The sequence below is a fragment of the Callospermophilus lateralis genome, unplaced genomic scaffold (assembly GCF_048772815.1).
Source record: "Callospermophilus lateralis isolate mCalLat2 unplaced genomic scaffold, mCalLat2.hap1 Scaffold_578, whole genome shotgun sequence".
NCBI classification, from domain to species: domain Eukaryota; kingdom Metazoa; phylum Chordata; class Mammalia; order Rodentia; family Sciuridae; genus Callospermophilus; species Callospermophilus lateralis.
Window position 1 is genome coordinate 264,054 of NW_027514514.1, and position 144,179 is coordinate 408,232.

The window sequence follows — 144,179 nt, forward strand, 5'->3', positions numbered from 1 at the left end:
TGGACTCCCCAGCCTCTGGAATTGTGCACCAAATAATTTTCTGTTCCTTATAAATTACCCAGTCTCAGGTATTCTGTTATAACCTCAGAAAATACACTAAGACAGCTGTTCCAGAAGTGCCTCAAACTCACCATGCCAAAACTAAACTCATTCTCATCCTTCAAATTAAACCTGCTGCTCCTTCTCTCTTTCCCTGCTCAGCTGAAGGTGCCATCCCTGAGTTGTCTGGTTCAGGAATCGTCCCAGGGCTTCCTTATCTTTTATTTATTTAAACTCATAACTGGTTAACAAGTTTGGTGTGTTATTCTATTCTTCCTAATTATCTCTCAAATGCAGACTCCATCTCCCAGAGGTCCAGACCCTCATCATTTCTCACCTAGATTCCACGATTATCTCCTTACTGCTTCCCCTGCTGTCTGCACTGCTTCCCTCTAACCTGGAATCACGTCTCTGCCAGAATAAACTTTCTAAAATGCACATCTGGTCATATTGCACCCCTGCTTAATATCCTCCAGTGGATAAAATCCACATTCCTCAGCCCGACATTCCACATTCCTGCCCTTCCTGATCTTGCCTCAACCCCACTGGTCCCTCTCTCACACCCCATGTTTCCTGGAGGCCCCAGTGATGCAACTTGCCCTTCTGCTTTTTGTTCTCTCTGCCTATAGTACCCTCTGTTCCTCAAAGGACCTCAACTCTTCCTTCAGGACATTCCCTTTTTTTGTGGTGCTGGGGACTGAATCCAGGCCTTGTGCACATGAGGCAAGCACCCTACCAACTGAGCTATATTCCCAGTCCCCTTCAGGGCATTCTTAAGCATCACCTCCTCTTCAAGTCCACCAGTTCTTCCTTGTCTGACTAGTGTCTCCAGCCCCCAGAACTTCCTCCTGTCCTGAATTAACAGTCTGTGTGGCAGTTTTCCCAGGACACACGGCCCAAAGCAAGAGCCATGGCGATTGGCCTCTGTATCTCCCAATCCAGTAAAGAGTCTGCATGAAGTTGGGGCTCTATACATGTTGTCTAAATATAGAGCTTCCCTAAATTCAAACCTGAAAATTCAGAGGATTCAAATCCATATAGGCCATGATGTCATTGTGAATAAAATACGGAACCAGAAAACACCAGTCCCTGCCTCTAGAAGTTGGAGCAAAGAGGACCTGACTATGGCCTCTTTGGGAATGAGGCTTCCTTTCATATATAGGATCAGTTGGGAATGACATTTATTGCTGTTTTGGCTGGTAGGCAAGGGAATGAGGTAAGAATGGGAAGGTGCCCAAGAAGAGAAAGGAAGAATTACCCCAACCCTACCTAACTACTCAATCGCATCATTTCCACACTTCCAACCTTCTTCCCAGCCCCTCCTTGCTTTTCTTCATTTAAGAACATTCCCAGTGTTGAAGCCTCAGCCCATGTCAAATGCAAATGGTGTCCAACCAGGCAAGTCCTGAAACAGACAAAGCACATGCAGACAGAGGGCATGGGCTCCCAAGCTCCCGCACAATGCCCATGGCCATCACTGCTTGTGGTAGACCCTGGGCAAATAGGGCTGGGCCAGACTAGACTAGGATGGCAGGTCATCTTGGGGGCAAGGCAAGGTCCCTTAGCAAACACTGAGCCATTGGACCTGGAACACAGGTCACCCTCACTCCAGATGCCCAAGGCCCAGTGGTATGATTGCCTCTGCCGGGTAGGGGTGGGGGCTCTTCCCAAGTCCCTGGCTCAAATGCAGTCTAGCTAGTGTCTCATGAAGTGCCAGGTCATCTGATGACCAGATCCCCTGGCCACGTCGCCTCCTCCACCCCCAGCCCCAGCCAACATCAGGAGCCCACCTTCCTTCCCTTCCTGCCCCAACCCTCCCACCCTCCTTGAGCCCACTCAGTCACCCCCTGACCAGAAGGCTTCCTTGGCGATCCTCCCTCAGGCTGAATGGCTGCAGAGAGGGAGCAGGAAGAGCTGAGGGGCCAGAGACCAGGGAAAGGAAAGCAAGAACCAGCAGCTGCAGAGAACTCCTCCGCCCCACCGCCCTGCCCCACAGGTGTCTCATCTTATTTAACTGGAGAATCCCCAGGGCAGGGTCCTTAACTCCTCCAGCATGGCTGCAGACAGCGAGCACTCAGGAAACCTTAAATGGAATCTCTAAGAGGCTCCCCACGGAAGGCCCTTGATTCACAGGGATAAGAAAAAGCTCCAGATCAGAGCTCAGAATCTTCAGCCAGGAGGCCCCGGATCAGAGAGGAGCAGGACGGGACACCCTCCAGAGAGAGGGCAGGTGCGTAGAGCCCTCCTGCAGGCAGTGATGCTATCCTCTGGGAAAAGGGACGCAGGGCCTCAGAGGGCCCCTGTGATGTGGCACTGAGCCTTTCCTCCTCCCTTCAGGGACAGCAGCACCACTAAGCAAGCTGAGCAGTCAGAGGGGGAATGATTCACATCTCCCTGCATCGCATCACCAGAGAGGGGGGAAGCAGGGTGCCTGGAACAGAGGTGAGCCATGCTGCTTCCTGAGAGCCACTTGAGCCTCCACAGGGATGAGATGTGAGTCCCTGATCAGACTACCTCCTAATGAGGGCCACAGTAACCCAGAGACCTCCCACCCCTCAGCCTCCCTGACCCCTCCCAGGAGCCCACGCTTGCTCCAGCATCATCTCTGTGCTCCCTGCCTTCTGTTGCTGGGGAGACTGACAACCCTGATGGAAAGTAGCCCTCGCTGCTGCATCCTGATCCCCCACCCAGCTCAGAATCGTACACACAGGAGGCACCCAGGGAGGCTGACTGAGCCATCAGACCTGGTGGACAGGCAGGGCATGCTGAGACTGTCCCATGACATGACTTCTGGCCGCCCCATCCCTCTAGACTCCCAACACACAGCGGGAAACAGAGAAGGCACTGATTTCATGGGGAGCTTGGACATTAGTGCACCAAAGGTCATATCACAAGATCAGTCAACAATAGAAGAGGTGTCACAAAGCAAAATATAATTAATTGCTCCAAGAGGCAAGCAGACAAGGGCTGAGGCCGGGTAAGAGGAACCATGGTGAGCTGTGGGAAGGAGGAAAGGGTTCCAGGAAGTGGAGGGATTTAACTGGACCTTCAGTAAGACAAAGGATTCCTAGATAGCATTCTAGGTGAAGAGACACGTGAGCAAAGGAGCACAAGTGGCCAAGTACCAAGTGGTGTGGGCTGGATACAGTCTCACCTGACCAAGGGGCAGACTTCCCAGGGTGAGGAGGATGGAGAGATGAGAATGGAGATCCAACCTGCAGCTGGGCATGGCCCAGGCTCTACACTACACTCAAAGCAAATGTGACACCACAGGGAGATGATGGTGGGATCCTGGGAATGTCACATTAATCAGCTAGATCCTAGGTTCTGAAAGCATCCCAGCTTTTCTACTTTAGGAAGAAAAGCCCAAGTGAAGTCTTAGCACCTAGGCTTTCAATACAGGTGGGCTTCCTGCCCACAAATACATATGCAAAAAACAATTCAGTCAAAAAATGAGCAGAAGACTAAAATAGTGTCTTCCAAGAAGAATATCCAAATGGCCCACAAGCAAATGGAAGAGGCTGGACTTTTTCAGTCATAGGTGAAATGCATGTTGAAATCAAAAAGAGTGATAGCCTCTCCACCCACCACCAGTATGGCTAAAATACAAGACAGAAAATACCAAGTGTTGACAAGAATACAGGTGCAGCAGAGATTCCCCATCACTGTCGATGGAGCATAAGTTGGCACAAGCATTTTGGAAAACACAAACCCTGCAGTGACATACATACACACTCTGACCTGACAAGAGAAAGGCAGTTACCAAAAGGTATGTAGAAGAAGCAAGCTTATACTGGCATTAGTAACAGTAATGGACCCTAACTTGAAACTCCACAAATGTTAATGTTAATGAACATTGAGGTACATTGATACAGTGTAACATGACACATTGATGAGAATAAATACATAACAACTACATGAAACAGCAGAGTAAATGGCACAGATATAATCCTGGGGAACAAGCCAATTACCGAAGAGCCCATGCCTTATTATTCCAGTTCAAACACAGGTCAAGCTAGTGGACAGCACAGGACACCCTGGCTGGGGAAGCTGAGGCTTCTCTCATCCACCTGGGATGGTTTCTTCCCTCTGGGGTGCTGGAGAGGTTCTCTTTCTTCAGCTGGCTGCAGGTCACACAGGTGTGTTCCGTTTGTGAATATTCATTCGTCCAACTCTACACTTAAATCATCTGTGCACTTTTCTGTATGTATATTTCAAACTTTTAAAATATTTATTGTACGCATTAAAGGTGCCCTGCATGATTCTCTCATGCACATCCACATAGTGAAATGATTGCTACAGGTAGGCAAATTAACATCGCCATCACTTTCCACAGTCACCTGTACCTACCTCCACTCTCCTAGCAAATTTTCAGTAGATAATGTTAACGGTGGCCCGTGCTGGACATTGAATCTCTAGCTTTATTTATCTGCCATAATCCTACATAAACATCTGGGCAGGGGCATGAAATGCTCAAAAGGTGTTTTTGGAGAGGTGGGTCCCTGGGGGGAGTCTGAGCTCTCCAAGAGGGAGACGGAGCCTTTGACAGATTCAGGCTCAGGGGTTCAGCCCTCTCCTGGCAAACTTACCTTCTGGAAAAGTGACTGCCAGGAAACAGCGTTGTCACTTCCTAACAAGTAAAGTAAGCTGAAACGGAGCCCTTTCCATGCTCCTGGCTGGCCTTAGTCATCTCGGGGCAGAAAATATAAACAGGTTATCAGAACAGAAGGGCTGCACTTCCACCAACCAGAGATGGGCGCATCTCTCCAGCCCCATCCTATTGCCACCATGGCACACACCGACAAGGTTCCATTAGCAATGAGGAGAATCGATGGCCTTTAATTATTCAGATCCAGGCATCGGGCACTTTAAATACACCCATTCTTACCTCCAGACTTCTAGAGTCCCATTCTTCTAGAAATGAGAATTTCCAGGTCTCCTGGTGTCTCCGGCCAGCGGCCACACTGGCATGGTGCTTACTGAACACCCGTAGTTTCTTGCAAGGTACCACGCATCTCCCCATTGTAGCACATTGAGGGGTACTTGAGAGGGAAAGAAAAGAAAGTCTGGGGGAAATGCTTCCCTGGGAAGCTGGTGTTGGGGTGAGGTGCCCACACTCTTCCTCCTTAATGCTCTGTTGCAAAATATGCTGCATCTTTATTTCAATCCACACTGAAGCAAATTTCAGGGCAAATTTCGTATTGCCTGTCACAGCTCAGGGGAGAAATGAATGCACATTTCCCCAGCTCCATTAACTAGGGAAACAGGCACACACTGCTGGAAGGCATGTTCCCTGCAGAGATGAGGGAATGAGATCATCGGAAATGGTCTCATAGGTCCTGGGCACAGAGCCTGCAGGTACAGGCAGGCCTCAGCTCTGCCTCCGGGGGGCGAAGGCCGGGAGCCTGGGCAGGTCCGGCCACATGTGTCAGAGAGTGCCTCAGCCCTGCCACCCTCAGTACTGGGGCACAGGTCCTCTCTGGCTCTTCCTGCCCCGCCTCCTTCTCCCCACCACTCTCTCCACCCTAACCTCAAGCTCTCCAGGAAACCGTGAGCCCTCAGCTGCTCCCTTTCCTTGAGCTGAAGTCCTGCTGCTTGATGTCTCCATGGGACAAGGACGAGTCGTCCTGAAACACACTCCCTGTACTTTGCTGAGCATTATCAGACAGAACCGCCTCACTCCTACCAATTTCTGCCACCTGTCACCTCCTATGGCCATTGTTCCTGACGCCTAGCTCTCTGCCTCTTACTATACCCTCCATGTTGTTCTCTCAACCTGCTCAGGTGCACATCCTCCCTCTCCCTCTACCCTGCCCCATGGAACCCAGCATCATGGCATCTCTGGGCCTGGCCCTGCTCTCCGCCGTGTTGGCTCGCCCCTGCAGGCCCCCACAGCCCACTGAGGCTCTGCACCCTCTGAACCTTCATTCTTGTGATCGCCTCTGCTACACACTTCCTTTCCTCTTGTCCATCTGTAAAATGCCAGAAAACGCTGCTCAAGGTCCTCCTGCTCTGGGAAGTCTCCTCCAGCGCCCTTGGCAGAACCTGCTGCTTCCCTGCTAGCATCTGCCCTGCAGGTTTGGGGAGCGCAGCACTCACACATCTTCACATCCCAGCACTTAGCAGAGGCCTGTCCCCGGGGTGCGCACCATACATTGCTGGCTGCATAGATGAGGAGGATCCCCAAGGCCCCAGGAAGAGGTGGGCCCAGTCTAAGTGTCCTCCTCTTTGAAGTGTCCTTCAACCCAGCCCTTAGTTTCCTCACCCTCCTTGAAATCCAAAATCCCATCTTGCTAAGATTCCTCAGGTGGCACTAAATGCCCTTCCCTGTGACGGGTCTGTGTGGCCGTCCCCTGTCCCTTCCCTGTCTCCACTTGAGGTACTCTGAATGCCACAGGCAGGGAGGGGCCACTCTTTTCTCAAGCCCAGTGCCAGGTTGGCTGTGGGGTGAAAATCAGTCCAGGTTGGTGACTGAGTGGCTGACACCAGAAGGGGGCCCTCTCTGTGGGGAGGGGGCTCCCCGGGACCAGATGTGGAGACAGGGAGCCCTGCTGGCAGACAGTGATGCCAAAAGCACACGGGGCTCAGATGAGCAAGGGCTCAAAGGGCTCAGTGCAAAGCAGCCCTGGGTTCGTGTATTTATTGTAAGATGGATCCTCTGGCCAGGCTTAGCGGCGGCGCACACCTGTAATCCCTGCAACTCAAGAGGCTGAGAGGCAAGAGGAGTGAAAGTTCGAGGCCAGCCTCAGCAACTTAGGGAGGTCCTGTCTCAAAACAAAATAGAAAGGCCTGGGGATGTGGCTCAGGGGTAGCATGCCCCCTGGGGATCGGCCCCCCCAGTGCTCACTTTAAAAAAATAAATAAGGATCTTCATCCATGGCATTAATTTTTCCATTTGGGAACCTGAGACATAAAAAGATAAAAGCTCACCCTTCCTCCCCTCCATTCCTTCCCAAGTTCTTTGTTCCTGACACTGAAATGAGCAACAAAAAAAATGTCTTTTTAGTCATCACAACGCAGAGGACACATTAATGAGATGGGGACAGAGATTCTGGGTGGCAACACCGGCCTGCTGCACGCTGCCTCCGCCTCAGCCAGAGCCTCCTGCAGCAGAGGCCCCGGGCAGGGGACCCCCTCCATGGCCAAGAGCTGGACTTCCTGTCACCATCACACTTCACTTCCTGAGGCTGGATTTCAGGGCAGACCCCCCACACCAAAAAAAATGTTCTCACATTCCAACCTGCAGTGTGAACCCTGGCACAGCACTTTACTCTGAATCTCAGTTTCCTTATCTGTGAAATGGACAGTGTGATGTGCCATTGAAAGGCCCCAAACAAGGGTGCACCCCACCCTTGGCTCTGCCAAGGGCTCTCTCAGCCATTCTCCTCCATCCCCACCACCATAAGAGTGGAACCAGCTTGTGGTAAAAGCTCACTGAGGTCTTATTCACTCCTTAGCAGGGATGACCATGGATTACCATGCTGGGGTCTACCCCAGTGTGAGGGCCCAGGTCTGAAATAGGTTGAGTTGTAAGTAGCAGGGGACAGCCAGCAGGTCCTCATTGTTTCCTCCTGCAAGGATGTTCTGATTCAGCCCCCTGGACAGGGCCCAGGTATAGAGCAGAGAGATGTGTCAAGTTGGAATGAGAGATAACTATGGAGGGAGTTGTCTCTAACCCCAAAATCCTGAATTGCATTTTCCTCTCTGTTAAGCAAGCATTACTCATCCATCTCCCACGCTGGCGATGTTACCTGAGACCTTGAAGGGAGAGATCTGCAGCCCAAGAAACAGAAGGATGTATCTGGTGGCAGCAGGAAGGCCTCAGACTAGAGAGCAGGAACAACTTCCTACTGATGGGAGCTTGATTTTGATACTCAGAAATGGATGGTGGGGTGCACCCTTGTTTGGGGCCTTTCAGAACTGGTGAGAGTGGACTGAGTTAAGTTGCTCATCCCTCAGGGAGCAATGCCTTCCTATGACCTCCCCATCCAGCCTCCAACAGTGATAGGAGACGTAAGAACAGTGTGGCAGAGGGAAGATCCAAAGCAGAAGACAGGACATGCTGGTTCTCCTTGTGGCCCGGAACCCCAGGGAGGTTAAACCCTCATGGGAGCAGCCCCAGAGGGACCACATCAAGCATAAGAAGGGCCTCCTGCAAGGCACTACGCAGTCAACCCCACCTCTGAGTCTGGCCTGTCTCCTCCCTGAATCCCGAGGTCTGATCTGTGCTGATCAGAAGGGGCAGAGGCAGGTGTGACCGGAACCCTCTTAGCCCTAGACTCCTGAAGTAGGGGAAGAAGACTAGCACACCCTCCGAAGTACACATACTAGCATGCCCCTTCATACATGCAAGGATGAGGCTGTGGGCGTGCATGCGCACGCTCGCGCGCATGCACACACACACACACACATACACACCCATCACCCCATCCCCCAGCGCAGACCAAACAGCCCTCTCAAACACATGGCAGCTGGTGGCTGTAATTCCATCCTGGGATCCCATGACATCATTCCTACAGGGTCAGTGACAAAGGAGAGGAGAGGATGAGGTGGTAGTGGGGTGGAAAGAAGAGACCAAGGCACTGTCATGGTGGACAGCACTATGGAGGGATGCTGTGGGTGGAGCCAGCTCTGTGGAGCAAAAGCTGTAAGGCCTTAGAGTCATTCAAAACCCCAGGCACCCTTCCTCATTTGCATAATCAGGCTGGTCTACAGGGATGCTTTAAATGTCCAGAGTCAACATCCTACTATCCATCCCAATCATTTTGGTGTGTATGCAATCCCTATGTTTGCTGCTGGCAACCCCTCCAGGTAGTTCCCCAATATTCTAAATGTTGGTCAGTGTAGACATTCCACAAAGAAGACAAATCCAGTCCCCAGAATTATGGACTGTGGGGCTCCCTCCCCAGTAAAGTGCCCCCTGAGAAGGATGCCACTCAGCTCTCTGCACAGAATCCACTTATCTGTAGGGAAGGGTCCCCTTCCACCCCATGGTTCTGAGAGTCAGGGAAACCCAGGAGTCCCACACCTACCAGGAGGGCAGCGTGAAACATCTGATTATACAAACCTGCCATGGTCCCTGCTGAATATTTCATACAGGAGCAACGATCCATTAGTCACCATCAATTATTCATCCCCGTCAGGGCCAGAGCCAGGGAGGCAGCAGGGAGCAACTGAAGCTGGGACCCACCCCCACCCCACCTCCAGGCCCCCTGAGACAGTCAACAGTTTCTCCCATGTTCCACCCACCTGGGGTTTCCTGAGCATCCACTTCTGAAAAGTGTATTCAGGAGTCAGATGGATATCGCTCAACTGAACAGATGGCCCAGACACAGGCCAAGCTGAGACTGCAACCTAGAAGCTCGCAATAAGGATTTCCAAGAAAGGAGAGGCAGACATGCTCTCCTTACCCAGTTTGACGACAGGTTGATGTAGCAGAGGTAGCAGGGCAAAAGGTGCTGCATAGCGTGTCCCTGAGTGAGACACCTATTGCTTGCTCAGCTCTGGCCTCACTCTGAGGTCTCCATTCTTCAAAAGAGGTCACAGAATCATGGAATCTCAAAGCCAAAGAGAAAAGGTCCTCAAGCCATCAATGGTTCCTAAGTCCCTCCAACACCTGGCCTCTGCTCAACTGTGCCCAAGCACAAGTGTCCATATCTGAGGCAGGCCACTGAGTCTCTGGACAGTGCTAATTCTACAACATCACAATTATTTACTGAATTTCAATGCACCTGGTTCTGAATGAGGCACCCGCCTGGTTTACAACTGAAACAGGCCAAGTTCTTTCTCTGTTAGAATCGCCTTCCTGACAGAGGGACAAAATCAGTCCCCAGGTTGCTGATGCTTCCCATGCCTGCTCGGAGATGGGGGAGATGTGAATCAGTTCTGCTTATACCTAAAGCCATGAGGTCCCTGCTCTAAGACTGTGGGACTCAGCCTGCTCCCCCAGGCTGGGCTTGTGCCGTGGAACTGCCCTCCTGATCTGGGCAACGGTTTCCAGAGCAGGACCTGAGCATTGGGGAGCCCTGGTTTTAGAGGTTTGAGCCCCCGTCCACCCCCTAGAACACTGTGCCCGCTCCTGTGCACCCCTGATGTCTCTGCCAGCCAAGAGTCTACCTCCACCTCGCCCAGACCCCTTGACACCTAAGAACTAACTTTGGGTGAGGTAGGTAGTGAGCCACCTGGTGGCACGAGTGGTACAGGGAAATCCTGCCTAGAATATGTTCCCCAGCAGCCTTGGCAGTGCCCGGATTCCCGGCCTGCTTACCCAGCCTTTTCTGGGTCACTTCACTGCATAGTCAACATGCAGGTGTCCCTTGGTGTGGGAAGAGAATGGGGGGGGGGGCGGGGGGGACCATGAACCTGGGCCTAGGGCTATAAAATAAAACACACCAGACTGTTCTTCTGGCTGGAGGAGGAAGATGAGGTGAGCCTGCAAGTGACAGCAGGTGTACCTGTCATCTCTGAGGGGAGCTTAACGGCAAGAGCACCAAAAGGGTTGGTGCAGGTAACTACACACTGCCTGGAGTCTCCCCTTTGCTGTTCAGTAGGTCTGGAGGGCTCCGGGTTACCCCTCTCAGCAGACAGGCCTGTGCTGCCTTCTTGTGACTTCTGGGGATGACAATTGTGCCTTCTACCCCAGGCTAAGTGCCCTGGACAGGGGAACCAACAGGGCTTGGATTCCTAGCATGGTGAGAGATGTGGAGGTCAAGGAAAAGACACAGAAGTGGGGAAGATGGGAAGAAGAGCGAGAGGACAGAGGGGAGGGACGTCCCATCCCTGTTGGGTGACCTGAGGGCTGGGAACTGAGGGATGACCCTGTTCAGACTCATCAAGAGGCCAAAGCCTGGTGCAGCCCTGCTCCAGGCACATGAGGACACAGCCACAGTCTGGCACTCAATCCTTCCTCCTACTGTCACTCCTACAGCCCCGAGCTCTGGAGAGCTGCGCCTCCTCCTTCCTCTGCAGTCCAGCCGTGTACTGAGGCAGAGCCACTGCGACAGAGTGAGGGAGGGAGGACCCTGCTCAGATACCTTGCCCCCATCGCCAAGGCAGCAAGGTCTGGATTCTCCCTCCCAATGCCTAGGTAGCCCCCTCCCCCCCAGGTGTGTCTACTCTGCTCAGCCCCAGCCTGGATGGAGGCTCTACCCCACATTAAGCTTCACCTGACCCACTGCCACCACAAAGTTTGCCTCTCCCAACAACCCAGGACAGGTTTTGCCCATCAGCAGAGTGGGCGGTGGGGGATCTGGAATCATGAATATGGCAGAGAAGACGGCCCTGCCCTACATGTTGGAGAAATATGCATGACACTGATTTGGGGGCCATGGCCAGGATGCAAGACCTGGGATCACATATCCTTCCCCTTACAGGCCAGAGTAGCTCTATCCACGCCTCACAGGTTGAGATCACTCATAAAGACCCTCTGGGAAAGACATTCACAGTCACTCAAGCTCACAGTAAAGCAGAGCCCTGGAGTTCAGCCACCTCGTTTTACACATGAAAAAGTGAAGCCCAGAGACAGGAAGTGTCTCTGACAAGGCCTCACCTTGTAAAAAGCAGAACCAATATCCTACAACACCGGTTTTCCCTTGTCCCTGTCTCTACCTCCAATATTGGAGTCAGGATTCAGCTTTGTGGCCTTCCTGTCTAGAGGAGGGAGGTGCTCACTCTGTCCATGGTCCTGAAACTTTTCCAAGCCCGGCTGCGCAGAGGTGCTGAGGACTGAACAACTGAGAAACACCCCCAGCCCTTCTTGTTTTTATTTTGAGACAGGGTCTGTCTCACTAAGTTGCTCAGGCTGGGATGGCCATTTGAGTACCTGGGATTAGGTGTACTACCATAGCGGGTACGGACTGCATTTCTAAGCACAGTTGGGGCTTCCAGCTTTGCAAAGGCACTATGCAAGAGACCTGAAGGCTGAGAATAATTCTAAGGGGATTAATAGGCAGACACCAAGATCACAAAGAAAAGTAGTCTAGAGTCCCAACCTCTCACTATCATCTTGAATTTGGCAGGACAACCTGGCCCTAAGACACTGAGAATCAGACCCTTTCCCAGAAGCCAAATGTGATTAAACAACATGATGGATACTAGTTAGCCAAAAGGAACACTTTCTAAAAAGGGGCTGTAGCTTAGTGGTAGAGCGCCTGCCGTGCACATGTGAGGCACTGGATTCGATCCTCAGCACCACATAAAAAATATATATATATATATATATATATAAACTACTAGAAGGAAGGAAAGGCCAAGAGAAATTTGGAGAACATGTACCTAACAGGATATGGGGTGATTTAGGAAGGTCCTACCCCGAGGCGGGAGATTTGGTACCAGGACATTTCAAGGTCACACTTCCAAAATCCAGAATCATGATTGTGATCCTTCCTGGATTGTGGTCCCAGGAGTCAAGTTGGGAAGATCACTAAAAATATTAATGCACTGGTCATTCAGCCTCTGTGTTGGTAGTAAAGTAACCTGAGATGAGGTTTATGCATTTTCTGGCTGAGACACCCTTAGAAACATCTGGAATGACATCAGAGTTGTATTAGAAAAAGAGCTAAAGCCAGGAGGTGCACACCTGTAATCTCAGCAACTTGGAAGGCTGAGACAGGAGGATCACAGTTCAAGACCAGCCTCAGCAACTTAGGGAGATTTGTACCAAAAATAAATGAACTGGGGATATAGGTCAGTGGTGGCGCAGCCCAGGGCTCAATTCTCAATGCTGCAGAAAGAAAGAGAGACAGAGAGGGGAGGCGGGGAAGCGGAGTCTATCCTGACACCAGGCTGGAGTCCTCCTGAGTGAATCTGGAAACTGTATTCTTCACCAATCCAGGCTCTTCATGCTCCCTTCAATATTGAGGCTCAAGGATCGTGGCTTGCTGGCTGGGTAGATGCTCAGCGTGTGTAAATAGACTACACACAAAGGATGGGACATGCGGCGCCCTGAATTTAAACGGGCAGCACTGCCAACTCAGCTGGGGCTGGAGAGTCACCTGCAGGTCCTTGTGGCAGGTTTGACTCTCCTAACTCAAGTTTCCTGACTCACACACTCACCCACACAATGTCCCTGAGCCCAGAGATAACACCATGACACTGCTAAAAAAGGGCTTCCACTCTGCTGAGCCCTGTTAGGTCCAGCATTACTCTCCTCCTGCCTCCTCCCTTCCCCCAGCTCCTCTCTCCCCTGACACTAATGCATTCACTGAACACACGTTCATGGACTGACAACTGATCTGTTCTTCCTATCTTGTCTAGACCCACACTCACACAAACCCTGGTATGGGAGAAATCTTGTCAATTTTTCCTTCCCCGATGTCTTTCCCATCTGAGGCTTCTCTTCCTGTTGAAGGATGTCTGTCTCACCACCCGCTTGGTCTTCTGTGACAATGTCTATGTTTAATGTCTGGAAATTCCTCTTTCCATCTACCTGATATTCTTCATGGTAGAGCTAATCCCATTGCCTTTCTAACAATATGAATCATGTTTTTCAGATGCACAGTATGTTCCTCAGTAGAAGCGAAGGACTTTTCAGAATCTGGGTGCAGACATGTGCATAAAGGTAACACAGCCAGGCTCGGTGGTGGTGCATGCAGTAATCCCAGCAGCTAGGGAGGCTGAGGCAGGAGGATCACTAGTTCAAGGTCAATCTCAGCAAATTAGTGAAATCAAACTCAGCAAGACCCTGACTCTAAATAAAACAAAAATGGGCTGGGGATGTGGCTCAGTGGTGAAGTGCCCCAGGTTCAATCCCTGGTACCAAAAAAAAAAAAAAAAAAAAAAGTAATAATGACACACAGAGGACCTGTGTCCCTGGACAACAATTTTTTTTAAAGTCCAAGGACACAAAGGACCTTGAGAAGACATGGGATCCATCCCCCTTTATCTAGAGACATAACTGCCCTGGTGCCCCCTGAGCAGAAGGCTTTATTGGCTACCCAATGCCACACCCTCGAGGAGTGCATTCTCAGACCTCGTTTCTGGGTCAGAAACATGAAATGCCTCCCAGCCCCCAGGTTGCCAGAAACTAATACACTTTTCAGAAGCCATGTTTCTATTACAGGAGGACACAAGGGCAAAGGTGTAATTGGCCTCCATTTGATTGAGGGTGACAACTGCACAGTTAGCCACATGTGTCATCAAGAGATGTGAATCGGGATAGTTTATGCTCAAAAACTCATTTCCAAGAGGACCTGACATCTTCCTCTCCCAGACACCCGGACAGCACTGACATCAGTGGCAGCGCCAGGAAAGATTCATGGACTTGTCTGAGGAGAGACCTTGTAAGGTCACCCATTGCCCCTGCCTCCACACAACCATCTCCCTCTGAAAAGCTCTTTCTCTGCTTTTTATGAAATAGCTATGACACTCACTCTCCTTCAACATCTTTGGTCGCCTGCCAGATGTCTTAGTATTATAGGCAAGAAAGTACTGCCTAATATCTAACCTAAACCCTGCTTGCTGTAGTTTTCAACCACTGCCCTGGGATCCCGCCATTAGTACAAATCTCCCTGATTCCAGCCACTGTAGGATGCACCTGTCATACCCACACCCCTCCATTTGTGCTGTCAAAGGACCATGATCTCCTGACTCTGGCTTGTTCTCCTCCCTATCTGTTGTTCTCTGGAGTGAGTGGCTGAAGATCCCATTCCTGAGTTCCTTTCTAGGAAAGAACTATGGTTTGTCCCTTGGAAACTGATGCTTTTCTGGGATTCTGGGAAAGGACATCAGGAAATTTTGAGTAAGATTTCATTTCACAGAAGAAAGAACAGAGGTACAAAGAGAAGCGACAAGCTCAAGGTCACCTGGGGAACTAACTAAAGGCAGAGCCAGAAATTCCAGTTCTCTTTACAAGTCGGAGTGATGCTCCTGCCCATGCCTTCCAGGTGTACACACTCGGGCACTGCCAGAGAGCGGCCTGACACCCCTCAAGAAGGCCCAGGAATGCCCATGAGCTGAGGTGGCCACAAACCCATTCCCCACTATAAACCCTGGAAGCATTAAGCATTTCTCTCTGCATGCCAATGACCACAGCTGCAATTACATGAACAATTTTGTGATTCTCTTGCTTAATGTCTTGCTTCCCTTGGACAATAAGGGCCAGGAGGACAGGGACCTTCTGTCCCATCTTCCTCACCATTGTAGTGGCACACAGAGGGGTTCCCTGACTGTTGGTAGCCTGGAGGAGTGATCCCAGGGAAGGGTGGCCCTGAGGCATGTGATGACCTGGAGGCGTCCATAAGTGAAGGGCTGTGGGGCAGAGGTCCCCGTTCCTCTTCCTGGTTTCAACACTGACAAGAGTTTCCCTTTTCTACAGAATTTCAGGCACAATTAAAAAAAAAAAGAAAAAAAAAATCTTCTCACTATAGGGTGAAGCATGGATCAAGCTAGCATCTGGAGTTGGTGAAAGGACCCAAGGGATCTACACACTTTCCTACCTACCTTTCTTCCCTCCCCCTTGCCTTCTCCTCTGCCACCTCTGTCACTCAAGCAGTGACTGGAGTCCCGGGCTTTGGTCCCAGATACACTGTCTCATTCACCTTCCTCCTGACCCAAGTCCCTCTCCAGAAAATGCTTCTCCAAACCTCGGTCTAGAGTCTGCAAGCAGGCCACACAACTGCCCAGCACCAAGCAGGACCCAGAGCACTGCTGAGCCAAGCTGGGGCAGTGGCATGTGGACTGGGGAAGGAGGCCCTGTGTCACCTGAGGAGTCTCCTCCAGAGACAACACAGAGATGAGGCCTCAGGTTGAATTTCATTCTCGATTTCCAAGGAATGAGAGAGGGAGGGCCCCTGCCCATGGGCACCCTGCCAAAACTGGGCCTAGGCGGTCTGGTGAGCTGGTGGGACGTTGTTCATCCTTCCCCCTCGGAACCAAATTTCCCAAGGTGCCATCAACCCCAGATAAGGAGATGCTTTCAGAAAGTGGGGTACAGATGGGACCCTTCCAGGAGCTGCTTTGGGAACCTGTCTCTGTTGTTTTGGAGGGGGAGGTGGCCAGAACCCTGTGCCCCAGAACGGACATGACAGGTGGGTCCTGGGAGCACCCACTTGCCCCCCAAGTCCTCATCCACACTGTGAGAAACAGAAAGTCTCGTGGTCCATTTTCAGAATACAGTATAACGCCTGAACTGGATCCGATTGGAGCCCTTCCCTTTTGCCCGCCCCAACTCTAAAATAAGCCAATCGCGTAGAAGGTAACCCTGAACTCGTCCAATCAGAGTGAAGGGCAGAGCTGCGTTAGGATAAAGATAAAAGCAGGCGGGCTGCTCACCCGGGTCACTTGGTAGCCAGGTTCTAGGAGCAAGTCCTCTGCCAGGTCCAAAGATGTGCCTAGCTCACCCACTTGCCACCACGTGTTTGATTTCTTGTGGCACCTCGTTCTATCTAACACGCACACACACAAGGTATTTATGTGTGGTGATGGATGTGTTGATTAATTTTACTATGGTGAATATTACACAGTATGTACATATACCAAACCATCATATTGTATACCTTGAATAGATAGACTTTTTATTTGTCAATTATACCTCAATAGAGCTTGGGAAGAAATGATTTAAAACAATTGTAATCCTGCCTAATGAGCTGCCCCAGCCCACCTCTGAGCATTTGCAAATTCAGTGTTGATTTTCCCCTACCTGACGGCTGCCAGCTCAGGGTCCTTCTACAGTGCTGTTCGATGTTGTGGAGAGGAAAGGAAAACACAGCTGGGGGTGCTAGGAGGGTGAAGGCTCAGAGACCCCACTCCTGCCATGGTTGGATGACCTCTGTGGGCAATGTCTCCCCCTCCAAAGCAATGTCCAAGGAAAGTTCAAGTGACCCTTCTCTCCCACCCGGCCCCCCATCTTTTACTATGTCTTGGTCTTTCCCATTCCTGGTCTAAAATGGGCAGTGGAAGCAGCCCTGCAGAGGCACTCAAAAGCTGGGCAGCCAGGGATGCTCATGCAGAGGAAGGAGCGGTGTGTCAGGACAATCAATTATGTCAGCCTGTTCTGCTCAGGAGCTGAGGGAGGTGAGCTCCCTGTTAGGCCAGATGTGCATGAGCAGATGTGCATGACCCCGCATGAAGGTGGCTCTTCTGCTGTCCTCCAGAGCCTCCCCGCCCTCCACTTGTCCTTCCAGGATAAACTGACCACATTTTCTCAATGCCAGAGCCACAAAAGCCACAGAAGAGACACAAAAACTGCCTGGTCTTCTTGTGGGAAAAGCAATTACCTCCAAGCCTCAGAGATCAGGGTCTTGAATCTTCATTATAACAGGTAGGTGTCCAGGTAGACACAGTCCATAATCTGCATCTGGCTCTGAGTTGTTCTCTAAACTATGTACATTGACCGCCCCCAGACTCACTGGGTAGGAGAACTGGAAGAGTGGATGGAAAGTGGAAATGGTTAGTCAATGCAGCAGGAGGAATGTGGCTAGATGCCTTACCATTAGAGGTTACTAGTGTTAAGAACCAATTTTATTTACTTCCTGAAATTTTTATTTCCCAGACCCTAGAGGACCTGCACAGCAAGGAGCTTTAGGTCTCCTGTAAATTAGGCAATGGAAGCTCCCCGTTCATGCAATTTTACCCTGGAGAAGAGCAGAGATCCAGATCTCCTCAGCATCCACAGAGCTGTGTGGCCAGAATCATGCTCAAACTGGACTGACATGACCAGCTCTTGTGACACCAGCCTTCAGGGGTGACATTTGCCCACAGCCCCCAAACAATGGACCAGCTGACCCTCTTCTTTGCAGTGTGCCCTGGGGAATGTGGCACGGGAAGACAAATAAACTTGAATCTGGGTGTTAATTCTGCCACCCATTCCCAGAGTGACCTTGGAATTTATTCTACCTGAGACGGTTTCTCTCTATAAATGGGGTAAAACATGCTCTAAAACTGGATTCTAGTAATGATTTTCCATGCTGTAAATTTACTAGACACTATTGAAATGTGCACCTTAAACAGATGATAATGTGATCTTCAAATTCACCTCAGCAGAGCTCAGCCTTGTTATAAAGATAAAACTGGATGACACGCAGGGGGCATCAGGATGCATGCCTGACCATTTGCAGGGCCCCACCACAGAGTACCTAGGCGCTGTGGGCGGAGGCGCTCCAGTTACAAGGGACTGTCTCAGGTGTTGGTTGTGACTTGATCACTGGTGAGTTGACGGCTCACTGTGTTTTTTTGAGAAGTCACTTTCCCTTTATTGGTCTTGTCTTTAAAACAAAGGACTGGGGCAGTTGAGGGGGCCAGTCCCTGGGTATCCTCTCTCCCAACTCCAAGAAAAGCAGTCCAGGAAGAGCCCCTGCCCCAGAGGCCCTCATGAAGCCAGTAGGCTAGGTATCCCCCGGGGCTTCCTTGACCCTGGATGTGCATCTCTAGGGGCCAGCTGGTCTCATGCAGGATGCCCATCAAGGCTACTAGGTAACCCTGGACATTTAAGACACAGAATGTCCCAGGTTCTGTCCCACAGTACCAAATCCTGGGAAGTCAGGAGCTCTGAGGAGCAAGCAGTCTTTGTCTGGCATTTACTGGGTGCCCAGCTACCAGCTTGCCTTCACCTAGGATGGTGTTCTCAAATATGGTCCCAAGACCCATTGATGGAGAACCCTCCAAGAGCCTGTGGTTATGTGGGTTATAGCTACCAATAATTACCATATTATAAATTTCTAACTTTATTTTTTAATTGTAGATGAACAATACCTTTATTTTATTTATTTATTCATTATTAATTTTTATGTGGTGCTAAGGATTAAATCCAGTGCCTCAAGTGTGCTAGGCAAGTGCTTTACCACTGAGCCACAACATCAGCCCCTAATGTTAGAAATTAAAACTGAGAAATTTCTAAATTATTATATTAAAAAAGAAATAAACTCTTTATATAGTATCATAATATAGTTCAATAAAAAGTAACTGTAGGGCTGGGCTGGGGCTCAGCAGTAGAGCACTTGCTTGGCATGTGTGAGACACTGGGTTCAATTCTCAGCACCACAAATAAGTAAATAAAATAAAGATCCATCAACAACAAATTAAAATTTTTTTTTAAGTAACGATAAGCTAGGTACAGTGGTGCATGTCTGTACTCCCAGCAACTTGGGAGGCTGAGACAGGAGGATAGTAAGATTGGCACCAACCTCAGCAACTTAGTGTGATCCTGTCTCAAGATAAAAAAAATAATAATAAAGGCTGGAGATATAGGACAGTGGTAAAGCATTCCTGGGTTCCATTTCAAGTACCACAAAAATAAATTAATTAAAATTTTAAAAATAATTTAAAAATAAACACAAATAAAAAGGACTGGGGATATAAATGGGTGGTAGAACACTTGCTTATCATGCAGAAGGCCCTAGATTCCATCCCCAGTGTCTCTCTCTCTCTCTCTCTCTCTCTCTCTCTCTCTCTCTCACACACACACACACACACACACACACACACACAGTGGAAGTTCTATCTAGTAAGAAGGCCTCATTTTACATCTCCACAAATGTCTCCAATGGCTGGTTTACTAGAAGGCAGCTAAATTCTCATGCCAGCTTCTGTGTTCAATCTGTTGCAATAAGTTACTTTGATTGAAGGAGAAAAGAAAATCCAAACTTATACAGAAGTGTAGCTGTGAAAGGGGAGGAGGATTTGCTAAAGCCTTTGCAGATCACTGTGGATATTCTTTGATGGGACACCAAAACTCAATACATGGTAGTTTCTTAAAGGTTTAGCGGCAGTGTGGAATCTGAAACCTTAAGTTTGGAATGGATCTTTTAACTCTGAGCATGATTTTATAACACCATAATTTATCATTTTGAAGATACTGGTTTGCTCAGTTGTGCAGATCTTTCAGATATTGAAAAACTTCAAAATATTGACAAATCACATCCATTAATATTCTAGCTAATCTAATCAGAAGTCTTTTTTTTTTATGGCAATAGATGTGAGTTTCCCAAAATTCTAATTCTTTTGCTTGAAAGCTTGAATTTTATCATTGGAAACAAATACTATCAGTTGATTTTCTTGAAGTCACAGTCTGTATTCATTCATTTTTGTAAAAATGCCCGCTCAACACCCAATTCTAAATAATTGTAATTTGCCCGTCATTCTTTCAAGTAAAAATGATGTCCCCCACTAAATGTGATTAGTTTAGCTTGTAACTCAAACAAATGCATAGATATTGGTGGTGAGTTTTTGTTTTGTTTTGTTGTTTAAGATACTAAGGATTGAACCCAGGATCTCGTGCTTGCTAGGCAACTGTCTACCACTGAGCTATATCCCTAATCCTTAATCTTTAGTTTATGAGAGAATTATTTCAGTATGCAGAAGCGTACTTCTCATTTCACCACAATGACTATTTATAAGATGTGTGCTCCAAGCTGGGTGTGGTGGTGCACACCTATAATCCCAGAGGCTCAGGATCCTGAGGCAGGAGGGTTGAGAGTTCAAAGCCAGTCTCAGCAACTTAGTGAGGCCCTAGGCCACTTAGTGAGACCCTGTCTGTAAATAAAACACAAAAAAGGGCTGGGGATGTGACGTGGGTTCAATCCCCAGTTCCAAAAACAAAACAAGATGTGTGCTCCAGGAGCTGGAGATATAGTTCAGCCTAGTATACGAGATCCTAGATTGGATCCCCAGCACTGCAACACACACACACACACACACACACACACACACACACACACACAGAGAGAGAGAGAGAGAGAGAGAGAGAGAGAGAGAGAGAGAGAGTACTACAGAGTCAGGATTTAATAAAACCCTACCATCTGCTGCTTGATCAAAGACATTCTCAGGTGAAACTGCCATTTTCTCATTTACTGACTTATTTGCGGTGTGTGGTGGGGAAGAAGACAATGACCAGTACAGTTGACGCCACAACCTTGACTTCTGCAGAGGTGCCAGCAGTTTTGCCCACAGTTGCCTCAGTACCCATCACCATCATGTGTGAAAATGTCAATAACTTAGGGTTATTACGAAAACTTCTTTGACCTTGGGGCTCCCTCTGAAAAACTCTTGGGGGCTTCCAGGTATCTATGGATCCCATCTGGAGAACTACTGTTGTAGGACATCACATGTAGTCTTCCAGAGCCACGTGTCCTATGTGTTACTAGCTCCATTCTCAGAAGACCTTGAGGTATAGAAAGTTTAAGTGACTTGCCTGGGGACACATGGCTAGGAGGTTGGAGTATTGGTTTAAACCTAGGCCACCTGACTCTCTGACCTACACCTTCTTTGGAGGTGTCTTTTATAACATGCAACTGGGGGCATGGAGCCAGGGGTGTCAAACGCCTCCTCTCCCCCTTCTCATTCCTCTCCTCCTGGGGTCTTTGGGGCTCACTGGACACCTCCCAGCCTTGCAGCAGTGAGAACCTGGGCTCCCCGTACTGCCTGCATCCTGGGTTCCCCGTTGCCCCTCCACCAGCAGAGCCTGGATGGTAGTGGGGGCCAGGCCTTCCCGCAGCCTCAGACCCCTGGAACTGGGCTGCCAATGGCTGGCTTAGACCTGGCTTCTTCCCTGCCTCCCACAGCAGCGGAGCACAGTTCCCAGCATCAAAGAGCTAATCTGATTTCTCGGCTGTGTCTCCCCCTTTGCCTCCTGCAATGCCAGGATTGATTTGGAACCAGGGCAGCCTTATTAAAGTGATGCTTTTTCCTCCTCCTAGGAGACTCACACTGGGAAAGAGAGGCCTCCCGCCTCACCAATTAACTCCGTGCTTCCTGCTAACGCGGATCCTAGCCACAGGCCGCCCTTGACTTTCCTGGGGTTTAACCTCTAACTTTTCTTGGCTCCTAATGGGGAGGCTGGATTTCAGTCCCAGGTCTGCTTCCCCGCAGGACCCCTAGCACTGAACCAACAGATTCTCGTTTTCTCCCTCCACTCCTGAGCTGTGGAGTGGGTTATCCCATTCCTCCTGGCATCTGGTCCCAGACCCTACCCTGGGACGTGTGATTTGGGTTCATCTGAGTTGGCACAATGAGTGATCCACGGTTGACAATCAAAACAGGGAACCAGACAGCCCCAGGAAGGACAGAGATAAGGGACTATGTGTTTGTTAAATATTCTCTTTCTAGATACACACAAGATGCAGAGGCACACAGAGACCTCCACCACAGTCAAGGACCCTCCATGACCCCCCTGCAGGCTGTCTCTCAGGCTCTCCTCCTCTCTAAGAAGCTAAGGAGCAGCAAGAGAAGGTGAGGTCACACATCCTTTCCATTAAGACATAAAAGCTCTTTCCCCAGACACTTTCCAAAACAGGAAGCAGCAGCCCAACGCATCTGGACCATTAGTTCAGAGCAGAATCAGCGGTGAGGAAAAGATACTTCTCTCAAATCCTCCACCTCTTAGGGAGCAGGGGTTGTCCAGAGGGTCCTTGGAGCCCAGAGCACTGGCTGACCTTGGGGAAGCCACATCTGCTCTGAAAAGGGACAAACACGCACCGTCCACTAACTCCAAATGTCCCCTCTTGAATTGATCCTGCACCAACACATCTGGTCTCATTTGGCTTCAGAAGAAATTGAAGCCAGGAGTAGGAGTGAGGAGGGAGAGAAAAGAACAAGAGGAAAAGGGAAGGTCAGGTGTGAGGAAGGCACCGTCCCCTCTCTCACAGTTGGTTAGGACTCACTGTCTGCTTCTCCTCTGCCCCATGGCTTCCACCACCACTCCCTCCGCAGCACCTGCAAGCAACCTGAGCTGAAGAAGCACATAGAATTTGAAGTTTCCCAACACATGCACACACACACACACACACACACACACACACACCCCGCACGCACACACAAAATGATAAATGTCTGAGATGCCGATTTCCCTGAGCTGATCATTACATATTGTGTGTGTGTGTGTGTGTGTGTATATATATATATATATATATATATATATATATATATATATATATATATATATATATAAATGTCACACTATATCCCATAAATATGTGTGATTACTGTGTGTGAACTAAAATTAAAAGTAATTTTTTAAAAAGGCCCAGGGTGAGCCTGGGTGATTTTGTCTCAGTCACATCTTACAAATGCGACCGGCTGCTTGCATCTCCAGATCATTCCTCAGCTTGGGCATGTAAAGGGTTAAGCTCTTCCCAGCCCCACCCCATGCTCAGCCTGCAAGCCCCTCACAGCATCCCTTCATTCATTTCTATCTTCCCAGCTTTCTAGTGCCACGCTAATAGTCACAACCACTTACACTAGATATTAAGATGCATGAAATAGTAATGGGTAAGTTCTGCCTCTAATTGCAATATTCCCTAATTGCTAAATTCCAGAGCTACCACATCAGCCCCATTATGAAAGCCCTGCCAGTGTTCACAGCCTGACAACTTCCTGTCACACTCAGAGGCACCTGGTCCCCACAAATGCCTCCAGGGAGCCTTCCTGATTCCTCCCAGGATCCCAGATTGTGCAGTCAGGAAGCCTGGGCTGGGGGAGCAGTGGGAACCCTGCCGCCCCACACGGGCCATCACGAGTGCTCCCTCTGGGTCCTCGGGGATCCAGGACAGGGGAAAGAGTTCCATGCCCTGCCCTTGAGGAGCTCCGGGTTGGCAGAGGAGCCGTGGTTAATTTGAGCTCCCTTTGCAGCCGTGGGTACTTAGTTGAGTTGAATGGAAAGTGGAGGGAAGAGGAAGATGGTGGGAAAATGAGAAAGCACAGGGCACTGTGGCTCAGACTGTGCATGGACTCCAGCTACCCATGCATCTGAGGGTTGGTGTTGAGGCTGCGCATCCCATGGGGATCTGACTTCTCGAGCCTGGGCTCTGAAAGAGAAGCAGGCTCCAAGGAGTTCCCATTTCCCCTGCCTTTGCAGCTAATCCTAAGACCCAGCACACACACACACTCACACACATACACACACACTCACACACACACACACACACACACACACACGTGCACACACACTGTGCCAGGCTCCACAGGCTGCCACATGTCTGGCATCTCAGACATTTATCATTTAATCACCAAACTGGGAACTTGCAGAGGCTCAGGTGCCCAGGGGATCAGTGTCCCATTACACCCAAGGTGGCTGGCAGATTCAGATTCAGCTGCAGCAGGCATCCCATCAGTCACCCCAGCAGCCTACCATGGCTCTTCCCTACCCCCTTCAGAGCAGGTGCTCCAGAAGAAGATGCCCGAGCCTTTATGGAGAATCCCAAGGAAACCCTGTGGCAGGGAAGGAGAGCCAATTCAATTTCTCCAAGTCTCACTGCCTAATTTTTTTCAAAAAATCTGCTGCCTGATTTCAAACATCTAGTCTCCAGTTTACACTCAAAGTAACAGTAACTTCATCCCCAAGGGCCCCCAAGAATTCCCCAACCCCATTCTCTGGCTCCATGCTGTAGGCAGAACTGGTGAGGATGGGGAGGGACTTGACCACAGCAGGCCAACTCCACTCTGACCAGTCATCTCCGTCCTGCAAGGACCCGTGGCCTGGAGATTTGGGATATGTCACACCATGTCTCTGGGACCTTGCCTCTCTGTTGTAAAATGGGGACAGTGATGGCTGCTCTGAGATCTGATGGTGGTACTGGAAACCCTTTCTGAACTGCTGTCTCGTGGGCAGGCAGCATGCTGCGGGTGACAAGGGGCATGTGTTCAGCCAAAGCTGAAATCCTGGGGCCCCAGATAAAGTGGCCAAAGAAGGACCTCTTGACTTGACGGCAGCAGGCAACTCCTCTCCCTCTCTTTCTCTCTCTGTCTCTCTGTCTCTCTCTCTCTTTTCCCGAACCCTCAGATGTGGGGGCAGGCTAGAGCATCCGACGCTCTGAGGTGGAATGCTTATTTCAGCGGCCCCCATTCCTCCTGCCTTCCTACAGTGCAGGATCTGGAAGGGACCTCCAGAACCTGCACTCCTCGTCCCTTCACTGGGGGACTCCGTCCTCATCTGGAAGTTCATCTGAGGCGGTTCCACGGCAGCTCTTGCTTGCCACACATTTCAGAGTCCTCCGTGGAGTTGGATCTCAGAGCCAGTCTGTAGGGGGTGGTGCCACCAGTTGGGTGCCCCCTGCAGGCTGGACTCCACTCACTCATCAGGTCCCTCTGGGTTTGCATCCAAATTTACTCTGGCTCCCTCTTGGAACTGTCTGTTCCAGGGATGAAGATGAAGGATTGCCAGGACAGAGCCTTCCCAGAAATCAAGCTTTGGCAAGAAACGGCTTGTTAGCCATAAAGAAGCCCCTGGAAATCGCAAGGATGAAATATTGCAGTGACCACCAAGGCAGTTAGAGCAGCATCTTCTTTGAGTTTTTAAGATGAACAGAGGTGAAATATGGTCCCTTCAGCTGAAGATCCCAGGACAGAGTCCTGTCTGTGGGCAAGGAAAGGGCTGTGAGGAGCACCATGACAGAAAAGCTTATATGACTCTCACCCTGAGCAATGCACTTTACAAGATTCAATTCATTTACTCCTCACCCACAGAAACCTAAGTCAGAGGCAGGAATGTTAGTTCCATTCTACAGATGGGAATACTGAGATTTAGAAGTTGATTAACTTGCCCAAAGTCAGAGCAAGTGGCAGAACCAGGAGGAACCCAGGCAATCTGGTGATAGTCACTCTACTGCCTCTTAGAAAAGAAAAAAAAAAGCCAGGCACGATGGCACCCTCCTGTAATCCCAGCAACTTGGAAGGCTGAGACAGGAGGATTGAAAGTTTAAGGCCAACCTCAGAAACATGGTGAAGCCATGAGCCATTTAGGGAGACCCTGTCTCAAAAGAAAAAAATAAAAAGGGCTGAGACTGTAGCTCTGAGACAAAGTACCCTGAGTTCAATCCCCAGTATCAAAAAAAAAAAAAAAAAGAATAAAGAATGACTGACATTTCTCCGATGAAACTGAAGCTGTCATTTATCACAGGCTTTCTGACCGAGGACTGAATCCCAGCTTCCTGGCCTGGCTTCTGACCCAGTGGAGGATGAATAATCAACTTGTTGCCTGTGTAGAGATGATTCATGCACAGAATTTAGAAATGCATCTGTCCAGTGATCCAGGGACTATTTTAAAGATGAAATTATAGTTATTTATACAATATTACCCTGTAAGGTAAATAGTATTACTTATTCTCATAGAGAAAACTCTCTAAACCTGGTCAGGCCACCCCATGAAATGCTCTCGGAGTATCCTGTATTATTGCCATGATACTTATCAGGGCTGTGACGATGGATTCTTGGTGTAATTATTCATCTAATTGTTTGGAATTCACTAGATCATCAGCGCCACGGGCAGGAACCAGGTCTGTTTTGTTGCCATCTGAATCTGTTGCCTAGCATAGCTCTGGACACAGCAGACTGTCAAACAGCAAGAACTGAGTGAGTGTGGAAAGTGACATCAGGGTGGCAAAGGATACAAAATCCCAGATTGACAGGAATTTTTTGTCTATTGTGCTCACGGCTGCATCCAGTGACTAGAACATCGGCACAGAGTAGGTAGAGTAGGTACTCACTAGTAAAAATACTTGTGTGAATGAATGAATAAGGCCACACCATTGTAATTCAGGACCCAGGGATCTGAACCCAAGCCCAGCTGGCTCCGGGCCTCTCTACTTTGCTGCTTCCTGTTTTAACCACCATCTATGTAAAAGCCCTCTCTGTTGCTCCCTCTGGCTGGTCCTTCCAGTTCCTAAAGAATAATCTCAGCAAACTGGACCATCTAAGATGTTTAGCTCAAGATAAGCAAATCCAGCTTTAGTAGAACCTGCCCACATCAGGAAAGTCCACACAGCAAATCCCAAAGCTGAGCAAAGCAGCATTTGTACTCAGCCGCGGCCTTCCATCATCCACCAGGTGCCTCAGTGCAAGAAAGGGATTGACATGTAATTCCTCCGGCGCACTAGGCCCAACCACCACCACCACGCCTGCCCATACCCCTTCCACCACTCAGCAGAGAAAGAGGAGATCCAGGGGTGACAGGACAAAGAACAAGCAGAGGCCATTCAAGGTCAGGCACACCTAGGCTGGGGAGGACTGGGGTGGCTGGCAGGGAAGAGACTTCTCCAGCCACCTCCGAAGCCCACCCCGCCCCTCTCCACAGTATCAGGGGTGGCCTGGCTGCATCTGCCTGGAAGATGCCTGTGGAGGAAAGAGCTGGAATTAGCTCCATCTGCAGTGTAGGTCGAGCAAACAAGACCCAGCTCTGGAAAGGCCTCTCTGGCTACGCAGAGACTATGGAAAGGTCCAGGGATGTGACCAACCCCAGTCACAGGTGAAGCCAGTCGGCCTCCTCTATGGGGAAATGGGCAAAGTGTGCACCCCCCCACACCCTTGGTTTGAATGAAGACATTAAGCCCCAGAACTAAAAGAAAAAGAAATGTGCTTGCACAATCCACCCCCCTCAAAACAATAACAACAACAACAACAACAAAAAAAGATCCCAGGTTGAGTGGAAAGATCTCACGAGTAAAGCTGACTCACAACACAATGGTCTGGTCTCTGCCTCTCCAGGGACGCAAGGCCAGTCTATGGGAGGCTGTAATTGGAACACCTACCTCTGCCTCCCCCTTCGCCACTTTCCCAAATCTCTTTGCTCCTCTGTGGGCCAGGTACAGAGGAGAGATGGTGAGGAGGAAACCCAGGAAGTCCCCAGTAAAAGCCAGACCCTGAGGGAAGTCCTAGATGTGTCCTAAGATGTGTCCTAGATGAGGAAGTCCTAAGAATGTGTCTGGGAGCCGAGCAGGTCAGAGGCTGGCCATACTGAGGGAGGAAGCCCAGGAGTGGGGGTGCAGCCCTCATGGGTTATTCCCCAGGAGCAGGAGGAAAAGAAGGTCTGGGGCTGGACTCCCAGGGCCAGGCCTCAGTGTGCCTGGCATGGACCCCTGACGCTGACTCACCCCCTGAGGCCCTGACACAAGCTGCAGCTTGCAGTGCCTGCCAGGCCACTGCCACTGCTCGCTGGCCAGGACGCCAGGCACGTCCCACTGCATCAGAGCCTCCCTGCCCCCTCCACCTGCCCCTTCCACTCAGCCCTAGGGGCACAGAGCATGGCTATTTTTTTCAACACCTCTGATGATCACAGGGATGTTTCCAGCAGCCCAAAAGCTGAACTTGGACTAAGTAGGGGGAGATGGCTGGAAGGACTAAGGGCCATCCTGTTCCTCCTTGTCACCCCTTGTAATGAAATGCCCAGGTTGCCAAGAGCTGGAGCGACTGGATTGAGGACGATTTATTACACAGGGAGAGGACCCCTCTGGGCAGAGGAAGGAGGAGAGGAGGTTAGCTCATCTACCCCCAGGCTTTCTGGGTCAGGCCCCAGACCACCTTCTTGCCCCGACCCCGGATGCTAAGGATTTCCTCATCTCCTGCCCACCCCATTCCCACCTAGGCCTCCTGCACCCAGCCAGCCTCTGCCCTCTCCACACTGCAGTGGTCCCTCTGGGCTAGTGCCTTCTCTGTCCTTGCACTGGTTTCTTCCGCTGCGGGGAGTGTAGAGGGGAGGGCTCTCATTCCTCTACTCCAACAAGAAACCCCATGCCCACTTGGGCCGCATGGGCCAGGGGCGGCAAGAGGCACCTGTGGAGTGTGGAAATGAAGGGAGGATGCCTGGGACTAGTGGAGGGGAAAGGATACAGCTCCTCTTTGATTCACATAACCCCATGCCAAGGGAAAGGTAGATGGAAGGGTCCAGAAAGAAGAGTGAGGCTGTCTGCACCTGGGGACAAGGGCTGGAGCAGGAATGGGACGTCCTAGGTGATGCTGAGTCATGAGATTTGAAGGGAGGCAAGGGGCTCCTCCATCCCTGCTCCTCCCTGTCCCTGCTCCTCTGGACCCTCACTTCCAGACAGTCCCTGTATCTGGCTCTGCAACCGCTCCCTGATCCAGGGGCTCCGGTTCGCAGGGCTCGCGGACCCTCCCTTCTCCTCCCACGACGACGGAACCCGGGGTCCCCACTTGGTCAGAGACCGTTCAGGCGGGCGGTGGAGCGCAAGATGCGCATAGGGGGGCTCCGGGAAGCAGCCAAGAGGAGCGAGGGCGCAGGGGTCGTCGGCCCCCTCTCCTCCACAGCTCCTCTCTGGGAGGCGGGAGAGGAAATCTGCTCCCTCTTGGCCCCAAGCCCGCAGAGGAGCCGTCCCCTCGCCCCTCATCCGGCTCCCCTAAACGAACCTTCTTCCCCCGGACGTTCCAAACTCCCCTAGAGGCGGCGCGGGCGCCTGGACCCCTTGGCCACAAACTTCCAGAGCGCCACCCTGGCCCCTCTAATTTGTAGCGGGGATGGAGAAACTTCGGAGGGGGAGGTCGGTGCCCCCACGGATGGGGTACGGACTTACTGGAGACAGACCCCCAGGAGGAAGGAGGGATTCGGGGTCCCCGCTGCGAGGGCGCGTCGGGTTGTAAGGATGCGGCGCTGGCGACAGTGTAGCAGCGGCGTCCGTTCCCCCGGGGCGCGGAGTCCCTGCTCCGCCCCGGCCCCAACTCGGCTCCGAAGTACCTTTGCCACAAGACTTGCTGAGCTTAGCAGTCTGCGCCGAGGCGGCGGGAGGGGGCCTGATCGATGGGCGAGCCCGGCGAGCGCTGCAGTGAGGAGAGGAGACCAGGCGGGCGGCGAGGGAGGGCGGGGACCGCGGAGGGAGGAGGCCCGCAGGAGGCGGAGGGAAGGACCTGCCTGCAGGGACCTGGTCGGGTCTGCGCAGCCCCCTCCGCGCTCCGCGCCCATGCCTCCTGCTCAAGGTCAAGGCGGCTGCTCCCAGGGCAGGGAGAGCAGGACAAGGAAAGGGGCCGCCTCCTCCCCACCCGCGACGGGTTGTCTCGCTTGAGACAGCGTTTTCTCCCCAATCTGCAGAACCCTCTGCAGCTCAAGGCTAAGTTATTAGGCTCAGAAACCCCCCGTAGCCATTTGGGGCCCCTGAATCCCTTTCTTTTCTCCCCGCCCCAGTAAGTCTACCTACAGTGGTCACCGGGATGGTGGGGGCCTTTCAGCCTAAAGGATGAGTGAGGAAGAGGAGGAGGATCTCTGGGAGAAGATAAAGGTGCCTGGAGCCTGTGACAATAGGGTGGTGTCCAGGAAGAGGGGAGGAGGTAGGGAGGAAACCCCTAAATGATGGATTTTCCCTACGTGTTAGTTTGCTGAATATGTGAGACATCCCTTTCTTAAGACATCCCTTTCTTAAGATGGGTATTATGCTTAGTTTATAGATGGGGAAACAGTTCAGGTACAGTACTGGACCAAGGAGCCACACACAGCAAGTGGTGGCACTGAGGGAGAGTCTGGGGAAAAAGAGTATTGCAAGCACAGGGTGGAGCCCTAACCTACTCAGGATCCCTGGGGGCATGAGGAGGAAGGCACACAACTCACACAATATAGCACAACTCCAATACCCACTTTAACTCTTCCAGAGTCAGTTTTTATTAGTAGTGGTATTAGTATTAGTATTTATTGATTTATTTTACCACTGAGCTGCATCCCTAGCCCTTTTCGTTTTTGAAACAGGAACTGGCTAAATTGCAGAAGCTGTCCTGGAACTTGTGATCCTCCTGCCTCAGCCTTCCAACTTGCTGCAATTACAGGTGTGCTCCACATGTGCAGAGTCAAATTTTAATCAAGGAAGATGTGACTGTCATTATGTTGTTGTTCCCATGCAAAAGAGGATGTCCAACCCCTCTCTGAGCCAGGCATATTCAAGGACTTGTTTCTTGGACACAGGGACAAGCTCTTCTCCCCTTGCTCTTTCATACTCCTAATACTGACAGTGTGTAACTACAGGACTGCAGTTCCCATGCTGACGGGGCTAACACACTTCAATTCTATGGCAGTTGGCCCAGCTGCGCGCATGCAATGAAAGCCTGTGTCAATCTGGTGCCCCAACTTCTCCTAAGCTTGCCTGGGAACCTAAGGTCAGGGGAAGCCAGCCTGCCTTCCCAGACTATTAGGAAGTCAATGCTGCAATCAATTTGGTTAAATGAAAAATGTGGTGTCCCTGGCTACAGCCTTAATGTTCTTTTAATTCATCAGGACCAGTAGTGTCTGAGTTATAAACCTAATCACGAGCTCAGAATCCCTCTCGCTTATTCCCCCAGGAGCTGGAAGAGCAAAGAATGGAAAAGACATCCACTCTCTCCACACCCAACCTATTATTATTTTCAACCACTCATCATTTTTAAAAGATGAGCCCTTGTAGTCTTAGTCCATCATCACTGATTTGCATGACCACTAGGGCAAACCCTCTGCCTGTATGCAAGATCATTCTGAACCCATGAAGGTAGGGGTCTGCCCATATAACATAGAGCTATATGGGGAGACATCTACCTCCCTTGATTACATTGTTTTGCCACTTTCTACTAAACACTGCTTCCTCATAGCTTCATTCTCTAATTTTTTCTCATGTCGGAAAGAAGAGAGAGCAAGGAACCAATTACAGCATCTCCCTCCAAACGACTCTCTGGGGATGCAGAGTCTCTGTGCCCCTCCCCCACTTGCCACTAATGGGCACATAAAGCCCAGCATTTTTGTCCCTGGTTGCTCCCAGGTCTGCTAGCACTTACACTGAACACCTAGATTGCTTCCCCCTCTATCCTGGGAAGGTCTTTGTTCTCACACAGCTTTTCAAAGCCCTGCCCGTTGTCTGTCCTTAGAGTAAACAGAAGAGATCAGGCAGGAGCACCCTCCTTCCTGTCCACCTGCAGACCTGGCCAGCTCATTCCTGCCTCCTCTCCACACACTCAAACACAAACATGGGGCCAGGGATTGCCGTTCCCATCCCCTAGCCCACAAGCATCCATCTTATCTCTGCTTGTTGTTTCCAACAATTAAGCCAATAAAGGCTGGACCCGCCTCTGAACACACCTGCCCCACTGCAGGCACTCAGTATATGGGTCTATAAAACTGACATGCGGTTCCTGTCACTGAGGTCTTCTTCACTAGTGTTTTCTGCTCGGATTTTGTACATGTAGCAAGTTTGAATATATCTTGGTTTTATTTATATATATTTATAAAGTCCACTTAATTTTTAGACATCCTATAAAAATGCTTTCAATATAGAAGACACTAATTCAAGCCAGGCACAGTGGTGCACATCTGTAATCCCAGCAGCTCAGGAGGCTGAGGCAAGAGGATCATGAGTTCAAAGCCAGCCTCAGCAAAAGCAAGGTACTAAGCAACTCAGTGAGACCCTGTCTCTAAATAAAATACAAAATAGGGCTGGGGAGGTGGTTCAGTGGGTGACTTCCCAAGTTCAATCCCTACTACAAAAAAAAAAGAAAAGAAAAAGAAAGAAAAGAAAAGAAGAAAAAAGAAAGAAAGAAAAGAAAAAGAAAGAAAAAATAGAAGACACTAACTCATCAGACAGAGGAGGATGAAACATGGGTAAAATAAAGTTAAATATTGTACAATCCATGTGATATAAGATATCTTATTTTTAGTTGTAACTAAAAATAAAAATCCTGGTTTCCTAACAAGTGGTGAAGGCCAGCTTTTCCAGGAAGGCTATTAAATGAATTGTAATTATTTATGATCTGTGCAGTGAACAAAACAATAAAACAAATAACACGGAGCACAAATAAAACTCTTAAATACAACAGAATGGGGAGGGCTATTTATTTATAATTTAACACTCCTAGAAGGAAAGTGTCTGGAAGTTTTCAGGACCATATGACATACAGAAGAAAGATGAAAAACTAACCACAGAATTTTATTAGATCCCAGGGACGAGAGGACATCATGAGGACTTCATGTTTTCACATTCTTGTCCGAAAGTAAAAATGATTCTCACATTCAAAGGGAATAATCTAAAACACCAGAGCAGACTTCCTCCCTCCTCAGTGGAGTCCCTGTCACACAGATTTATGTCCCAGACAAGTTATACTGAGCCTAAGTTTCTGCCCTTGTAATACAGAATAGGGTTCTGGACTATTCTACCTAATGTGAAAACTGCCACTTTCCCCAGCCACTCCCCCTTACACTCTTATGGTGACTCTAAAGATGTGGAAGAGATGCTGTGCGCAGGGAGGTGCGTACCTTCTGGGACGTGAGGAACAAATGGCTCAGAACTCAGATCTACAAGGGCAGGATGTCTTTCCTTTCCAGAGGGCAACCATGGGCTTCGAAGCTACCCATCAGAAGGAGATGGAAAGCAAGTCAGTTGAAACACTTTCTGGAGAATTAATCCTGGCCCTTTAATACCCCAGCGTCCATTAAAACCTTTCATACATTGGGGTTGTAGCACAGAACTGCCCTTGGATGAGCCCCAGCTGTGGGAGGTGAGTACCAGAAGCCACAGCAGAAGACACCAGGGAAGAGCTCTAGGATTGACACAGTTCTCTTTTGGGTTGCCCAGGTGCATCTGCCACCCTTCTCTGCACCTCTGGAGCCAGTTCTCTTAAGCTTCAGATCATCCATGTCCCCATGGGCTACCCAGTCAGCATTTTTTCCACTCACCTCCTAGGACAAGGTCTATTAGGACCCCTGCTAGGGGCTGGCAGTGTGGAGGGGACACTTACACACCTCCAAGAGTTCACAGCCTCCTGGAAGCAGGGAGTGAGATGATCAGGGATAGGAAAGTTAAAGGTACCATGAGAATGGCAGTGAGAGTCTCCAGGTCAGCGTGGCAGGAAGGCGGAAGCCATGACAGCCTTCCCTCCTAGAGGAACCTTTCAGCTACCTCCAGAGGAAGGACTAGTTCTCTGGGGAGGCAGTGAAGTCCAAGGCCGGCCAGGCAGAGACAATCCTGGTGTAAATGGGTAGAGTGAGCTTATCAAAGCGCTTGAGCTTTGTAGGGGGAAAGCTCTGTGACCTGGGATACCTTCTGAAACCTCAGCTTCCTTATCGTTGAATGGAGACCTCACCATCTCCCTTGAGGGGTTGTTGTGAAGATTAGGTGTATGTAAAGATTGAGCAGTGCATTAGCAAAAGGTATTATGCTCAGGGAAGTGAAAATAGTTCTGTGAGGTTGGAGTGCAGAGTGGGCTTGGGGAGCAGGGAGGCCAGGGCAAGACCACGCCAGAGCCTGTTGGCCAGCTGTGTGGATTAGGGCCTTACATTCAGGAGAAACTTGATCCATTTGTTTTTGTTGTTGCTTTGTTTTTGTTTTTGTTTGGCGGTGCTGGGAATTGAACTCAGAGCCTCACACATGTGCTTTTACCACTGAGCCACATCCCCGCCCACGCACACACCCCTTGTTGTTTAGGTTTTCTGGTACCAGGGATTGAACCCAGGGGCGATTAACCACTGAGCCACATCCCAAGCCCCCTTTTTATATTTTATTTAGAGACAGGGTCTGCATAAATTGCTTAGGGCCTCACTAAGGCTGAAGCTGGCTTTGAGCTTGCAATCCTCCTGCCTCAGTCTCCCAAGCCACTAGGATTAGAGGCTTTTGCCACTGCCTTCACCAAAACTTGATCCACTTGATTTTAGAAAAATCACTCAGTCTGAAGTTAAGTTGAAGGACCCATAAGGACCCTTTTCCTGATGGCCTCTCAAAAGAGCCCACATAGCATAGTACTCACCATTTTGGATTCTAAAGCCAAACCACCTGATTTTGAATCTCAGCTCACCTCTCACAGGCAGTAAGACCTTGGGCAGGTTAGTTCATTTATAGAAATATGCTGAGAACCAAACTAGGTAATCTAAGTATGTTAGTCAATCTTTTCATTGCTGTGACTCCAATAACTGACAAGAACAACTTAAGAGGAGGAAAAGTTTATTTTGGCTCATGGTTTCAGAGGTTCGGTTCTTGTTGGCCAAATCCATTGCTCTAGGTCCAAGGTCAGGCAGTACATCATGGCAGAAGAGCATAGAGGAGGAAAACTATTCATCCCAGACAGACAAGAAGCAGAGAGTGCAGGAGGAGCCAGGGACAAAATGCGTAATCCCAAGGTACACACCCAATGACACCGCCTGCTCTAGCCATATGCTCTACCGAATACAGATGCCACCCAGTTTGTCCATTCAAATTATCCATCATATACCAATAATGAATTGGCTGAGAAAGAAATCAGGAAACAATTCCATTCCCAATAGCCTAAACAAACAAACAAAAAAAACTAGGAATGAATCTAACCAAGGAGGTAAAAGGTCTCTACAACAAAAACTATAGAATATTGAAAAAAAGAAACTAAAGAAGACCTCAAAAGATGGAAAGACCTCCCATGTTCATGGATAGGCAGAATATTGTTAAAATGGCAGAATTAATATTGTTAAAATGGCCATTCTACCAAAAGCAATATACAGATTCAATGCAATCCCCATCCAAATACCAATGACATTCTTTACAGAACTAGAAAAAAACAGTCCTAAATGTTATTTGGAAGACTAAGAGATCCTGAATATCCAAAGCAATTCTAAGCCAAAAAAAAGAATGCTGGAGGCAATACCTTACTTTAAATTATACTACAGAGCTATAGTTAAAACAAAACAAAACAAACAAACAAACAAACAAAAAAAAAACACGCTGCCTGTTGGGCTGGGATGTATGTAGCTCAGTGGCAAAGTGCTTGCCTCACATCTGTGAAGCCCTGGGTTCAACCCCAGTTCCAAAAGGGGGAAAAAAAAGACCAGAGCCAAAAAAGAAAAAAAATGCATGGTATTGGCATAAAAACAGATGCATAGACTATTTTACGGTCATCTGATTCTTGACAAAGGGGCCAAAAACATACATTGGAGAAAAGACAACCTTTTTAACGAATGGTGCTGGGAAAAATGGTTAATGAAACTCTATCCTTATCTCTCAGCCTGCACAAAAATCAACTAAAAATGGATCAAAGACCTAGAAATTAGACCAAAAATTATGCAACTCTGAGAAGAAAACATAGGGTCAATACTTCAGCATATAGACACAGTAAACAACTTTCTCAACAGGACCCTAAATCTCAGGAATAATGCTGAGAGTTAATATATGGGATGGCATCAAATTAAAAAGCTTCTGCATAGCTGAGGAAACAATTAGGAATGTGAAGAGATAGCCCACAGAATGGGAGAGAAATCTTTGCTTGCTACTCCTCTGACAGAGGATTAATATCTAGAATATATACAGAACTCAAAAATTTTTATGCCAAAATGCCAAATAATCCGATTAATAAATGGGCAAATGAATTAAACAGACATTTATCAAAGGAAGAAATGCAAATAAAAAAATGTTCAACATCATCAACAATCAAACTATTCTGAGATTTCATCTCACAACAGTCAGAATGGCAGCCATCAAGAACACAAATAATAATAAGTGCTGGAGAGGATGTGGAGAAAAAGTAACTTTTACACTGTTAGTGGGAATTGTAAATTAGTACAACCACTGTGGAAATCAGTATGGAGGTTCCTCAAAAGATTAGGCATGGAACCACCACAAGATCCAGCTATACAGTTCTTTGGTATTTATCCTGAAGAATTAGTCATCTTACTGCAGTGACACATGCATACCCATGTTTATAGCAGCACAATGCACAATAGCCAAACCATGAAACCAGACTAGGTGTCCCTCAATGGATGAATGGATAACAAAAATGTGTTATACATACACAATGGAGTTTTATCAGCCGTAAAGAAGAATGAAATTATGTCATTTGCAGCAAAATGGATGGAATTTGGGACCATTATGTTAAGCAAAATAAGCCAACTAAAAAAGTTAACGGTCATATTTTTTTCTCTCATATGCAGAAGCTAGAGAGAAAAAAATGAAAGGAAAGGTGGGGGCAGATCTCATGAAAATCAAAGGGAGATCAGTAGAGAAAAGGAACCATGGGGTGAGTAGGGAAAGAGCTGGGGAGTGATATTGGCCAAATTGTATTGCTAAATTATGTGCATGGATTATGAATATGTAACAACAAATCCCGTCATTATGTACAACTATAATATAATAATAAAAACTGTGTGGTGGGGGAAACAAACTATTCATCAAAGCCAGATGTGATGGCACACACCTATAATCCCAGTGACTTGGGAGGCTAAGTCAGGAGAATGGCAAGTTTGAAGCCAGCCTTATCAACTTAGTGAGACCCTGTCTCTAAATAAATAAATAAATGATTCAGAATGTAGTTCAGTGGTAAAATGCCCCAATTCAACCCCCAGTACCAATAAAAAAATCAAATTATTCATTAAATGAATGAATCCCTAATTTGATTACAACTCTCGTAACGTAATCATTTCGTCTCCGAACATTCCTACATTAACGGGAATTTGGGGGGATACCTCATAATCAACCGATAACTCTTAAGTATCCAACATGGCGATAGATGTTGTAGCAAGAGCTGAATGAATGTTGGGCATTATGGTAACTTATTCCTTAGCTCCAGAAGGCCAGCAACTAGAGATTCCCCACATCATTTGCCTCGGAGAGGCTGAGTGACTTTCCCAAGGAAACCCAGTGAGTCTAGAAATCTGCTTACCACCTCATTCTCAGTGGCCTGGCTGGGGGAAGGTTTGAAGACCATTGAATGTCCTGAGCTAGACCCCCCCACACACACAGAGGACATGGCATCAGATATGCCCTCCTTTCTGCATGAATGATTGCCCTTTGTGTGCAGCTAAGACCCACCAGCATGGCAGTCTTTGGGCTTGGCTACCTGGGTTCAGAGCACTGAGTGTGTGCTTCTTCTGGTAAGTGTCTGCCACAAGAGAAGCTTGCCTCAGGCCTGAGGTTCTCTTCTTCCAGTCAGGCCAGTCACCTTGAGATTTTCCACTTTTACTTATGCAATTCCATCTCTAAAGGTCTGAGCTTTCTGGGACTGACTTGCTCTTTTTGCCAGGAACAATGAATATGCCTGGCCTCAGTCCCAATTGAGGTGACTTTGCTCACAGTGGCTGGAGGCTGAGGGCTGTGGTGGAGCTGCCACCCACCTGCCAGCAAGTTCCTGAGGGCAAGGTCCCAGCATAGACCTGCACACCTATCTCCTGCGTGTAGCAGGCACCGGAACCTTAAAGAGGCTGCTGGATGCGTTTCCAACGTGGCTCAATTACCCGTTTAGTAAAAAAGAATGTTTACTGGGTTTTCTGAAATGAGGCTTTCATAAGCCTCACCAAACCTGGGGTAGAACAAGAAACTCACAGCCTATGGGGAGTTAGTAGCTGTGTTGGGGAGTGTTTAGGAATGGCTTATTGCTTTGGAGAGCCACATGCCGCAGAGGCGAGGCTCAGGGGTACTCAGAGAGTTTTCATTTTGCTTTTGAGGTTCAGACATTGGGTTCGAATTCTAGTTCCTCTACGTACCAGCTAGATGGCCTTTTACTTCTCTGAATTCAAGTTTCTTATCTGTAAAGTGGGCATGATAATACTGACCCCGCTGGGATATGGTAAAGATTGAGCCTGCATTAGGCATTGTGCTAGTTTTACCATTTTTCACGGTTATGGGTGTCATTTGAAATGCCTCTTCCTCACCTTTCCCTAAACACACACCTTCTTCTGGTCATTCCCTAAAGATACTGAACACAGACTCCTAGGACCATTTCATTTGGTTCTTCTCCACTCACATATCCAAAATTTGTTCCCAGCCTCAATACCCAAAGGTCCTCCTGGGCCAAAGCCTTTACTGGAACAATTTGCCATCAGTGCCTCTGGCTGATCTTAGGTACCACTTAAGGGAGTGGCAATCAAGCCAAACATTTAGGGAGAGGGGAAATAGGGCCCAAATGACACTGGGGATCTCATAGCCAGTCTTATTTTTCTTCTCTAGTTCTACTACAATTACGTATTCCCAGGAGAACAAGAAACTAGAATGATCTGTTTTCTTAGTTCCCTCCTGCACTCAACTTTGAGTTCCTTTGAACACAGGGCTTATATTCCTTAAGGTCATGAATCTATAAAACCCAGTGCAGAGCTACGAATATAGGAGATAGGTGCTCAATGTGCTGGGCAATTCATTGAGATCATCACTAGCTTAGGGCTTGCCTCCTATCAATCAACTGAGAGAACAAGGATTCAGAGCTTCGGTTTTAGGTCAATAACCAATCTTCTCCCAAACAGCAAGCAAGTTAGATTTAGATGATGAACTGAAAGACTACACATTGCAGAAGACAGATCCTTACCTCTGGCTTAGGGTTGGCCATGTAGATGTAAACGAATGCAGAGTGACCTTGGGTACCTAAGTGTTTCTCTCTACAAGGCCTAGCTCAGGTCTGGGAAATAGGATGGGAGAGCAGTTTAATCTTGGTCCTCTGCTGCCCTCTTCTGTTGTTTATTAGAAGTTCCTGGTGGCTTCTGCTTCACAGTCTGAAAAACACCCAATCTTCTAATACCCCTTCTCCCCACACCCTCATGGTTTCAGTGCATGAGGTTAATATTAGAAGCAAGAAAGCTGTGATTGCCACAGTTTCTAGTTCAGACTAGAAAATAGACTATGGTCTTTCTGGGCAAAAAGCACCAACATTGAGCATTTCTTCCCTTCTGAACCCTGTACTTCCCTCCACTAAGGATCTGGCAGACATGGAACCAGTACATGCATGCTCCTAAACTCTAAAGCTAATACTTAAGGGCACAATTATGCATCGAAATTCCATCCTTACCTACAGGGAACTATTACCTTGTGTTTCGAGGATTAAATATACATAAAGTCCTAGGAATAGTATCTGAGGCAGGAGGATAAAGTCCTAGGAATAGTATCTGAGGCAGGAGGATCACAAGTTCAAAGTCCGTCTCAGCAACTTTAGTGAGGTTCTGTCTCAAAGTAAAAAGGGCTGAGGTTGCAGCTCAGTGATTAAGTCCCCATAGGTTCAATTCCTAGTACCAAAAGCAAAACAGGCTAAAAAAAAAAGAGGGCCTCGACCTTATTTTCCCTTGAATTGAAAAACAAACCTATCCAAAGACACTTTGGCCCTGCATGGTGGCACAGGCCTATAACCCCACAGACTTGGAAGCTGAGGTAGGTGAATCATATGATCAAGCCAAGCCTCAGCAATTTAGTGAAAATGTATCTCAAAAGGGCCCCATGGCTCAATCCCCAACACACACCACCACCCCAATAAAAAGACTGATTTGGGAGGAAAGCAATGTATAGAGACCCAATGACTTTCTCTGCTAGGTAGGGCTGGAGCCCAGCTGGGCCTGGTGACACACAACTATAATCCCAGCTACTCAGGAGACTGAAGCAGGACAATCACAAAATTGAGGTCAGCCTAAGCAATTCAGCATGACTGTTTCAAAATAAAAATTTAAACATTTTTTAAAGGATTTGGAGGTAGCTCAGTGGTGTATTGCTGAAAAATCAAAAAACTAAAAATGGCTGGAGCCTTAAAAGCCCTAATAATCATATTGAAGTTTGCCTAAACTCACTCTAGTTTGTTTATTTCCTTGTGACCAACCTGAACAGGACCAACCTACATGGACAAGGCCAGAGGATCCATGGCACTTATAGAAAGCAAATAGTGCCATCTGGTGGCCACGCCAGGAGTGGCAGCTCCTTAAGTCTAGCAGTAGCTCAAAGAGGGTGTGCTCAATCAGTGGAAAATCATCACCGAGCTGGGAGCTTGGACACCCAGGCACATCACCTCCAAATCCTCCTCTGATTTGCTTTCTGGACAGCGCTTCTATAGTCCTATAGGATCCTGGAGGAGCTTCTTTGAGCAGTGGGTGGTATGGGGGGTGGGGGATAGAAATGGAGAGAGCAAGGAAATGAACAAAGTCCAGGAACTTGTGCCCAGGGTCTGCTTTCCCTTGTGAAACTGCCTGAGGACACCAGCAGTATCTAGTGGGGTTAGTTATGAAACACCCTGTACTGACTATGTGTTCTCAGTCTCAGTAGGGAAAAGGAAGTAGGGTATTGGGCCTACGGAGGCGAGTGGGGGGTGGTGTCGTTCTAGTGTTAAATGCTAAATGTGGCTGCTACTTTTCAGACATCTATAAAACACAAAAGCACCTCCCAACCAGGGCCACAACTAAGAATCCAGTGGTTGGAGGTTAAATCCCGAGTCACATCTGTCCACTCTATTCCCTTCAGGCTGGGAGAAAGGGGAAGGTGGAAGACTGAGAAAGGAAGCAAGATCACCCACCTGAGTGCCCATATTCTTGGTTCTCTGAAACCTGTAGAAAGTTGTGGAAAGGAACCTGCAAATCAGAGCAACAGGCTCTGCCCTTAGAATAGGGTGCCTACATCAGTCTCATCTTATGCCCAAAGTTCATATCTCCTATCTTGGCAAGTTACCGTCTTTCAGTTTTCAGACCTGTGAATTAGGGAAATCGGGCTCTTTGCCACATACACCCTGAAAGGTGATCCTCAGGAATAGTAGACCAGCTTTGAAGAACACAATTCCAAGCAGACTAACTACCAATGCATCACAGCTGCTGCAGAGGAGTTGCCTCATCTGTAATGGCAGTTGTCTCCTGGGAGCTTAGAACATTTTTACAAATACTGAACCACATGATTTAAAATTATAGATTGACCCCAATCCTATTTCTACATTCCTTCTCTAACATGTGCATTCAGTCTTGGCCTGCTGAGCACTTAAGTCTGCTCAGGTCCTCATCCACAAACTAAAATTGTTTTAAAATTTAACTGAGTATTTTTCATCCTTTATTTTTGCAGTACTGGGGATTGAACCAGGCAGGGGTGCTATATTATCTAAATATATCAACCAGTCCTTTTTAGACTTTAAGACAGGGTCTTGCCAAGTTACTGAAGGTATTATCAAGTTGCAAAGGCTAGCCTTAAACTTGCAATCCTTTTGCCTCAGCTTCCTGAATCCTTGGGATTTACGAGTGGGGCAGAGAACAACAGCTTCTAGCCAAGAAAGTTTGCCAGGAGCTGAAATTTTTGGTGTATCCTAAAACAGCAAATAATGTTTCCTTGGAAAGGCTTTTTTTTGGGGGGGGGGTGCTGGGATTGACTCAGGTTCTCCTGCATGTTGGGCAAGTGCTCCACCACTGAACTGTATCCCAGACCCAGAAGGGCAATTTTTTTAAAAAAATGTCTGTTCCTCCTGAAGGGAAAGCAAAAAGAATAGTCCTTTGGCCTCCACTCACCTGAACAGATCAAATGATCTCACCATTTCAATTCCACTTTGGTAAGCAGTAGGTTATCCTGAAAATTAAAAACACACTCAAACTCACCAGATCACAGCCCTTCACCTTATGTAATTAACCCAAAACCAAAACAGGGAGCTGGATTATCCATTCTGTTGTTGGCTCTATATATATTCCACTTATACTAAGGAAAATGTACAGGTGCATTCCAATGTCAGCAGTATTTAAACATGAAAATTTGTTTACATAAATTTCAAAGTGAAATATATACTTTACAAATTGTTTATGCCTTAAAAATAGATTTGCAACAGTATTGCTTTATACAATTTTTTGTTTAGGCAACTTTCAATAACATTTCTAGTACACAAGTTATACATGAAACCTCTCATGTGAAGATGCTTAAAAAGCCACGTGCAGAGGACTGGGAACAGAGAGCCATCAGAGATGAAGCCATCGCTCAGGTGTTTCTTAGACACTAATTGAGGAAGGACCCCGGTCCTTAAAGGATTCGACACTGAGATCTTCACTGCTTTCCTCAGATCTTCCTCCCAACAGGCAGCATTTCCTCAGGAGGGAATTCAGTTTTACACAGCATCACAGCAGGGAAAAGCCAACGTAATATAGGCTGACCTCTAGCACATGTAAGTAAGCCTGTACTGAGTGAACAGCTCGGGTTCAATGCCTGGCATACAGGCAGACTCAAAATACTCAGTAATTCCATTTCCTATTACAGGAATATAGCACCTGTGATCCATTCCAGATTGAGTTGAAATCTAGGTAGGTTGAACCCACAAAGACACCCGTGGGCACTAAACACCAATCAAGGCTTATTTCAAGCTAGAAGCAGGTCTTAATGGACTGCCAAATATCAGAGGGGGGAAAAAAACCACGGGGGTGGAGGGCAAGAGGTGGGGGCAGAGATCCACTACACAATGGTACATAAATGCCAAGTTTTAGCTCCTTTCAAGTTGGCATCTGCTCCGTTCTCAAGTTTATCTTCCACTGATACCCAAAAGTTTGTGTTGCTTTTTATGGTGGGTATAATGGCAAATCAGGTGCATCTCATTACTGAAGATTCAAAGCCTCAAGACCTTCACATCTTATTTTCTTAAGCTCTGCATGGCAGAATGAAATAGGGTAACAAGTCTGTACCCACCTCCACTGCCCAAAGTGGCACCTCTGCTTTAGGTTCATTCACCTTGAGACAGAAAACTGAATCCTACCTCTTAGAGGACCAAGGAAGTTGGTGATAAAGATGTTAACCTCTCTTACAGCTAGTCCAAATGACACAGTCTTTATTTTTCCCCCAGGCTGGAGGCTTTTTTAAGAAAGCCATTTATTTAATATAAGAAATCCCTTAAGTGAGGCACAGTGGCACATGACTTTTTTCCCAGCTACTTGGGAGGTTGAGGCAGGAGGATTACAAGTTTGAGGCCAGCCTCAGCAACTTAGCAAGACCATGTCTCAAAGTAAAAAAAAAAAAAGTGGCTGGGATGTGGCTCAGTGGTTAAAGTGTTCCTGGGTTAAATACCTAGTACCAAAAGTGGATTGGGGCGGGGGGCGGGGGGGTCTGGGGATGTAAGCTCAGTAGCAGATCACCCCTGGATTCAATCCACAGTACTGTAAAAAATAAATAGAAATAAAAAAGGCTAGGGACACAGTTCAGTGGCATAACACCCCTGGGTTTAATCCCTGCTATCAGTCAGGGTAGGGAAAAGAAAAAAAGGAGATCTGGAAGAAAAAGCAACCACTTCACAGGTGAAGTGACAGCACTCCTTATCTACCCTTTGCTGGTGAAGTCCCCGGACTTGCTCTTCACCAATGAGTTCCTCCTGGCTCAGGCTCTACCTCCCTCAACCCTTCTCTCTGAGCTCAGGGGCCTGCAGAACTACTGAGATGGAAACTCAAGTGTCAGTTGGTGTATATCTTCCTCATATTTCCAGTAAGGTCAGAGGTTTCTCTGGAGTCCAGGCCAGGTTTTAGATAACAAAAATTAGTCTGTGGTCACATTGGGTACGCAATGGAAGCAAAAACGTGCTCTGTTCATTTGCAGTGTTTGATAGCGTGCAAGACAGCAGAACTGAAAGAAAATGCCAGGCATTGTCATTTACTGGCAGTATAACTGTAGGCAACCGATGATGTCTATATCTCTAGCTTCAGCACATGTTTTAAAAAAAATGATCAGTGGTTCCCACCTGGGGGAGGGGTGGCTCAAATACACACCTGCCTATCTTTCCCCCTCAGAGATGAAGATAATACCTCACCAAAGAGGCTATTGTTGGAGATTGTGCACAACTTACAGATGAAGAAAGACTATTGGGGTTGGATAGCGGGGAGGGGTGGGGGTGTCTTGTACAACATGGGTGAGAGCTCTCTAAAGGCAAAGGCTTTATTTTAGCAGCAGTCTTCTTTGCCCCTTGCAACGCTGGGGGTGGAACCCAGGGTCCTGTGCACGAGCTACTCTCGAGCCCAAGCTTTTCCTCTTTCAAGCTTTCTTTCTCAGTGGAAGGTGAGGACTGGGTCAGCTGGTATCTTGTTCCAACACCAGGGGTGGGGTGAGGTGGGGTTAAGAATTTGGATACTAAAAAGGCCAAACCACTGTTATTTCAGATTGTGCACTGGAAGCTATGCATTTCTTTTGGCCCCATAACCCCCATGAGACAAGGAGAGACATCACAATAACTGCAGGAAAACTGACTAGAAGTCATTCTTAAAGAGATTTAATTATTTGAATTGCATAAAAGGGGGTAGTACATTTAAATCTCTGCTACATCACAAACTGCTTTTTGTTGTTTTATTTTATTAAAGACCCACTAGAGTTTTACGTCTGCAGGTTTATGGCTATAGAATATGGGAGAAAGAGGAGAGGAAGAGCGAGCAACAGTTTCTTCTGTTGACCAGGATGCCCTCTCCACTGCAGAGGAGAGCTCTTTCAAAAGAAAAGGAGGGAAACAGATGTGGCAGTCCACGCCCCATAACCATCCAGCTCCAGATCCAGAGTTAGAAAGGGACAGGAAGGAAACCAGGAAGGCAGAGCCTGGGCGTTCACAAGTTTCCCTTCAGCCCTCACACTAAACCCAACCCTCTATGACGATGAAACTTCCTTAGATTTCCTTCCAATATCTTAACCCTAAATCAAGTTTCCCTGTCAACTGATATATAATAGGTGTCATTTCCACAAGGAGGGCTGACTTGAGGGTTGACTCACCAACATTCTGAAGTGTTTATTAAAATAGAGCATGGCTTTAAAGACAGGTTCTAGTCTTCAAAGACTGAGGGGTTCTTTTAGTGGGGCCTGGAGGCATATGACCCACCAAAAAGAGCAGGATGCGAAAGAAGAAACCCCCATGTTGTTCGCAGGCATACACTCATTGCCACCACAGCCTGGCTGGGCAGAAGTCAAGGCAAGCGACCCCTTCTGGTTCTGCAAGCCCACAAGGCAGAGGAGCAAAGGAAGCTGTTCTAATGACTCTAAATAACCAGCATATAGTGTAGTATTAGGACCAAGGATTTATTCCACAATATAAACTGCAACATTTGATACAAGCTACCAAAAAATAGGGGAGGGAGGAATGGGCAGGGAGAAAGCCAAAATACAGCTATGGCAATTACTTACAGAGCAGTCTCTTTTCTACATCACTAGTTCATCAGTGACACTAGAAACTAGACATTTGCATTCTGTACATCAACCAAATGCTAAAGCACCAACACACTGTTCAGGAGTTTGTTTTGTTTTGTTTTAATTCCAGCCCTGAAACCAACATAGAAGTTATTGCTCAGATAAATAAACCTAGTCTACCAGAAAAAAGAAAAGTGGATAAAGAAAGGAAGAAACAAACAAAAATCCCAAAAGTGGAAAAACTTAAAATCCCCAATGTGGTAACAGAGTAAACAAGAGAAGGATTCCTCAAATGAGGATTTACTGGAATTTCTGGTGCCCCTCTGGGCACTGAAACTGAGTTGGTTCTTAATCCGGTAAATCCCAGACAGAGGTACAATTTCAATGCTGTACATGAAAAGGTGCAAGCTTCAGTGCCTTCCAAATTGGTGGAAACCCCTGCAAAAAACAGTCAGCATTTCAAACCTCAACAACCACAAACAGCTCTTAAGGAAAAAAATACAAAAAGTGTCAAAAATTTTTAGTTGTTTTTTCTTTTTTTCAAAGAGTTCTGGAAAAATGATCCCATGAGGAATAGAAATAGCACCATGTACAGACTGGCTTGAACACCAGTCCTGTAGCTTTGCTGAGATTTGAGGAAATCTTCTTGGTTGGAGTCCTGAATTACATTAAGTGGGGGTGTTTGTTTTGTTTTTACTTTCAGCTTGGTGCGTCCTTCCCAGTACAGCGCACACAGATGTAGTCTTCTTTCTTTGCCATCTCTGGAGAAACACCAACACAGACCTGATGAAACCACTGATTGCAGCTGCCATCACACTGGACCCAGTCCACCTGGTTACAAAGAGCAGGAAGATGGGGTGTTCAGAGGAAAGAATGCCATTCAAAATTGGGCAGGCCAGCCTCAAGATATTCAGGCCGTTTGCCATTAACAGCCACCGTCCCACCACTGGGACCAAACGAGTGTAGCTGGCCCACCAGCCAAAGCAACCGAGTCAAAGTCATCTTCAAGTCGTGACTGCTTTGGGGTTAAGACAGTGCTGCCCTGTGACAGTAAGCAAAAGGGCATTACGTCAGCATCCCTCCCACCTTCTTAGCGCCGGGACGGTGAAAGCTGGAGGAGCAAGAAAAGGAAAAAGGGAAGAAAGAGAGTTTCTTCAAGAGAAGGGAGGAGAACCAGGAACGATGGTAAGAGCAGAAATATCAGTGGGGGGAGGACTGAGCAATCCATTCAGATCAGCTCAAAGCAGATAAGCAGAAGAGAAAGCCCCAGCGAGATGAGGTCTAGCTTACAGGGTTTCTGAGTTAAGGGAAAGCACGTCCTCTACGGCCCAAACCTCACTGACCTCATCTCCTTCTGGCTGCAGGCAGCTCGCAGCTGGACAGATGGCATCTTCATCCTCAGAGTCTTCCTGTTCCGAATAGGACATGTCTGAGGGCAGGGAATGAGTTTCAGCAGAACGAACTAACTCATAGCTACTCTCTCTCTCTCTAACTTGAAATTGTTCATGTCCTTAGGGTGGCTCAGTTTGATTTTCTTCTTTTTGGGCGTCCTCATTTTTTTAACTCGATCCCACCCTAAGGCCTTCTCTCTCCAGGCGTCTCTTCAGTTTCCTCTCAAGATTGTTGATTCCATCTCTCTTTCCTCGACAGCAATCATTCTGGGTGGAAGATGAGCAAATTCAATTTTAGCCTACAGTTTCCCTACTACTAAAATTAGTGAAGCTAAAGGAAATGGGCGAATGATCCTGGCATGGTGGCACACACCTGTAATCCCAGCTACTTAGGAGGCTGAGGCAGAAGGAACACAAGTTCAATACCAGTCTGGACAACTTAGTAAGTCTTTGTCTCAAAATAAAAAGGGGTGAGGATGTAGCTCTGCAGTTGAGCACCTGCCTGAAATGTGCAAGGCCCCAGATTCAATCCCCAGGACCACAGAAAGGGAAAATAGGTGAATAAAAAACCAAATTATTCCCCTGGTGAATATCCTGCATCCTAAACATCACCACCACCTTCCCCCTCCAATTCTATGGACAACCATTTGACTTTAACTTCCTTCCTTCCTCTTTGTTAGTGCTACAAAGAAGACTAGAAAAAAATAATGATTTGCCTTAAATTACTCAACCAGCACCAGGAGATGCAAGATCCTTCCAAAGATTCTTTTCATCAAATCAGGGAGTGACTGGCCACTTACATAGTTTCTATCTGGGTGTTTATGTCTACCCTTTGATCTGCTGGCTCCTAAGGAACCAGGCTATTAGTTCCTTCTTTAAAACCATACACCCCTACCCCTCATAGAAACATTATCTGAACACAATAATGGTGCTAGGGGCTGGGATTGTGGCTCAGTGGTAGAGCACTTGCCTAGCATCTGTGAGGCACTGGGTTTGATTCTCAGCACCACATATAAATAAATAAAATAAAGGTCTGCCAACAACTAATAAAAGTATTAAATAATAATAATGGCGCTATATTATTTGCTATCATAATGAAAAATAAATCCTAAATGCTGGTATTAGCCCCTGTATTATCTTTCATGAGATTCTTCCCTAATATGGCTTCAGTCTTCCTGGTAAGTTTCTATTTTCAGGGGCCTGAAGTGCCAGGTCAGTTAGTTCACTAGAAGGAAGCAGAAATAGTGCCCTTAACTAGGCTAAGAATTAGGACAGTGTAGAGAACCCTTCAAGTCAGCCAGCATTCAAGATGAGCATCCTCAATCTTCACACCAGCTGCCTTGTTCAGGGAGTAACAAAAGCATTTGTTCAATGTTGACTCTGGAATTATCTTTGATTTTTGAAATTGTTATAATTAAAAGCCCTCTCAGCTATAATTATATTTTCACCTCTTAGTATTTCTGTGATAGGACAAAAAAAAAAAACACTAACTCTCACTATTATCACATGGTAATGATGAAACATACACCTTACTAAAAAGAAATAAAAAAAAAAGAAATTCACACAGTCACCTCAAACAAGACCCAAACACAGGCCATAAGCTTAAACTGTAGCAAATGGTGGCTGGTGCCTACCTTCTCACGGACACCCTTAAGAGCAAGCTATAAGGCAGACACCAGGCACCCTTTTGTGGATTAAAAATATCATCTCAAAGCCTTTGTGCTTCTGCTGCCTCCAGTAGCCTCAGACACTCACCTTCTCACTGCTGGGTCTAACTGGTGAGTTTCGGTCAGTTTGGTGAGCAGGGCTTGGCTTTGCAAGTAGAGTCTGGTAAAGTTCCTGAATTTCAGGAAGGGATACCTGGAGCAACTGGGCTTCCATCAATAGCTCATTCACTTCTGGACTGATGCCTGTTTAAGACCAGACCCAATCAAAAGGATGACAACAAAGAGTCTTCACACATGTGCATTCAGGCCTATGAAATTTACAGAAGGACTGCCTTTCATAACACTTCCACCCTCTATCCTCCTTAAATGGCATTCAGTTCAAGCTAAGTTCACTTAATGTGCCCAAAGCCCCAAACTAGATTTCCTAAGACTCCTTATTACTAGAGAAGTATTAACTTCATCCCTTTGCTAATTGCTAATACAGAAAAGACAGTACCTCTACCCTGACAGCTCTACTAGAAAACTCAGAAACAAGCTGCTAGCTCAGGGCATGAATAATCTGAGTGGATCAAGGGGCTCTGACCACAAGACTAGATGCACACTGAGAAGGAGTGACAAAGGCTCAGGATTCCAACTGCAGCTTTTGGCAGAAATCATGGGGTAGTCATTTATTAGTAAGAAAAAGAAGGTAGGCCAGGCATAGTGGGGCACACCTGTAACTCTAGCTACTCAGCAGGCTGAAGCAGAAGGATCACAAGTTCAAAAGCAGCATGGGTAACTTAGCAAGACTCTGTCTCAAAAGAAAATTTTTTTAAAGGGCTGGGTGTAAATCAGTGGTGCAGCATCTGCTAGCATGCATGAGGCCCTGAATTTGATTCCAAATAAATTGGGATGGTGTAGGTTTTAAATGTGTATTACCTCTGAGATCCTCCACAAATCTCTTAGGTAATTTAATAAGACAGTCCATGACTTAGCACCTGACTTAAGTACTTTCTGCTTAATTATTAGTTGTACGGGACTGACCCTTCTGTCCCTGAAAGCAATAGACAAGGCCTTTCTCTCTGTTTCTTTCACACTTATAAAACTTAAACATTATCCCTCTTCCCTACCTAGTGAATGCACATTAACCCATATCCTACATTTAACAATGAAGTTCTGCTGGGTGCAGTGGTACATGCCTGTAATCCCAGTATTTTGGAAGGCAGAGACAGAAGGATTGCCAAGTTTGAGGTCAGCCTCAGCAATTCATCAAGACCCACAGGAACTTGAAACCCAGTCTCCAAGTAAAAAAATAAAAGGGCTGGGCATGGGGTGCAAGCCTGTAATCCCAGTAGTTAGAGAGGCTGAGACAGAGGAAAATTTTAAAGCCAGCCTCAGCAACTCAGTGAGGCCCTAAGCAACTCACTGAGACCCTGTCTCTAAAGGACTGGCGTGGGGCTGGAATTGTAATTCAGTAGTAGAGCACTTGCCTGGCATGTGTGAGGCCCTGGGTTCAATCCTCAGCACTAAAAATAAAGATACTGTGTCCATATACAACTAAAAAACTAATTTTAAAAAGGGCTGGGGATGTGGTTAATGGTTAAGTGCCCCTGGGTTCAATCCCGGGTAGCAAAAAAATAAACGGGGTTGGGATGTAGCTCAGTGGTAGAGCATCCTGGGTTCCATCCCTAAAAGACAGTACCTCTACCCTGACAGCTTCTACTAGAAAACTCAGAAACAAGCTGCTAGCTTGTACCAAAAGGAAGAGAAAGAAAGGGGGCTCAAAGCTGATTTTCATTTTATTTTTTCCCTACCACTGAGCTACATCTCTAGCCCTTTTTATTTTTTATTTGAGACAGGGTCTCAATAAGTTTCCCAGGCTAGCCTTGAACTTACGGTCTTCTTGCCTCAACCTCCCTAATGGAAGGATAAAGTTTTTTTATTATACCTGATCCTCTACAACAAAAGACTTGGTTATATCTAGATGACCTGTTACTCTCCAGCCCTCAAAAGAGCAGTAGTAGTAGTAGTAGTAGTAGTAGTAGTAGTAGTAGTAGTAGTAGTAATGATAATAATGATACACAAACCATGGAGAGGGACACAACTCCGTCCAGTAGAGAAGGGAGAGTGTAAATATGAGGTCCTATTTTCCCAGTCATCAGGCAAGGAAAAAGAGGTTGTACCAGGAGGCTGAGATACCTAATGGAAGAAAAACATCTTACAACAAGGCCTTTTCAGGATTAAAAATACTGGCACCAACCAAAGGAAAGTAACTTGGGTTATCAGGAAGGTAACTGGGAAAAAGAAAGACTAATTCTCCCAAACTGAAGAGTCTCCTGGTGTTTCTAAACTGACTAACTCAACAATTCTTTGTCAGGAAGACCAAGCCTTTAATCTTCCCAGTTTTACTTGGACTGAATTCAGAAAGGTAAAGAAGACCACTGGGAAATAAGCCACTTTCTCTGAGAACAATCATATAACCTTATGTAATTATCCTTATTGAAGATTACAATACAATAAACGTAGTCATGTACCGCTCTGAACAGATCAAAGGAGAATTTGTCAGAATCATTCACATTCACCTCCCTATCTTCTTCTCCTGTATTTAAAGGAAATAGGGAAACATTTCTTCGACCATGATTTAATAAATAACAGTTGTGTCCTTTGCCTTTACTGATATAATCCTAGCAAACCCTGTGTAAAAAAAAAAAAACACAAGCAATTCCACGATATAGATAGCTCCAATTTATCTATGCAGTGAGTATTGAATTGATCATCTGGTATATGCCAGGCACTGTATTTTTAAGGCCTGGAAAGAAATAAAAACACAAAAACCAAGGAAACAAATATGACAAGGGCATTTTTGGTTCCTTAACCCTTAAGTTGCTGAAGATTTAATTCATTTAGTTCATGTCTGTTCTTAATGGCACAAGAGCACTATAATTATCTCAGATAGAGAAATATGTACTAGATTTAAAAGTCAAATTATAAAAAGACTGACTATTGTCATTCTGACTGTGCTTTCCTGGTATCTTCACATTCTTCTCCTGCAGCTTCAATGGAGGAAGACAGAAAACGGCCTACCCCTTCCAGTGATGGTCAGGGAATCTGGCTTTGGCAGAAAGAATGCACAAGGTATTGAAACCCACAGCCTTTCTACTGAAAAAATAAAGGACTCCAATACTTCCAAAAATTATTCTTTCTCAAAGGCTGAATACACAGAAGGCAAAAGCTCTTCTACTCTCAGCAAATTCCATGAGGGAAAAAGGGGGCAGGTGCCAAATTTGTAGTCAAACAATAATTTAAAATACACACATATGGGCTGGGGTTGCGGCTCAGTGGCAAGCATTTGCTTAGCATATGCAAGGCATTGGGATCGATTCTCAGTACCACATACAAATTAATGAAATAAAGGTCCATTAACAACTAAAATTTTTTTAAAAAAGATATATACACACATGAAATACACATTTGGGTTAACAGACATATAAATGGAAAAAATACTTGTATATATGAAAAGGTGAACATTTGTTCTGTGGAAATGGAATGCCTAGGCAACAACTATTAGGAGCAGAGGAAACTAAAAGGATATGGCAGATGAGCGCATCCTTAAAGTAGGAAGCTGTAGGTGCCACGAGTGCTGGTAACACAAAGTGATTACCAAGGGAACAAACAGTGACACCATAGCTACTGACACCAGGATCAGGAGAAAGGTACAGAGATTCCCAAAACCTGAGGAGTCCAGACTCACCTTGTTGGTCTCTGACACCTGTCCTGCTGAGGCTTGCCATCTGCTATATAACAGTCCTGAGACCACACGGTCTTGCACAAATTTTAGATTCCCTGACGAGAGCAGTTGCTGGGCTCTGTGTTGCCAGTTCACGGTTCTTTCGATCATGTATCAAAGTGCATCTCCCTCAGGAAGGCGAACTCGGATTCGCTGCAGGGAGGCCAGCAAGGGAAGAATTTTCTCTAATGGAGGTTTCTCTGACCTCCGACAATGGGGATAAAGCCAGATTCAGAGGCTTTGGGAAATACTGGGTACCGCCACACAGCTAGTGTGGAAAGCATCCCTGCAGAGTTCACACTGGATCATAGGGGTAGCTGGGGCCTTCTGACATAGGCAGACTTTCATCTCCACATCTTGGGCAGGTGACAGCAACTTCCCTTCATTGGCAAGTCTAAGAGACTGCAAAGCTTCCATTTCCCTTAGGCGAGCTTCCCCAAGTGTTGCCATCTGAAAAGAGAGGATGGTATCATAAAGAAATTGACTTCCCCAGAACTCAAGGTCCTAGTAGTTAACAGAAAGGGCCCCACAGTAATTTATCTGCATTCAAAGCCTGGCTCAGCCTCACATTGTAGTGCAAGGAACTGTGGGGAACATATTCCACTCTCTATAAAATAGAGATGAAAATAGTGTGCACCTCACAGGACCGCAATGATGATTAGCTGTGATACGTGAGATAGATCACTCTGCCTGGGGCATAGGAAGCACAGTATGAGCAATTACTTAACATACATCACTTCTTAAAAATCCAACATCTATTTACATTTATCTCCTAGAAAATTTACTTCTCTGTAAATAGAGACTTTTTTATACTCCATGTGAGCTCATTTCTGAGGCTCTCCACTTGTTTTCAGTCCCATTAACTTTTGTATTCTTCTATAAAGGTACATGAGATAGAGGTCTCTTAGGCCAGCCATTACATAGTACTAGTGTATGTCTAACTGCTCTTCAATGCTGAGGTCTTCCATGTGTGCTGAGTACAGCAATTACAGGCAATGAAACTAGAGTCCTCATTAAAAAAGAAAAAAAAAAGAAACCTTTTAACCAGATTTATTTTTTTCCTCCCTCCCTCCCTCTCTCTCCTCCTTCTTTCTTTCTTTGTCGTACCAGGGATTGAACTCAGGGGTGCTTAACCACTGAACCATGTCCCCAGCCTTTTTTTTGAGGCAGGGTCTCACTAAATTGCTCAGAGCCTTGCTAAATTGCTGAGGCTGGCTTTGAATTTTTAATCCTTCTGCCTCAGCTTCCAGAGTTGCTCATACAGGTGTTTACCACCACGTCCAGCTCAGATTTTATTACATGTACACATGCATACTAAACTAAGATCATTTAATGCAAACACAACAACAAGTAAACTGCAAAGCTGCTGTTCTGCAGCAAGTTGAATGTATTCATAAAGCCTTTCTTCTTTATTAAAGAAAGCCATCACCCAGCAGAGTTTAGTCACCTTGTCTTGAAAACAAACACAATCAACTTCATAGTTATTAAGCTGAAATGACCATTTAAAGCTGCCCACAAGTGAAACTTTTTATATGCAGAGAATAAAGCACTTTCTATCTATAAGGCCTCCAGTAAATAAGCAAGCCCAAGCATTACAGATTTATTCACTATCCATCATGAAGTAAAAGTAGAGTATAAAGGTGGCAAATTCAAATTTGTACCATGTCAGAGTTGGCCATAACCTCAATCAAAAGCTGGACCATTAAAGACCTCCTCTAGCACATTACTAAAAGAAAACAGATACATGAAGGGAAACAGATTTTTTAAAAAAGCTATCAGATGCAGGACCTATTCTATTTTCTCATGTCTTTAAAATGTTAATTTGTCAAAGGTGAAACCATTCCTAGTGATCATATCCACCCATCCTCCTTCAGTCACACCATGAATTATAAGACCAGAATGAATTATTGTCTCTTTTTGAGATTGAGGAAGAAAAATCTATGGGGGGGCAAGAAAAAATAGTTCCAAAAGTATACTAAGTAACAAACCTGTGATATATTTCTTTAAAAAATCTTATTGAAAATGAACATGATGTTCAGCAATACATATGTTATCTAATAACAAGGTGTCCTCTTGTAACCAAAAAATGGAAATCAAGTGACTGACCTTTCAGGGTTCTGCCATGTGTGCATAGGAGGAGCTCTTAAACCAGAGTCCATGGACTAGATGGGCAGAGACTGACTACACACAAAGTTTCAGAAAGACATATATGCATTTCAGGGAAAAGGGACTATGACTCAGTCTTTACAAAAATGAAGCACAGATATAATAGTGTAGTTCACTATTATATCTGAGAACTACAGTAACTACACCAAAATAGTGCTTGGGTTGCAGAAATATATGCATATACCCCAAAGAAACAATGTGTCAAATATATAAATAAACCAATGCAATACCACATCGATCATAAGAGGTCAGTGAGCTACAAAAAAGCAAACAGGAGAAAAGGTGCCCTGGCCCAAAGATGAACCCATCCAGTCACGTTCCAACATCAGGTTGCTTGCTACATAATGTTATGGTCAACAATAGACTGTATATATGACAGTGTTCCTGTAAGATTATACTGCCTACTGACACTGTAGCCCTATTAGTTGTAAGGGTACACCTCTATGATGTTCACCCTTCCCAGAACTTATCCCATCCTTAAGCAACAGGTGATGTATTCCTGCTCTGTAATGGGCCATACTTTGTGCCAATAAAAGCATCCAAATCAGGCTGGGAGTATAGTTTTATAGTAGAGTGCTTGCTTAGCATGTGGAAAGCTCTGGGTTCAATTCCCAGAGCCACACAAAAACAGCTTCCAAATCATGCAGCTATCTTCTTTTACCTAATACTGTTCATTGAACATGAGCTTGACTTGACTCATTAACTTGAAGATGATATCTTGAATCAACAGTTTTACTAAATGCAGGTCAGACTCAGATAAGCAGTGCTGGGCATCAAACCCAGAGCCTTGTGAATGCCAGACAAGCACTTTACCACTAAGCTAATTCCCCCCATCCCTGACATCTTTCTGTGTTGGTCAGGTTTTTTGGTTTTGTTTATGATGATGTTGTTTTTGTTTTGTGAGATAGTCTATGTTGCCAAATCTGGTCTTGTGACACTCTTGCCTCAGCCTCCTAAGTAGTTGAGATTATAGGCATGTGCTACCATGCCAGGTATCCTGGGAAGTATAAATCTTTTATACGTGACAATTTCTAATAAAACTGAGCACTTTATTCTACTTGCCTTCCCAGTATACCTGTATATCTGAAAGGGTTAAAAATTATTCTTCCCAAGGCTGGGGCTGTAGCTCAGCAGCAAAGCTCTTGCCTAGCATGTGTGAGGCACTGGATTTGATCCTTAGCACCACATTAAAAATAAACAAATAAAATAAAGGCATTCTGTCCATCTACAACTACTATGTATATATCTATATCTATATCTATCTATCTATCTATCTATAATATATATACACTTATGTAGCACCACTTTCCTTAAACTAATTTAGTATGCCTGTAACCCCTCCAAAACAAAGCCCAAATTCTAAATACAATAAAATGAAAAGTGTCTATCTATCTATCTATCTAATATTCCAATAATAAAGGAGAAGAAAAAACCCTACTACGCACAGCTGAAGCAGTCTCTTTGCTTTCACTTAAAGCCCTCTCCAGGTCACTCAAACTCTCCAATTTGGCGCTTTTCTTCTTCCCACTTGGCAAGGGCTCCTTTAAACTTTCTCTGCTTCCTTTTCAATCCCAAAAGGCCAATATCACATTGAGGACACAGCACCTAATGTGGGACAAAGCACAAACATCAGCAAAATGGGTTTCAGATAAAGCTAAATAAAAGACTAGTCTATTAAAAAAAGGAAAGAAGGAAGAATGGGGAAAGGAAAGGAAGACAGGATTGCTTACAAAATATTTACTTTGATTCCAGATTCAATTAAATAGGTAAAAATATGCAATATAGGGCTGGGGATGTGGCTCAAGTGGTAGCGCGCTTGCCTGGCATGCGTGTGGCCCGGGTTTGATTCTCAGCACCACGTACAAACAAGAATGTTGTGTCCGCCGATAACTAAAAAATAAATATCAAAAAATTCTCTCTCTCTCTCTCTCTCTCTCTCTCTCTCTCTCTCTCTCTCTCTCCTCTCTCACTCTCTCTTTAAAAAAATATGCAATATATCACAGACTCCAGTGATGGTGCATGAAAATCAGCTTAGAAAAAAATATAATAAAAAAGTACAGATAAAGCACTTTATGAAATAGGTGCTTTCTAATCTGGTAGTGAAGTAAAACTAAGTTTAAAAGTACAATTTCAACAAAGATAGAGGAACTTAAATGAGAACATGGTCTTTAGACACTGAATGCCAACAGGTATCCAAAAATAATTTAAGATTGCTAAAAACAATTCAGAACACAGATTCATATGTAATGATGTGATTTTTGTATATGATAGACCACATATTTTACTAAGCTAGGAGATTTTAGTGCTTCCAAGTGAGCCCGCTGTAAACTTACCTCTAAGAGAGAATATGGAGAATTTTCAGTCAAGAATGTATTAGCAGCACATTCTTTCCAAGCCTGAACTTCAGCTACTAGTGATTCCAGTCTTGGCAAAGAATTTAGACGAACTGGGATAGATCGACCTCTTGTAACAAGTTCTATGAGCGTGTCTAACACTGGCACACGTCCTCCAGCCTAATAAATTAAGAAAAATTACAGCAATTTAGGGAAGAAAAAAAAATATTCCATGTAAAACAAGGAAAGAATAATTCAGATGGTCCATGATCAGTGGACCAATTCAAATTACTCCGTGACTTCAACATGTTTAATTCCCAGATGTTCCAATGGAATGTCAACATGACAAACACTGTGGTGTCTCTTTGTTCTATTATGTCATTCTAAATTGACTTGTTACATTGGTCCCTATGGACTGTCTGAAAAAACTCAACAGAAATAAAAACTTACAGTGACCCAAGCCTTTCAAATGCTGACTTATATTTTAAAAAGCAACAAAAAAGTATTTTTCTCCAATCCACTCACCAATGATGAATTAAAGTAACCCAGAATAAATTATTCAGGAAACTAAAATCTGAGTTGAGAAAGCCCAGTGGTTCTTAAACTTTAGCATGCATAAGAATCATCTGGAAAGCTTGTTTAAACAGTTTCCTGGGTCCCATCCCCAGACATTCTGATTCAGTAGGTGAGGGAAGGGTCCATGAATTTGCATTTCTAACAAGTTCCCAGGTGATGCTGCTGCTGCTGGTGATGCTAATGTTGCTGGTCCAGGAAACACAATTTGAGAATGATAATGCCAAACTGGAAGAAGAATAAAAGCATCAGGTTATGGGGGATGAACTGCACCAGTGTTGCTCTACTACAATGGTAAAACTTAACATGGCTAATGGTCAATCTTCCAGATACATCACCACCTCACATATGGATGTATTTATTCGAGTTAAACATATTTAACTCAAATCCAGCAAGGCTTTGAAACTAATTTTGAAACTATAGAAGACAGAACACACCACAAAGAATCTCTTAACCAGACAAATCCAGAAGGTGGAGCATACCTCAGGAAAATTAGACTGGACAGTGAAACCGGGGGGGGGGGGGAGATGGGATGGGGAGAACTCCATGACTTTAAGAAAAAAAATAAAAAGAGCTATAGGTGCAATGGATTAGACAACCCTAAACAACATTTCTAGGGCAACAGGGCAAACTGGGCAGTTGAATATTTATGCTCTTTTATATTTATTCTTAAAGAAATGAATCTGTTAGGGCATAAATTTCTGATGGACATTTAAAATAAAAGCATTGACTCATGAGTCACATGCCATTCCTATCATTGTTATTCAGAAGAATATGGAGTGGCTGGGTACTGGCCACGGCCAGCGGAGGCAGCTAAACTAGAGATCTCTCAAGCGAATTTCCTAAGATATCAAATAAAACACAAATGCACATTTACCTTTAAATTCGGCTCCTCTGCCCTCAGCCTCAAGCTCCCTAAACGGGGAAGCGAGGAATATCATAAGAGGCTGGCGAGAGAGAGTGAGCATGTTTCGGAGTGGACTTTTATTGGGGGGACTCTAGATTCTTTAGAAATTTCCATCCAATGAAGGTCAAAAAGGGCAGGGTTACAAGGACAGGTAAGGTAACTCAATTCCTGGGGAAAGAGGAAGGCACGCCCATGCATGGAGACACGTTTGGCTGCATTTTTACTACCCTCAAGATTGGGGCTACCATCTTCAGCCACTTAAAAGTAGCCAGATCAACAGGGATGACTGATAGTGCCTCAACTGATCAGGAGGGAAAAACGCTGGTCACATGATGTGACAGCCTCCCACAGCTGGGCACAGCTGTGCATGCTTATAATTCCAGTGGCTCCAGAGGCTGAGGCAGGAAAAAGAATACTCCATAACCTTCTAAAATAAATAATCTAACTATCAAGTGGATTGGTTTCCTGTTGTTAATCAAATCTATGTAAGAAAAGGCAAGGCTATTTTTTTTCAAGTAAGAAGCAAAACTTGCTTTTTGGTCTTAAGGACACTATTGCAAAGAAATGAATGCAATATACCTATCCAGAAGCATTTCCTTGCTTTCTGATTTAAATAAGCTAGCCTCTCCATTTGCATAACCTCACCTTCTGGTTGCTACCAATCACTGAGTGAAAAGAGGGCCATGACTACAACTAATTACTATAACATCAACAACTATTGAGAAGAGCCTGCAACTACAACTCCTTGGGCGTTTACATGCATGTAAAATACTTTTGTCTTGCTAGGATTACATTTTAATTACATAATATCCCTCAACCAATGTATCTTTTTTTAAGCCCTGTTAACCAGAACAGAGGCCTAGATAGTTTGTTGCAAACATTTATCTACAAATGTCCCATTTGGTATTTCTTATTAACAAGTGGTCAATAAGCATCAATTAAAATTACACAAATATTTAGAAAACAAGAGTGTTTTATTACTAGAATCTGAAAAGAAAGCTTGAGGCTCTTTTTCCTCCCTCAAAAGATCCATCAAACCTAAAATAATTACAAAGATAAAAGAAGACACCCATTTCCCCCACCAACTGCTTTTCAAATTGTTATCCAGCTAAAAATTGGGTAAATCATAGAAGGCATTTTTTCTGAACCTTACTAATGTTTCAAGTGAACTGGAGTTGGGGGTGGAAGGAAACACAGCAGATAGTACTGAGGATTGAACACAAGAGCTCATGTATTTTAGGCAAGGCCTCTATCACTTAGCTACATTCCTAGCCCAAATATAACTCTCTTTTTAAAACTTTATATCCAAGTCAATAACATCTAGCAAAAGGCCACATAATTACTTAATTGGTGATAATTACTTTGGATATAACTTTGAAACCCATTTTCTTTTGGTGTGGGGGGGTGAGAGGATAACCTTTTTCTCTCAACAACTTTTTCTTTTCTTTTTTTTTCCCTTGATCTGCAACCAAGTACTCAAGAAAGACTCCAAAAAGTGGGTTGAATTGTCTATGCTTTAAATATTTGATCCAATTGGTCAGGATAATAACAGGTAAGTATATCCCAAAAGGCTGAAAAGAATCAGTATTTGGGTCTCAACTCTTAAAAAAAAACAATCTGTGCAGTGAAATAAGATTCCACACACCATCCTTAATAACATGTCAATTATTAGCTGGGAGCCATGGCTCACACCTGTAATCTCAGTGACTCAGGAGGCTGATGTGGGAGGATCCCAAGTTCAAAGCCAGCCTCAGCAACTTAGCGAGGGCCTAAACAAATGAGCAAAACCCTGTTTCAAAATAAAACATAAAAAGGGCTGGGGAATGTGGCTCAGTGATTAAGACCCTTGGGTTCAATCCCTAATACCAAAAAAATATATATCCTACTGTAATTTTACTACTCCAAAACAGGACCGCCTACCACTAACTGAAGATTCTATTCCATTTATTTCTAGTACCAAAAAACAAAATCCAAAAACCAACATGTGTGTGTGTGTGCGCGCGCACACACACACACACACACACCCTCTCCCCCCAAAAAACCTGCTTGTCAATTATTGCTCTTCATAGATGCACTTACAAATCTGGGACATTTTGTTTTGTTTTTAAACCAACCTGCAGAGCCTCGACATCCTGAAGCCAATCTCTGGCTTTTTGCACTGAATCTTTCAGGGCTGCACCATTGGACAGATATGCGGGGATCTCCTGGCTCTCCTTTACAGCGGTAGCAAGGCTGTTCAACGAATGCCGTGGTCTACATAAATTAATCAAAAAGACTTCTCACCATTTTCTATGAAGGTTCATTTTTCTTAAAGCTAAAACAAACCCTCATTTTAAAAAATAAGAAATTAAGTATGGCAAATAAATCTGCAAATGCAAATGGCACTGGTTATTAGATATAAAATTAAACTTTAATTGCTCTATAATCACAAATAGGATTAAAAAGCAAATGATTCAGTAAAGCATTTAAGCTCTACTTGGACCTGATCTTATGATGGTATAAACTCAAACTTCCATCTGCACAAGGTAAACAACTTACTGACAGACATCTCTTCTACATTAAACTAGATAAACTGTCAGAATTGAGAGTTTCACTAAGGACAAAGTGAAATTCTACAGAATATTAACACATTCAAAGCAGAGTACCAAAAATTGCTCTGTTCAAAGACCTCTATTTTAGGATTACAAAAGAATGTCTATAACCTAGATAATTTCAATGCTTTATGTTGTCAAGAGGACCAACAAAAATCTATCAGAAAAAGCAAGAGTAGGAAGAAGCTTCATTCTCTCTTCTTCCTCAGATGGTTAGCCTGTGTATAATCTAAATCTAAACCTCAAAAACAGATAAAAGTATCCTGAATTACTAAATCAACAGCACAAATGTACAGTCCTGTTTTTATAGAAAAGTTGCATAATCTACATGTTATCTCTCAGCTATTTCTCTTAAGACTTCCTGACACCCCACTTATTGGTTTAAACATTTCCACCTATTTGTAAATGTTTTCTTCTCTTGAAGACAGTCTCATTGGGATCCAGAAAAATTTCATTAAATCTTATCCCTAGAAGAAGTAGTTCATTTAAATCATTAATTTCATCATGAGTAAAATAATAATAATAATAATAATATTCTTCACCTAAGTTGCAAAGTAAGCCAAAATATCTAAGCTATTTCCACATGTATTCTATATGCATTTTAGCAACTGAACACTTGCAAAATGCCAACAAATATGCTCTCTGTGCTTTAAAATGTAACTATCATCCAACCTTCCCCAAGATAGGGATATGGGTTTACTATTTTTACCTGGCCTTGAGAAGACTCTTGGCTTTGTCATCCCAGTGCTCTGACACTGTAAGCAGTTCTTGCAGCCGGGCCATAGCTTTCTCCACTGCCTAATATGGGGCCAGCCCCACTCCCAGGTCTATGAGACGTCTCATATCATCTAAAGTAAGGGAGCTGGGATCTAGATAAGCTTGCTGAACTTCTTCTAGCCAATGGGCCTGCTTCAGGTGTATCCGCATCTCAGCAAGCTGTGGAAGTTCAACGTCAAATTCAAAGCTAACATCTAGCAAGTCCTGTAGCTCAGCAGCACTAGGCATTTCCTCAGAGAGTAGTTTCTGGCTGTGTTGTTGGAAGTCTTCTACACGGTTCAAGAGATCCTAAAAGGAAAAAAGCAAACAAAAACAAATTGCATTTGGTGCAAATGCAACAAATTACAAGCTGTCCCACCAAAGTAGTAATTTCAAAGCCAGACGTGGTGGTGTACACCTGTAACCCAGCAAATTGGGAGGCGGAGACAGGAGGATCCCAAGTTCAAGGCCAGCTTGAGCAACTCAGCAAGGTCCTAAACAACTAAGCAAGACCCTATCTAGAAAAAGATAAAATAAAATAAGGGCTTAGGATATGATTTGGTGGTTAAACACCCTTGAGTTTAACTGCTAATAAATAAACAAGTAATTTCAGGAATTGGCTCCTTTCAGACTTAGAATCTTTAATTCACATTCAATGTGATCCTCTGACATCATCCCTCCTTGATTTTACTAATAATATAAGTAAATGAGGCAACTAACATAAGCCAACTGTAGCAAGTTTCTTGCTAAAACAAGAGACTATGTTTTTTTTTTTAAAAAAAAAAAAACCTTACACCAACTGTAAGAACTAGCTGGTGGTCACTTTCAAAATAAAAATTTTGAATTTTCTCTCTCTTCTACAGACATATTATAATTTCTTTATGCGCACCCAATTTTAATGTATATTAAAATTTATTTGAAATAAATGAACAAAATAATTAGGAAAGAGAATTTAATGATTAAAGTTTATTTACAGAACACAGAATTAATAATGTACTCCCACACATCCTCTATAATTACCGTTAGCAGTGGTGTTTGACTGAGGACACATGGAAGAGCATACAACTGTGTCACAAATTGTCGGAGTTCATTCACTGTCAACTGATTTTGGGATTTTCCTCCACCAGATTGATATCTGCAAAAAAAAAAAAAGTCCAAGGAAGCTGTATGAGAACCTTATTCATCACTCACAGGTTCCAATGTCAAAGAAATCTGGGACAGAAGGAAAAATCAGTTAAAACAGGTTTCCAAGTTTAGGTGACAAAAATGATCAGAAGTACATACGTAGTTTGCCTTTTGCCATTAAGCAACTGCTGGGCAACAGAGGCACACTTTTCTGCATCTTGTGTGACTAAGCGAAGGTGACGCAAAAGATCATTATCTGGGAATTTCTTCATTTCCAATTCTTCAATTAAAGACTTAAAGCTGACAAGACCTAGGAATAAAGAAAAAAGTCACCTTTTTATAATTATTATATTTATTAGTACTGTCATAGAACTGAGAGGGAGAGATTGCTTTTATCTACTCTTATCTATAAACATAACTTGAACACTATTGCAATGGTCATTAATAAATTTGTTCATTTGAAGTGGGCATAGTGGCATAAGCCTGCAATCCAAGCAACTTGAGAAAAGCTGAGGCAGGAGGGCTGCAAGTTCAAGACCAGCCTCAGCAATTTAGCAAGGCTCTAAGCAACTTAGTGAGACTATCTGAAAATAAAACATAAAAAAGGGGGTTGAAGATGTGGGTCAGTGTTTCGATGCCATTGGTATCAATCCCCAATACCAAAACGTAAAAAGAAATTGATTACTTAAATAAACTTATTCATTTGAGTGGGGGGTGGGGGTGGCAGCTGGGCAAGAAACTGACTGGCAGGGGTGCAGTGCAGGAGGTACTGGGGATTGAACCCAGTGCCTCACACATGTGAGACAAGGGTTCTACCAATAAGTTACAATCCCAGTTACAAGGGTTCTACCAATAAGTTACAATCCCAGCCCTGTAGCCCTTTTGATTTTGAGACACAGTCTCACTTAGGCTGGCCTCAAACTTGTGATACTCCTGTCTCAGACTCCCGAGTCACTGAAATTACAGGCATGCACCACCACGCCTGGCTGGAGAAAAAGATTTTAAACAACTGTTTAGATGTGGTCTTCAATATGAAAATATTAAGATCTACTCAAGATGGTACACACCTGTATGTATATGAGGCTGAGGCAGGAGGACTCTAAGTTCAAGATCAATGTGGACTACTTAGCAAGACCCTATCTCAAAGGAAGAAAATAAAAAGATAGGGATATAGCTCAGTGCTAATGTGCCTCTAGCTTCAATACCACAAAATAATAAATAAATAAAAGCTTTCCCAAGATTCTATGTGAAATGTAAAATGCTTTCATCTCTGAAACAAAGAGGTGTAAAAGGTTATTGTGTTTCCTAACAATATTGTTAAATAAACTATCAAGCACAATTCATATACTAAGTCATCACTTTGATGTAAGGGCATCTGCTTTATTCACTCTTGGGTTTTAAATGTGTTGCCAATGCTCTAGAAACCTGGCTGCACAGAGGTGGTAACCAAGGATGACTTCAGCTCTTTCTAATAATCTGTTTTGTTGATAACTTTAAGTTGTCTGCATCACAATCAGTCCCAATTTGCTATTCAGCAAGCCCCACTTTCTGTGCCACATACTTTTCTTCTTATTGATTTTTGCCTCCAAAGCTTAGTTCACATTCAAGGCCCATTCATTGTAAGATTCTGCTCGAAGCTTCAATGCATTCATCATAGGGTAGAGATCATCCAGAGTGTATCAATAACTGGAAAGAGAATACCAGACAGCTTTGAGACACATGGCTCTGGAGAAAACTTAATGTTTTATACTTACCATTTTAGCCCGAGAACAGGAAGATCACTGAGCTTTTAATAAAGATTCCATGCTATTCATAAAGGGGGGAAATCATTCCTCTTACTTACCGCAGTTTATATTTATAAGGAGGACAGGAACACAATTCCTTTACATGATGCAAGCAAACAAGCAGGCCAGGTTTACAAGAGCAGGAGATGGCAGACATGAAGCATGTTGTTTTGCATTTTATACACTGTCGCTTATCATCTGGCAACAACTCAAAATCCATTCTCTCCGAATCAATTACTCCCTAAAATGAAGTAGACTTTAGAGACTTCTAAAGGACAATAATCTCCTTGCCCCCAAGACTAAACAAACAAAAAAAAGTCTTACCAAAATACAGAAGCAGGGCAAAAATGTGTGGGATACAAAGTAACAAGGACCTCCACCTTTTTGAATAACGTAAGGTCTTATGTTTGGCTTTTCTGATCTAAGTATAAAAACAGAATGTACTAACAATGAGTAGCTGCTTATCCTACTCCAAAATGGCCTTGTCCACGTCTTCAGCAAAGATGGGGATAAAAGAAATAGATAAGCTTTCTATTTATGAGAAAATGCTACATAGAGCTTCATAGTGATATTCCTGGATAATCTATAAAAAGAATAAAAATAAAAGAGCAAGTGGGAAAGATACCCAAGTAGTAACTGTATACTAAGTGGTCTCTTAATTTTTTACAGAAAAAGTTATCTGCAGTGATATCATTATCTCATGAGGTTATAAAATGTGTGTAATAGAAGAGACTAATTTCAAAGTAAGACTCTCAAGGGAAAATAGTCTTAAGCAGTGAATTTCACCTATATTCTACACCATCCAATTTTTAGAGGGCCCTAGTGGGATGTATCTTTTGCCACTCAAAGCCTAAACTCTACCACCTATTCTAATTATCTGCTTCTAGATCCAAATCCAACTTGAAAATGCCAGTCCTGAGCCTTCTGTTTTATTTTAACCTTTTGGCTATTTCACTTCTAACAAATATATTGACCAACAAAAACAAGGAGAGTAAGGAAAATGCTAATTAATGTTTTTTATAAATATGTAATTTTTTCGTCTTACATCTATAATTGAGAATGTCATGAATGGAGACAGTTGAAATTTTTTGTTTAAAATAAGATTAGCTACAATTACTAATGTATGAGCTTAGTAGGTCACTTAAATCCTCTGGGCATAGCTTCCCCAACTATAAAGTATCAGGGGAAGGTAGATATCCTGCAACTAATTCATAATGGACCTCAGAGAGTCAACATTTCAGCATACACCCAAAAAGGCACATTTTTAAAAAAATTAACTAAATTCTACTTGAAGACTTGTCCCCAAAGATATCCATTAAAAATCTATTAGAGGGGCTGGGGATGTGGCTCAAGCGGTAGTGCCCTCGCCTGACATGTGTGCGGCCCGGGTTCGATCCTCAACACCACATACAAAAAAAGATGTTGTGTCCACCGAAAACTAAAAATTAGATATTAAAATTCTCTCTCTCTCTCTCTCTCTCTCTCTCTCTCTCTCTCTCTCTCTCTTTCTCTCTCTCTCTTTAAAAAAATGTAAAGAATCGTTGACAGCCTATACTTGTACAGTTGTTTTTTGTTTTTTGTTTTTAAATCTACTAGAGGGCTGGGGTTGTGGCTCAGTGGTAGAATGCTTGCTTCGCACGTGTGAGGCACTGAGTTTGATCCTCAGCACCACATAAAAAGATAACAAAAAAGGTACTAAAAAAATCTACTAGAAATGGCCAGGCGCAGTGGTGCATGCCTGTAATCCTAGTGGCTTGGAAGGCTGACACAGGAGAATCGTGAGTTCAAAGCCAGCCTAGGCAACACAATGTGCTAAGCAACTCAGTTGAGACCCTGTCTCTAATATAAAATAGGTCTGGGCTCAGTGGCTGAGTGCCCCTGAGTTCAATCCTGGTACCCCACCCCACCCCCGCAAAAAAAAAAATCTACTAGAAATTAAAAGTGAGTTTAGTGAGGTTGCAGAATACAATTAATCAGTTGTATTTTTACATGTTAGCAATTAGAAAATAAAAAACTTTAAAGTGCCACTTATAATAACGCCAAAAAAGAGAAAAACATAACTATACCATGTTCATGAACTAAAAGACTCAGTATTGTTAAAAGTATCAATTATCCCCAAACTATTTATAGGTTTAATAAAGTCCCAAACAAAATCCTAATGAGTCATTCTGGTAGAAATCAATCAGCTAATTCAAAGAAAATAAAAGAGACAAAACTATTTTAAAATAAAGAACAAAGTTGTAAACCAGGCAAAGTGGTGCACACCTGTAATCCCAGAAACTTGGGAGGGTGAATAAAGAGGACTGCAAGTGAGACCTTGGCTCAGAATGCAAAATACATAGGGGCTGGTGATGTGGCTCAGTGTTAAAATGTTTGCGTTCACCCTGGGTTGAACCCCCAGCCCCCAGTAGGGGAGGCAGGGGTGGTTTTGTAAGATACAAAATTTTAAAACTTCTTAGAAAATTACAATAATGAGGAGCATATGGCATTAGCAATAGGACAGATGTACATATGTATGAAGTGATTTTCAACCAATATGCCAAGGTAACAATGAACAGAGATACTTTTTTCAAAATATGATGCTGGAACAACTAGACATCCACATGAAAAAAAATAACTTTGACCAATACCTTATTACACAACAAAAATTACTTGAAATGGATCAAAGGCCTAAATATAGTCTTCAAACTATAAGATTCTAGCCAGGAGTGGTGGCACACGTTTATAATCCAGCCACTCAGGAGACTGACAGGAGAATCTAAAGTTCAAGACCAGTCCCAGCAACTCAACAAAAAAAAACCCTGGGGGGGGGAGGGTAGTGCTGGGGATGCAGCAAAGATAGGAAAGTAGGACCCATACCCCCCACCCCCCACCCCATGATCTACAAAAGGAAGAAATCTGGCTGGGGATATAGCTAAGTTGGCTGAGTGCACACCTCGAATGCACAAAATCCCGGATTCAATCCCTAGCACAGCAACAACAAAGGAAGACATAAAATGGACTTCATTAAAATGAATACATTCTATTCTGTGAAAGACAGTGCTAGGAGAACCAAAGATAAATCAGACTGGGAGAAAATATTAGCAGAACACTTATCTGATAAAGGACTGGTATACACAATATATAATGTACTCTTAGAATAATCTAATTTAATAAATAAAAAGGGCCTAATATGGGCTGGGGTTGTGGCTCACTGTGAGGCACTGGGTTTTATCCTCAGCACCACTTAAAAACAAATAAAATGAAAGGTATTATGTCCATCTACAATTAAAAATATTTTAAAGGAGGGGTACAAACATTTGAATACAAAGATAGAGAAATAGGTGACAAAAAAGTCCACAATAAGATAGGCAGTAAATAAAAACAAAAATGATATATTACTATACATCTACTAGAATGGCTTTCAAGGAAATTAAATACACTAAAAAAAGACTTCTTAAAGTGTGTAAGAACTTTAATAAGTTATACCCGGATGACATGCAATTAGGTGAGGCGAAACCAATTTACGAACAGTCTCCCTTAAGGCTTTCTCATCTTCAATCATAATGGCCATGTCTTCCTGAACAGTTGAAGCCACTACAACATCTAGTACATCAGCCTTAGACGCCATATTACATATCATCTCATCATGGGAAAACACACAGTAACGGTGAAGCAGGCAGTAATGCTCCACACACTGTCGGCCTAATGGCAGCTGTGTTGAAAGAAAGGAGGAGATACACTCATCTTCTATTTCCCAAAACTTCTAACTTGTACTATCAGTTAATCAAATGTCGCATTCTGGGTTAAAACATTTATCAACTCTAAAACCAGACTAAGATACCAAGACTAGACCCAGACCTTATATATCTTTGGATCTCAAAGATCTAGCATATTGGGTACCTTAGTTGGGTACCAAATATCACACTATAAAATATCATACTAGCATGTATGAAGGCAATGGAATCTCAGCACCACATATTTTTTAAAAAAAAGGTCCATCAACAACTAAAATATACTTTTTTAAAATATTCAACTTTATAACTAAAGGAAACCAAATGTGTCAGTAAATTGCAATACTGTGAATAATTTAAACCAGTATGGACAAAGTTCCAGACCAGAGTTGCAGAATATTAATCAATAGCCTCCTTTCATCATTAAGTCAGGATACTGAAGAGGCTAAAGAAGGTCACTTGAGCCCTGGAACTTGGGGTGAGCCTGGGCAACATAGTGAAACCCCATCTCAAAAGAACAATAATCAAAAACAAAAAACAAACAAACAAAAAGTCACAACAAAAACAAAAAATAAAGTCTTGCTACAAAAGAAAGAAAAAGTTAGTGGAATTAAATAATTGTGATTATATTACATAAGCTTGATTTACAATGTGGTACAAAGAGCCTTATCTCTTTATGGACTGGAAAACAATTTGCAGACTGTCCAGCTGAACATCAACGGGTTATAGTAACAATACACAGGGCAGGTTTGAAAGCATTATATTCCATTTCCACAGTTAGAAAAAGCTCACTAATTTGTAATTACATACCCAGTCAACAGTGCAGAAGTTAACAGCCTCAGCAAAATTAAACCCTTGGTTAAAACCACTGTGGTAAGCTCTTGGAAATGTAATCACAAACTCTCCAGCACACTGATTCGTTTGATAAACCTAAAAAGACAGACAATTAGAGATTTTTGAGGTTCTCAATTACACTCTCACCAAAGATAATTTGGACATAAACTATTAGGTGATTCTCCAAAACATGAAGCTTTCTGCCAGTTAAAACTGAAGAAAAAAAGAAAAGAAAAATTATAGATAGAATGTCACCTAATTTCTGCCACAAGATGGAGCAAGTACCCCAGGCTACCATAGTTAGTTACTCTGAACAAAAAATATGGCTTCCAATACAAAACTTTGACCACATCCAGGATCGATTTTTTTGATAATTTTTCTAAATACAGCTACCATAAAGAATATCCTACTGAGTATGATGGTGTAATCCCATTATCTCAGAAGGTTGAGGCAGGATGATCACAAATTCAAGGGCATACTCTGGAAGGCAAGCAAATTGGCAAGACCCTGTCTCAAATTTTTTTAAAAAATTAAAAAAATTAAAAATAAAAGGGTTGGGGATGTGGCTCAGTGGTTAAGCATCCCTGATATCATTTAAAAAAAATCCTAATGTAATTTCATTAGCCCCAAACAGGATAACCTACCACCAGCTGAAGATTCTATTTCAAGAATATCATAATAGGGCTGGGGTTGTGGCTCCGTGGTAGAGCGCTTGCCTAGCTCGTGGGAGGCCCTGGGCTTGATCCTCAGCACCACATAAAAACAAATAAATAAAGACATGTGTCCAACTACAATTCAAAAATATATATTTTTTAAAAGAATCTCATACAGAGCTCTTCCTGATTTGGATCTCAAATTTACTTCCTATCATTCCACTCTTTGGATTAACCAAACACCAAAAGCACCTGTATTATTCAAGGCACACAACTTTTACACTGAACTTACATAAGAGCACACAGCTTTTTAAGCCTCTGTATCTCGAATTTATGGTTGTTCCAACTGTGGTCAAGACCCCAAAAAAATCAGAAATTCTAGTGATGGGGCCCAGACATATGCATGGTAATGACTCTATTGGAGTTCTCATAAAGACAGACTGTGTCACATGAGCAAAATCCTTTCTATCTGAACTACTTTCTTCCTCTCCTACTCTTTGCCAAACACCGATAAGCAGAAGATCAAACTCCTACTTCAGATGGCATCTAATTTATAAGCCCTTTCTGAATCTCAATAGTCTACTTGACACTAACAAACCACACCACCCTTTCCATTTTCTACATAAACTTTGTCCCTTTTCCCCTTAAATTGTGAATCCCTATTGCACAAGGAGCTCACAAGGAGCTCATTCATCTATTTTGTTTGTTTGGGGTACAGGGCATTAAACTCAGGAGTGCAAATTGGCAAGACCCTTTTATTTTTGAGACAGGGTGTCTCACTAAACTGCTTGGGACCTCACTAAATTGCTGAGGCTGGCTTTGAACTTGTGATCCTCCAGCCTTAGCCTCCTGGATCACTGGGATTATAGGTGTGAGCCACTGCACCCAGCTTATTCATCTACTTCTGTAGGTCCAGAATGTAGTCTTGCATGATTTGCTCAAATACTAAAGAACTAGAGCCAAGTCTTGCATTGAGCAAGCTACTTTTGACAAATGGGGCAAGACCAATCCACATTAGGGGGGGCAGGGATCAATGAGCAAAGTACTAACAATGAAAGTATGGAAGAATTTTAGTACTTATTGGTCATTATTTTATCAGTTATAGCCCATGCATAACTTATGATACCTCAATGAAATGTCTTTTCAGTCTATTCCCATTGACTAACTAACCTGTGGCGCCAAAACAGATAAAATTTAGGTCACAGCAAGATCAAGAACTCACTTTAGGGCTGGGGTTGTAGCTAAGTCACAGAGCATTTGCCTAGCACATGTAAGGTATTGAATTCAATCCTCAGCACCACATATAAATAAATAAGTAAAACAAAGGTATTGTGTTCATCTACAATTAAAAAAAATTAAAATAAAAATAATTCATTTTAACACTATTAGTCTATCATTTACATTTTATTTAGCTAATTAGGATGGACTCTTCAATTCCATACATCTCAATATAGACTCCCAGGCTGGGGATAAGGCTCAGTTGGTAGAGTGCTTGCCTTGTATACACAAGTGCACAAGGCCCTGGGTTCAATCCCAAGCAGCAAAAAAAAAAAAAAAAAAAAAAATCAATATAGACTCCCAAAATATCTTCAGAGTATTATCCAAAAGAAAGCAAGCATATGAATGTTACTTTATGTAACAGCAATCTCAGAGAAAATATCCACAGCACCTTCCAAGTCAAGACTGGGAGCCCTGAACAAGCTCAAGACCTAGAAGTAAATTTTCACTTAAAATAAAACTTGGGGATAGGGGTACAATATAAATAATTTCTATTAAGAATGATACTTTGGTTCACCATTCAAAATGAAGATCATATACATTCAATATAATTATTTTTCAAATAGGGACAGAATATAAAGAATTCTAACACCACTCTATTTATTACAAAATCTAGCCATTTTCATAGTAAACTATGTATACTGAGAGATCATTTAAGTTTTTGCTTTAGGGCTGGGGTTGTGGCTCAGCAGTAGAGCGTGAAAGGCCTTGGGTTTGATCCTCAGCACCACATAAAAATAATAAAATAAAGGTATTGTGTCCAACTACAACTAAAAAATATTTTTTTAAAAAAGTTTTTGTTTTACTGATTATAAGACTGAAGTCATAAAAAAAATTCAGTCTAGAACATATTAGTGGTGAGAGTTGCACAACCTATGAATATACTAAAGCCATTGAATGAACAATGAGAAAGAAAAAAAGAAAAATATCACACTTTTTTTTTTTTTTGGCAAAGCAAGACCATTCAGTTATCCAGGTATTAGCTGCAACAAATCAGTTTCTGTGGTATTTGAGTGACTACCCCCACTGGGTTAATGCTATATATATAATACCAACTTGCATCAAGCACCTGTTTCTGCTATGAAGTATCCTATGGAAAACAGGTAACCAAATCAACTTCATTAAAAAGTAAATAATAGGGAATAAGTGGTGAATTAGTAAGTCGGAGTGATAGGAGGATTAACCAGAACATACAGGCACTTCATGAGTCATCAGGGTATTGGGGTTCATGATGGTCACAAGCTGATGGAGGAGATCTGGTTGGGACACAAAGAGCTCTGGAGCTAGTTTCTTCATTACATTTTCCAGCTGCTCAGCAGCATACCTTGGGACTCCATAGAGGTTTTTGGCTCACCCCTGGAAAGAGATTATAAAAATAAATCAATCTGCAATACCAACACAAAACAAAATGTTAATCAGTTCGTATTTTTCAGACCCTGCTGTGTAAGACTTAGTTACAAAGGAATGTTCAAATTGAGGAAGTATCATTATAAATGTGATCTGAAAATATGTAATGCATTTTCTACCTTCAAGTGTAAGTGTAAGCATGAGACTTTCTAGCTGAGGTCCATTCCTCTCCCAGCTCCCACTTTTAACTAACTAACCCTTTAAAAAATGCAGATATTCAGAATTTGTAATAATAAGGGATCTACAGGATATGAAGTTCCACGGTTTCCTACAGCAACTGACAAGAGATGGCAACTCTCCATCTTCCTCTTCCCTTGCCCATTCTGACAGATGAGGTTACATCAAAAATGATAAGGCAATTAGCACTTCTAAAGAGCTCTTATTCTTCAAAGCATTTTCAATTGTCAACCAATTAATCTGTAACATCCCTGTGAGATATGATAAATATCATCTTCACTTTACAGCTGGGAGTAACTGCCCAGGGAGGAAGAACTGATGCCATACGTATATATGCCATCTCTTCTTTCTTGTGGTACATTCTTGAATTCCTTATATAAGGATTTAAGTGAATTATGAATCTTCAAATATTTTTATATTTAGAAGCAAGATGAATAAAGGGGGGAAAATAGATGTGAAGAAATGGCTTTGAGAATAGAGGTCCAAGTATCTGCATCCACAAAATTCACAGACACAAGGATGAGGTTCCCTCAAAGTGTTGTGGTGACAGAATTCCACCCAACAAAAAGGAAGCTGGCATCCCAAGGACCTGGAAGATACTATGTACCTATAGCCTGCCTCTATTCCCAAATTGCCATTGAATACAATTTTCTATAGGAAAGTACAGTCCAAAGCTTTTTAAACCATTCTATGAGTAAAAACTTACTCCACAGAAACAGGCTACACTTCTCAGGCTACAGTGTACAATTTAGAGGATCCATGTACTTTCTAGGAAGCTTTATAAACTACTACTGCCTTAATAGGATGCCTATTATAATAGCAGTGAAAAAAACTAGCTCATCAGTCTTCAAACATAGCTGAGACATATTTGAGAGGAACAGAAAGTTTTTCTACCCAGTTTACATACTGCTTATAATTTCTATGTGGGATTTCTCACCAGTGCAGGTATTTGATGGAATAGCTCCAATGGTCTTCAATATGCCAACAGAATGAAGAAAAGCACATTCCCACATACAACCAAGGGAGTTTCATGCCACATATATCAGCAGTAATATGGGCAAGGACAGACTGCTCCATCACTGGCATATTGTTAAAATTCCAGCCACTATCAAGATATTCCTAAAAATAAGAAAAATGAGGGTAAAGTTTTAGCTGTACCATGTTAATACTTTAGAATTCTATTTCCAAAGGCTGTCTGGAAAATAATTTCCTTCCAAATAAAAGGGAGTGGGAAGTAGAGGGGTCAACATGCTCAATTTTAGGATGCCCGTAGATTAGTTCTGCCTCATTTGAAGCTTTATATAAATGGACTTGTTCCAGGATTGGTGGAAAAGGCTGTAATCCTAGTGACTCAAGAGGCTGCTGCAGGAAGACTGCAATTTCAAAGTCAGTCTGGGCAATCTAACAAGACCCTGGATACAGAGATACTAAAGTTCAAAAATAGGCAAAGTAATCTTCGGTATTGGAAGTCAGAATAGTGGTTATCCTGAAAGAGGTAAAGTAATGAAGGAGAGAGGGCAAAGGGGGAGTTGGGCGCGGATTCTTAATTCTTATTCGACTGCTGGTTACATGGGTGTGCTTAGTTTGTGAAAATTCATCAAGCTATAGATATAGAATTACCCATTTCCTGTGTGTGTTAGAATATATTTATATATTTATTTTTTTTGTTTACTTCCTAACAGGATAGAATTTATTTTAAGAAACCTGATGGTGTAGAAAACAATAGACTCATAGACATAATTTTAAGATAAATAAATAAATAAAACTCTTAGATTTTCTTCAGAAGGAGAAATTAAGTTATACAATCTGAAGGCAAAGTTATTTTCCCTTATCACCATGATATAAAATGTAGTGGTACAATTAGGACTAGAATTGTTCTATTGTCTTCCAACTTTCCTTGAAATCACTAAAAATCTGATAATTAAGGATCTGCTGAAAGTAATAATAAATTACTTCAAGGACCAAACAGAATTTCAATAAGTACTTAAACTTTCAAGCCACATACATGGACTTTCATTTTTTATAATAAGGATGCTGGGGTTGGGGGATGCTGGCTGGGGTTGTGGCTCAGCAGTAGAGCCCTTGCCTCACATGTGCAAGACCCTGGGTTTGATCCTCAGCACCACATAAAAATAAGTGAAATAAAGGTTTAAAAAAATGATCCCATTAAAAAATAATAATAATAATAAGGATGCTATTAATCCAGTAGCAGGCTCTTTAGATCAAGGATATGCTGAATCATAGCTTTAAATGCACAAGTCTCCCTCAAACTAAAAGTTCCTTACTATTTGGGCCTACCTCGTCCTCAGGTGAAAGTTTGATTTTTCCATCTCGAACAGGAAAACCACTTCCAAATTCCTTTGAAGCAATATCAGCTCCATATTCCACTGTGACATCCTCTTCGATAGTGCCTACCAATCGCCAGAATTCTTTCTCCACCAGTTCTGTGGGAACCATATAAAAATATAATAAGAGGAAAAGGTGAGTTTTCTTACTCATTTACAAACTGCCTATGACTGATGTAACTAGGTAAATTAATGACAGGAATCATGGACCAGACTTCTAAGGGAAGATTCTCTCCATATCATTCCATAATTGATCCCAGGCAATTCAGGAAACATCTTTATTTTCTAAAAGGAATTTTATAATTAAGGAGCATTAAGAGTTGCGTACAATGGTGCAATGCTTATAATCCCAGAGACTCAGAGTCTAAAGCAAAGATTGTAAGTTCCAGGCCAACCTGAGCACCTTTGTGAGACCCTGTCTTAAAATATAAAATACAAAGGGACCAAGGATGAAGCTCAGTGGTAATACATGCTGTGTTCCATCCTGGTTACCAAAAAAAGAAAAGAAACGGCAACATAAAAATTAAGAATTCAGGGGCTGGGGATGTGGCTCAAGCGATAGCGCGCTTGCCTGGCATGCGTGCAGCCTGGGTTTGATCGTCAGCACCACATACAAAGAAAGGTGTTGTGTCCGCTGAAAACTAAAAAAAATATATATATATATTTTTAAATTCTAAAAAAAAAAAAAAATTAAGAATTCATGTTCCTCTATCACGAACCTGGCTATGATTATAAAAAGTAGCTAAAGAATGTAAAATGCTGATATTCAAAAATTGGGAATGTTTGTCTTTTCAGAAATGTAGTACACAACTTGGTTGAGGACAGTATAAAAATAATGGTCATCTGTGTTTAGAATGATGCTTTATACTTCAAGAGGCTTTTGAACACATTGTCTTTGAGTCCATCCATTTTTTTTTACTAGATATGAAAAGAAGAGTAAAGTAGGTAATGATGATTAAAAAAAGAGACAAGGGTGCAGAGTATGAACAAAAAGAACAATTAATTTGGGCAGAATGCCCTATAAAAAGGCACCAGACTGTCAAGGATCTGTTGATATCTGACTTGAGTACACAGTCAAGTAAGTAACTTAAACATCTTTCATCTTTTAATTAAAATAAAAAGCCAACCATAGATAGGTTGCAAGTCACTAGAATTGGCTGAGCAAAAACTGGCAAATACTATAATATACAAGGAAACAAAAGACCTAAAAATTCAAATGGAGAATAAACATAAGCCAATTAAATAAACAAACATTTTAGCTAATGTTGGTGATAATAAAGAAAAACAGGCTAATTAACATATACTGCTGGATGTTGGGACTGGGAATATAGCTCAGTTGGTAGAGTGCTTGCCTTGCATATACAAGGTTCTGGGTTCAAATCCCAGCACCACACACACACACACACACACACACAAACAAGTAAAGCTGGAGTGCCATAAATTGATGGACCTTTGGGGGTAGGGTAAGGAATAAATATTCTTATTTATGAGAACATTAGATCTCAGCAATCATTCAAAGAACATAATTCAATTACAGAGATCAACATGGATGAAGTGTTTGCTATAGCATTTATTTAGAACTGAGGAAGACCCCAGCTTTAAATAACTAGAATTACTAAAGGAAACCATTTAGTTTTGTCATATTCATTTGATAGACTATTAAATGCTGAATGAAGCATGCTTATAGTGCTAGGTGAACCAGGGAGAATTAAAACAAGAATCCTATGAAGTTCATAATACTAACTTACATGCAACTAGCTAATATACAACAAATGCATTCCCAAGCAAAGCACACAGCTTGGCACATAGTAAGTTGTCAATAAATTTTTGCTGTATTCTTTAAATTACATGCATTGGGCTAAAGGGACTGTAGGTGATTTTCTTTATTGCTATTTTTACTACTGCTACTGTATAATCTCTGTGAAAAAGGTATCTCTAGTGAAATTCTTAGATGAATCAGAATGCATTTTATTGTGGAATTTTAATATCATTAAAAATTAAAAGTGTCATTTCTGTCTCCAAAGTTATTAAAATCCTCTATCAGAGCAGTAAATGTGTACATACATGGACTGGCATGTTGAAGTAATCAGATTTGAATGCATCTGCCATTTCCCCAAAAGTACGAAGGGTGTAGTCCCTGGCTGTTTGTTCAAAGCCAAATGCTTCTTGTGGTTTACTACATCCCTGCAAATAAAAAAGAAAGTTTGTGTTCTAGGTGGCACCTGAAAATGTCAAGTCTACAAGTCTATCTTGTCAATCATCAAAAGGACAGATTTTCTTTAAAAAAAAAAAGTTTTATTTTTTTTTACTTCTATGCAATGTCTCCGTTTAAAAAAAAAAAAATCAATCTGCCTGAAATTTGAAGGGTGTTCTAGCAAGCAAATAAATTTACTTAAATAATCACATCTTTGAATAATTTAAATCTCTATGAAGAAGCATCCTAGGCTGGGCATGGGGAAGCTGAAACAGAAGGATAACAACTACCAGGCCAGCCTGGGCAAATAAGTGAGATCCTATCTCAAAATAATAAATTTAAATGGGGGGATATAAAGCAGTGACTAGGAATATAGCTCAGTGGTACAGTTACCTGAGTTCAATCACCAATTATTAACTCTTTGTCCCCAAACCCACATACACACACAGAAAAGAGGCAGCCTAAAACCTTGCTTCTTTCAGAACCAAAAAAAATTTTTCAATAATGAGAGGAATAATGTCCTTCAGAGAGTTAAAACTAAGAAAAAAATCAACACATAATATATCATCAAAATAGAGATAAAACACTTGATGGAAGTAGAATGGCTCTCTGAACAGCATTAGTTAATTATATCCTAACTATGCCATCAAAAACAAACACTGAGCCAGGCACAGTGGTGCATGCCTATAACCCCAGCAAATTGGGAGACTGAGATAGGAGAATCCCAAGTTCAAGGGCAGCCTCACCAACTTAGCAAGGCCCTAAGCATCTTAGTAAAATCCTGTCTCAAAATAAAAAATAGAAAGGATCAGCAATGTAGTTAATTGGTAAAGCAGCCCTAGGTTCAATCCCCAGTACTAAAAAAAAAACTAAACATTGAGAAGTTAGCAGGCAGTTACAGGTGGCCCTAGATTATAGAAAATTAATGAATTTGAATATTCCAGACCATCTTGCAAGTTCAACCCTATTTTTTTCAAAATATTTTTTAGTTGTTGATGGACATTTATTTTATTTATTTGTATGTAGTGCTGAGAATCAAACCCAGTGCTACCACTGAGCCACAACCCCAGCCAAGTTCATCCCTATTATCCACCTTATTATATAATCTAATCCTAACGCAAACATAGTATTCAAGTGACTGCTTCATTATAAATAGTATAAAATAATCCTCATAAAAAGTGATGGCAAGTATCAGTAAATACACAAAAATACTTTAAAAAGTAGATCACTAAAATTGCTTATGTAATGTAATTTCATTTGTTTAAAATAGAAGAGAGTCTGGATGAATATACACTGATATGATGGTTATCTATGCACTGTGAACTATCTCTATTTTCAGTTGTTCAGTGTTTCAAGAATTCTTGCTAAGAATATGCAGTGCTTTTTACAATGAGATTTTTTTAAAAGCAATGTAATTATATCTTACATTTTTTTACTCCCCCCCCCCCTTCTCAGCCACACTGTGGAATTTACTTCTAAGACTTCTATCCTATTCAGGGTCAATCCAATTTTCTTCCTGAACTTCACTATTATCCATTGCCAAATCTAAACCACCAGGCAAAGAAAAAGTACTCCAGAAGACATTTTCTAATGTTACCACTGTCTTTAATTTTTACCTGAGCCAAACACTTAGGACACCTCCAGTCTCCATTGGGAACATCATGGAGTGGTGGAATCAAGCAAAAGGTATGGTAACTGTCATCACAGTCATCACATAAGAGAAGCCGGTCCTCATCATTGCCACTGCCACACAAGAGGCAGACATACAGGTCCACCTGCATCAATGAAAAAGAGGGTAGAACAAAGCAGAATAAGCTATTACTTGATTTAGTGAAACTGTAAGAATGAAATGGATCTAAGACATGTATGTAGTCTTTCCAGCCTACTTCCAGTTGTACAACTTCTATAAGGGATATTTAAAATAAAAAAAAAAAAACCCTTCATTTTCTATAAAAGGTATTTCATAATACTTCATGCAACCTCAGTTTCAAAATGTGATCTCCCAAGTTTCTGAATATTTTTTCTCAATTGTCCTATATTTACATTGCTACCTTTTGGTAGTTTAAAAATAAGTCTTTCAGGGTTGAGGTTGTGGCTCAGTGGTAGAGTGCTTGCCTAGCCCCTGTGCGGCACTGGGTTCTATCCTCAGCCCTGTGTTTATATACAATTAAAACAAGTATATTTTAAAAAGCTTATGACCCAACCTTAAAAGAAAAAAAAAGCCTTCTAGAAGAATAAGGTGCTAGGTAATAATTACCCGCTAACCAAAAGTAGAATTTATGAAGGAAAAATTCAATTTTGCCATATTTAAAAGAAGAGAAGTTTTAAAGTTAATTAACTACATTAAACTACCACTTCAAATTCTAATTAAGTAAGGGTCAGTGTTTAAAAGTTCCCCCAAAATACCCACTGGTGAGGTATATTTACCGGTGTGGGAGCAGGAAATGAGGGCAATCAGAGCCTAACACTCTAGTTTCACTTTAAACAAAAGTGTCTAACAGAGTAAACAGCTCCCCATCTCTGCCATGTCCTACCCACTAATCCCTAGGCTCCTTTCTTCTTCTTTCCTTCCTTTCTCTGTTTTATATTTCATTTCTTTTTTCTGTTCCTTTCCCTTGCTAGATGGAAAGTTGGAAAACACCAAACTGGTTTTTGACATAGCCTTCAGCTCATTTGAAGGTAGGTTCGTTGATTCAATATATGATACAGCTTGTTTACTATTCAGTGCTCAACAGAATGTACTCTAGAAAAACAGCTGCCCCTACCGCCTCCCCATATTACTACACTGTCTTTATAAGGTTCTCGTGTATTTCTTCATTTACAAACTGATAGTATAAACTGACTCAAAAAGATCTTTTCATTGTCAGGCAGTAAGTTAACCTAACCTAAGTACGGCACAAAAGTATAAGCTTCAGGGTAAAGAGACTCAAAAGGAAGAAATGAAAGGAGGAAAGAAGAAATGGGGGAAAAGAGAAAGGAAGAAATCAACTCACAGCATTGGTGGATTTTTTAGATCGACTCTTGGGCTTTTCCTTCTCACTTTCTACAATATAATCTTTCTTCTCAGTGAGTTCTTCCTTGACGTTACTTTTCATTTCTTTGTCTGTGGGAGGCAATCCAAAGTTAGATCTTTCTGTATTATGCTGTTCTCTGCTTCCTTCTTCACCCCATCACCTCCTTCTTCCTTCTTTTTTTATATTGGGTATTGAACCCAGAGCTTCCCAAATCTAGGTAAGCACTGAGCTACATCCCAGGAAATTTTATTTTATTTTGAGACAGGTCTCACTATATTGCATAGGCTGGTCTCAAACTTGTGATCCTCCTGCCTCAACATCCTAAGTAGCTGGGAATACACCGTACTCAGCTATGTTTTCTTTCTTATTCATAAATAAACTTTCTTACCATTTTCACATTTTAGAGTTGGACAACCCATTCGACGTCTCAGATTATGAGTTCTGGCTTCTGTTGTCTCTTTTGGCTCTACTTTAATATTCATGGCCTAAAAGAAATTATCATATATATGAATACTTTCTTTAAAAAGAAAGAAATCTTTAAAGAATATAAACTGTACAGGTTTATATAATCTTACAAACTATATCTGTTAATCAGGAATTCAAAACACACTTCTCTCTTCCCTTGGAGACCACCTCATCTTTGAAACAACTTTTTTTTTAATGTTTTTTAGTTGTAGATGGACACAATAATTTTATTTATCTTTATGTGGTGCTGAGGATTGAACCCAGTTCCTCACTCATGCTAGGTGAGGGCTCTACCACTAAGCCACAACACCAGTCCTGACACAACTCTTACTTAAGGTATAAAGGAGAAACTTAGAAGTTAACAGAGTATTCTCCACTATTTTATGTTTTAAAAAATAAAAATAAAATAAAATAGGCCCTTTCCCCACCAAAAATAACAATGAAAAATCAGGAACAAATTATGGGAAATATTACTACTCAAATTGGAAACAACTCTTATTTTCCTCCTGGAAGCTTATTTATTTTTGTTGACTTCTTTTCAAGGTCTACCAGTATTCACAGAAAATTCAGCTTCTAAAATTTTCTTCAATTCTTTTTACAAACCATCATTATAAACTATACTTTTAACATCAATAAACTATTAAGGACTTCCTTCTCATTGAGGGTATATAAGCCAGTCTTGGTTTCTATTGTTTCTCAAAGTACTAATATTTATTGGGTTTTGTTGTGGTTATTGTTGTTTGTTTCTTTTTGCGGTGCTGGGGATTAGAACCGAGGGCCTTGTGCATGCAAAGCAAGCACTCTTACCAATAGAACTATATCCCCAGCCCAGTACTGATATTTTTTTGGGAAAAAAAAAACCAAAATTATTTTTGTGATCTGTTAACCAAGTAGTGTTTCTGAAACTATATATCACTTTGCCCTTGTTCATTCAGGTATATTAAGGATGTCCATAAGTAAGAGATTTTCTTCTAAAGGTGTCACTGAGGTAAGATGTAGGCATCCATATCTCAGGACATGTGTCTCAGTTATTTCATTATTTCTTTTATCTTTTTTTCCCCCTTTGGAGGGGGGTGTCCAGGGATTGAACTGAAGGGCACGTGACCACTAAACCACATCCCCAGCCCTATTTATATTTTATTTGCAGACAGTGTCCCACTTAGAGTCTCACTAAGTTGCTGAGGCTAGCTTTGAACTTGTGATCCTCCTACCTCAGCCTCTCTAGCTGCTAGGATTACAGGCATGTGTCTCCACACCCGACTATTATTTATTTATTTATTTTTTTTGAAGTAATGAGAATTGAACCAAGGGGCCTTGCTCATGCTAAGCAAACATTCTGCTACTGAGCTATATCCCTAGCCCTTATTTATTTTGAGAAAGGGTCTCACCTATGCCAGATTGGAGGAAAACCTGTGATTCTCCTGCCTTAGGCCTCCTAAATAGCTAGAATTGCAAGGGTGTGCCACCATGCCCAGCTTATCTACACAATTATTTTTTATTAGAGCATTATAGTTACACATAGTACTTAGGTTTATTAAAGATCAAGGATATGCTCAAAAAAACTGGTTCTTTAATTAACAAACTTAATATGTTTATGGCTTTTGAATAACTATTTTCCTATTCTAGATAGTTTCCCTCATTCAAAAAATGGGGTTACTAAAGTTTTTCATATTTCCAACTTATCAAAGTAAAACAACACTTCTCTTATTTATTCATTTTCTCAGAAAGCAAAATGGCTGAGTCTTTTTTTTCCATCTTTGTCAATGATTATTAAATAGTCAAGAGATTGAGAAGTGTGGTTACTGCAATATGAAGCTTCTCATTTCTAAATGTTCCCTATATATTCTGAATCCTAAAACATACATGCTATCAGACAGACTATACAGGAATCCAAAAAGTTTACACCTCTGTATGGAACAAGATAACTGAAAAAATATTCTTTCTTTTCCAGGGAAACTTCTTATCAGTCTTTTTACTATTCTCCTGATTTTCCTTTTATTTCACCTCATATATTTAATGTTACTTTAAGCTTCCCAATTCTCTCTCAGCTAAGTATTTGACATTGGTTCCATGCTACTTTTCAGTAAGTCTAAGAATTATGGCTTTCACTCTCTAACCTGTTTTAAAAAACTAACAACTCCCCATCTTCACATCTCCCACCCTTAATCTCCAATGTATATCACCTTTGAAAGTACAATGGGCAGACTGGGGTTGTAGCTCAGTGACAGAACACTTGCCTAGCACATGTAAGGCACTGGGTTTGATGCTCAGCACCACATAAAAATAAATAAATGAATGTATTGTGTCCATATACAACTAAAAATTGAAAAAAAAAGAAAGAAAGAAAGGGCAATGGGCAATCCAAATAGAAGCACAAGAACACCCATTCTTCCTAAGTATTGACTAGTTACAACTCAGCAGCTATCCAGGCAACATAAGCCCAGAAAAAGCTCTTCAATTTCTTATCCCTTTGCTGGAACAGTTCCCACCACCCCCACCCCACAAGTGTAAATGCTGGAATACACAAAGCCTCCTTGTGTGAGATGAATAAGGTTCAAAACTATAAAAAGCATAGGTACAGTTGTTGGACAGCCGTAGCACCACAATTCCACAATGTCTGCTAACGGACCTGGAGAAGCTCTCACCTCAGCTCTCATGCGTTTCGCTCTTCGGGCTGGGGGACAGGTTTCTGAGGGCTGCACAGACTGCCTCTGGGGAATATCATGGGGTTTGTACTCCTTGTCCTTTGTGTCTGTGGTCAGGTTGGGCTTCTGTAGACACTAAACATAAAATAAATTGCATTAATGAATCTCCCTTCTTTTTTTTTTTAATCTGGTTTTGATGTATTTTTACATGGTACAATTATTTATGTAGATAACATACAGGTCTATTTTTTAAAATCTAAATACAAAGACAAGTTTGCATCTGTTTTAAAAAACTAACAACTAATAATATACACACATGTAATAAGTACAACAGCTTAAATTTTTTTAAACAACTAAATTTGGTTTCTTCAATTTATTTCATTGATCTCATTAAGTCACAGGAAACCACAGCAGGTTCCAGACACTCCCAAAGAGCCATTTGCAATTTCCCTTGCTTGCAACTGTCAATTAATTGAAGACAAGTTGTTAAAAAGACCCCTAATATGTTCCAAAAATAATTTCCTACATTAAGACTATCTTATTTTTCAAAAAGTGTTTGGAGTAATAAAAAGGGGAATCCAATAGGTTTTTTACAATTTTACCATCTTGTAGTTTTAGAAATAACTAAGCAATGCTGTCACCAAAATATACCACCTGAATTGAGAAAACAGGACATGTGACAAGCATTCCAAGGTTTGCATATCTCCAACAAAGTCTAACTCACAAAGCAAAGATTAATCAGTAGCTCAAAGCAATAACTGGCTCACCATACAAGTCTCTACTTATTCACTTTCTCCTTTAGTTTAATTCTAAGCTGACTAAAACATGGTATTTAATGCCAATACAGCATAACACAACAAAGTATCACCACTGAAGCTAATATGAATTTTAAGTTAGCACTTCCATTTCATAAGAGAACCCACAAACATCTTAAGCTTTCGGGAGGTGGAGATAGAGGAGATTAAACCCAGGATAATTTATCATTAAGCTACATCCACAGTCCTTTTATTTTATTTTGAGACAGGGTCTCACTTGGTTGCTTAGGGCCTTACTGTTTTAAGTTGCTGAGGGTAGCCTGCAACTTTAGATCCTCCTGCCAGAGGCCCAGAGTTGCTGGGATTATAGGTGTGCACCATTCTACCTTGCATGCAAAGCATTTTTTTTCCCGCCAGAAAGGTAATATGCCATGTCCTAACAAGGTTGAGAGGGAGGCACATCTCACACAGGAGCATGAACACCCAATCGTCACGTTTATGAACCGAAGGATCATGGCAAGCATTTTTTTTAAAGTGAGTTCCAGCTAGGCAAAGTATGCACATTTATAATCCCAGCAACTCAGAAGAATCAAAAGTTTCAGGACAGCCTCAGTACCTTAGTGAGACCCATCTCAAAATAGAAAATAAAAAGGGCTGAGATTGTAGCTCAGTGGTAAAGTTCCCCTGGTTTCAATCCCCTATACCAGCTGTGCAACACCCCCTGCAAAATGTTCCAAAATGTAACCATCTAGAGGTTTTATATCATTTGTATTTGGTATGATAGGTACCAAAATAAGAAAATTCCAGAATTATTGGCATTATGGATACCACTATTACCATATAGTCTTATTTACATGTTTAGCTCCTTTTCCTTTACATTTGCAGAGAAAATAGAGACGCTGTGGGGAGAATAAACAAAAAAAAAACCATAGAGAAACAAATTATCAGTCTATTTTCTAATGTTTAAGAAATATAATATATAAAACAGAACATCAAGTGATTACTTAATATCAAGTGAGGAATATACCAAAGACACAACAACATAGCAATACTAAATATTTTGTTCTTTCTAAGTGATTTTATTTGGAAGTCAATTATTATATCATTAATATTATAATTAAACAGTCTGAAAAACTTATGAATAAAATACCAGTAATAAGTGAGAGAACCTGAGTTTTTTAAAAAAATTGTTATGAAATAATATCTACCATTCTATAACAAGTCTTCTATTGAGCATCTGGAGCACATTTAAAGAAAGCAAACAGAGAAGAATAAACTTGCCCATCACATAAATTAACCCATTTATGTGTTCTATGAACTCTCTATTTGAGACACCAAAGTTGGGAAACACTAATTACTGTAAGGATGGTCAGAAATTCAGATACTAAATATTCAGACCATTTTTATTTCCCACTAGTTTCAATGATTTCCATTATCTATGATCAGTTCAGTTCTATGGGGACTCTATATATTGAGACCTACGAGCTTAGCAGCTTTTTAGAATATACATGAAGAGGGCTGGGGATGTGGCTCCAGCGGTAGCACGCTCACCTGGCATGCTTGCGGCCCGGGTTCGATCCTCAGCACCACATACAAACAAAGATGTTGTGTCCGCCAAAAACTAAAAAATAAATATTAAAATCCTCTCTCTATATATAAAAAAAGAAATATGCATGAAGAGCTTCATTATTTTGTTCTGAACCATAAATCAAAACACACACCTGAAGCCTTGGTTTTATATCTAATGCTACCACAAACACTAGTTTTAACCTTTACTTGAGAAACAGAAATTTACAAATGATTAATAGCATCACACCATAAGCACATCATCCCACAGAGTAATCCCTTAAGACATTTAAAAAACATGATGATGCAAGATGGAGACCTGTGTTCTATAATGCCCATATATCATTGCTCAACTTTACTCAAGTTTCTCCAAATTTAGGCAATAAATTTGCAATAAATCCTTCATTATGTGCACTTCTTTTTTAAAACTCTATATTTTCTAATTCTCCTTTACCATAAAAACAAATTTTGACAATGAGAAATGAGCATAGGGGCTAGAGGTGTAGCTCAGTGGTATGGCTCCTGCTCATCATGTGTGAGACCCTAGGTTAAATCCCAGAACCCCCATTCCCTGTCCACGCCCCCCCCTCAAAAAAAGGGGGACCAATATAAACCAATATAAACTTTCAATAGTAGGAGAAATTAAATCAAGACCTGGATATAAAATGGAAAGACACCATCATTCAAAACTGTGTTTTTAAAAACATTCAATGACATAGCAGATGCTCATGTCGAAAAGACAGGATAACAATATTGTATAGGAAGAACCCATTGCCAATTTGTATATACATGCATAAAAAACAGCCAAGAGAAGTAACAAGCAGGAGGATTAGGGGCAATTAATTTTCATGATACTTCCCTGTGTTTTTAAATGCTTTTTAAACAACAAAACTCCACTGCCTAAGTATACAGATGGCATATTTCTGAAATGTTGGAACTTTAAAGCAGGAACTTTCTCTCCCCTGAGTCACTGCAACCTCCACACTTCAGATTCAAAAAGAGAAAATCTATATGGACAACTCTATCTAGGTCTGATTATAAAACAGAACCATAAAAGTTCCAAATTCAATATTGTTTTTAATTTCATCCATGGACTCACTAACCACTCATGTAATATACATTAAAACAGCTGGGCATGGTGGCACATGCCTGTAATTTCAGCTACACAGAAGGCTGAGGCAGGAGGATCAAGTTTGAAGTCAGCCTCAGCAACTTAACAAAAAGACCCTGCCTCAAAATTGGGGGGAAAAAAAGTAAAGGAAAAAAAGGTGGGGGGCCGGTGGTAGGGTAAGGATGTAGCTTAGTAATAAAAGCACCCTTGGGTTCAGTTCCAAGTAACAAAAATAGACACATAGCTTTCTGAATATCAGATTGGTCACTTTCTTCTAGGCTAAAATGAAAATTTACTTGAAAATAAGAAAGGAGAAAGGGAAGAAAATCTATAGGATTTAAGCATTACAAATGGTACTAGATTATAATATTAGAACAGGGTTTTGATTACTGGTTTGCCCTCAGAAACCATGTTATTATCTACCTTTCTATAACATAGAAACAACTTTTAAAATTATAGGGCTCACTGCTCTAGTCTTAGAATAACTCAAAGGATTTAAATAAATTATGACTCTCTTTTTTGCCAGAATCTTGAAATAGGTGGGAAGTTTCTACAATATTGTTTTACCTTAATTAATGAGAACAAAAGTGTTTATCTGAGTAAATTCACAAATACCATTTCTGTATGGAAACAAACATGGCTAGGTAAGAACTACTGAAAAAGGAACCCATTAGCTTCAAAGCTTTTGGGTTTTTTGGTTTTGTTTTGAATTGTGTTACAGAGGATTGAACCAGGAATGGCATATGCTAGGCGAATCTTCTACCACTGAGCTACATTCTCAGCCTTTTTTTAAATTTGATTTTGAGATAGGGCATCATTAAATTGCCCAGGTGGTCCTAAATTTTGTATTCTTTCTCCTTCAGCCTCCCATTAACTGGATTACAGTTTTAAATCCCACCACACACCCTGAAGCTATGCAGTATTTTTAAGTTCCTTCTCCTTTACAAATATAAGCATTCTACATGACCCTTTCCTTGGGAATCTCTGCTGGCAAAAAAGAACAAATAAATTATTTTCCAAGTTATACTTTCATAATATGGGAACCAGGGATGCTTTAAATAGCAAGCAAATGCAAAAGTATAAACCTAACAGTATACAATAATTAACTTCTTGTAAATAAACACCTGTTGTGGAGTAAAAACAGATTTCAGGTTTTGACAGTAAAATAACATGTCCTCTATAATCTTACTCATTCTAAAAACAAATGTCTAAGTATGGTTGCTCTCAAAACAGAATAACAACGCTGGAGAAAACAGCCAAAAACCAAGGTCTTCTGAGCAGTGTCATTCAAGCACAACTAAGGCTTTTTTATTCCCCCTAAAAGATAATATACCAACAAGCAGTGAATGAAACAGGTATGTGGCGAGCCCCAACACTCACCCTCAGACTGTCTCCAGACAGGAATAAATTGTAAGGGTTGAGAATTCGTTCATAATGCCCTCTGATATGTGAACCCACAGCTTTGCCAGGAGCAAAACCCATCTTGGTGGCAATTTTGGTCCATTTTCTATCCTTGCAAACAACTTCAAATCCACCTTCTTCTGCAACTAACTGTTAAAATAGCAAAAGTTAGAAACACTTATGTGGAAATCATGCCTAGGTAGACTCCAAGAACAAAATGTTCTTGGCTAATGTTATATTTTAAAAATACTTTTCCCAAGTAAAAGAAAAAATGCATGTGCTGTTAATATCAAGCTAGACAATTAAAACATTTCTTTTAACAATATGTTCATAAACATTTTGTCCCTCCCAAAATGACTTCTTGCTTCCCCAAAGCAGTCATTTTAAAAGAATCATAATCAAATCTCTACTAAAGCAAAGGCCCTAGGTACTTGGTCCTACTCCATGACCCTTAAAATCTCCACAAACTAAGGGACAGAAAGCCTGAAATAATGTTTGGTGGAAAGAATGCCGGCTTTAGATTAAAGTGGGACCTGGGGGGCTGGGATTGTGGCTCAAGTGGTAGTGTGCTCGCCTGGCATGGGTGCGTCCCAGGTTTGATCCTCAGCACCACATACAAAGATGTTGTGTCTGCCGAAAAATAAAATGTAAATAAAATATTTTTTTTTTTAAAAAAAGTGGGACCTGGAATTTAACTATGAGCTCAGCCATTTTAACTGGGTAGTTTTTTTTTTTGTTGTTGTTTGTTTGCTTAAATCCCCATGAGCTTCAGTTTGTCTGTCTATACTAAAATGGAAAGAAATAGTTTACAGAATTATTGGTGAGTTTAAAAATGACAAAAACGGGTGGCAGCAAAATACACAAGACTTCCAGACCAGACAGATGGAACCTGATTCTTATCACTCAATGGAACTAAAAATCTCACTTTACTTTGATTTTGGTACCAGGGATTGAACTCAGGGGTGTTTTACCACTGAGGCACATCCCTTTTTATTATATTCAATTATTTAGAGACAGGGCCTTGCTGAGTTGCTTAGGGCCTTGCTAAGTTGCTAAGGTTGGCTTTGAACTAACGATCCTCCTGCCTCAGCCTCCCCAGTTGCTGGGATTACAGGAGTGTGCCATTTCACCCAGCTTCACTTTATATATTTTAAACAAGTTTCTTCACAAGGCAAAGAAAACCAAATGCACTGTTCACAATTATATAAATGAGTAAGATGGTCATTAGCCCTTTACCTTATTTAGCTGAAACAAGTCCAAGATCTTCCTCTCCAAGCGTGGAATTTTTAGAGTACTTCCCTGTAACTCCCAGTACTTTGCAATCTGGTCCAGGAAATTCAATTTTACACGAGTTTGAGCCTAAATGACAAAAAACTGAGCATTAATCTCAGATATTTTGTTTATGTCTTTGTTTACTTATTTTTGGACATGTCTCACTATGTTGCCCAAGATGAGCTTGAATCCCTGGGATCAAGGGATCCTCCCACCTTAGCTTCCTGAATAGCTCAGACCACAGGCATATATGCCTGCTTATAAAATAAACTTACCTAGTTTTATTTTAAAGCTCATGTCTATTACCTGCCTGTGCCACATTTTCATTCTTAGAATATTTAAATGCAAAACTATTTCTGAATTCAAGAGAAATAATCAAAGGATACAAGATAAAGCTGATTAAACAATCATACTTTAATAGAGAAATAGCTGAAAGTAAATAAATGAAGTTGGCTAAAAACTTATATACTAACTCAACAAAACCTTAATTTAGCCCTTATCATGCATGTGTCAGGCAAGGAGTTCTACACTCAATAAACAGTCTTATAACATAAGTTCTTACCCTAAAAGGTGCTTCATTTAAGAGGTACCAGAGTAAACACAATTTCATTTTACAGCTTAAGTTTTTATATGCCCACCTTGGTCTTTTTACAACAAGATTTCAAAGGCTTGTTGCAAGTAGAAATTTTCTTACTTGCTCAAACACAAATCTAAAACCAGATTTATAATAGTGCTTCTATAGCAAATTTTTTTCAATGGTCCTGGGGATTGGATTCTGGACCTTGTGCATGCTAGATAAACACTGTACTGCTGAGCTACATACATCCCCAGCTCTGATCCTCCTAGCTCAGCCACCCAAGTATCTGGGATTATAAACATGCAACACCAGATGTGGTCTATATCAGTTTTTAAAAAATATATATATTTTTGGTTGTTAGAAGATCTTTATTTTTATTCATTTATTTATACGTGGTGCTGACAATCAAACCTAGTACCTCTCACATGCCAGGCAAATGCTCTACCATTGAGCCACAACCCCAGCCCCCATATCAATTTTTAAAAGTGCCTATAATTTAAAGATAAAAAAGGAAACTTTTTAAACATATTATTACTATACAGTCATTTTTATTTTTACTCTCCTTGCCAAATATAAGCTGGACAGTTTGGGGAGATTTAACTTGAAGCCAAACCAAAATTTGGATCAATATTCAGATATTCTCAATCATACCAAGATTTTAAGTTAGTAATTATCTTCTGTTTTCAGGTTTAATTTGAATTTGAAAATACACTGAAATTATTTACAATATACACATTTTAATCCTATTATCAATGTCTATAAAATCTGTTGGATATGTGCTCTGTTTCAGTTAAGGATGTTTAGTTCAATATTAAAATCAGATTTTAAAACTAACAAAAAACACAAGTCTTATCTACCCTGCTCTTGGTGGCTAGAAACTGAAAAAACATCTGTTCTCTAGAGAATGTTCTGTGTTCCTCACTCTTCCTTAGGAAACTAAAGTGTTATTAAATCTAAGTGACAAAGTTATGCATTTTGAAGAAATTAGGACTATAGACTCTGTTCTACTGTGTAATTCTTTTCAAAACCTAAATTCTAATGATTATCGCCTTAATATAGGATTTACTAACAGACCAAAAAGTGTCTGACAAGTATCATTGCTTTTAATAAAATTTGTCTGTTTCAATGGCCTTACTGCAAATTGTTTTACCATGATCATCAACTATTGGACATAATTTCTTTCCCTACCAGATTGGTGACAAAGCCTCTTCAAAGTGGACCCCTCAGGAATACAGGAAACAGGAACAACAGTAAAGACATTACCTCCAATTCATTCAGCCTCTGGATCCATGGAGTAAAAAATGAAGTTTATCAACATCACATGCAAAAGGTGGCTGCCAATCCTAGGAGAGAGCAAAAGCTCTTATTAGAAGAATTTATAATTATTTGACATTTAGTAGCAGAATATATACACGAATGAATGATATATCACATATACTCCCCCCCTTCCCTGCTGAGCCCAGCAACATCACTAAGCCCCAGCCTGTGTTGAAAAAACAGGTTTAGGTAAAGAGACTCTAACTTCTTATTTACTACAGAAGTATCTTACTACAAAACAGCTATATCAACACCAAAGTATATATTTTTATATATTTAAACTTCTAGTCACATTAGCTTTTATTAAAAAGTTGAAGATAAGTTCTTCAATAGGGGGAAGGAGAAACTGACATCCAAAACCAATTTTCACTATCCTTAATATGTCTATTCATATAGATACCTGATCTCTAGAGAATCCTTCTATACTGGGAGAACTGAGATCATGAGGAAAGAATCAAGCAAGAAGAAAAACATATAAATTTACCTATGTGGAGCTAAATACAAACAAAAATCTACAATAAGGTAAGAGCTAAAATATTTTAGAAATGCTTTTTAATGAATTTCATTTGGAATAATAATGAAAAAGTCCAGAGATGGATAGCAGTGATAGTTGCACAACAATGTAAATGTATTCAACCAAAACAATCATAATCATAACTATAGGAACAGGGAAATCAATAAAGTAGATCAAGGAGATCAGGGAAAAAAAGAAAAAGAGGCTTTGAAATAGAAAAATAAAATATTGAAAAGATATAATTCAAGGAAGTTCATATCCTTTAACCGAATTTCATACACAGAAATTTATCCTAAGAGAATAATTCAACCAGAGTGAACAAATTTCATGTGTGAAATTAACTGCAGTATTATGTTAGGAAGAAATATTAGGATATTAAAATAACAATGAATAACATACAGCATTTGCAAGTGCCAGATTTATAAAGAATCTCTGATCAATAAGAAAAAATTGGGGGGAAAACTAGGGTGTAGCTCAGTAGTGAGAGAGCATGCTTAGCATGCACAAGGCCCTAGGTTTAATCCCCCGAACCAAATTTTTAAAAAGAAATGGAAAATGACCAATCATCCCAAGATTAGTGTCCAAATTAATTCCAAATAAGAAATAATCAAAGCTTATATTGTTTCTACCTATCTTACTTAGCAAAGACTAAAAATACACATACCATCGATATTAGAAATTTGTGACAAACTGTGCACTCTTAATGGTAAGATATTTAGGAAGCTTATTAAGGCATATGCCCTCTGACCCAGAAATTCCCTGACAGCAATTTACAAATATGCATTAGTATTCACAATAACAAGATGTAGACACAGGAAATTCACTGTAGAATTGTTTCAACTTAAAACCAAATATGTGGGCCGGGATTGTAACTCAGTGGTAGCATACTTAACTAGCATGTGTGAGGTACTGGGTTCAATTTGCAGTACCACATATAAATGAGTAAAATAAAGGTCCATCAACAACTAAAAATAAACATATAAATTAAAAATTATTTAAAAAAAAACACACCCAAATACACTAAGATGGTCTTGGTGGTACACACAGCTGTGATCCCAGCTAATTGGGAGGGTGAGTTAGAGGAATAACTAGTTCAAAGCCAGCTTGAGCAAAATAAACAGAAAGCACTGGGGACATAGCTCAGCAGTAGACAGCCCCTACTTTCAGTCCTCAGTAAACAAAACAAAAATAAATGACAACAAAGCCCTAATATGTATCAGTGAGGAGTAAGTTAAACAAATGTTGGTACATCTGTAAATAATAAAACTAATCAGCGGTAATAAATAAAATATCTAGACATTCAACATTGAAAATAGCTAAGATTCAATGAGTAAACAAAAACAAAACATGAAAAATTGTGTTCACAGTTTTATGTACTTTAAAGACTACCATAACAGGAAGAAGGAAGAAAGGCTTTTTCACCTTTCGAACCTATACTGCAGGAATTTATCACTATAGTTTTTTGTTTAAAAATAAAACAAGCCAGGCATGACAGAGCAACTCAGGAGGCTGAGGCAGGAGGATTAAGTTCCAGGATAACAACAGGGCAATTTAATGAGACTGTCAAGAAACTGGGGATGAAGCTCAGTGGTAGAGCACACTGGCATTCAATCCCCAGTGGTACCAGGGATGGGGGTGGGGGGTAACAAAAAATAGAAGTTTAGTTTTGTTTTAGTGATATAAAAGACTTCAGTTGAAATGCCCACCTGCAAGTTCTAACACGTGAGGGTTAGTTGTTTAAGAATACAATGTTTAATGCCATTTCAGTCACACTGCCTTCTCAATAAAGACTATGACATCCCAGCAGCTCAGGAGGCTGAGACAGGAGGATCACAAGTTCAAAGACAGCCCCAGCAACAGTGAGGCGCTAAGCAACAGTTGAGACTCTGCCTCTAAATAGAATACAAAATAGGGCTGGGAATATGATTAAGTGGCCAAGTGCCCCTGAGTTCAATCCCCGGTACCAAATAAATAAATAAATAAAGACTATGGCTAATATTTAAATGGTAGTTATATTCAAGTTAAAAATACTCCATACTAGGGCTGGGGATGTGGTTCAAGCGGTAGCACGGTCGCCTGGCATGCGTGCGGCCTGGGTTTGATCTTCAGCACCACATATAAAGATGTTGTGTCCGCCAAAAACTAAAAAAATAAATATTAAAAATTCTCTCTCTCTTTTTAAAATAATAAAAAAATAAAAATACTCCATTACTAGTCAAAAATATAAAAGTCTAGTGGCTGGAATTCTAGCTTAGTGGTAGAGTGCTTGCCTAGCATGTGTGAGACCCTGGGATGAATCCCAGGCACCACTTAAAACTAAATAAAATAAAGGTGTTGTGTCCATCTTTTTAAAGATGAAAGTTAAAAATACTCCATACTAGTCAAAAAAGATGAAAGTCTAGGGGCTGGGGTTCTAGCTTAGTGGTAGAGCGCTTGCCTAGCATGTGTGAGACCCTGGGATGAATCTCAGGCACCACTTAAAACTAAATAAACAAAATAAAGGTGCTGTGTCCATCTTTTTAAAGATGAAAGTCTGCCAGGTGCAGTGGCACACACCTATAATCCCAAAAGCTCAGTAGGCTGAGGCAGAAGGATGGCAAGTTTGAGGACAGACTCAGCAACTCAGTGAGACCTTGTCTCTAAATAAATACAAAATAGGGCTGGGGAGGTGGCTCAATGGTTGAACGTCCCTGGGTTCTATCCCTGTATCACATATACGAACAAGTGATCAAATATTTAGTTTTATCATACCATCCAAAAGGATTTGAAGGTGATATAAATTATTCCCTGACTGATCAGATAGATAATAAGCCTTCTAATCCCTAAACATAAACACATGATATAGAAATTTCATGTCCTGATAAGCCTGAAAAACTTATAAAAATTAAAGTATATCTTTATATTTCTATAAGTAATTTATGCTTATTTTAGCCTGTAGCCTCAAATAAAATGAATACTAAAAGTGACGCATCAAGAGTCCCTTCAATTATATTTTATAATGACACATCAATTAAAATTTATAATTAAAGATTGCAAAAATCATTTTTTTTTTCATTTTAAAATATCTACTGAAATGTTTGCCTCCTATTTCAGTTGCAAATTAGAGGAAAAAAGATAAATGCCATTCCTTTTGGGACTTTCATTTTCAGTAACAAAGGTGTACTCCAATAAAAAAAAAAAAAAAAAAGAACTGCATGGTGTGGTGGCTTGTGCCTGTAATCCCAGAGGCTCAGGAGGCTAAGGCAGGAGGACCACAAAGCCAGCCTCATCAACTAGAGGTCCTAAGCAACTTAGTGAGACTCTGTCTCTAAATAAGATACAAACTAGGGCTGGGGATGTAGCTCAGTGGATGAGTGCCAGAGTTCAATCCCCAGTGTTAAAAAAACCACAACACAAGAACTGCACATTATTTGAATGCTCACTATCATGGGGAAACCAAGAGAGCCTTGGCAAAGTCTGGCCTCATTGGGTCATGTGTTTTAAATAAGGATGGGAAAGCCATTAAGAAAGAAAGATAAGAAACCATTATAAAAAGGCTCTAATAAGTAAAAATTAGGGGAAATGATTTTCAAACTAAGAAGTCAAATAATAAGATCTCCATTTACAAACATTTTGAAATTTTCTAACTCAACACTTAATCTAAAAGGAAAATATCATGTAACCTAATCAATAAAGTGATTAAAGGCTGGGAATGCTGCTCAGCGGTAGTGGGCTTCCCTAGCATGAATGAAGCTGTGGGATTCATTCATGGCAATACAGAAAAAAGATTTTTAAAAAATTTTAGCCAGGCATGGTGACGCAATATGCCTGTAATTACAGCAACTGGGGAGGCTGAGACAGGAGGATCACAAGTTCAAGGACAGCCTCAGCAACTCAGTGAGGCCATAAGCAATTTAGCAAGAATTCAATCTCAAAAAATAATAATGGTTGGGGGGGTATATCATTGGTGAAGTGCCCTTGGGTTCAATTCCCTGTACACCCAAAAACAAAAAGTGTCATTTTTTAATTTTTTTAATAGTTGTACACAATACTTTAATTTTGTTTATTTTTATGTGGTGCTGAGGATTGAACCCAGAGCCTCGAACATGCTAGGCAAGCCAGCAACCCCAGCCCAATAATAAACCATTTTTCTTACAGAAAAACAATATTTTCAGTCCATAAAGTAATAAGAAATCATAGATTACAAGCGGTTCTAAATAAATTCCCTGCTGAGATTTAATTTCCTTCATTTTTAAAACTTTAAAATATAGTTTTAACTTTCAAAATAAAAACTACAAGAACTATATTATTTAACACTTTCCTGTTTTCATATATGTATACACGACCAATGTAACTCCAAATCATGTACAACCACAAGAATGGAAAGGTAGGCCAGGCACAGTGGCACACAGCTATAATCCCAGCTGCTTGGGAGCTGAGAAAGGACAATTGCGAGTTCAAAGCCAGCCTCAGCGACAGCAAGGCACTAATTAATCAGTGAGACAGACCCTGTCTCTAAATAAAATACAAAAATACTTGTGGGAATGGACACAGTGGTTGAGTGCCCCTGAGTTCAATCCCCAGTACAAAAAAAGAAAAGGAATGGTACATAATGGTAGGATTCATTGCTAACACATATGTTCATATATCATTCCCCAGGATCTCCTCTTAACCTTCTCCTCCCTCTCACTGGTCCCTTTATTTTACTCTACTGATCTCCCTTCCATTTTCATGAGACCCCTTCCCCCAACCTTTCTTTTCCTTTCTCCTCTCTAGCTTCCACATGAGTGAAAACATACTGACCCTCTAACCTTCTGAGTTTGGCTTACTTTGCTTAATATAGTGTTCTCAAGTTCCATCCATTTTCCCAAAAATGACACAATTTCATTCCGCTTTATCACTGAAAAAAACCTGAATAAAACTCCCATTATGTTTACACCACATTTTCTGTATCTATTCATCCACTGAGAGACACCTAGGCTACGGTTCCATAGTTTGGTTATTGTGAATGGTGCTTCTATAAACATGAGCATGCGTGTATCAGTACAGTTTTCGAACTTTAATTCTTTAAGATAAATAGGAGTGGTCTAGCAGGGTCATATGATGGTTTCTCCATGCTGATTTCCATAGTGGTTGTGCTAATTTACAATCCCACCAAAAGTTTAAAAGTGTTACTTTTTCCTCCCATCCTCTCCAGCTTGTATTATTACTTGTATTTTCTTTCCTTTTTTTTTGGGTGTGTGTGTGGGGGGGTAATTAAACCCAGGTGGGCTCCAAGACTGAGCTACCTCACCAATCCTTTTTGTTTTTTTGAGACAGGATCTCTCTAAGTTGCTTAGAGCTTCACTAAATTGCTGAGGTGGCCTTGCACTTGATCCTCCTACTTCAACCTCCCAAATCACAGCTGTATTGTTGTGTTTTGATTTGCATTTCCCTAATTGCTAAAGATGCTAAGCATTTTTTTCCATATATTTGTTGGTCATTTGTATGCTTCTTTTGAGAAGTATCTGGTTTAATTCTTTTGAGAAGTATCTGCTTAACTCATTTATTAATTGGATTAATTTTGGGGCCTGGGGTTTTAATTTTAAATTGAGTTGTTTAAATTCCCTTTTCACCACTTTTAACAAAAATTGGTAATTGGGCTGGGTTTGTAGCCAGTTAGGCCCTGGGTTCAATCTTCAGAACAATAAAAAGTACATATATATGCATATGTATATATAAACTTGGCAATTACAGGTTCTCAAAACCAGAAGAAAATATAAAATGGCTCTCAGAGATCTTTTTTCATCAAACCTCAAAGAAATAGTTTCCTGTCAGGTCACTTTATAGGAACTAGCCAAGTATCATGTTGTTCATAAACAGTAGAGTAAGGGAGCTAACTAGACCACATAGATACCTTACCATTCCCAAATTTACTCATCAGAAGTCTCCCAAAATCACCTACTGAAATGATTCATACAGATTTTGGCATATCCTTGAAAGTCTTTTTTTTTTTTTAGAGAATTTTAATATTTATTTATTAGCTTTTGGCAGACACAACATCTTTGTTTGTATGTGGTGCTGAGGATCAAACCTGGGCCACAAGCATGCCAGTCGAGCGTGCTACCGCTTGAGCCACATCCCCAGCCCCTCCTTGAAAGTCTTAACAGGCCTATAATGAAAATATCTTTTTTAAAATTCACGAAGAAGGATTCTAAAAAAGCTAACTGAATCCCTAGAACAAATCACCTTCTACCCAAATGGACTGATAATCATGATGTGGGCTAATCATGACAAGTTAACAGAAAACTAATATTTCTTTTCGGTCACTCATAGTTATGATATGTAAATCACTGGATGGGACCAGAAGAAACTTTAGATTCTTCTTCCCTACTGTTACCAATACAGGCACACATTATTTATTTTGGAATGCTAACACCAAGTCAGATTGTGACCAAATAGTCAGATTGTGACCAAATAGCTGTAACACCACAGCTTTTCTCTCAAGGAAGTTATTATTTATTTATTTATTTATTTATTTATTTATTTATTTATTTTTTTAAAGAGCAGCCAAGACCTTGTCTTTCTTTCTTTTTTTAAAATATTTATTTTTTAGTTATCGGCGGACACAACATTTTTGTTTGTAAATGGTGCTGAGAATCCAACCCGGGCTGCTCGCATGCCAGGCGAGTGCGCTACCACTTGAGCCACATCCCCAGCCCCAGAAGTTATTATTTAATAAGTAGTTTTGGTTCAGTTTTCTTCCATACTTAAGATCCCAGTAAGGAAAAACAATGTGTGGCAGAAAATTGAAGTTATCAAGGTTTAGAAAAGACCTGTTAATTTACCATCTTAAGTGGATGTGCATCATCTTAAATGTTTGTGTCTCAATACATCCTTTATTCTTTCAAACGGGCATCTATCCTTGAAGCCTGGTCACTGTCTTAATGTGTTTATGCTGCTAAAACAAAATCCTGGAGACTGGGTAACTTGAAAATAATAGAACTTTATTTTTCACAGTTCTTGGTAGGTTTTGATTTTTGGTGAGGGTTAGGTCTCTGTTTCCAAGATGGTGTTTTGAATGCTGTGTTCTACTTGGGTGGAAGGGTAAAAGGGTCTGGGCTAGTTCTTCCAACCCTTTTATAAGATTTCTAATCCTATTATAAGTACTCTGCCCTTGTGTTTAATCACTTCCCAAAGGGCCCTACCCCTTAATACTATCACTTTGGTGATTAAATTTTAACACATGAGTTTTGGGAGGGGCACAAACAATGAAACCATAGCAATCAGAATCTATTAATATTTTGAATGGACTAGCAGTTTGCCTTGTTAAACATTTAATAGTAGTGGGGTGAGCTAAGCAATTTCCAAGCTAATTTCAGTTCAGGTTTAAGTTTAGTCTTTGACTTTAAATATGACTATTAGGGATCATATGTGGGGTTTAAGAATGTTTCCACTTTGAATGTTAGGCTTAAAGTTAATGAATCTTAATTGTAGGAGGGTTAAGTATTTGCTGTTAAATATTTGCATCTATTAAAATAGATTACCATTTAACTTCCTTTTTTGAATACAATTACAAATGTATGTTTAGTTGAGACATCAACACAACAACAAAGTTTTTGTGTTCTTTTTCTATCTTTTCTGAGGCTCAAGATGATTTTTAGTCTTTCTACTATCCCTTTCCTGACCCTGGCTTTGAATCTCTTTAAAAGTGATTAGTTCATAAAAGACCAAAGGTAGAGCTTGTGTTTACAGTCTAATGAGACCTTAAAAATAGGGTGTGGGATGTTTGACTTTTCCTGCCTTTGGTGTCCAGGTAGGTTTGGGTGTTGCTTAGGGAAGGATGTTGGGGCAGAGTTCAACCTGAACCCCATTCCTCATGAGAACGAATCATTTTTAGCTTGTAGGTGAATTCTAAAAAAGCAAACACAGCCAGGAGTTTATGAAGGAAGGGTTATGAATTGTTGCCTGATAAGAACTATCACAAAAGGCTCTGCTAGAACCATTAACTTGCACAGAGGCCACCAAAAAACTCATGCAAAAAGTACTTCCACAAGGTCATCTGCCCAGCAACCGTCTGTTCAAACTTGGATTGGTGCCACACTTGTTATTAACCCTTGTGACTAAGGATTATTGTTTTGAAATATATGAGGTAATCCTCTTCATTTTTGTCTTTAAAAACTTCCCCTGGCATCAGTGTCTTTGAATAGGCCCATTATTTCCTACAACAGGCATAGTCCCCTTGCAATACTCTGCCATTTCCAAATAAATATTTGTATTTTAGAGTCACCTCTGTTTTATTTAGGTAGATAGTTCCATAAATAGGGGGCAAATTCTGGTTGCAACGTGAAAGACATTAAAATGATTCAGATGCATTTGGGAAGAAGATATAATAATATCTGCCATTCCATTATCTCATACTGCTTTGAAATCTATTTTTCCCTCCATTTGAATCTAGGCTTACTGTCTTTGGCCGATAGAATGTGATGGGAATGACACCTTGTAATTCTTTTTCTTTTTTTTAAAGAGAGAGTGAGAGAGGGAGAGAGAGAGAGAGAGAATTTTAATATTTATTTTTTAGTATTTGGTGAACACAACATCTCTGTTTGTATGTGGTGCTGAGGATTGAACCCGGGCCGCACGCATGGCAGGCGAGCGTGCTACTGCTTGAGCCACATCCCCAGGCCCACCTTGTAATTCTAGACACAGGTCTTATATTCAGCTTTTAACTTCTCTGAGTCCTCACCTATCCTACTGGATAAAGAACATGGAGATGGGTAGAGGTCCAGCCAGCCATCCCCCTGGTGTTCCAGCCATTCAAGCTGAGACACCACATATGTGAATGGATTCCATTCATCAGCTAGCTGTGCACTCCAACTGACCCTGATCACTAGCTGATAACCCAGATGAATACAGCCAAATGCTCAATCCCAGAAAATACCACAAGGAACAGAGGAAATACCCAGTCAAGCACACCTACCCCTTATTTCCTGACCTATAAAATCTTAGGCAAATAAAACTGTTCTGGATTTAAGCCATTAAATATTGGGATAGATAGTTGAGTAACAAAAGATAACAAAAACAAACCTGACACTAATTAAATTTCATAATGACCAATTATAGAATGCCTACACTTGAGGTGATCTATGACCTGTTTACCTTCAATAAGTTACTTTATGGAAAACCATGCTGAAGTCTGGAATATTCAAGTGATATGCTTCTAATTTTAAACATTGTTCTTTTGATAATTTATAGTTTGATATTAATTTAAAGCAAATCTAATACAGTTAATACAAAGTAGCATATGTAAAGTTCACAATTATCTACAAGTTTATCATGAATTCAGGTTTATAATTATTAAAATTAGCCATTTGATCATGACATAAAAAAAGCAATTACATTGTTCTGTGGAATGTAGTATTCATGTCTCTAAAACATATTTTCCAAATAACAGGAAAATATATTTAACACATAGCCAATTGAATTGAAAGAATTGTTGCCAAGGTGGGTATAAAATTATGCCATATGAAACTATAAGTGTGTGATATAGCTGATTTTTAATTTAATCATAGCTTATTTGAGGTTGGTGTAAGGTTTTCTTGATGTTTTCTCTTCAAGTCAGGAAAAAATGAAACTAACTACTTAAATGGTAACACAAATTGATGTTAATAAATTAGTACATTCATAAAAGGACTCCCAGTTTTACTGCTAAAAGCACTCCATTATTTGCAGCATTATGTAGTTTAAAAGGCACACTGATAAGTGCCTGTATTCAAATCCTTTCCTGTGCCCTTTGTGTTCTTATCTTCCCTGGGCCAGCAGACAATACTGCTTTTCACTAACCTTTGGCACTCCACCATCAGCAATAAACTGAGAGCTCCTTCCTAGTCCCTGAGCTTCCTTAATTAGCATCACCTGTGTACTTTCCACTTGGAGCAACCCCATCAGCAGTGCACACCTACTTTGGAGCCTGCAGGTAGAACAAGACTCAGTGTCTCTGGGCTCTGGGGAGTCCATCTGCTTGCCCTAAAGCCATAACTGAATACCTATCATCCTCAACAAGCTTACAGTAGCCTCTAATCCGGGTAATTGTGCCACCATAATGTCAAAGTGAAATGATAAACAAGAAACTAAACAGACCCACATAGAGTGGCCCAACAAAGAAAGTAAAACGATTCCTTCTTTTTCAAAATAAAAGATATTTATGTTTACAAAAAAAGTAAAGTTTTTTCTGCCCATTTCAAGATGAAACATTTTTATGTTTAGATTTGCTCTAAACCTCTCACAAGACAGATGAATTGCAAACATTTTAATCTTTTCTGCCACAGTATATTTTTAAGCACAAATTTTGAAGTATGTCTTTAAAAAATTCAAGATCATGTTTTTCCTTAAAATATTTTAATGGTATAAAGCACTTTGCATTTATGTTAAAAGGGTACAATTGACACATCTTTAAAATAAAAATGCTAGCAATGAATCATAAGAAAAAAAAACGTAATGAATGTCTTTTACTGAACAATGGATAAAACATAGGCATTTAAACCAAAGGAATTTTAAAAGGCTTAATTTGTGTTCTTCTCATGAACTCGCACTTTTCTTTTTTGTACCCTTTTTTCTTTGCCAAGAAGAATTTAGCTGTGACAATTAATGGGTATATTTTGTCGAAGCTAAGTTCTTTTAATGTCAAGCTATTATATCTTCTACATACAGAGGAGGGAAGGTGCCAAGATTTCTAACAAGTAGGTACACATTCTTCTTTAAACAAAAACACACTAAAAAGCATTGTGCTCCTAGATTGATGTGTTGAAAGATATGCAACTGAATTCTGAATCTATTAATCTAAAGACTATTTTGATAGAGAAAAATTTCTATAGATGAACACACACTAAAACAAGATTCTCTGGTCTCCTTGCCCAATTTGTATTTAAAAATAATATTTTAACCAGAAATAATTTGAGTCTGAAGGTAGGGAAGAAATGTTTCCTTATTATATGAAGTCTCACTTAATAAACATCTAGTCTATTTCAAATGTTAATATTTATGTTTTAGATAAATGTTGAGAAAATATAGAAATGCTAATTTTTTGTTTCATGATTTTTATTTGCAATAAGAATGGCTCATATATGTATAAAGAAATAATTATTCTTAATCCTTATTAAGTTTTGATTTCACATCTTACACTCAGAATATATAAATCATACAGTCGTCATCTTTTATATAAGAAACTGAGGCCCATAAAATGAACTGCCAGGAGTTGTACTGCCAATATTAATTAAACTCTCATTCCTTAAACCTCAGTCTAATGCTATTTCCATTGTAATATGCCATCTTCCTTCACTGAACTTGAGTTCCTGAATGTCAAATGAAAAAAGTATATTTTAAAAACAACCAGTATAAATAAGAGCACCAGATTACATGTGATTTTGCATGGGTATGGGATGTTTTCTAACCACTTACATAGTGGTTAAAAAACAATATAGTGTTCTAGTTTCCAAAGCACAGCCAATGCTTCAGCATGTCAAAAATGGTCATCAACCTATTTGGAAGTTTTTTCAATAAAGCAAGAGATAACTCACATAATATTCTAACTCTACAAAGCAGCAGAAGATAAAGAAAGTAGAATGCACAAAGAGAAATTTGCATGTATTATAGCAATCCACTTTATCAAAATACTGGCAATGATAAATAAAATTTAAGATCAACGATTCTTGCTTATTCATGCAACATTTAGGTAGACTTTTTCAAAATATAGTTTGCACAAGGCATGTTTCTCAGGATATGAATAGGCTGTAAAAGTGAAAACAAAAATTTCCAACTTAAATATACCTGAGTGAAACTTATGAAATATCTCTTCATGATGTGCACACTTCGTATGCCCATATGAAACATTCTGGTAAGTTATATAGTAAAACTATCCAATTAACTTTGTTTCACTGTTTCTCCAAATTCTTTTTCCATAGAACCCCTTATGAAATAAGAACATTGCATAAAGTGCAATGAGTGATGCAAAATTAATGCATATCGTGTGTACAGAGAAACTACAGTAAAGTCCTATCTTCATTTCCAAGCCGAAGTATAATTTCCAATCACTTTCCTGAAAAATAAAAACTGCACAAAATATTATTTCATGATAATCATCCCTTTTTTAGTTTCTCCTTTCCTTTCCTGAGCCAAAAAATTAAAAACCCACAAAAGATAAAAATAGTCAAAAACATTGAATGAAACTGCTTCAATATGAAAAAGATGGAACTCACATCTTGGTTTCATTCATTTTTTACTGAATGAATGAATACAGGTCACTGCATCTGTCCGGAGAGCCAATCTTAAGATTATGGTTCCCCCCTCCCCATCCCAAACACGTACACACAGGCAACAGTCTATTTCTTGTCTATATGAATTAAATCTGACAGAACTCTATAAGGGTGGGTAATATTAGGGTACTTCTTAAGATTTTTTTACTTTATTTTTCTACTCTATTTATTTTTACTTGAGAGTTTTCACTTTATTTTTCTACTCTATTTACTTTATTTTTCAACTCTACTCTGTTGATATGATAGGGAAATAGCACATTTCTTTCCTACAAAAAAACTAAAAATAAAATTAAAAAAATTCAAAACAGATAAACTATACACACCCAAAAAATAGGACCCCTGTGAAACAGAAGTTTTTATTTGAGAAAGAAGATAAAGACATATCTGGCAAAATGGATCTGTAAATTGTTCCTAAGAACTGGCCAAGGAGTGGATCTGGCCAGATAATAGTAACTCAAAGTAATTGCAAATGAGCACTCTAATTCACTGCTGATTCAAGGTCTAAATTACTAAGGTCCTGTTAGGATTATAAGCGTTTAGTCTTCAGTATAGGGTCTATATCTATTAGATTACATGAGACAGTGTAAAGTATGGTTATTTAGAATTTTTCTTCCCTATACAATTTGCACAAGACAGGTGTAGGAATAAGTATGTCTGCCTTGTAATCCAAGGCTCCTTTTGTTAATGGATGGCAGAATGAGCAGAAGAGATCAAATATACAGGGTATTGTTGCACTTGCTAATTGAGTCAGTCCAAATTTAATATTGACTTATAGAGAGATTCAGGGTAATCTTTAAATATGATTTTAATCAAGTATTACCAACAATTTAGCATTACCTTAGTACTGAATTACAAGCTTCAGAGTAAACCAAATTTCATTGATGAAACTATAAATGGTTTCCCTCTGTGTTTAAATACATATATTTACATCCTCAACAATTCACTGGGCATTGAGTTAGAGCTCTGTTTAATGCAAAATCTGGTCATGTGAAAAATATGGGCACTGAAGTGGAAAATATTTTGCATTATCCTATGCCAGTGTTGCCCCTTTCTGTCAAGTTACACATGCGTGTGTCCACAATGGGAGCAATATTTACAAGCCACATTTTACATAATTCTGGGGACTGACTATCTACTCTTCCACTGAGGAGAATTCCCTTGGCACGCCCGCTTGCCATTTCGTCCTGCTGGTTCGTTTGTTCTATTGTACATCCTGCAGCATCTTTGCCCGATGTAGCTGAAGCAGAGTCATCCATCATTGCAATTACAGGAACTGAGGGCCTTATGGACTGGGAGTAAATTATGAAGCTATGAGGAAGATGATCATTTTTGCAGAAACAGCTATTTTATGTTTCTGTTCTCCACACCATCTTTCCTTTCTTGTTTGGGATAATGAAAGAGTAAAAGCCACAGGGCCAGTTTTTGTCCTTTGGATTCACGCTGAAGAAAGAAAATACAATCAATAAAAATGCACTTAACGAGCCTAAGATTGACTAGTTTTTTTTTATTGTTTATTTTGAATTTCAGATGTGATTCTCTGTTGACCTGCTGTTAATATTCTGTAGCTTCAGATTTCCCAGATTTTAATACGTTATAAATGGATAAACTTCACCATGTGGGATGATTTAAAGTAACTGATTTACCACCCAGGCTGGGCACTACAAAGGGAAAGTTGTCAATTATCTTTGTGAATTTCAGTCATGTTCAGTCAAACTAGATAGCATTCCCTTTCTCCCTCTTATCCCTCCCCTTCTCCTACAGTGGAAGCATCAATTAATGGCTGGAAACATAATCTAAATTCATAAGTTACTTGGAAACTTACCATTTTGCTTCTTATAATTTACATAAGCCTTTATTTTAAACTAGTAAATTTAGAATCAGTTTAACATTCATAATATGGGGAAGATATGCCTAGGTAATCTCAAAAAAAAGTGATTTACTTCCCAAATATTCTTAAAGAAAATTGAAATTGAGAATTTAATCATAAAATTTAAATAGTTCTAGTGCATGTTCAATGGGACTAATATTTATTTGTTCTATCTTCAGTTATTCTACAGTTCTACAGTTTGATATTATAAAATATACCTATATTGATTTGCTGAGTTTCTCACAGATCATTGGCTATTTCTTTTTCTTTCTCTATTGGTGCATCATAATTCTACACAATAGTGGGTTTTGTTGTTACATATTCACACATTAACATGATAAAATAATATAATTTGGCTAAAATCATTCCCCAGTATTTCTCCTTTCCCTCACCTTCTTTCTGACCCTGGTCCCTTTCCTCTACTGATCTCTGATTTTCCTAAGATTCCTCTACACAACTTTATATTTTCCCTCTCTAGCTTCCACATATTAGAGAGAACATGAGACCTTGACTTTCTGAGTTTGTTTTATTTTGTTTAACATAATATTCTAAGTTCAATCCATTTTCCTGAAAAATGGCATTATTTCCTGTGCTTTCGGGCCTCCTAATGAAAAAGTGTGACCTATGTATGTAAGTTGGAATATTTACCATCTATTTTTTTCTAGAGTTTGCTTTATTTCTGATCTCATTCCTAAGGCTTTGATCTGTTTTGAGTTTATTTTTGTGAAGGCTAAGATACAAGAATGTAGTCTCAATATTTTACACACAGGTAACCAGTTTTCCCAGCATCATTTTGTTAAAAAGTCTCTTTTCTCCAGTGTATGTTTCTAGTACCTTTTTTAAGGATCAGACCCTATCTGTGGATTTCTCTGTGTTCTGTTCTGTACCATTGGTCTATATGTCTGACTTTATGTCAGTATGATGCAGTTTTTGTTAATACAGCTCTGTTGTATTATTTGAAGTCAGATATCATGATGCCTCCAGCACAACTTTTTGGCTTAGAATTGCTTTGGCTATTCTGAGTCATTTATTCTTCCAAATTAATTTTATGACTTTTTTTTAGTTCTGTAAAGAATGCCATTTGTATTTTGAACATTGACTCTGTACATTGAATTTGTACATTGCTTTAAGTAGACTGGCCCTGTAAAAAAATACTAACTCTGCCTATCCATGAACATGGAGGTCTTGGAAGTCTTTTCATTTTCTTGTGTCTTCTTCAATTTCTTTCTTTAGTGTTCTACAGCTTTCATTATGGAGGTCTTTCACCTATTTGATCAGGTACTTTTTCTTTGAGTGTATTGTGAAAGGGATTTTTTTTACTACTTTCTTAGAAGATTCATTATTTGTTTATAGGAAAGCTACTGATTTTTGTATATTAATTGTGTAAACTTCTCCTTTGCTAAATTTGTTTATTAGTTCAAGTAATCTTCTGTGGATATTTATGGATCTTTTAAGTATAGAATCACATCAGCTGTAAACATTGTTATTTGATTTCTTCTTTTCCTATGTTAATCCCTTTTATTTCCTTCTCTTGCCTAATCACTCTGACTAGAATTTCAAGTACTATATTGAACAGGTGACAGTAGACATAATTGTATTGTTCTGGATATTAAAGGAAATACTTTCATCTTTCCCCCATTCACTATGGCTTTGCTTTGGGTTTGTCATATACAATTTTTATGATTTTTAGATAATTTTTTCTCTCCCTACTTTCTTCAGTGTTTTTGTTATAAATGGATAGTGATTTTTTTTGCTTTCTCTGCATTTTTGAGATGACTACAGGATTTTTTCCCTTCATTCTATTTATATGGTGAATTACATTTATTAATTTGCATATTTTAAACCATTGTTGCATTCCTGGGATAAAACTATCTGGGTTACAATGTGCAATCATCTTACCATATGTGTTGAATATGATTTGCTAATAGCCTATTAGGGACTTTGTATCTAAGTTGATCAGGAATATTGTTCTATAGTTTTCTTTCCTTGATGTGTCCTTATCTGGTTTCAGTTTGAGGGCAACACTGGTTTCATGGAATGAATTTGAAAGTGTTTCATCACTTTCTATTTCATGTAATAATTTGAGGAGCATTTGCATGAGTCTTTCTTTAACTATCTAGTAGAGGCTATTTTCTTATTGAAGAGTTAGTACTTTTATCACAAATATTATTTTCTTAATAATTATTTTTCAAATTAAGAAGTGATTATTTTTTATTAGAGAAGCTAAATAGCCTCACTTTGAAGACTTATTTTTTCTTTAATATAAATAATATGCTCACTCCTCATTATAGTTGCTGTGAAATAGTCTAAACCATAACAGTATGCTATATGTAAGTCAACAATGCAAAAAATAAAATATAATACAAGAAATAAAAATACAATGTTTTAAATTTGGAAGGTATGTTGTTGTATGGACAATAAAACATTAAAGGAAACATTTTAATTGAATGTTAAATACTGGGAAGAGACTCTATCAATGTTACATCTGGTTGTTGTATATGAGAGATAAATATTTAACACAAATTAAGCTAGCATTTTTGAAACAAATATTTACCTTTTATTTTAGGTGACCACACTCCACATACATTTTGTACTATAGTTACTGACTGTTTATGCAAAATGCAACAAACACACTAGTAATAAAGCATGAATGTTGGAAAGAAAGTAAGCTTTCTTTGTATAGGAAAAAGTGTGTGTGTGTGTGTGTGTGTGTGTGTGTGTGTGTATACACACACACACATATATGACATTAAAGTAAATACATATATGATTTGTAGCAGAGCAAGATAATCTTACTATTTATGAATGAAAATTTTACCAAGACAAACCAAAGGCACGAAAAGGTAGGCATGGTAACTTTATTTTAAACTATTTATTGGCTTCAGCTGCTCTGTTTTTGATGCAACCAGTTTGTTTCTTCTACTCTATTGGCCACAGACTATGCTCAATTTTCCACTAAGAAACAGAATGTTCACTATCCCCAAAGAATATGCACATGCATTACCTGTCTTACAAAGTTAGTAAAATTATTAAAGGGTTAGTCTATGTAAAAAAAAATAATTAAATTCATACATTTTAAGCTAAAGTTTGAAAGCTTAGGCATTTAGAAATACAGGAATTATAGAAACATTAACTAAATATAGATGATTCCTGAAACTCTCTTAAATATTGTATCCATCATTTTCAGTTTTGTGGAGAAGGGTATTCATCCAAGGGTATACTTTAAAATTTTTTCTATAATGAGCAATAGACCAATTCTGCCCTCAATAGACCAAGGTTCTAGGATTTCCCATGTCTTTGCAATGCAATACTCTGACTCCCATTTCAAAGACAGATTTATAGGCATGTATGTAACCTAAGTTGTTCAAATTTCACATGAACATCCTAAACTTGATTAAATTCACATGGTTTTCTGTGTGAGATATAAAACAGCTTTAGAAGTTCCACCTCCTTGTGTCTGTTTTTCCTAAAATATAAGTAGCACAATCCAGTTAGTGGCCTCTGATTTCAATTACCCATAACCACCACCTCTCAGGACAAACATGAGTCTCCATAAAGATTGACATGGTTAAGAAAACTCATTCAAACTATAGATTACCCAAAACTGGCCTAAATTTACCTGGCCCATCCACACTTTGAGCAAACCTGAATGGAATTTCCTTTGACTTTGATAAAATTAATCTACTTTTCAGACTGTTTTCCCCTGTCTTTTACCAAATTCATATTTGATTAATGTAAACATGTTAAGACATATTTTATGGAGAATATACAAAGAATGAAAAGATTATATACTTTATCCCCTCTGCCCACTTAGGATCACTACTTTATTCTAAAGTTAATTTAGTTAGAGTCAAAAAGTCTTACAATGTTTTAAATTAATCATAATAAATGTTTATGAGAATTATTTTAAAATAAGGTAAATCTAGATATACAATTATATTTTGATGCAAAGATAATAAGACTGCACAAATTAGAATTTCAAAGCTATAATTCTAAATGCTTATGGGAAAAAGTATTACTTTTATTATCACAAGTAGTATTACATAACACATTATATATTGTATAGCAAGATTAATGATAAAATTTCCAGACTTACCAAAAGATATTGAATGTACTCAGTCAAAGTCTCAGCAACTTTTCTGGTGTTTTTAACTGCACTGTTGTAAATAAAAGTTGTAGCACCATGGTTCCAGTCTACTACAATTACATTAATATCTTCTTTATGCAATAAACTCCTTACAAAATTTGAAAGCCATGATGGGGTGGAGCCCATTGGTCTGTATCCCAGAATCAGCCAGACTGTTTTCTTTTGTGTGTTGAAATTAACATTGAGTGAGTTATTGAGCCCTAAAAGTGGCTCAGCACAGTTCAGCTTGTTCCTTGTATACATCATCAGAACTATCTTTAATCTGGGAATAAACAAATCTTTTCAGGAATCCTTTACACTTAGATGAGAGAATTCAATGCATGGTCTTTTATTCTCTGAAATTAAAATTTAAAAAGTCAATCAAGCTGAGAACTTAGATATTATTGGATTCTTGATGCTGTTATAAAGAACAGAATTGAATATGAGGGTTGGGGGATTTCAAAATTTTCTTAGCAATCAAATATAATTCACTAATCACCTGCACTGTTCAAAGTAATGCACTGATCAGGCAAAAAAATATAATTTCTAAACTAGAAATAATAAAAAAGTTACAATAGAAAATATAAATAAATACAATTGGTTAAAAATTATGAGTTGTTTATCTGTATAAAATAGGGAATTATAGCAATGTTTGTGACTAAAGTCATGAATATTGCTAATAAAGAAGTGATGAGCCCACCACCAATAAGATAGATAAATTGATTTTGAATTATGAACTTTAAAAATAGCTTTATAGAATAGTACTTATATATGAATAATAAGCTTTAGGTAAAAAGACATTTTACTTGACCAGTTCTCTAATGAATATGAATAAAAACAAGATAACATTTTCTATCAAATAAAAATAGAAAAATCTTTCTATACCATTGATAAGGGTAAATACCAAATGACTGATAAACACAGTGAGAACATATAAAATGACACACTCTTTGAAAAATTTATATTTATGTGTGTATCTCCATATGTGTGCACCACAAACTTATTCTTGGCACAAAATTATAAATCACTTTAAATGTCATTATGAAACTATATGTGTTCTCTCTCCCTCTCTCTCTCCCTCTCTCTTTCTCTTTCTTTTTCTCTCCCTTTATAATTCCCAGAAGAAACCAAGGCAGAAAATAAAATAACTAAGAAAGATTAAAAATGCTCATTGCCACATAGTAAAACAACAGCCGCTTTTTATTTTCTCTTTCATTGATTTTCAGAATTGTAACTCTTTTCATAATAACAACATAATCCCAAAGATTTTTTTCCAAATAAACTTTTAATGAGAATGTGTGCTTATATTCCTTCATGAACATTAACTCTATAATATTTGGAAGAGAATTTGTCAACATATATGAAATATTCACAAATGTGTTAGTATATTTTATCTCAGCAAATCTACTTCTAAGAATCTATCAGAAAAAAAAACAAAAAGAAATGAACTAACAAATATTATTTTAATACTGGACATATATATTTTATAATAATCTTAATTGTGAATATATATTTGCAATATTGTCATAATCACTGAGGTACAGTAAAAGGAGAAAGACATTGAAGGAGAAGCAAGTTATACATTCAATTCCCAGGCAAAAAAACTAAGGTATCCTTGGAAAGTTAAAACCTTGATTCTTTATATGTTTTAAGTACTAGAGAATGAGGAAGTAAGAGAAGGAATAGACTGAATCATAGTGCCTATGAATGCTTGCTACACTGTTCAAGTTGTGTAAGAAATTCTGTACCTCCACCTTATCTTATCAGCAGAACTTGGACAAGGGCCAAATGCAACCAATGAATCCAAACTGCTGACCCACTCCAACTCTAGGTAGATGTTACATGGCCCTAGAATGAATAATGGGGAATTATTCAGTAGGATTACTGTGAAAAAAAATAAAGGAAAGAAATTATCATCCAAAACCACCAGAAGAGAAATATATTATTTATTACCAGATGTACAAATAATTGCAGAAATAATTTCTATAGAGATAGCATCCCCATTGGAATGCGAAGAAAAATATCATTTCAGAAACACAAAGCAGGAAGCCATTAAGAGAAAATTAACTGAGGTTAAAAAAGAAAAAAAAAACACAGCATCACATGGAGAGCAGAATAATGAAATATTCTAGTTTATGAAAGTTAAAAAGAAGCAATTGCAGAATTAAAATTCACATTATAAATGTTATAACAAACATGGAACTCTCTTATAGCAAGAAATAAAACAAGAAAAAATTAAAATTATGAAGGGAAACATACATCCAAGAGAAAGAAAGATGATTCAAATCTTAAAATGTTGTTGTTCCATGGGCTGGGGCATTGGGGAGGGGGTGGGTAGAAACTACAAAAATTAAGGGAATTGCATACCAGGAGTTGCAAACTGAGAAGGTTCATTACAATGCAGAGAAAGTCAGTTAATCAGACACACCAAGAGGTTTCCTAGAAATTTGTTTGGAGTTCCATGAAAGAGAGAAATATCCTAAAAATAGTAAGGCAGAAAATATAGGTTACAAACAGAGGAATGAAGTAATGATGACTTCATGTTTTCCTTTAAATGAATACATCAAACAGACAAAAGTTTTAAGTGGAAAGTTTGGGGCCTAAGAAGTCTATGTCTTTCTAGAGGACTCTACGAAGAATAATACAGCACACTTTCTGAATCATCATTGTTACTTAAAAATGTTAGATTTATTGGAGATAAGATCGACAGAATTTCATAGTATGAAAAAGATTGAAAGTGAATGTGCAAATAAGGTAAACACTGATTTAGGTTGAATGTTACAAAATTGGATAAAACAGAAAAGCAATAACAAAAGTTATTTCTGGATGTCCAAATTAAACTAATAAGACAGAAGCATATATTAAAAGGAGTATAGAGGAAGTGGGCTTGGTGCAAAAAGTTCTTAATAGAGGAGGAATTTGTAAAAATTCAAAATTTTTAACTGTAGAAATAGAAAAATAGGGTATTAAAAAATATTGAAAACCCAAATGTCAACTGCTATGCTATGCAAAACATAACACATAAATTTCTAAATATAAAAATATTTAGAATATAAATTAAACATTTACTCATATAACAGTATATATATATATATATATATATATATATATATATATATATATATATATATATACACAAAAATAAAAGAAAATTTGAAAATTGAAGTAATGAAACTAGAAAGCATAAGACAATGATAAAGTTACACTAGAGAAAAATATATGATATGTAAATAGACATGTAACTGTAAAGTTGGCCTATTAAAAATAATCAATTTCAGCTTTTGTAAAAATAAATAAATAAATAAGAATAACACATCTAGAATAAGAACACAGGGCTGGGGTCGTGGCTTAGTGGTAAGAGTGCTTGCCTAGCATGCATGGCGTTGCATGCATGAGGTGCTAGGTTTGTTCCCCAGCACCACATAAAAAAAATCAAAGAAACAAAATAAAGATATTGTATCCATCTACAACTAAAAATATTTTAAAAATAAATAAGAATATAAATGGACAGATAAGTATATTCCTCACAAAAGGGGCATAGGTAGCTTTGTTAGAGCGCAATGATGGCTCCAATTCATCACCCTTTCCCAAGTCTGGGCCATTTACTGTGTCACTTTGAGGTATTCTCTCATTTAAGTGGGGTGATTTGCCCCAAACCCACAATGAAGAAACAAAAATAGGACATTCTTTGACAAATAGTACCTTAGGAGACTTGAAGGAAGCAGAGGCTTGAAATGGACTTGTACCAGGCGACTGGTCTGTCCAACTAGAAGATGAGACATGTGTGGAAAAGTTTATTTCCTCAGTTGTGCTAGGCACTAGTCAGTCCAGATGATGGCCACTCAACAGTCAGACATACTGGTGATCACAACCAAAAGCAAGAATAATAATTGTTCCTTATTATGTTCACTGAGTCCACAGGTGAGAATAATGGATTCACATCAAGTGCCACTAAGGATGTTAGCATTTACTTTGTTTTGGCTTTATTTTTGCCTGATTATAATATTGTAGGAAAGAGAGTGAAAACAAGAGATACCAAATAATACAAAAGAGTTAACATAGTGTATTGTTAGACTTAAAGAACATTAAATTGATTTAATTCTAGATCTTTGGAGCAGAAAGAAGAATAAAATTCTAGGCATCAAAAATATATCAGAATCCTCATAAAATTATCCTTAACAATTAGGTATAAATTGAAATATTCCCAAACAAGCTGGAAGCTCCTTTACTTACTAGACTTGCCCTATAAGAAATGCTGATGCATCTTTCAAATTGAAATAAAAGTCCACTAGACAGTAATTTGAAGTCATGAAAATATAAAGTTCTCCAGTAAAGACAAAACACACAACAAATACAGAAAACAATACTATCATAATTTTGGTTTATAACTTTACTTTTCTGTAAAAGCATGTCAGTATGAAAATCAACTAAACATAAGAAAAGGTAATAATGTAGAAAATGAGGAACAAAAAAGGATTTAAAAGACAAATGAATAGAAATAACTGTAACTGCATGTTCAAGGGTAGACAATGTATAAAGACAAAAGGTTTGTCATCAGTAACATTAAGTCGGGTGGAGTGGAACTTTAGAGAGGTAGTATTTTTATGGGATTGAATTTAAGTTAGTATCAGTTTAAGTTGGATTGGTATAATTTTAGTATGTTATTTGTGGTCTCCATGGTAACCTCATAAAAACTATCTATAGGATTTATAAGAAAGGGAATGAGACTAAAAGCATGTCAGTATGAAAGCCAACTAAACCCAACAAAAGGCACTGATGTAGGAAATGAGGAACAAAAAATACTTGAAGACATGTAGAAAACTAATGACAAAAGAGTAGATCACCGCAGGTAAATGTAGATGTATTGAAACCCCTAATCTAAAGGTGTACATTGGCAGAATGGGAAACAAACAAACAAAACAAAACAAAACAAAGAATCCAGCCTCCAACTATATTCTATCTATAACAGACTCATTTTGTCAAAAGATGAAAAAAAATATTCAATTCAAAAGAGAGTATAAATGCTACACTAATACCAGACAAATTGCTTTAAATTAAAAATTGTTAAAAGATTAGGAAAGACACTATAAAGCTTAAACAATAAAACCTCCAAAAAAACAGAAATAGAAAACTTTATTAGATTGGATTTAGCACTGATTCCCTGATTTCTCAAAGAATACCAAAAAGATTTTAAAAAGCACAAGCAATGAAAGCAAAAATAGATAAGTTTAGTTTTATCAAAATTAAAAGCTTTTGTGCATTAAAGGACAGAATCAACAAAGTGAAAAGACAACCCACAGAATGGGAAAATATATTCATCAAAAAGCAGATAATTTTCAGATGAATACCACAATGTAACAAATAAAAATCAAACACTCAATTTAAAAAAATAAATGGGCAGAGGAGTAGGATAGACATATCAATGAGGAAAAGTAAATGGTCAATAAACTGATTTAAAAAATACTAAATTTAAGAAAATTAAATTAAAACCATAATTGGATATCACTTCCAACTCTTTAGAACCTCTACTGTTTTTTAAAACATCAAAAAATACAACTATTGATGAAGATATGGAAAAATGGAATTCTTGTGCATTGATGGTGGGAATGCAAAATGGTACCACTGCTGTGGAAACAATATGATGTCTTCTCAAAAAAAAATTAAATAGAATTACCACAATGTGTTCCCTGAAAGAAGAGAAACAAATCCAGTAATTCCATTCTTAGGTAAATAACCAAATAATTGAAGGCTGAGGCTTATGGCAGTATTATTTACAATAGCTAAAGAGTGGAAACAACCTACATACCCATCAATAAATTAATGGATTAGTGAAATCTCTAATATACAATGGAATGTTATTCAACCTTAAAAAGGAAGAAAATTTTACACATGTTACAATATGGGAAAACCTTGACTAGATATGATACAGTGAAAATACAAAAGTCAAAAATAGATCAAATATTCTATGGTTCCACTTACATGATCAGCCTAGTTTCAATGACCAAAATAGTTGATTTCAGAGAGAAAGTAGAATGGTGGTTTCTAGAGGCTGAACAGAAAGCGGTAAAGGGGAGTTAATGTTTCAAAGGAACATTGTTTCAGTTTGGGAAGGAGAAAAAGTTCTGGAGATGGTTAGTGATGATGGTTACATGATGATGAATAACAATGTATATTTTGTGCAATGAAAAAAATACTTCAAAACCTTTAAAAAAAGAATAAGAGGAAGAAAAGGAGGAAGAAAGGAAAAAAAACAAAGACAAAAATATATACAATAAACATTTTTTTAAATGAAAACAAAGCTACAAAGCCAAAGAAACTGTACATAGAAATAGAATGGATTCAAATAACACTAAGATATACCACAATCCAGAATGGAAGATTTAATATGAAATAATTTTTATTCAAGTTAATTTTACAATTCTAAAATTAAGATGTTAATAAGATGTCACAGGAAGGGGAAAATGTATTTAAAAAAGAATGACCTTTTGAAGATAATAAGGGGCATGGTTAAAATTATCCCAATATTATAAATAAAGAGGCCTGTGAAATTGAATCAAGAACTAATAGATGAAACAAAATGAGGACACCAATAAGTATATCATGTTAGCTATGAAAACGAGGGCAATTAAAACAGTCAAAGGCAGTAGATTTTTAAATAAACAATGCTAAGATGATTATTTGAGTCTAGCTATACTAAATCATTCCATGTAAAAGCCAAGTTGTGTGAACTAGAAGGATACAATTAATACAATTACAGACTGAGAAATGATCTTAAGCATAAAAACAAAGGTGGAAATATAAATACAAGCCAACATATTCCACAGCACATAAACTTAAAATGTCTGTATATAGAAACTATAAACTAGCTAAAATATAAAAAATAAATTAGAAAAATATTTTCAATATAAGGTAGAAAAGAAAAATATATATGCATTTTTTTAAAAAACCATAAATGAGTAAAGGAAAATGATACATGCAAGCAAAGGAAAAACAGATACTATCCAAAGTAAAGGGCTCACAAAATTATTAAAATATGATCAAAGAAATAAAATTTAACTAAAATATTACCATATTATTTTTACTATCATACCAATTGACCTTATTAGTATTAATACATCAAAATGTACTATAATTTTAATGGTCAGTATTTAGGAATCAACTAATTATAGCAATGAGAGACTAATAAAATAAATTATAGTGGATCCTTAAGATGAAGGCTATGAAACAAATTAAAAATCATTTATAAAAACTAGTGATAAATTATAAAACTTTTTATATAAAATAAAATAAAAAGTAAGATTACAAAAACATATAAATAAATCACATAAATATATTTCTATGTGTAGTCCATAGGTATAGTCCTAATTTCATCTGTAATACTTAATGTATGTGTATGCACAATACAAATATACACATGTACATGTGCACATACACAACCATACATATTTATTGTAATAGAACCAGGATACAGATCCATAAAGTATAGTTTATGGCGATGCTACTATTACAGCGATTTTTTTCTCCTTATTTGTACTTTTGTCTTTTCTATTTCCTGTATTTCTATGTTTTCTTAGGTTTTTGAATCTAAAATATTCACGTTTTGGTGTTATCGTGAAGAAAAATGGTTTAAAAAGACCCCACTGAATTAAAATTGAAAACACCAAAAAGTAATGTTATTGGAAAAAAAAGTCAAAGAAATCAAAGCAGAAAAAGAAATATTAATTTTTGAATAACAAACTGAGGGTCTGAGGATTAGATTATGTAATATTATTGTGATTAAAAATTGAGAATTGGGAAACAATATAGGAGTTTATTGCTAGTTTAGGAAGATAATGATTCTGGAAATTGTCAAAAGAGAGGTACCCTGATAAAGAATGCTGAAAATCATTTTAGGTTTCAAATTTTAAATAAAGTTGCAGAAAAATGTTTAAAAAATGTCAGATACATGGTGAAGTTAGGAAAAATTGTTCTACACTGTGCAACTGTATCTTCACAATACATTCTCATTACAGTTACAATGGCTGTAATAATGAGAACAGAATGATCACAACATTCCAAAGAATGAACAGTGCCCTTGGCATGAGCAGCTAAAACCCAAGGGCCTTTAGTCCCTCTCATACTTCCCTTACAGCTCTGAACAAATTCTTATGCCTCTCAACCCTGAGCCCGGGTTTCTTCACTTTTTGAAATATTTTATTGCCTTACTTTATGTAATCAACCATATAATAATTGCATGTTTATGGAGTACATTTCAACACATATATACACTGAATAACTGGCACATGCCTGTAAAGAGGCTGAAGCAGAAGGATTACAAATTCAAGGTCAGTCTGAACAACTTAGTGAGAACTTGTCTCAAAATAAAAAATAAAAAGTCTATTGATATACATCAGTCATAGTGTGCCCCTGGTTTCAATGCCTAAACCTTTAAAAAAAAACTGAATCAGATTGGCATATATAGTACCTCAATCGTTAGTACCTCTTTCTGGTGATAAGTCTAGATCCTCTTTTCTAGCTATCTTGAAATATACAATATATTATTAGATATTGTCACCCTAACAGGTGATAAAACACCAGTGCTTATTCTTATCCAATTGTAACTTTGGATGTGTTGACCTACTTTTCCCTGATCTTCCTTTCCCACTTCCCCTCCCAATTGTCTGGTAACAACTATCCAACTCTCAACCTCTACAAGATAACTTTTTAAATATTCTACATATGAATAAGATCATGCCATGAGACATTTATCTTTCTGACTTACTCACTTAATATAATAATGCCCTCATTTTTAAATGGAAGGAGTTGAGACAAATGTCCTCTACTACTATAATATTATTTGACTCCAAACACATTTTCCTGGTTGGTAAACTACTAAGACAAATGATTTTATCTTGTGACTTTCAGTGTTGACCAACACTTGCATAAAAAGTTACAAATCCTCACACATATCCTGAATTTAATCCATTGTTCTATGATAATCCCCTTAAACCACAATCTCATCCCAAAAAGTGTACCCGAAAATCTCCTTCCTTCTCTTTCCCTATTTCTGAAAACAAAATGAATTTGTTATCAACAGCATTCATATCAACAATAATCATATGGCATGTCGCGACCCCTTGCCCGCAAGGAAGACGCAACTCAGGAATCTTCTTTCAGCAGTTTATTCAGGCCTTGATTTAAGTATCTTTTAGTGACTCCCTTTCTTCCTCCTTCCTCCCGAGGGCCCAAGCACAGCCTAATAAAGCCTCCCACGTACCAATCTTAAGCCGCCGCGTGGATCTTTCTTATAGGGTGGCAAGAGATAACGTGCCAACTCTCCACAAAGGAATTTGTTTATCACAGGCCACAGTGGAAGCCGGCGCCATCTTTTAATGGCGGCCACAATTTGCAACAATGGCTTACTACAGTTCCCCCTTCTAATTTATAAAACAATGCAGGCGAAAGTAGAGGTCCTATCCTACTGTGCAGAAGTGGCTGCAATGTATGGTTCAGTCCTAAGGAGGCGCCTTCCCCAGACCTGACCCCATATCAGCCAACGCCTTTTTTCGTAGGGCGGGGGTGTGGACGTCAAACCCGCATGCAATAGGACATGCTTTCCTTGAGGTCCGTTGAGGGATCACTCAAGTGCAGTGCTTTGCCTCGCATCCTGCATCGTGATGAAGGTGGACGAAGGGGGACAGCTGAGGCTGTTCTGTGGCTGTATACAACGACAAACGAGTTGACAGCACCCTGAAAGAAAGGCACGGACTTTAAGGCAATAGAGAAGCATTAGTGTGGAAACCCACCTGCGTGCAATGGCAGCAAGACCGGCAGAGTGCAAGGGCTTTCCAACACCAAGAGAATAATGAGGAAAGACATGCCGATCCCAGTGCAATGTTATAATAACTTGGGGTGCAACGACCATGTCAAAGATTTACTGTTTAAGCTGCGCAAGCCAGACTTGAGGTGAATTGCCATTTTCTAAAGCTGCAAGAGCTTGGATGATCATAGCCTTATCGTGAGCATTGCGGGCCTTGAGGCGACAGAGAAACCACAAACAGAGAAACATACCGAAGCAACACATTGCACCAAAAATGCCTACCCCCACCCACTCTTTAAAAAAGGAAAAAGCAGAAGATATCCAATCGGTGAATTGACCCAAAGTCACGGGATCAACACGGGTGTTATTCAAGACAGCTATCTGGGTTAGTTGAGACTGGATCATGTCTTCCGCTTCCATGGACCAATTTCCAGCCAAATATTCGCCAATGATGCGGGAAGCATTCCTGGAATCATTAAATCTGACAGAGGTTATGCATAAATGTGCACGTTGGTCAACACAACCCAAAAGTACTAAGTCAGCCAATTCTTCTACCTGAGCTTGGAGTAAATCTATTCTTTGGTTGGCAGCTAAAATCCCTGACAAAATATGTTGATTAATTGTATTTTGGGATTCAAGTATGGTGGAAGTTTGTTGGACAACTTGATTAATGGTGGCAGCAGTTTGTACTTGATTGGCCATAGCCATTCCGGCCGTAACCGCTGCAGCAGCAGATATCGCCACGGCTGTCACTATAGCCGCTGTGATTCCAAAATCTCTGCGGATTCTAAGTAGCTCAACAATAGGGAATCTATCAGGATCCGCAGTGACCGGGATTGGGACGAAAGTTGGAATTTTCATAATCACTGCTACAGTCCAGGAACCATTCCAACACTCAGATAAGAGACAGGTAGTATGAGAACAATCCAGCATCCCCGATGAGGTGGCCTCAGCCAAAAGGAATAAGAAGGGGGATTGGACACAGACCATTGCAGGAGGCAATGTGGCATTATACAACAGAGAGTTGAATGAAACAGATGTAAGTCTATTACCTCGTTCACTTTCCCTAACAGTACCAGAAATATTAGCCAGCCAACTTTTGGCTCCTACCAACTGAGCCAATGCAGAAATATCGGCTGAAGCCCCCTTTTCATTAGAAATCAGCCATTGAAACCAGGACCAACCTACTCCTGTAGAGGAGCTGGCACTATTGTTGAAGTTATAAACATACCTATTAAGAGAGGGGGAAAGGGAGAAACCTTTAGCAACTTGATGTTTCTCCCAAGAATGATCCTGACAAGGTGTAAATGTTGGGGGGAAACCAAGATTAGGGGAACAGTAAGGAGAGGCCTTAAAATGAGTGGCCTTATAAATACTACTAGAAGAAGGAGGCACTGGGATTAGTACCTCGGAGATAATAGCCAAGGTAGTTATGTTAAGAGTAGAGCTGCTGTTTGCGGGGGTCCCTGAGCCTGATTGCTTCCCCGAAGCTACTTTGCTCAATACAGCACTGATAATGCTTCCTGAGACCTGATTGGACCGCAATGGGTCCTCCCAGTTAGTCAAATTTTTGGTCTTAAGGCTAATGCAATTAGCGTTTCTAAGGCTGAAACAAAAAACTCCTGTGAGATTAACTTTAGATTGATTAAAAATTCTCTCCATGTCCCCTCTAGGAGAGGCACAGGGAGCAGACATCTCACATGAGGTAGAAAAAAGAGTGGAGAGGACACTAGAATTACCATGAACCGGCATCGGCATTGGCCAGGCCCGTGCCACTGCCCACCACCGCATTGGTGTCGCCCGTGCCATCGGCCCCAGCACCAGAGCCAGAGCACTTAGCAGAATGAAGATCTTCATCACAGGATTGTTGTGGTATCTCTTGTTGCTGGTCAGCTGATGTCGAGACTCTTCTTGTCAAGCGTTCAGGGACCCACAACGGTTCCGTACGATCCTGGGGAAAAACACATACAGATCCTCGTGCCCATGTCAGCACGGGGTCAGGACCGTTCCATTGGCCCGTGAGAACATCCTTCCACTTAACATAGCCAATCACAGAGGGCTGAGGGGACACATGTCTATCGGCCGCAGAGCGACCATGAATATCCAAATTCAAAAAATTAATGGTAAAGAGAGCTAAGGACAGGCGTTCTTTAGGAGTGTGTTCAGCTCCTATTCCCCGTTTTTGTTTTTGTAAAGTTTCCTTTAAGGTGCGATGAGCACGCTCAACAATGCCTTGTCCTTGAGGATTATAAGGCAAACCATGAGTAAGTTGCACTCCCATAGTAGAACAAAAAGCTGTAAATTGTCTGCCAGTATAAGCAGGTCCATTATCAGTCTTAAGGGATGCAGGTGCACCCCATGCTGCCCATGCCTCTAAACAGTGAGTAATGACATTACGTGCCTTTTCTCCCGATAAAGCAGAAGCATGGATAATTCCAGAGCACGTATCAACGGAAACATGCACATACTTAAGGTTACCAAAGTCAGGTATATGTGTCACATCCATTTGCCAAACAACCAATGGCTTTAATCCCCGTGGGTTTACTCCATAATTAGGGGGATGAAGAAATGTGACACAATGGGGACATTGCAATACTATCTGTCGAGCATCCGCTCTTGAAATGGAAAAACGCCTGCGCAGCGTTAATGCATTAACATGGAAGTTTTGGTGAAACAACTTAGCCCTCTCTAAGGAGGAAGCCAAGCATATCAATTGACTTCTAGTGGCTAAGTCCGCACAGGCATTACCTTGGGATAACGGACCAGGAAGAGAGGTGTGAGCCCTGATGTGCATTGGATAAAAAGAAGCAGTGCGGTTAGAGATAAGCTGTTGAAGCTGAGTAAAGTAAACAGACACATTGTGGGCATCACTAATAGTTCCCATGGCCTCCAGGACTTTTAGTGCTTGTACCACATAGCTGGAGTCCGAAATAAGATTAAAAGGAAAAGAACACTGTTTAAAAACTTCAATAACAATTTGTAGTTCTACCCATTGTGGATTTCCAGGAGCAAATTGATGCTGGATAGGGGGAGAGTCATTAATTACGTAGGCTCCCATTCCAAACTTGGAACCATCAGTAAAAATGTTAACAGCCCCCTCTATGTTCAGGCATGGAAAGCTCTCCTCGAAACACCCCCACCGTACGACGGCGGGTCCGGAGGATCTTTTTTTTTTTTTTCTTCTTCTTCTTCTGAGCTCCTGTTTATTTTTGTTCCCTTCTCCCATAGTTAAACTCCCTAGCTGCCGAGACAGTCTCCCGAGCTCCTCCTGTTCATCCTCCTCCTCTTCTGACCCACTTTTGCATGGGAGTGTGCGCAGTGTACTGAGATCTGGATACAAGCGTTTCCTCCCCCGTTTCTCGCTCTGCACATTCCCCTCCTCCTGAAATATTTCACTCCGTGCCAGAGACAATCGCCTCCTCCCCTGTTTCTCGCTCCGCACACTGCCATCCTCCTGAAATACGTCACTGCCTGCCGGAGATAATTGATTCCTCCCCTGTTTCTCGCTTCGCACACTCCCACCCTCCTGAAATACCTCACTGCCTGCCATTTCTGATTTTTCTTCATGTAACTGCTCTAAAACTTCTTGTCCTTTAGTAAGTGCTTCCTGACATCTGCTATCTGTGAGGCAACTACGAATCACCTTCCAAAGGGGTATCACCCCACCCTCTAATATGCCCTGCTCAGAAGCAAAGTCAAGGTCTGTGCCTAACTTATCCCAGCTAGGCAGAGTAAAGCTGCCCCAGAACGGAAACCACGATGCAGCAATATCTGTCTTTTGTAAAAATCTCTGTAAAGTACTACGTTTCACTTTTAGGCCCTTGGAACGTAACAGGTTATCTAGGGCCAGGAGAAGCAGACTTGAAGATACGGCACCCATGACACAACAAAAGACACACAACAAACAAGAGTGAAAGTAAGAGCAAAAGTACACAGTGCAGCTGCAATAAGATTTAATGCTCTCTCTGGCTTTACAGAGGAGCTGCCGCTTTGACAGCGGGTCCCAATTAGTCTGGGACTAATTAGTCTGGGACTAATCTCCGCTTTAATCGCGGGTCCTACTTATCTAGGACTGATCTTCCACTTTACCTGCGGGTCCCACCTTACCTGGGACTAATTGGTGCACCACCCCTGACTGCTGAAAGTTCTGGTTCCCGGGTTTTCAGCACCACTTGTCGCGACCCCTTGCCCGCAAGGAAGACGCAACTCAGGAATCTTCTTTCAGCAGTTTATTCAGGCCTTGATTTAAGTATCTTTTAGTGACTCCCTTTCTTCCTCCTTCCTCCCGAGGGCCCAAGCACAGCCTAATAAAGCCTCCCACGTACCAATCTTAAGCCACCGCGTGGATCTTTCTTATAGGGTGGCAAGAGATAACGTGCCAACTCTCCACAAAGGAATTTGTTTATCACAGGCCACAGTGGAAGCCGGCGCCATCTTCTAATGGCGGCCACAATTTGCAACAATGGCTTACTACAATGGCATATGATTATTTAGCACTCACTCCATGCCAAGTCCTGTGTTGTTTTATATTTCCTTACTCTTCACATATTCTACATATAAATAAAGTGATGATTAAACAGATTAAATGACCTAAGGTCATAAAATAAGAAACAACAGAACATTTTCAGGTGAAATCCAAAAAGCCATAGCAACATATTTATGGTATAAGCTATTTTGTACACATTTGAGCAACACAAATAAGACCCCCATCAGAAGTTCACTAGTCCATTTGCCTATTTGTGTGTATCAAGAATAAAGAGCCTTTGGGGACAGCAGAATCCCAAACCTGAAACAATTGACCCACTGATGTCACCAAGACCGGTGTTTATGTGGTTATACCAGCAGTTAAAACAAAATTGTATAGGTGAAACTCTAAGATCCCTCAAGGATAGAGGCCAAAAGCAAAAGTAAAGGCAAAAATGTATTTTAAATTTTAGTTCTGAGCCACCAATGCAAATTCAGAAAATAAATATTGATTCAATGTGTTATACAAAATCAAGATATTCAATCACTTATTTATAAAAATATGTGGACAATGACTGACAAGAAATCTGACTACACAAGCAAAACAAACTAGGATTTCCCAAGCATAGGTTTAAAAAACTGTGTGAAAAAATACTGGGTACATTTGTTCAGAATGTGGTTTCCTGGGGCAATTTCCAGAGATTCTGATTGGTAGGTAGATTTGCATTTTTAAATGTATAACCTAGGAGATTCAAGTAGTCCATGAAACTGCATGGAGAAGATCTACAGTTGGAAATTATTCAACAGAATTAAAAGAAAATGCATTTAAAGGGAAAACAGTGGATTATTGCTTTACAATCTATCATATCACACATTTACATTATCTCATTTGAGCTTCACAATTCTATGAGGTAGTATTGTAACTATTCTTTTCAATTAAAAATGAGCAAACTGAAGTTCATGGAGGCTGATTCACTTAGCCCTGATATCTAGCCACCAGGACATGAATTTAAAATTACACATTTCATGTTCTTTCACAACACCCTTGTGTTAAAGTGACTTTAGTACAGTAAATTAGTCATTTGTATGCACTTGATTTTCATAAGTCAACAGTAATAAATTACTGGACACATCAGAAGAGTATTGGTACAATTTAGACAAATATAATAATTTTGTTTGAGACAATGAGCTCAGAATCCCATGGGTCTTGGAAAAGTCACTGTCCTACATACTGGCTATTAAGGTTGCATGACTTGCTATGCTATTCCCTTGCTACTTGAAGTGTGCTTCCATACCCATGCATCACCTAACAGCTTATTAGCAATGCAGAAACTGGGGCTTCCTCTCCAGCCCATGAATGAGAATTTGCATTTTACCGAGTTTGCTAAGCGTACTTTACCATAAATGCAAGTTTCATGATTTTTAGGAAAATGACTCAACTTCCTATATTTCACTTTTCACATCTATGAAATGAGAAAGCTGAATTGATCTATCTTTTACATCTTTGCCAGAATATTAGAACACAGGATTTGGAAAACTATATCCTATGAGATAAATACTGTCAGAAATCTAAGAATAGCTTTCATATTGTTAAATGACAGAAATAATAGCAACAACAAAAACTGCCAGTTTTACAGGTAGTATGAGTCAGCAACTATACTACAAATATATATGCATATAATTAGAATATACACAGAGAGACATATAAATTATATATTGTTTTTATTGTTACCTCTCCACTTCCATTATATTCATTTTTCTTAAAATACCTGACTAGTTTCACTTATCAGATTTTTTTTCCTTTTTAAAAGACAGATGTAATCAATGATTTCTCATGTCAACAAGAGCAAAGCATGCCATCCTAGAGGTAAATATCTAGGGGTTTAGGAAGAGCAGGTATGATTTGAATAAAACAATCATGTGAAATAATCTACTGAAAATTCAACACAATTCCCTTATCAAGTATAGATTCAAGGAAGATGAGAGAAATCTTAAGAGTTTGCATGGGTTAAAAATGATTTCAAGACACACCAAAATTTTTGATTACCTTATTTTCTTTTTGCTATTGTTAATATATAAAGGTTCTATTATATTTTAATCATTATCATACATGAATGAAACTGTCAACGGAGAAACATTTTGAGTAATATTCTTTGAGTTTTCCTAATTAAAAAACTCAGGCAACTGACTAAAGCTTTAATCAAAACAATCTCAGGAAGTCTGCCCAACAGTTCATAGTGAAACTACAATATGAAAATGATCACAAACTATGACATTAAAATGACACATAAGGTTAGGAGCCCAGAGTTCAAATTTCCCTAACTTTTAAAGTGCCCAAGTTAAGTACTACATAAACAAACACTTATTAAGAGACTTATGCAACAGAATATAAATATAAAAGATAAAATAAATATGATAAACTGTACACTACTATTCTTTATATTATAACTGTTAGGCATGATCAGGAGTAGGTATCCATCTCTCTTGTGTGTTATAAGATCTAAATCATTCACTATCCATTAGTATATATTATGAATTCTATCTTGGCTTCCTAGGTTTCTTGCTTATTTTATCCCTCACAGTTCTGTTGCTATTAATAAACTGCTAACTTACTTACAATCTACACTAAGCATTTTTAAGAATTTTGTCCATCCTGTTTGTTTTCTTTTTGTCTTTGGCAGAACTGAATATTTTCAAATAAACTAATAATAACCAAACATCCTATCCCTTGTTAACTGTGTCAGCCCCCTAAGGCATGGGAGAGTGACCTTTTGGGACTGGCAAATTCCCAGAATTATCTTTGGCAGAAGTACTAAACCCCAAATAAGTGTGCTCCATATTTTTATTCTCCCCAGAATTTCTATATTGGGGAGAATAAAGAGAACTTAATAAAGTAGGTAATAAAATCAGATTGCCTGGATTTGAATTCTGCCAGTGCCACTTTATTAATGCTGTGACTCTGAGGAGGTTATTTTACCTTTCTATATCCTTATCTCTAAAATTAAAATAATACTTAAAAAGTTTTTATGAGAATAAAATTTTATAATAAATACAAGGTACTTAAAATACTGAATATATTGTAAGTATTCAACAAAAGGAAAATTACTACTAAGATAGGGAAATCATTATAGACTTATGGATTGAGCCATATATGTGATGTAATAGCTTCCCCTCTTCTTTAATACCAAGAGCAAAAAACGACTTCATTTTCTTTGGGTTTGGGAAAAGAACAAAATATTTGTAGGATTTGGAGTTTAAAAGAATAGATAGGCAATAGAAGATTGCAGTATAACTATCTTATGTTTGATACATGGTTTGTAAATCATCTCAGAGTCTAGACTATAATGTCAAAAAAGTCATATGTATATCCATGACACTACATTTCATTGGTAGTACTTTTTTCTAGTATTTGGTATTTCATAAAGGAAGTATGAGAATGAGTTATCATGTCCTGGTTGTGATGTGCAAATGTAATCTAGTCTTCATTAGTCTTCCTTGTAAATGGATTTTTTGACTTCTTATTGCCTCTTATGCCTTGCTCTTAATTGAACTAATTTTTAATTTGCTAGAGCCACTGTAACAAGGTACTATAGAGTGCCTAAACAACAGAAATTAATTGCCTTAAAATTTCAGAGGCTAGACATCCAGGATCAAAATATTAGAAGCACTGGTTTCTTCTAAGCTATGAAGAAGAATCTATCCCATGCTTCTCCCCTATTCTTCTGTTGTTTTGATAGCATTGCTTGGTATTCCTTGAATGACAGAAGCTTTACCCACATTTCTGCCTTTATTTTCACATGTTGTTCTTCTGTTTTTATCTCCAAATATTCCTTTTTTATATGAATACCAGTCATAAAGGGTTATGGATCCATCCTATTCCAGTATTAACATGTCTTAACCAATGACATATGCAATGATCCTGTTTTCAAATATGGCCACATTCTAAGGTACTGAGGGTTACATTAACTGAAAATGAAGAGAATGTATCAATCCATAACAGTTTTTAATTTACATGTGATTCCTCCATGCAGACAACTATGTGTCCAAAGATTCATGTGGGAAAAATACTGGTTTTAGACAATTGACACTTGTTTTCATAATGCAGCTTATCTCACCTCTGCTGTGGAGTCTTCCCTACTCTGTAATTTCCCTTCACCTTTCACCTTGTCTCCTAACTGGGCTCCCATATTTTTCTTCTTCCTCTCACTAATAAATATTTTTATCTTTCACATCCTTTCTTCCTGTTCATTTTTTAACCCCACTGTTATATGAGAGCTACTCTTTTTAAGGTGATGAGAACTTTCTGATCAGCCATTCAGCAGCCTCAATGTTTATTCAGTTTACCCCTATGGAACAACTTATATTTTTCTAATTTCTTTCTTAATGAAGTATGGACTTCTGACTTCTACTGACTTCTGGGATACTACTCTCAGTATTTATAAATGGAGTCTCCCCATCCATCTGACTACATTCTGTCATTTCTTCCCATCTGCCAGTGCTGATTTCAGCCTCCCTTAGAGTATGCTTCCTAGCCTAAGGATTAGTGGTTAGCATTAAAATTAGGGTATACTATAGAGCTAGTAGACTATTGAAGAGTAGCTGCAGAACCTAGCCAGGATTTATAACATCTCCATAAGAGCAACGATCACATGTATAAATGAAATTTGGGGAACACCACAGTTTTTTAATTAGAGATGTTTTGATTATCTTAATGCCTGAAAGATATCAGTCAACATGTTTATGTTAACATCTTTACATAGTAAAGATACTTTAAAAATAAATTGATGATAATTTCTCCCTCTTTGTTTGTATATCTGTAGAAGATTGAACTGTATGTCCAGTGATGATTAATGACTTGCTATTGTTCTGTTACTATCTAAATGTTGTATGTCTTTATATAAATACAAGCACTGGTCTAACATTTTCATATCAGAAAACCAAATGTGACTCTGAATGTTGAAATTTTAATATTTAGTAATGAAATAATTAATTAATGTATTGTTTTGACACTACATTATCAATATAATAACATTATTTGCATGTGTTTGTTAAAGATATTTAATTCTGACTGCTACCAGAGAAGATCTTTCTGTCTCTGTTTCTGATTATGGACAACCCTCGTTAAGTTGTTAAGAGAAAAGAATATTTGTACCTAAGAATTTTAAGGATTTTTTTTGCTTTCCATTTTATTTCTCAAAAGGAATGAAGAAATCTTGGGCAGACCTTCCTTTCCCATGCAGTTTTTTCCCATTAATAATACTGCTTTACCTCAAGAATATTTTTTCTTTTATAAATTGGTAAGTTTGATACCCATTTAGTTTAGCATATATATGACACAAATTTATGAAGAACATGAAAAACATTCATAGTATTTGGTGCTCATATAGTTAATATTAATGAACAACCACTCATTACCTGAAACTATGAAAGTATTTTTCCCAACATATTCCATTCTATTCTTCTCTCTCTCTCTCTCTCTCTCTCTCTCTCTCTCTCTCTCTCTCTCTGTCTCCCTCTTTCTCCCCCCCTCTGGTAGAGATGGAAGTGAGTTGAAAGACAAGTTCAAGGTATCACAGTTTATTTCTAATCTGCTGTGAGTAGTTAGAAATTTTAGTTATCATGTCTCTATCATATATTGAGATTAATACATTTGTAAAAATTTTTATCTGTTTCATTTTATTCTTATATTGTGGCTCCTAGAAGAGTTAAAACTACATATGTGGTTTGCATTATATTTATTTGATAATCTATATTGTAGTAAACTAATAAACCTTTAAATGTTTATGTTAAGGATTTAAGGAAGCTCCCACATTCCTACTATGAAGTCACTGCCTTTCTTATACCAAAATACAATTTGATTTACTCATGACTATTTGCATAATTCATGTTACTTTTAACATGCATTAGACTTTTTAATGTGCATTTAACTTAGCATTTTGGATTTGTTTTGGTATATAAGTTGACTTTTTTTCCCCCACAGCAGCGGCATGCACATAATCCAGTGCTGCAGCTTCCTTTCTATGAGATGACAGCCCAATTCCCAGTAGCACGTCTGGGTCTTCCTCACTGAGTCATGTTCCAGATCTAGATGCTGGACCTAGCTCCTATGAATGGACTATCCAACAACCAAGTGACTCTGACCTTTATGAGATGAATACCCGAAAGAGGCAAAAGCAAACCAGTGACAGTGATAGTAGCACAGAAAACAATAGAGGAAATGAATTCAGCCAAAAATTCCGAAATTGTAAGAAAAAGAAAATATATTAGTATTACCTTCAGATAATACGTATCTTCATTGATCTCAATTCTGTTTAAAGAAAACTGACCAATTTCTTGAGTGTCTTGTCGTTTTTGAAATATATGAAAACATGACTTATCTGATTTGCTATTCAATTTTTGCCTCAAATGATAAAAGCTTTTAAAAATAATATAATGTACTACTTTTGTATGTCATAATATATTTGACCCATTGCCAATAAAAATATACTTTGTATAATTTTATTTTAGTACTGATGATGAAATTTCATTAAACTATTAACTAAAAGTCAGCTACTGAACACTTGTGGATAAGGTACTGTGATTTCTCTATATTGTTAATATAATATTCAAGTACAATTAGGCTGTAATTAGGAACATTAGATTTGCCAAAAGAAAGTAATGCAAATATTTAAGAGTTGCATGTGGTTCCTAGTGAATATGTTATAAATACACTTTGTTTCCTTTGTTAATAACATTTTATTTTTTACATTCACTCAAGTTTTTTCTGTGCCTTAATGTACTTCAGGTTTATTTTATCAAATGAAGACATATGACAGTGATACCAAAGGAAAGATTATTATCATGGGATTGGCTTTTGAGTCATTAACTTGTTATATGAGTTCAATGGGGATTCCTGCCTCTTTACTTCTTACTTGTTTATAATGAACATTAAGTTGGCTATGTAAGTATTACATTATCTACCTCTTTTGCCAGCCAGGTTTGAGAGAATATGTTTAATGTATTTAAATCTTGATAATTAATAAGTAAATAGAATGATATTTCATTAATGTTTGATATCTAATACTTAATTGTCCAAAAAATGCTTCTATTTTGGGTTCATTTATTTTAGAAGATAGAATACACATTAAACAAATTGGGTTTTTTTAAAACATTTTTGTTAATTTTATAGCCCACCATAAATTAGAATGATAAGAATTATATTTATTAAAGCTAATTGAAAGAATCATGCAACTCCTTTGTGAGTAGAGCACCAAATTTAGTAGGAAGGGCCATGCTTAAATGTTTCTTTTGCATGTTGAATAGCACTTTATAGATACTTACTGTTTAAAAGAATAAAGATCTGTTTTTAACAAAAGGAGTAACTGAATTTAACTAAGTATAGTAGAATTTAGAACAAACATTAATCTACTTTAATCTGATCAATATGAAAACCTGACCTGTGCTTTATGTAGTTTTAACTATGTTTTCTTGGCTTTTGAAACACATACTCTTCTCGTTTTACATTCACATTTTTTTTTTCAATTTAGAATCAAGCCAAAGGGAAAAATGGCTTCTGCATAATTAGGAAATAGCATATCTTTAAAAAGCTTAGCTTCACCTTCACCTCAATCTTTTCTTTAATTCTGTAACTTACCTTAAACCTAAATTATTTTGTTGTGATTCGTATTATTGGAAGTATATAAAAAAATGTTTCTTAGCAATTCAGAATAGCTTTGTGTAAGAAATATATCTTGAAATACTATTACATTAATTAAAATGTTAGAACTGCAAGATATTTTTGTTAAATTCTTCCATCACAGACAAGAAAGTGCACGTTGTGACTTAGATATGTTGGGTCCCACAAAGACTCATGTGTTTGAAGATGTGGTCCCAAATGCAGCAGTATCCAAAGTGGGAATCCTTGGGATGTGAATATATCATGAGGTCTCTGCCGTCATCTGTGGGTTAAGTGAGAGACTAACGATTTGAATGGACTATTGGGAGGTAGTGGACAGTGTAGGAAGTGGGACCTAGTAAAAATGAGTGCATCCTTGGGGATTTACTCTTGGGGACTTTATCTTGTCCCTGTTTCTCTCTCTCTCTCTCTCTCTCTCTGTCTCCCTCCCCATCCTACCCTTTATCTGTCTCTATCGACCTATTTATCTGTCTCTATCTGCCCCTCTCCCTATCTCTTTCCCTTTCTCTCTTTCCTCTCTTTTTCTCTCTTCCCCCTCCTTCTGCTGCCATGAGTTGACCAGCTGTCCTCCACCATGACCTTTCTCATGATGATCTGCCTCATCTCAGGCCCATAGCAATGGAGCCAGCTGACCATGGACTGAAATCTCTGAAACTATAAGTAAAAATGAATCTTTCTTCCTCTAAGTTATTCATGTCAGGCACCTTTTTTTCACAGCAATGAAAAGCTAATACAGTATCTCAGTATTAACTTGAACAAGTCAACCAACTTGAAACACATGGAAGACTAGAAAAGTCACCTTTACCGTGGTGTATTTCATTATTAAAAAATATAAAATAGGGGCTGGAGTTGTGGCTCAGCAGTAGAGCACTTCCCTGGCATGTGTGAGGCCCTGGGTTCGCACCTCAGGACTGCACATAAATAAATAAAATAAAAGATCTAAATAACTAAAAAAAATACATATATAAAAAATATAAAATATGCCTGGAAATATCTGTCACCATCCTATAAAATTTTGAGTTATCAGTTTTCCCCAATGCTGTATATTTGAGTTAAGAATTATTAAAATTATTTAACTTTGGGGATTTTATTTTCCAATTTTTAATCTCTCACTCTCAAAATCTGTTCACTTTTAAGTAAGCCTGAATCCATTCTACTATGCTGCAAGAATCTTAAATATGAGAACAAAATTAGACAGTATGCATATTCTCATATTTTCTAATTTTTACAAATCAATATCTAATGCATGAGGAAGTGGCAAAATCAGAAAAATTACCTACAATTAAAGTTAGATCACAGTCCCAAACAGACAGATTAACAGAAAAGTTTAGAGCATATGAGAACACTCTATAAAAAGTGGCTCCAAGGGCAGCCAGGGTAAAGGTTTATATATAAACTTAACTAAAGACAATGAGTTTGGGGTTTCAGTGGTAACATATGGCAGGTTCCATTGGGAGCCTTCCATTTTTCACCCAGACGCTGACGGGCAGTCTCCTTCCTGGCTGGGAGCTCACCAGGGAAGGATTTATGGCAAGTGAACTCTCACCTTCCAGTGCTAAGAGTCAAAGAGGGAGATTTTTGGCAGCTGTGCATTCAGAAGGCTCTGGTTAACTCCATGAAGATAAGCTTGGAAAGGTTTCTTTCAATGACTGTTGTTTGTTCATATGTTTTCAACTTAAAGTCATTTTTATGCCATTCTGGTGAGTTGGTGGTTACTTTATTTCCCCTACTTGAAACTTCACAAGAAGTTTCACAAAGAGCTGAACCAATTGCTATGGAAAGAAAAGTCAAGTTCATATTTATATTGTTTGATATCTGAAAAGAAAAATAATAATATAGATTAAAAGAATGAATAAGCAAGAAGGAACAAATCTAAACAAATTTCCCCACCCCCATTTAAGCAGTCTTCTAGTTCTGGGAATGGGTCAATGCAATTAAATGGCTATGTCTCCTTAATGTCATATAGAATATTACCATCTTTGAAATGGTGTAAATCAGATGCTACTTGTCCATTCTGATTTAAAAACAATCAGAAGTGTTCACTGCAGACTGCACAACCTTCTCCTTGTTGGGTAGTCAGTGTATCTGAGATGGGATGATTTCAGAGTACAAATGGAAGCTTCAAAGAACCACGTAGAGACATTAAATATCTAGATAATTGCTTTGTAAATTCTTATAATTGTTCTTTCTAAATCATAAGTCCTCAATTTGGAAAAACTATCCACATTATTGAATGAAGCTTGATGTTTCAGTTCAAAAGTGAGTTTTCTAGGATGACTTACCTGGTACATCTATACTGTGATGTTTGTGTACAAAGGACCTCACACTTTGGCATTTAAGGCAGGATATCTGGTGAAGAAAGTGGCACCAGGTATCTGAGTCTACATTGCCCTGACCACTTGAGTAATAACCTTTTATATACTTCATTGTCATAACAAATAAAGAGATCAAGATTGAACATGACCAAGGTCAGTCTAGAATCTGTGACCCACAAGGATGAGGTCTGGTGACTTATGACATTTATCATCAGCTGTATTAACATCTATATATTTCCATATTCCCTGCACCTCCATCAGGCTACAATAGCAAAATCAAATTGAGAAATAGAAGGTAGAGGAAACCTTCAGCTTAGCCTCCACAGAGGAAATATTACCCAATCAGGATACTCCAGATCTTAAATGTACTCGTCTATATTTCTGGTCACCAGGAAAGATAAAAATAGGTAAGCTCTATTCCATGTTCCCTTGGTAGAGCCTTAAGCCCAGGAATATTTTCCTGTGATTGAGTAAATATCCATCTAAATGTCATTCTCTTTCCCTGTGATATTATTAGAGAACTGAAAGAAACCTACTTTGCAGTCAAATTATAGAGAATGATTATAGTATTTATTTGGTATTTTTTACTTAAGAACAGTTCAATGCCATTTATGTTTTCAATTCAAAGGAAGAAATTTCCTTCCCGTAATTTTACCTCAATGAAATGTAGACCATGCTGAGATGGTGGAGCACATCTGTAATCTCAGTGACTTGGGAGGCCAAAGTAGCAGGATCACAAATTCAAGCCCAGCCTAGGAAATTTGGTGGGTCAATGCCCCAAAATAAAAAATAAAGGACTGGAAAAAGTGCTCCTGGGTTCAACTCTTAGTACCTAGATCTAAAAATTTTTTTTAAAGTACTGGAGATACAGCTCAGTGGGAGAGCACCCCTGCGTTCAATACTCAGTACTGCTAAAATGCTTCTGCATAGCAAAGGAAAGGGTCAATAAAATAAAATAGTAATCTACCATTTGGGAAAAATTACTTTACAACCATATATCTAAAAAGGGGCTAATGTCTAAATATTAGAAGGAAATCATACAATTCAATCACAGAAAAAAAACTTATGGGAAAGGATTTTAATATACACATTTATCTAAAAAGACACTAACATAGTCAGATGTTAATGAAAAGGTGCTTAACATTACTCATGAAAAAAATGCAAATCAAAAGTACTGTCAGATATAACCTCACAGCCAGTAGGATAGCTAGTACCAAAACATCAGGAAAGAACAAATATTAGCTATGTGAAGAAAAAAAAAAAACCCTTTCGCACTGTGGGTGATAATGTAGATTAATGCAGCTATTGTGGAAAAAAAGTAGGAGATTCCTAAAGAAATTAAAAATTGAACTATCATGTGCATCAGCAATTGTCCTTTTAGGTATACACCCACAGGAAATGTATTTATCACCTTGATGCGATATCTGTACTCCCATGTTCATTTCAGCGTTATTCACAATATCCAAGATATGCACACAATCTAAGTGTTTATCGGTGGACAAATGATACAGAAACTGTGGTGTGTGTATGTTTAATATGGAATATTATTGAGCCTTGAAAAGGAGACTCTGACATTTGTCACAACATGAATGGACCTAGAAAACATTATGCTAAATGAAATAAGCCAGACAAAAAAGAAAAATATTTCATAATCTCTCTGATTGTGGGATCCAAAATAGAAGTCAAACATACAGAGTTTAGAGAACAGTTACCTGAGTTAGGATTCACAGGAAATGGAACAATGGATATAGGTCAAGGGATAGAAATTACAAAGATTTAGGATGCACGAGTCTAGAGACTAGTGTACAACATGAGAAACCATAGTTGGAAAAATTGAATTGCATTAGAAATTTCTGCTAAATGAGTAGAGTTTGCCGTACACACACACACACACACACACACACACATACACACACACACACACACACACACACAAAGGTAACTATGAGATGATGAACACAGTAATTTGCTTCACTATAGTAATTATTGTAGCATTTCTATGTGTCCCATAGCCCTCTGTTGTATACCTTAAATATACACTATAACATTTATTTAAAATAAATAAATAGAAACTTTGATATGTACTCTATCTCCTCATTGAAAAAGATGGCAGGATTTGTCAGTGGGTAGAAGCCACACTTTTTATACCTGTTGATGATACATTCCAAGCATATATATAGTATATAAATAGACATCATAACAACTCTTCATTGAAAATCCAATAATGCTTGCTTAATCCTGGAATGAGAGGCTTAGAGATGCCTGGCTATAGGACAACCAAAAGCTAATTCAAACAGGGTGAATCCATGTCTCCTATTTGGGTAGTCTAGATTTGCATGTGTGTGAGTGTACCAGGGATTGAACCCAGGGGCATGCACTTAACCACTGAACCACATTCCTAGTTTGTTAGAGTCTGTAAACAAGTCTGGATGGCGCCTGGCAAAATGCCAGAGGGAATAGTTTGTAAAGTAACAAAATCGAGCCATTAAGTGTGAAGATTCCTGATTGGTTGACTGCTGTATCTAGTTTATGCTAATTAAGATAAGCTGTGCAAAATGTATAAATACCTCTGTTATCCTACAATAAAGGGCTTCCATTCCTGCTGCATCAACGTACACAAGTCATTCGTCACCCCCCGGTTATTTTGCCCAGCCAGCCCGGCTGCGGCACTAGTTCTTTCATTATTTTGAGACAAGATCTTGCTAAGTTGTTTCAGCCTCACTAAGTTGCTGAGGCTGACTTTGAACTTGGGTTCTTCCTGCCTCACCTTCAAGAGCTGCTGGGATGTGCCACCACACCCAGCGTTGGACTGGATTTTTATAAAAGGAGAAAGAGGAGAGAGGTAATGCTTCTCTGCTTCTGAGGTTTGAGAATGATAGGAGATATTAAATTTCAATGACTACCCTAGTATTTTTCATCAAAATTATTTCTACAGTAACGTGGCTTGATCTGATTTGATCTATAAAGGAATGCCAAAATAAGGGAAAACCTCAGTTTTTATTTTTTTCACCACTATTTTAGAATCAGCATATCTGGTTTGATAGTTTCAGTTAGTCCACCAAACAGACAGACAATAACCAAAGAGTAAGAATATGCAAAGGCTAGAGATAAATTTTTAGAGTATACTTGGACTACTGCCAAGAGCAGAATGTGTCTTAAATAATTCCATGAAATATGATGATAACTTCCAGAAACTTGTTGAGATTAACAAACAATGCATTGGGAAGTGGCTTGGTCAGAATGTTTGGGATTTTAGGACAGAACCAATTGTCATTAAGTTTCCTGACCTCCTCTCTTTTTCACATATGTCCTATTAGATGGGAGATAAAAGTCAAAGGATAGGGAGCTACAGCATGTGCATTTGTTCCAATGTATAATAAACACATCTAATCATTGTTTGGCAGCCTTTGATAGCCATTTGTCTTTTTCAGGTTGTTCAACACTTGCCTGATAGTAATATCAAGGACAAATGGAGGATACTTTCATCAGCTTTTTAGCCCCATTGTTTCTTAGAGATTATTAGTTATATTGGTGTGTGCTGAACAATAGCAAGTTCAGTAGGAATATGAACAGTCTATCATAGGTCAGCATATTTATGTCCACTAGCAATAGGAGTGCTGGCAAAGGCCAAGAATCTAAGACTTGTAATTGTCCCAATAACATGCAAAACTTCAAAACTATATCTGGAATCAGTAAATATGGTAATTTTCTCCTTTGACAAACTATAAGAGGTAGTAAAACTAGGATTTTGACAATGAGCTGATCTTAGAGAAGGCAAAGAGTATGCCTCAGGTGTTTCTTGTGAAAAAACTATTGTGTAACCAGTTATTATATACATTAGAGTACACGGAAGAAACAAAACCAATAGGATACATGTGTGGCTAAATGTATGAATATATGTTATCTACAGATATATAGTCATATGTCATTTAATGATGGAGATCCATTCTGAGGAAAGTGTAATTAGGCATTTTTTATTATTGTGCAAATATCAGAGCATGTGTACAAATAAATACATGGAATAACTTATTATATAGCTAGGCTATATGGTATAGACCGTTGCTCCTAGGCTATACACTGGTACAGCATGCTAGGCTGAATACCTAATGCTATAGACAATTGTAACAATGTTATTTTTGTGTCTATACAGAGAAGATACAGTAAAAGCAGGGTACAAATTATGAAAATGACTACATTTATTAAGACACAATGAATACAGCTTATAGGATTGGAATTTGCTTTGGGTGACTCAGTGAGTACTATGTTCATGAGTAAATGTGAAGGCCTAGGCTGTTACCATTGACTACTTGTTTTAGATAGCTTTTTTTTCTTTTCTTTTTTTTTTTTTTGCTGCTGTGACTAAAAGACCTGACAAGAACAATTTTAGAAGAGGAAAAGTTTGTTTAAGGGTTCATGGTTTCAGAGGTCTCAGTCCATTGACAGATGGCTCTATCCCTCTAGGCCCAAGATAAGGCAGAAAATCATGGTAGAAGAGTGTGGTGGAGGTGAACAATTCATATGATGACCAGGAGGCAGAGAGATTCTACTCACCAGATACAAAATATATGCCCCCAGTGACCACTCGTCCAGCCACAACCTACATGCCTTCAGTTACCACCCAGTTTTCCCAGCTCAGTTAATACCATCAGGGGAAATTATTCACTGATTAGATTAGTATTCTCATAACCCAATCATTTTTCCTCTGAACCTTGATTTGTCTCACACAAGAGCTTTTAGAGGGACACCTCACATCCAAACCATCACACTACTGTAGACTTTGTTAACCATGTACATTGAAGTTACAGTAAATGTATTAAATAATTTTCTTTAATGCTAAATAAATTAAACTTAGTTTATCAAAATATTTTACTTTTTTAAACTTACAAATTTTGACTTTTGTAATGAAACAAAACAATGCACGTCTTTACAAAAATATTCTTTTGTCATATTCAATAAGCTTTAATTTTTTTTTGGTTTATAAACTGAGATATGAATTAGCCTAGGCAGACACAGGGTTAGGATCATCACTATTACTGCTTTCTACCTCTATCTCTTCTACCAATGGGAGGTTTTCAGAGATGATTACATGCATGAAGCTATCACCTCTTAAAATAGCAATGACTTCTAGAATACCTTCTAAAGGACCTGCCTGAGGTTAGATACAGTTAACTATTTTCTTTAAATAGAGGAAGTACACTCTAAAATAACAATAAAAAACATAGAATAATGAATACATAAGCCAGTGACCTCGTTGTTATCATTAACACATATTTTATATTGTATATAATTGTCGTGTGCTATACCTTCATACAATTGGAAGGCAGAAGGTCTGTTTACACAAGTAATACATCATGTGTGTCTGCTCAATGATGTTACAATGGCTGCAATGTCAGCAGGCAATAGAAATTTTTCAGTTCCATTGTAATCCTATGGGACTGTTGCCTTATATATGGTTCACTGCTGATGGATATGTTACTTAGTCCATGTCTGTATAAGTGTGTGTGTGTGTGTGTGTGTGTGTGAGAGAGAGAGAGAGAGAGAGAGAGAGAGAGAGAGAGAGAAAGAGAGAGAGAGAAAGAGAGGTGTTTATTATAGGAATTGGCTTTCAAGTTTATAGAGGCCGGAGACACCATCATCTGCCATCTGCAAGCTGGAGAACCAAGAAACCAACAGTATAATTCAGTCTGTCTAAAGGCCCAAGAACCAGGAGAGATAAGGATCTAAGTCTAAGTCCCAGTCCAAAGGCTTGAAAATGGTGTATGAATGTGTGTTGGGGGTGGGGGATGCAGTTGTGTCAATCCCAATTCAAGTCCATAGGCCTGAAAACCCAGAGTTCCAGTGTCTGTGAGCAGAGAATATGAATGTCTTAATTTATACAGGGTGCAAATTCATTCTTCCACCCTTTTATACTATTCGGGCCCTCAACAATTTGGATGATGTTCACCCCTATCAGCAAAGACGATCTTCTTCTGTCAGACTACCAATTAAAATGCCATTTCTTTTAGAAACAGTCTCACCAACACTAAGAAATAATGTTTTAGCAGCAATCTTTGTGTTTCTTGGTCCAAACAAGTTGATCCATGAATCAGCCAGCAGATTGTGTTTCCCTAAAAATTTCATTTGCAAGGGATATTGAAGAAGAGGGTTAAGTCTAAGGAAGTGTCTGAGAGAATAATTTTTTCAGCTTTGAGCACACTTCTATAGATGTAAGGCAATCAAGTGGAATAGACTGGGGATCTCCATCACTGAAGAGGAATGAGAGCTGGATTGAAGTAAGGGCCATGGCAAAGACCATGGAGTAGTGAGGGATCATGAAAGAGTTTATGGTTCATACTTTTTGCACAAATTAATAGATTTGACTTCCTCCTGAATCCAATGTCCTTTATTTCTTCACTGAAAAGACTGAAGTAGTGTGGGGTGAAAAGGTGAGGATAAGAACACCCTGTTATAAAAGTAAATCTATAATTAAACCAGTTCTTCAATTTCATCTCAAGAAAGAGGTTTGGGGGCTACTGATGGGATAGGTCTGTATTTTCCCTCTAGATAATGTGTCTGTGAGGCCAACTAAAGCAATATACATATAGTACCTTTGACTGTGTTTTACCCTTTGATTCTCATTTTTTATAACAAAGTACACTTAAGACAGAACAATAGCACAAGAGAGAGACAAATGGATACAGTGGCTATCTCTTGGAAGCCTCTGAAGTACTAATCAAACCAAGTCAGAACAGTCAAAGAACTTGTTCTAAACAATAACAATAAAAAAATTGTAAATCTAAATTTTGGAAATTCCTCTTTTGTAAAGGGCAAGTAAAGATTGTTTTTACCTTGCTCCACCAGATTCTGAGCAGAGACCCAGCAGAATGACCTGTGGGAAAGCTTAGCTTTTTCAGTTTGATCAGAGTTCCCTAGATTTCATCTGCAGCCTCCAGAATAAGCAGGAAGTCCTGACCATACTTTGAGAACTTTCCTTGTTCTCAAAACATTTGGAGGGAAAATATTTCCCTGCTAAATCACTTCTGGGTGGTCAGGGTCCACAATTTGATTGACAATAAATAGATAGATTAGCAGGATTTATCAGAGTTCTTCAGAGAATCAGTGTGCACTTTTATGGGTAAAGAGAGTTATTATAAGGAGTTAGCTCACACAATCATGAATACTGACGAGTCTCAAGATTGTCAATAGACCAGCTAGAAACTCAGGGCAGTCAAAAGAGAGCTCAGTCTGAAAATCTGAGAACCAGGAAAGTCAATAATGTAGTTCTAGTCCGAAGGCCTGAAGATACTGTTGTTTCAGTGTAAAGGCAGCCAAGCAGAAAAATTAATATTTCAGGCAGGATTAGTTCTTTCCATTCAGGCCTCCAACTGATTGCAAGAGGCCTCCTCACATTATGGAGAGCAATCTGTTCTACTCAATCAATTAACTAAAATGTTAAGCTCATCTCAGACACCTCCACAGAAACACTCAGAATTATGTTTGACCTGGTGACTCTGTCAAGGTACCAAAATTAGCAGTCATACAGGATAAAAGTTTAATTCACACAGGTGCAGTACTCTGTGAGGAGTGGCTTCCCAAACAGCCAGGTGCAAGTGCTTGTCTACCCACTTAACAAAGGAAAGGGTGTTAAGGGCTTCAGGGGGAAAGTCTGGAAGGGCTGCTGTGCTCATTTACACAATTTTTCATACCAGTGCTGATTGGCAGCCTTCTTCCTGGCCAGGAACTCCTCAAATGGATGAACTATAGCAGCTGATTATTCACATCCAGTAATAGAGATCAGTCTAAAAGTTGAACAGGAACCTCCCTCAGTGGTGGATTTATGGAAGCTGTAAGTTTGGGTGGTTTTGGATGTCAGGAAAGGGAAATTGAGATAAAGTTTCTTCCTGTGGCTTCTGTTTGTTCAGATGTTTTCGGTTTAATAAAATCCTTATACCATTTTGATGTGTTTTGGGTCCTTTAATAACAAATAAACTTTCCTGTTTATATAAAGAATCTGGCATTATATTTTGAAAAAAAATTACTAATTGGTAAAAATTTAGTAACTCTTAAGCAACATTTATTATGATAAGGCATTTTGCTTCAACTAACCCAAGCCTTTAAGTCCAGACAAGTACTGTACTTTAAAAAAAAATCCAAATACCTATACAATACTTTGGTCTAAAAAAAAGTGTGTTCTATTAACTAGAAATTCTTAAAATTATAATTTTAGTTTTTAAAAAATTAATTGTGTTTAAAAGTCCATTTCTAGATGGTCGCAAAGGTCAGGACCCTGTCACAAGATATTTTAGTACAAATCAATGAGTAATTTGCTCCAACTTCCATCCTCAAAATAAATGCACAGTAGTAAAAGTGATTAAGATAAATACCATATTCAGAAAATAAAAATATTGGTATCTCCATAGTAAGAATGTTAAAAAAGAAAACTAAATTATCAGATCAGAAATACCTGTATTCCAAACATTCTTTGTAGTTCTAGTTACAATAGTCAAGATCCAGAATCAATCAGGGTATATATCAGTAGATGAATGGAGAAGACACATGGGGCAAATAAATGCAATGGAATGTTTTCAGTCATAGAAAGGCTGAATCCTGTCATTTATAGCAACATGGATGGAACTGGAGGTCATTGTGTTAAATAAAATAAGCTAGACAAGAAAAACACCATGAGTTTAAACCCACTTAAAAAAAATAAAATGTCTCTCATAGAATGATAGAGTGGAATAGAGTGAGAAGGAGGGGGAAGACATTAGATAAGAGTCACTAAAGTTCAAAGAAAAGTAATTATATCTGGTTTTCTATAGCCAAGGAGGGTAATGATTGGTTACAGCAATTTTTGATAGACTTTAAAATAACTAGAACAATAAGAATGTTTGCAACCCACAGAAATAATTAATATTTAATGAGATGAAAATTTTCATTACTCTTATTTGATCCTTATACCTCATATACATGTATCATCACACTGTTATTTGTAAGTCATAAAGGTGTAAAAATATTTTAACTATATTATATATATTATTTATATAATAAATAAAAGCTCAGAAGATCAGACTGTGTGTTGTACATGAAAATGGAGAAGCAGCTACAGGTGACGGAATCTTAGGTCTACATTTCTGACGGACTGATACCCTTCACCACTTTCCTCCCACAGACCCCCCAGTTACCTAAACAACAGCTTCTACCCCTCTCCTTCCCCATCAAAGTATAATTTTGACAATCATTCTGATACACTGTACCACAGAAGTAGTTGGGAACCAGATGAAAGAATTTGTGCCGGATATCATAGTGTACTTTTCTGAGGAACACTGGCAATAAATTCACTGAACTGTTTCAAAGAACTAAACAATAATAGGAAAAGAACATTAATCAAATTTTCTTTGTTTATCACCAGAAATGTTCATTATCCAATGTCAGGAGTAGATATTAATAAATAGCTGAGTAGATGAATGAAAGAATGAAGCAAAAGGACTGACCCGGAAAAAGTTTAATAATCACCATAACTACTACCTATTCAGGCTATTATGTGGCAGACATTAGTCTCCAGAATGATACCACAGAGAAGAGGAAGCCCAAGTTCATTTGTCCAAAGACACATGCCTTTTTCTAAAGAGAAGAGTCAGAATATAAGTCTCATGGAACTTGTTCCAGTGCCTCAGTATAATACCATATGTTTGGTACTAAAGATTTGCTTTCAGGGTCTGCAATTCTGGGACAGTACTTTTGAATGGAAATATGCTGAACCATTATCATGATTACCTATTTTTTTTGGAATTGATTTTATCATCATTCTTCCTTGGTATAAATCTGAACATAACGTTTCTAAAGATGTGGCTCGATGCAAAGACTGTACAGTAATTTAGTCCAAATTTCGAATCT

The 144,179-nt window shown here is 39.9% G+C and overlaps 1 non-coding gene and 2 pseudogenes across 1 annotated transcript; 1 reads left to right on the forward strand and 2 right to left on the reverse strand.

Moving 5' to 3' along the window:
- Nucleotides 1-46,193: 46,193 nt before the first annotated feature.
- Nucleotides 46,194-105,316, reverse strand: LOC143386855 (lysine-specific demethylase 5B-like; annotated as a pseudogene).
- Nucleotides 84,445-84,545, reverse strand: LOC143386856 (small nucleolar RNA U13). The gene has a single exon (XR_013089738.2). It is a non-coding gene; the product is annotated as a small nucleolar RNA U13 (small nucleolar RNA).
- A 19,673-nt stretch (nt 105,317-124,989) lies between the features above and the next one.
- On the forward strand, nt 124,990-130,583 carry LOC143640713 (splicing regulator RBM11-like; annotated as a pseudogene).
- The last annotated feature ends 13,596 nt before the right edge of the window (nt 130,584-144,179 follow it).